General features: G+C 41.6%; 3 protein-coding genes and 1 long non-coding RNA gene across 4 annotated transcripts; 1 reads left to right on the top strand and 3 right to left on the bottom strand.

Annotated features, from left to right (window-relative positions):
• Positions 1–7,698: 7,698 nt before the first annotated feature.
• Positions 7,699–29,177, top strand: fxn (frataxin). The gene is made up of 6 exons (XM_061072177.1): positions 7,699–7,859; positions 8,177–8,266; positions 8,711–8,802; positions 8,891–9,011; positions 16,740–16,837; positions 28,269–29,177. Exons 1-6 carry the CDS (start codon positions 7,752–7,754, stop codon positions 28,405–28,407), a joined length of 648 nt encoding a protein of 215 aa, XP_060928160.1. The 5' UTR covers positions 7,699–7,751; the 3' UTR covers positions 28,408–29,177.
• A 6,898-nt stretch (positions 29,178–36,075) lies between these two features.
• Positions 36,076–61,277, bottom strand: apba1a (amyloid beta (A4) precursor protein-binding, family A, member 1a). The gene is made up of 11 exons (XM_061072074.1): positions 59,751–61,277; positions 43,418–43,516; positions 42,420–42,459; positions 41,766–41,911; positions 39,075–39,161; positions 37,973–38,158; positions 37,645–37,824; positions 37,073–37,285; positions 36,560–36,679; positions 36,307–36,447; positions 36,076–36,147 (listed from the first exon to the last, which is right to left on the bottom strand). The coding sequence occupies exons 1-11, from the start codon at positions 61,275–61,277 to the stop codon at positions 36,076–36,078; spliced, it is 2,811 nt and encodes a 936-aa protein (XP_060928057.1).
• Positions 61,278–96,633: 35,356 nt separating this feature from the next.
• LOC133002378 (uncharacterized) lies at positions 96,634–97,606 on the bottom strand. The gene is made up of 3 exons (XR_009678248.1): positions 97,486–97,606; positions 97,340–97,418; positions 96,634–97,268 (listed from the first exon to the last, which is right to left on the bottom strand). It is a non-coding gene; the product is annotated as an uncharacterized LOC133002378 (long non-coding RNA).
• Positions 97,607–99,428: 1,822 nt separating this feature from the next.
• Positions 99,429–142,364, bottom strand: ptar1 (protein prenyltransferase alpha subunit repeat containing 1). The gene is made up of 7 exons (XM_061072049.1): positions 142,279–142,364; positions 140,971–141,140; positions 139,650–139,716; positions 125,262–125,366; positions 112,971–113,214; positions 106,253–106,611; positions 99,429–103,525 (listed from the first exon to the last, which is right to left on the bottom strand). The coding sequence occupies exons 1-7, from the start codon at positions 142,362–142,364 to the stop codon at positions 103,141–103,143; spliced, it is 1,416 nt and encodes a 471-aa protein (XP_060928032.1). The 3' UTR covers positions 99,429–103,140.
• Between the last annotated feature and the right edge of the window lie 1,815 nt (positions 142,365–144,179).

A 144,179-nucleotide genomic window follows, 5' to 3' on the forward strand; every position in this document is an offset into this window, starting at 1 on the left:
GCATATTCATAAACCTGCAGAGAATTAATTAAACGAGAAACGTATCAATCAAGCCAAAAGATTAGACAGCAGAACTCTTGTCTCATTGAGAAAGGAAGAGGACATCAGGGCAGGAAAAGACTGACAGCTTTCAAAATTACCTGTACAAATTAAAGCTTCCAAAGGCAGCAAACACTGATGACCTATGCATTTCTTGACCCTGGCAGTACAGCAACATTCTGTTCTGAGAACCAGAAAACTCGACTATAGACTATAGTTCTCCTGCAAGCAATGGGTCAAAATAAACCAGTCAATAGTTATGAAGTAACTGGACTACAAGTTGGTGATTGAGATGGGGATAACTATATTGAACTCCATAAAACATGTACTCAAACAATGATATCAGTGAAAAAGGACAACATTTTCTCTCAAAATGGTGTCTTTACCTGCAGGAAATACCACTGCAAGAGATTGGTGCAGATGTGGAACTCTTAATTGGAGTAGATGTCCCAGAGGCAATGGAGCCCTGGCAGATTATTAATAGCCACGGTAACAGTGCCAATGCTGGACCACAAAAATCTTTAGCTGTGGATAGATTTGGAAGGCCTGTGGATTCAGTAAACCACGTTTCATTTGAAAATCTGAAAAACCTTCTTGTTGACCAGTACAACCATGATTTCCAAGAGAGAAAATATGTGAGAAAACCTCCAATGTAACTGAGGACCGCAGCTTCTTACAGCTGGTATCAAGTGCAGCTGCAATGAAAAATAATAATTAATACTTACCTTTGCCACTTCATAATAGCATGTCATCATACCCAAAACTAACCACATAGCTGAACAGCGAGCACATTATCTCATTAGGAGATTCAAAAAGGTGCTGCTTTTGGCTTAGAAGGGGCCATCAAAGGACCTTAAGAAAAATAATGGAAAAGTGGTTCATGCAACCCCATTGGTGTACCACAAACGCAAAAATACAGTCAGAGTAGTAATGGATTGTGCATCTTCATATAAAGGAACATCACTTAACAATGAACTCTTACAAGGACCTGACTTAGCCATCTAACTTCTTAGTACTCTCCTGAGCTTCCACCAGGCACAGTTTGCCATCATGGCAGACATTGAGGGGATGTTCCATAAAGTTTATCCTTATCCTTATAACGCTAAGACTGAGTTTTACTTGCATATATACAAAACAGAATAGGTGCAGATACATTTCTGAATGATGTCTTTAAAAAAGAACAGACAATGGAAAATGTTTTGTGCCGGATTTGCTAATTGGCCACACTGTCTGCGGAACGGCCAGGGAATACCGGCTTTTCAGTTCGGCGCCCATGTTAACAGATCGAGTGGCCACACTGCCTGCGGTTCAGCTACAGTTAAGCAGCGTTTCAGTGTTTATCTGTTGAATGTGTCACAAACATGTTTTCAACACTTCCTATACCAGTTTCAAAATAAAACCACTCCAGTGTTTCTGTTGACTGAATTTGTCTTAACAAGGCTTTGAAATATTGCGGGACCAGAAATGCACGGCTTAGGGCTATTGTCCTAGCATTTATTCAAGGAAATACAGTAGTTATACCAGCGTGTCCATTGCAGAACCACAGCAGACATGCTGCCAGTGTGAACAACAGACAACCACGGCACATAGCACAACTATTGCGCAGATGTTCCGCAGTCAGTTTGGCCCAGGAGTTAAACTGCTATAAGCAATTTACACATTGATATTATTCTTAACTTACAATTACTTAATTTCTTAAACTGATTGCAGTCCTGATCATAAATATTGCATTTTTATTAATTTTTATTATTTCAAATACATAATACTAGGTTTTGAAAATATCAATCAGGTCCAAATCATAATTTGTCACTGGGGGGCTTAACATGGTGTGGCATCCTCTGCCCTTAACCCTCAACAAGAGTAAGGAAAATCTACTTAAAGAAAAAACCTATGAACAGTGGAAAAATAACGTTAAAACTCAGAGAGAGCCACATGTGAGGGATCCCACTCCCAGGACGGACAGAAGTGCAATAGATTCCACATGTAATGGAGAACATCAGCAAAATAAGAGTATTTATAACCGGTTCTTGTTTAGAACCGGTTCCCAGTGAACCAATTCCTTGGAATCGTTAGCGAAATTCTTTAACGATTCTGCTAACGGTTCCCTGTGCCGTTGCGCATGCGCGAACTTTTTCATTCAGACGGCAGCAAACATGTCAACCAGGCAGAAACGATCTAAAGTCTGGTTGTATTTCACACGACAAAATGACAGCAACGCCACTTGCAACGCGTGCAAAAGAGCTATTTCATCGAAGGGAGGAAATACCACCAATATGATGAAGCATATCCAGTTCCTCGAACCTCTGGCCGCACCGCCAGCCCGCAGCTCCAAAAAAAAACACCCCTTGTCGGGACGTCACTTCCCCATATTTAACACATTTCCTTTACAAAAACCCCATATATACATAATCACACAAATAATAAACAATCACACAAATAATAAACAAATACATACATAGATCCATTTCCTCATTCCTATAGTTTTAAGGTGTCTGACCCATGACATATGTAACTTTTTCGTTCCATAAAGTGCACTGCGGTGACCTTTACAAGGTAAGCTCCTCAAACTTGTGTGAAGCAATTTGCCTTTATTGTGCGTAGTCGATCGAGTTATCTTCTGTCCCGTCGTTTGAAGCATACATTTTAGCTCCGGCATTGGTCTCCCATTATCAGTGATGGGCAGTAGCGACGCGACAGCGGCAACCCGCAGTAGCTCGCCGGCTACTGCGGCTTCGCTCGGCAGTAACGTTGCAGTAGCTCGACTTCACAACTGTCCTTTTCATCTTAAAGCAGTGGTTAAAAAAGCTTTTAAATTGCACCTTTATATGGGATGAGTATGTGACTGAAGCCTAGTTTATTCTTTCTGGTGTTAAGTAAATGTACATACATGATCCTCCCTGTTCTGTGTTTGGAGTTTACAGGGCACAGACATATCTTCCCCCACATCATTTCTTCCTGTTGAGGGGATTGTTGGTAGAAGTGTGGTTTACACATCCACTGTGCATTTAACAAACATCTTTAAGAGAAGATGAGCCTAACTCAGTTGTTCAATCAAAGTATTTATTAAGAAAGCAATGAACAGGTTAAAGCAAACCAATGGGCCACCAGTACACTAGTTGTATCAGAGTGCCCCGAACATCCGGCGTCTATCCATTTTATAACAGTAGATCTTCGTTCCTCCCTCCTCGGAAGTGCTAGCGCAGGCCACCTCCTGGCTTTTGAATACGGAAGTAGACAGGGAGACACTCCCAATGACGTTATAGTTGCTTGGCAACCTGTTTACTTCATGAAAGGCCTTGACTCAGCAGATGCCATGACGGGCAAAAGGTGTTTACAATGTCATACTGACTTTGCCTCAGAAGGTACAGTTCCGTGAACTCCATCTGATGTTCGATGTTACGGATCGGATGGAAACTTTTTCATTTATAGTTGTCCGTGAAAACAATTCACCGCCAGAACAGTAGGTGGCGCAATGGAAGACAAGCTTGGAGAAGCCTACCTCATGAGTAATCAGAAGAAGTCCACGCTGTTTATTTACTTACACACCACTTTCCTCACACACAGTGTAGGCTACGATGGCAACTAAATAAAATAAAGTGACACCCAGCAGGTCAAAATGCTGATGTAATCGTTTCTTAGCGCAGCGGTTCCCCGGTCTTGTTTCCGAACTATGTTGCTAATTCCACAGCTTGAAGCTACACGGAGCTAGCTAGCTTCCGCCCCAACTAGCTTCAACTCCAGCTTCCACACAGTCAGCAGGGACTCCCGATACTAACTACTACCCAGTGTTTGCTTCTAACCTGACGTTATTGTAGAAACAGTGTCATGATAGAAGTGGAATTAAAGTCGTGACAGCGGGTTTTTGCACTGTTACCACCACAGTTAGCATGGATGCTAGCCCGCTAGCGCCATTTTGAAAGCTCGTTATAACCGTATGTGACCATGCAGACATGCCGTCAGTGCTCTAACGAGCCACCATCAGCCGGACAACTCCGCTGGCTTAATACACACGTCACATTTATTATAGAATCGTAGTTGTGTTTATTGTGATACAGGGAAAGAAGCAGGAAGTTTGAGGTCCGAAATGACGTCGTACGGAAATGACGTTGTACGGAAATGATGTCGTTAGCCGACAAATCACAGCCAAGGGCTGTCCGTAGGCTATCCGGAATAAACACAGACAGTTAGAAAAATCAGAGGTGCACGAAAAGCTCTCCGAGGCGCTCGGAGAGGGCGTTCCACGGCGGATAGGGTGGTCCTATCTGTCCGTGTCCATCAAAAACGACACTGAAATCATCATACATGCTTTTATTTCTTCACCGCTTGATTATTATACAAACAATCGCAACTAATCACACATTTTAGATCAGTTCTATATGTACCTTAAAGGGATATTGTTCAAGTTTTTAATACGCTTATTGACATGGGAATGGATAAATATGCTTGCTTTATACAACATGTATGTTTATTATTTTTGCAATAATCCAGAACAAAGAAATGCTATCCAGAATATTCTCCAGAATACCCTCAAAAGTACTGCATGCTCAAAAAAGATGCTGAGCGCAAAACATGGCAAACTCAAGCCCAACAAGAAAAAACAGATACATATTGACGATGTTAAATCGGCCTGCAAGCTGTAGCCACCCATTTACTGTCGTTATCGCTGTTGAAAGTTTGTTGCTTGTGGAGTTTTCCATGGGTCTCCGTTGCAAACCATCCAGCGTGGTCGAGGGGTAGGCAGGCACTCTGCATCGGCTCAATGCTTGGCCAGCAAGTGGTATCGAAGACTCAACGTACTACGGTGGTTACTCATTCACATGGATAATAAATGCATGTAACTTTGGTCTTGTCAAGAGAACCATCTGGCTTGGCTTTGAAGCTGAACTTGCCATTCAAATTAGAAAGAGTGGAATGTTTCAAGTATCTCAAGTATGGTTTGAGAAGAGGTGTAGTGACCCCGTTACCAATCAAAAGAAGCCACCAGGGTTGTTGATTATTTGTTTAGACACGTGAAAAAATGACGAAGTGTCCAAGGCGATGTATTACTTACAATCGACAGGGTTTCCAAAATAAACCAGGCAAAACCCTTTTCTCTGTCATATGTAATTTCTCAAAAACATAGACAAAAGACATCATAACATTAATTTCACAGCCATTAACGCTTGGTTTGCTTCTAACTAGCAACACCTGTGTCAAGTGACCCCCCTGATTATATTAACCTCTTGCCTTATTGACAGCGACACTACTCCCCCAAGTGGTGGGATTTTAACAAAACAAAAAGATGAAGAAGACACATCTTTGTCACTGGTCTTTCAATTATGCTGGCTTCGGTTTGAAGACAAAACTTGGTTTCCTTTCATCAAAAGAATGTGATTTGGCGTAAATGGCTCAAGGTCACTAGGATCATCAGACAAATGTGTAATAGGACGATCATTTAGTGTGGCCTCCACTTCAAAAACTGTTTGCTTCTTACCAGCAACATCTGTGTCAAGTGAGCCCCCTGATTATATTGACCTCTTGCCTCATTGACAGCAGCACTACTCCCCAAGTGGTGTTTTTTAACAAAACATAACAATAACAAAAACGGGGGGCTTACATGGAACATTCATATCAGGAAAAAATAGAAGAGAAATGTAACAAGGTCCTTAACATTATCAGGTTTCTGAGGAACAGAGAGTGGGGAGCAAATAGGAATGCTCTGAAAAGAATTTTTATTCCACTGGTCAGATCAGCTCTTGATTATTAATGTGTCTTATACGAGTCAGCCGCTAAGACCATGCCAAAAAGTTGAAGACGATTCAGCAACAGGCTCTGAGGTTATATTGAGGCCATGAATAACACTCTAGTGTAAGCCTTACAGGTAGAAATGGGAGAAATGCGTCTTGTAATGAGAAGATCACTGCTTGCATTAACATACTTGGTAAGCTAACTTGAGGCTGAAATAACAATACTCATCCAGCTAAGAGCACACTTCAACCATTTCAGGAAAAGGAGAGAAGAAAGGAGTTTTGGCTGGACAATAGTGGAAAGGACAATAGTGGAAAAGAAATTGAGCCTGACAGTGTACACCAGGTAACTTTTTTAAATAAATAAAGTAAAAATAAAATATATTAAAATAAATATAGCGTTAAACTCGTGTGAAGAAAAGAACCAAGTAAAGTATTGATATATTCAGTTTCCAGCAGTCCCCCTGTAAGCATACAAAATAGTCACTCAGACACAATACAATACATCATTTTAGAGATAGCACATACTGTAGTAGTAAAGGGTTTAACTCAAATTTAGTTGGATTCAGGCACACTTTGGGGTGGAAGGAAATTAACTGGCTGATAAATAATCAAAAGGAGCAACAAGGAGAAGAGCTGTAGATATGGCAGTAAATTATAGCAAGGCTGAGATCAAAAGTACAATCAAATCAGGATTGAAAAAAGATGGCAGGAAGAATGGGACAGAGAAAATAAGGTTTATTCAAAAGAAAGTACGTGAAATGAGAACGACCAACAGAGATACAAAGGAAGATGATATAGTATCAACAATGAGGTTTGGTCTTACAGGTCTAAACAACACCCTGAAGATAATGAACAGGCATAACACAGGCAGATGGGACAATTGTAATCAGCAGGAATCAGGTTTATAAAAAGCACAGGACTCAATATTAGAATATAGGTAAACATCCATTTTGACTCACACTCCTGCATAGCTTACATGTCTGATGCAGAAACCAACTTAAAAATAAGATGTGGAACATTTATGCATTGTTGCAGCAATGCAAGCTAAGTCAAAAGAGAAGAAAGTATGCTGGCATATTGGGTGAATCACCAAGGACACAATAACTAGCATCAGAGGCTTTATTACAGGAGTGTTGGGATCATAATAAAACCAGATTTTTTTGTTTCGGGCGGACAGGAAAGGCTAAAGCACAAGAAGTAGGATTAGACCTTATTAACATCAGTCCTACTGTTCCAATGTCACCTGCAGTGGACGGAGGACAGTGGCCAGGTCAGTGAGATTGTCTTACAATCTGACTGAGCCAGTCTTAAATCATTGAAATCATCATGCAAACAAGATATTGCCTTTGAAAGAGATAGTTGAATATCTCCTTCCTTTGGGTTAAAGCTCACGATGGAATGGAAGGCAATGAGAAGGCAGACATATTAGTAAAACAGTCATTGAAATGATCAATGATCGACATACAGTTACCACTAAGCAAATCAGATATAAGAACTATCATTAATGAATACAGTGACAAAACATGGCAAGAATATAACGTTTTAAATGAGACAGGAAGACATTTGGCACTGGTGAGAAGAGCAGAGGCAAGAAAATAATTACCAGTCGGAGAATAAGTGTTACAGGAATATAAATGATACACTTCATAAAAAGGCAAGCACCCAACTGGACCCATGCAATGATAGAATGTAACAAATATAATGAACAAAGATGATAATAAATATCATGATAAAAAGACGAAATGCATTTTTTTTTAAATTGGGGAAGGACATCAAATAAATAAACTTAATCTTCTAATTAAGTATAGTAGCAAGATATGTAGTTTATTTCCAATCTACTGCTCCACACTCCAGTCCAGAAGGTGGCGGTAATTAACTTTTAAGCTGGTTTGCCAGCTGCCAAAGAACACAACAAGAAGTAGAAGAAGAAGAAACAGCAGCAGCAGCAGCAGCGACCAACCAACCAACCCACCCTGGGCTACCATGCTTTCGCTAACTAGAGTTCCTTGTATTTCTTCACTAACGTTTCAACGCGCAAATACTCAGCTCAACGTATTGACAACGCAGAGAATCGGGAGCTCCTGTAACCAGGTAGTGACGTCTTCTGACCTCCGAGTTCCACCACCCTGTCTGTGTCATCGCGAGCGAGTGAGAGCAGTAGAGCGTGTGAAGTCGTAAAGACCTGAACGACACTCTTGCAGCTTTATAATGCAGAAAGCGATTATTAATTTGAGTTAAACGGGTTATAATGGAGATCAGCCCTGCACATCAAATATTCAAATGTGTGTCTTGAAGTAAACGGGATTTTCTGTTTTTCCGTGGGATCAAGAATCGTGAACATTTCGTGGTATCAGTATCGACTACAAAATGTGGGTATTGTGACATCCCTATGTCCTTTTATGCTCTAGGTGAGGAGACTTTTATACCTCACGAAAATTGGTCCGCTCACCAAACAAGTGCTGGCAGGCCGCGCCCCTTTCTGCCCCCCTCTGAATATAGTAAGTCCTGCTTCCATACTAAGTTTTAAGAGGTTGAAAGTTTTAGTTTTCACTTGCTTAACTTGGTTTTTTTTCACAAGCTTTTTGTAGATTGCTCCACAATTTCTTACAAAAGCTGGAACGTCACACGGTTCACACCCTTTCATTGCTGCTGTTTTAGATGAAAAGCTCAGTAAAATATATAATAATGTGAACAGTAGGTGCATTTCACAGAGAAACAAAGAAAAGAAAGAAATCTGCAGTGCTTTTCATCTATTAAGCAGGGATTTTCCTGCACAGAGAATTTAAAGACGACAGACTTTGTTCAACTTCCCGACAAATTCTACTACAGTGGAACCCCCCCTCTTTGTCTGATTGATCAGTACCAGCACAGCCTAATTTTTGGAAGTCTTTTTTGTACTTGTACACTTTGTTTGGTGTTTGACCCCAGGTTTTTTGTGTCAGTGGGTTGAGAGCAGAGTTGATGGTCATAGATGGAGGAAAAGCGTCCATCTGACACTACCAAGGCTGGAGAAATCATCCCCTGTGCAGATTAGGTAACTCCCTGTTCCCTTCCTCGCTAAACATCATTGCTGGTATTGAATGGAAAATAAACATGTTACTTTGTGTCGATTTTTCCTTAAGTGAGCTTTCAGAAGCAGCATATGAGAAACTGGCAGAGGAGACTTTGGGAGCTCTGACTGATTACTTTGAAGACCTGACGGAAGAAGCTTTCACTGGAACTGATTACGATGTTGGCTTCTCTGTAAGTCTCTCTGTTTCTTCATTTTCACTGTTGAACAGCTAGCTGTATCATTTGTAATATATTATAATTGAAGCAGGTTTTGTCAATCTGCGAAGTAGTTAATTAAAGACTTTTAAAGACCGAATTTCAGAGACACAAAATCTTAAATTGTGGTCTTCATGTTCGATTAAAGTCACAAACCAAGGAGACTTTTGTGAAGGCTTGGGCTGATATTTCTGCCTATCAAATTTCATGAATCTAGGTGAAATGGACTGGGAGAGCTACTTCATTTTCAAATTTGTAGGAGGTACTTAAAAGACATCATACCATACGTTGGTCAAAACACTCCATCAGATTACATATTTAGGCATGCTAGACCCCTCAAAAATGTCTCTTATTTCATGGTGAATAATATCACCATGGCAAAGAATAGACATTTACTGTTCCCAGTTGTGGGCGTTATTACAAAAGCTGCTTTAAGACAAGCACTTGCATGTCTCCGGAGTTTCTCCGGAGGAGGTGTATGTGTGAACACAAATGTCCAAGTAAGGACCTTTGGTGTTTCTGCAATCTTTCTCTGCCTGGCTCCCTGGTATATAATCTGCATCTATGGCGTTTCTAACACCCAACCGATGCACACACTGACACGTGCGTGCACACACAGGTTTAGCAACCTCCCACCCGCGGACAGACAGCCTCCATCTGAAAACATGTCGCATGAACCACCTGAGAAGCAGTTAAAAATATCTGCGTTTTTTGAACGCTCCCAGGTGCATAATGGTGATGATGTTAGTGAAGATGGCCACGCCCACTCTCCTGCGAGTAGCAGCCGGAGTAGCTCCTCAGCCTGAACCCTTATTAACCCCGGTATGTCTCTTCATAATAGCAACAACATAAACCAAATTGATGTTGTTAAGAAGCCGGTTAGGAAAGGGATGACATAACCAAGCAACACTTTAACCTATCACTGTTTAATCTATTGTCAGCAGATCATTGTTCAAAACCGGCAAATCTGACGTGAAAAGATTTTTACTATACACAGAAGTTTCAAAACGGTAACTTAACACAAACGAGGGTTATGGCGAAGTGCTCGATTCTAACTAGTCCTGTTTGATTGCTGTGGTAACAGTGATTTCAGGTGGTAGAGAAGTCGTTCAGCAATTGGAAGATTGCTAGTAGGATCTCGACTTTTGTCTTTTTTCACTTTATGTGCATGCTCGATGACGTCTTTACAGCGATTTCAACCACTCCGCTCCAGTGATTCCGTGTTTTCGTGACAGGGCTTTGTGTTGATGCGATAAACATAAGTACCGGATCCAAAAATGTTTCCGGATTCAGGCAGAAATTCAGGCAATCCAGGTTACGAATGGAAGTCAGTAAATACATACATACATACATACATACATACATACATACATACATACATACATACATACATACATACATACATACATACATACATACATACATACATACATACATACATACATACATACATACATACATACATACAGTTCATAGAGAATGAATAGGGGATTATTAGTTCTCTTTTTTTTGTTTTAGGAATGTCCTGTCGAATATGTAGACAGCATAAACAGGCAGTTGTGAGAGGAAACCAGACCCGGCCATAGAGTATCCCTGCCAGTCCTACAAACACATGACGTCTGAGCATCACAGAATAGCCTGTCAGCGCCGGTCAGAAATCCAATATACAGTTCAAAATCATTAAAAGAAACACATTAACATCATGATTCCTTTAAGTTTTTGTGTCCCTGTCCAGTTTTTCCTTTCTGTAGGACTGGCAGGAAGACTGGTTTCCTCTCACAACTGCCTGTTTATGCTGTCTACATATTCAACAGGACATTCCTAAAACCAAAAAGAAAACTGAAATAATCCCCTGTTCATTCTCTTTGAACTGTATTTTATCTATCTATTTATTTACTTTATTTAGTGTGTGTGTGTGTGTGTGTGTGTGTGTGTGTGTGTGTGTGTGTGTGTGTGTGTGTGTGTGTGTGTGTGTGTGTGTGTGTGTGTGTGTGTGTGTGTGTGTGTGTGTGTGTGTGTGTGTGTGTGTGTGTATTTATTTACTTACTTACTTACTTACATCCATACGTAGCCTGGATTGCCTGAATCCGGAAACATTTTTGGATCCGGTACTTTTGTTTATCGCGTCTACACAAAGTCCTACAAGCAATCTTACCATTGCTCAACGACTTCTGTACCACCTGAAATCACTGTTACCACAGCAATCAAACAGGACTAGTTAGAATCGCGCACTTCGTCATAACCCTCGTTTGTGTTAAGTTACCGTTTTGAAACGTCCGTCTATAAAAAAAATCTTTTCACGTCAGATTTGCCGGTTTTGAACAATGGTCTGATGAAAATAGATTAAACAGTGATAGATTAAAGTGTTGCTTGGTAATGTCATCCCTTTCTGCAAGGTAAGAAGAAAGGGACAAACTGCCCAAAAATAGGTGTGCCAAGCTTGTAGCATCATACTCAAAAAGACTTGAGGCTGTAATTGCTGCCAAAGGTGCTTCAACAAAGTATTGAGCAAAGGCTGTGAATACTTATGCACATGTTATATTTTCGTTCTTTATTTTTAATAAAGTAGCAAATATTTTAAACAAACTTTTTTCAATTTGTTAATATGGAGAATTGTGTGTAGAATTTTGAGAATTGAATCCATTTTGGAACAAGGCTGTAACTTAACAAAATGTTGAAAAAGTGAAGCACTGTGAATACTTTCCGGACGCACTGTATGTCCGCTAGCATCAACACTTCTGGTTGTGTGCTTTTAGACCTAAAACTTGGTGAAAATGAAAGCGTTTCAAGTTGAATATGATTGTCGGGCATTGCAAACACTTGAATGACACCACATGAGCAGTATGGAGCCATGTTTTATCTTTTTTCTGTTGTTTTATTACGTCTGAAGAAGAGGTCACTTTTGTCGAAACACTGGTTTCCCCCTGAGACTCGTAAAGTGTTTTGTTGACTCAAACACTTCACCCACCCCTCCATCAGAGTAGTGGTGAGTATATAATGAGGGAATTTACATTTTCCCTTTCACAGTGACAGATCAGTATATATATAAATATATGTATATATACAGCCCCCCACTTTGAGAACCACTGCCCTACATTATGCAAGGTGGCCAGGCATTTGTATGGACGATACATTCATCTAACTCCAGCAAAGATCCCTTGAGCATCGGGAGAACACTGGGAGCACTGTGAGAGTCATGTTATATTTTACTTCAACACTTCAGCCATCACTGCTTAGGAAAATTCTGGAAGGAGCTGGAGTGGACTGCGACCTGGCTGCGTGGACCACCAACTACCTCACCAACAAACCACAGTATGTGAGGCTTCATGACTGTGTATCTGAGGTGGTAGTTTGTTGCACAGGAGCCCCCCAGGGAACATGACTCTCTCCTTTGCTGCTCATTTTATACACATCATACTTCAATAATAATAATAATGGCTTATATTTGTATAGATTAGATTAGATTAGATTTCTTTATTTATCCACACAACGGGGAAATTCACTTGTTACAGCAAAAAAGAGAAAAACAGAATTTAAATAACAGTGCCGAAGCAACAATAAAAAAGAAAGATCAAAATATATACACTACTAAACTACACATAATGAGAGTAAAAATATACAGAAAACAAAAACAAAAAACAACCTGCAAAACAGACACTGTGCAAAAGCAGGTACTGGGGAGAAAGTGGAGTGATGTAAGTGTTATTGTAATGAAAACAAAAGTATTATAAGTAATATTGCAACAGTAGTGACCATGATACAGAAAAAATAATTAAAAGTAAGTGACCATAATATAAATAATACTACAAGATAGTATAAAGGAAAATATAAATATTGCAATGTAACCATTATAAGTGACCATGATATAAATATAGATGTAAAGTGTTGAATATTATTGTGCATAGTAGTGATCTGAGTAAAAAAATAAATAAGAAAAATAAAAATACAAATACAGCTATGGTGAGAGGTTGAGTGGAGATAAAGATAATAGACAGGGACTACAACATTATCAGGTGGTGCTGGTGTTGTAGAGCCTGACTGCAGCCGGGATGAAGGACCTGCGGAACCTCTCCTTCTTACACCGTGGGTGTAACAGTCTGCTGCTGAAGGAGCTGCTCAGGGACCCCACATTGTCATGTAGGGGGTGAGAGGTGTTGCCCATGATGGACGCCAGCTTGGCTAACATCCTTCTGTCCCCCACTTCCTCAATGGAGTCCAGAGGACAGTCCAGGACAGAGCTCGCTCTTCTTATCAGTCTGTTGAGCCTGCTCCTGTCTCTGTCCGTGCTACCCCCCCCCTCCAGCAGACCACAGCATAGAAGATTGCTGAAGCCACCACAGAGTCATAAAAAGTCCTGAGGAGAGCCCTGCACACTCCGAAGGACCTCAGCCTCCTCAGCAGGTGGAGGCGGCTCTGGCCCTTCTTATAGAGGGCATGTGTGTTGTCGGACCAGTCCAGTTTGTTGTTGAGGTGAACACCCAGGAATTTGTAGTTCTCCACCACCTCTATGTCCAATCCCTGGATGTTCACTGGTGTTAAGTTGGATGCTTTTTTCCGGAAGTTCACGATCATCTCCTTCGTCTTGCTGGTGTTTATCTGAAGCTGGTTGAGCTCACTCCAGCTGACGAAGTCTGTGATGACCGCCCTGTACTCCAGGTCATTCCCCTCAGGAACACATCCAACGATGGCTGTGTCATCAGAGAACTTCTGGATGTGGCAGTGGGTGGTGTTGTGGGTGAAGTCGGAGGTGTAGAGGGTGAAGAGGAAAGGGGAGAGCACCGTACCCTGAGGGGCACCTGTGCTGCAGAGCACCACGTCAGACACACAGTGATGGAGCCTCACATACTGTGGTCTCTTGGTGAGGTAATCCGTTGTCCATGCAGCCAGGTGTTGGTCCACTCCCACGTTCTCCATCTTCACTTTGAGCAGTGAAGGCTGGATGGTGTTGAATGCACTTGAGAAGTCAAAAAACATGACCCTCACAGTGTTCCTGCTGTCCTCCAGGTGTAGCAGGGATCTGTGCAGCAGGTAGGTAACTGAGTCATCCACCCCAATCCCAGGCTGGTAAGCAAACTGCAGGGGGTCCAGCTGTGTGCCCACCAGCAGTCGTAGGTGTCTCAGGATAATCCTCTCCATCGTCTTCATCAGGTGAGAAGTCAGGGCAACTGGCCTGAAGTGGTTAGGCTCCTTGGGGCGCGGCGTCTTCGACACCGGGACCACACAGGAGGTCTTCCACAGGGCTGGGACTTTCTCCAGGCTCAAGCTTAGGTTGAACAAATGCCTGATCACACCACAGAGCTGGTCAGCACAGTCCTTGAGCAGTCTTGGGCTGATACCATCCGGGCCCGGGGCCTTCCTTGCCTTGATCTTCTTGAGTTGGCTTCTCACCTGATCATCTGTTATAGAGAGGGGGGTGGAGGATGACTGTGGTGGGGGTGTGGGGGTGAGGAGTGGTGAGAGTCTCAAGGGGGGATGATGATCTGGAGATGGGGTGGAGGTTGGCTGGTGGGGGTCAGGTGTCGAAGGTGGCAGGCTGAGGAGGGGAGGGGGAGGGGGGGCTGGCCAGGAGAGGTGTGAAGAGGGGGCAGGGGGGGGGGAATCAAATCTATTGAAGAACAGATTCAGTTCATCTGCCCAGTCCTTGTCCCCGCTGGGTTGTTGTCTTCCCACACCTTTTCCGTGGCCTGCGATGGTCTGCAGCCCTCTCCAAACGTCCCTGGCGTTGTTCTGCTCCAGCCGCTTCTCCAGTTTCTTCCTGTAGCTGTCCTTCCCCTTCCTGATCATCAGCCGGAGTTCCTTCTGGACTCTGCGCAGCTCCTCTTTGTCCCCTGAACTGAAGACCCTCTTCTTCTCGTTCAGCAGGGCCTTTATCTCGGGGGTCACCCAGGGTTTGTTGTTGGGAAAACACCGTACCAGCTTGGAGGGCACAGTGTTCTCCTCGCAGAAGTTAATATAATCCGTGATGCAGTGGGTCATGCTGTCAATGTCAGTGCCATGGGGGCTGCAGAGTGCCTCCCAGTCTGTAGTCTCGAAGCAGTCTCTGAGCCTGGCACTGGTCTCCTCAGACCACTCCTTAACAGTCCTCTTCACAGGTCGTTGTTTATTCACCACAGGGGTGTAGTCCGTGACGAGGTGAACGAGGTTGTGATCCGAGCGACCAAGCGGGGGGAGGGGGGATGAGGTGTATGCATCCTTGATGTTTGCATACATTAGGTCCAAGTTTTATTGTCTCTAGTGTGGCAGTTCACGTACTGGGTGAAGGTGGGAAGAGCAGAGGACAGAGGGGCATGGTTGAAGTCACCGGAGATGAGGAGGAGGGCTTGGGGGTGCTGGCTTTGAAGATGCGAGATAACTGTGTGGATCCGATCTGAAGCTACAGCAGCGACCGCCGAGGGGGGGATGTACACAGTCACAACAATAACATGTGAAAACTCCCTCGGGAGATAGTATGGCCGCATGCTGACCGCTAACAGCTCCAAATCTCTGGTGCAGAGCATCTCCTTGACGCTGGTGTGTGCCGGGTGGCACCATCTATCGTTAACCAACACAGCGATCCCACCTCCTTTCTTCTTACCGCACTCCGTTGCTTTTCGGTCCGCTCGTACGAGTTGGAAGCCGTCCAGATTTACGTGTGAGTCCGGAGAAAGTTCAGTCAGCCACGTCTCTGTGAAGCACATGAGGCTGCATTCCCTGTATTCCCTCTGCAGTCGGGTCAGCGCCGTCAACTCTTCCATCTTGTTTGGGAGAGATCTTACATTCCCCATGATGACAGACGGTAAACATGGTTTAAACCGTCTTTTCCGCTCCCTGCGCTTCACTCCCGCTCTGCATCCTCTTCTCCTCCTCCGTAACTCCTCGGGGATCTCCGGCCGCTCCGCGCAGAGAAGGGGTGTGTGGCGCAGGCCCAACAGCTGATCCCGGGTGTAAACAATGGAGCCGTGGTTGAATGGGGAGCCGTGGTCGAGTGAGTTTCCCACAGCCACACCAAAAAGTGCCGAAAACAGCAAGGAGCAAACTACGAATGTTAAAATGTGAACATCCATAGCTGCGCACTTGCTTAAAGTGTCAATGTAGTAAAAAAAACAACAACAAAAATACACTAAAAACACTATTTACACACTAAAAGAGGTACGAAAAGTGAGAGCTGCTGTAACAGGCTGCCATTCACGCAGCGCCATCAGACTCGCCTTTCACAGGACCCAAGGACGCTGTTCATATGTCTGAGGACAAAACAAAAAAGTAAATGTTATAAAAAGCAATACTTCAGATACAACAGGGACAGCTGTCATCTCCAGTAGTCCAGTAGATGTTTATCAGAAGAAATTTTTGTTTAGAGAGTCAGTCTATATTTTATTGTTTGGTTGTGTGCGGTTTATATATATATTTTTTATTTATTTAAAACCTTTTTATGATAATGATTGTTATATCTTGGTTTAATATCATTTCAATGTATTATGGTCCAGTATTTCCGCATTGACTCTGATGACGTGTTGGGTTTTGGTGACCCAACTGTTGATGTAACGGCTTCTTGGAGGGCTGTCCCAATTTTTAGGGGAAGACTTCAACCACTACTCCTTGTGACTCCGTTTCAAGGGGCAAGATAACCCTCAAAAACAAGGGGTGAAATGGGATTTGGCCTTAGTCTAGTGTCTTCATGTTTGTGATTGATTAAAGGTGTGTGTTCTGTCTTTGATCCTTGTACAGAGTGGTGTTTTGACGGTGAAGTTAGGTGGGGACCATGGGACCTATGTCATCAACAAACAAACACCAAACAGACAGATCTGGCTTTCTTCCCCCACCAGGTAAGATGTACATATCACACTATCTCAGAGCGGTTCTCAGTCACCTGCATCCGTGCCCTTGTAGCGGAGAGATGTTGCATTACTATTTACTTGATTGTAACAATGATATTAGCTGTAACCACAATGTAAATGTCACCTGCAGCAAACCAAAATGAAATATTAAACATTAATCTGATATATAATACTAATACTGAATTGCAAAGTCACACTTCATGGAACTCATTCAAGTTGAACTTCATCATCACCATCACAGCAGAGATTTCTCTTGGATTCACACATTTTACAAAATAAAACAGTCTATCTCATACATAGGGCCAAAGCTCTATTCATTTAACTGTGCTGAAAAAAAATGTAAACATCTAAGTTACATTCTGTATAAAGCATGATTCCTTTAGTATGAATCTCCTTTTTCAGTTATCAGTCTTGTTCCACCCATTGAAAGCGTCACCTCTATGACAAGACAGTTCATGGACATAAACACCTATAGACAGGAATAAAATTAATGAAACTCGATCAGAAATATCAATTTTTTACAGTCTTTCAACAGAACATTCATAACAGTGTAAAAAGTGTGAGTGCAGCAGGGTTCAGCTTTAATAATATCATCTCAGGAATAAAAAAAACAGTTCATGCTTTATTATGTCTGCCGTTTTTTGCAAAAGCAATACAAAATGATGATTGTATTTTGTAGTTAAAAATAACTTAAATGCCTGTCTTATGAACAGTTTGCTTAATTGCCCTGCGTACGTCTCAGTTTATAACTAAATCAAACACTTAATTTGTCATACCTGTAAATATTACAATAAGGAAGGAAAATGTCAAACGATATTGAAGTTTCTTTTGGCAAAATAGTGAGACGCACAGTTAAAAAAGTCTGGTTGAGGTTGTTTAACACAGTATAATTTCACAGATAATAATGTATATGTTTCATGAACTACTCATGGTGGTAGAAAGTCAAAAGGTCAAGGTCACTGATCTCTCAAAACTAGGGATGGGCATTCTATTAAATTGTCTTAATCGATCGTCGGGAGAGTTAATGACGAATTTTCGATTAATCATTAATATTTTTATATTAAAATTCACTATTTATAGGCTGTTAAAATGCAGTGAAAATAGAAAAAACACAGCGTGTTTCCTCATTGAGATCTTTATTACAAGATGAACAACTCTTGTGGCAGTTAAACGGGATCCGTTCAATGGTTACACTTGAAAATATGCGCTGCTGTGCTCCTAAGCCCCGATGAGAGAGCAGCTAGCCGCTGAGAGCTAGCTCGATCTGACGGTTCTCGAACTCTCAGTCCGGTGGTTGTCACTTCCTTACTCCCGGAACCCCTAAACCAGACCCGGCTTTGTCCGGGTCTGAAGGGGCTAGCTGCGGAGCTCGGCTTCATGTCCGCACACGGACCCTCAGTCTACGGGGAAGGAAACCCGGACAGACCCGGGTCTGGGTGAGGGGTTCCGGGATTGATGACATGAGAACAACCGGACTGAGAGGTCGAGAACCGTCAAATCCATCTAGCTCTCAGCGGCTAGCTCCTGGTCTCTCAGCAGGGCTTGTAGAGTATAACTCCTGGATGCTTCCTACAGCTGCTAACATCGTCACTGTGCTGTGTTCAGGCAACTCGGATATCCCGACCTCCTACTTGAAGAAGAGCAGTGGACTCCTCATGCGCTCATGGAGACATATAGCTTTGCAGTGTTGGCAGTGAACGCAACAGAATTTCGTCGATGACGAAATAATTTCATCTACGAAATTCTCAATGATCAATTAATCGATCGTCGATTAATTATGCCCATCCCTACTCAAAACATATTGCCTTTTGAATGAGATATTTCAAGAACACCTTGAGGGAATTCTTAAAGTTTTGATCAGTTGTCAATTGAACTGAAAGATTAACTGATAAGATTCCATTGGTCAAATGTAAAAGTAATGGTGACTGTGCAGGTCGCGCTAGCGGGGCGCTAGCTATCCAGCCAGCTTAAACAATCAAAGAAGTCCACGGTGGATATTTAGCGAACTTTAATGAAATTTGTAAAAAGAAAATGCGTTAGCCGCAGAAGGATGATACAACTTATGAGCTCCCGTCTATAAACTACACATAAAGGTAAATTGCGTCACTTCCGTGGGGAATCACTCCCTGACCCCCAGCACAACACACATCTGAACTGCCCCAAGGGGGCGCTGTTGCAAAGCTAAACATAGTTTACATTTGTGGGACAGAACACTCCCCGTCTGGGGTCTTTAAAGATCCCATATAATTTAACAAGAGTCAGTTTCGCGTTGAGGGTGCACCACATGCTTTAAGAGAGCTGGTGGCACCGATCTTGATCCGACGTCCGCTTGATTCAGGTCCGTATGGATGCACTTCCATTGGCCAGGACATGGTGACTGACGGATGCGTTGGGTCCTATTGTGGATGTATCCCACACGGATCTTATCAAACGGGTGTAGATACCAGCACTCTTGTCCTTGTTTAAGAGGTGGAGCAACTTCTGTGTGTCCTTCGCTGAGCATGTTTTCCATGGACTCGATGAAATGGGCCTTCATCTGCGGTCGTTTTTCGAGTGTGCGCCGCAGTGACACAAGCCGGTTGTGTGCCTGTTTTTTCTTATAAGGCAGTCTCTTTCTTGGTGACCTTTGACCTAAGGGTAATGGCTCCACCCAGCTGTTCGAGCTGTCTAGATGGAGCTCAGCTTCCATGGTCTTGAGAAACATCGTGTCCTCCCAGATGGTGCAAGTTTATCCTCATCAGCAGTTCGAGTGAAGATCGTTTGTCCGTGGCTGTCATCATGATGTGTCGTTGAGCAGAACGAGGGGGTCAGTGCAGCATGACGTGAATGCTTAGGTGCTTGACTGAAGATCTCTTTTACCTTGATTTTGCTGTTGCATGGCTGCGGATGGCTGGCCCGACCATTATCCAAAATGGATGTCTTGAAGCTGCTCACCTCTGATGGTCTGTGGGCTCCTGCAAGGCACACGTCACCGACGACAACCCATCCCAGGTCCAGCCTTTGAGCGAACGGAGCGTTTCCTGGACCACTTATCTGTTCACAGGCCTTGTGGACACTGAGGATGTCTCTGCCCAGTAGGAGGAGTATGTCGGCGTCCGGATCGAGCGGTGGTATCATGTCGGCCATGTGCTTCAGGTGAGTATGGTGGCGAGCTGCAGTCGGTGTAGGTATCTCAGAGCGGTTATTAGGAATTTGGTTGCACTCTAGAAGTGCGGGTAGAGGAAAACTAAGTTTCTCATCTGCTGACTCCATGGTGAACCCAAAGGCTCTCCTGCCCGTTGTCTCTTTTTGTCCAGCACATGTTTTCAATGTGTACCGGTAGGAGGACCCTGAGATTTTGAAAATGTCAAAGAACTTGGAGTTTGCCAAGGAGCGGTTGCTTTGCTCATCCAGCATTGCATACATTTTCTTGGCCTCTCCTCTGTGTCCTGCTGGATACACGCTTACGAGGCATATCTTGGAGCATGCTCTGGAGCTTACTCCTTCACCACACACCTGTGTGCACCTTGATGTGACCTCCTGGATGTCCGCTTTGTCTTCCTCCCCGCCGTACTCTGAAGAGGGAGGGGACGTCTTGGATTTCCAGGCAGGTGGTCCTGAGTGGAGCGCTGTCATGTGACCGGTGCTCCCACATTCCATACATTGGACTTCAGCTGGGCAGTTCCTGGCGAGATGATCTGTGGACGAGCAGCAGCAGAAGCATACATAGTTTTCCTTTAAAAGCTGTTTGCGTTCCTCTAGACTCTTCTCTCTAAAGCTTCTGCATTTCCTTAAAGGATGTGGTTTGTTATGCAGGGGACAATGTTTGTTCGGCTCTGCTGATTTATTGTCATCCCTGAACTCAGATCTTTCTGAAGGTGAAACTTGTGTCTTGTGCACGTATACAGGCATTTTCACAGGTCTGTCCCATTTATTCTTTCTCTCCATAGAGACTGGCATGAAGAGATTAAAGCTGGGATCAGTGCGAGTTTTTGCTTCTGTGCGAACAAAGTCTACTAATACAGAGAACGGTGGGAAACTGACACGATGATCACGTTTGAACTTTGAACCAAAAGCCATCCACTTTTCCTGAATGTTGTGTGGGAGTTTTTCGATGATTGGATTTACCCCCCTGGAGGTGTCCAAGGCAGGCCTGGGAGGTAGCCGTCTCTCTTTGCGGCTTCCAGCTCTAACAGCAGGTCTGCCAGTTCTCTGAGTCTCTGTGGTAAACTTGGGAAAGCTTTGCAGCTTGTTGAAGAGGGCTTGTTCAATAGCTTCTGGTGAGCCGTAGATTTCCTCAAGTCTCTCCCATGCCATTAACAGTCCAGCATTTGGGTTTCTGACGTTGACTGCTTTGAGTCTTCTCACCTGTTCTGCTGACTCTTTACCCAGATACTTGAATAGCAGGTCGAGCTCTTCACCAGCAGATAGGTCTAAACCAGCAATAGCCGTCAGAAAAGATGCTTTCCACGCCCAATAGTTAATTGGTTGGTCATCAAATGTGGTGAGGCCTGAGGTTACTAGGTTGCTGCGTGCAAGATATTTAGCCAGATCCATAGTTGTTTGGGGCTGATTATAACTGGATCTGTAAGAGGTTCTTTGCTCAGGAAGTGGAGAATGATCATCGATGTTCTGTTGTGGTGGTGATCCACGATCCTGAGGAGCCTGTGATGTGCGATGAGGCGTGGTGTAGGCAGGAGCAGCAGGTTGTGTTCTGGAAAAACCTGTGTGGGGAATGCAGTGTTGGCTTAACATCATCATCTTCATTGTTTAATGGTTTGCTTTGATGAGGGGCAACAATGTCATTTATTTTCATAGGTAATTCACCTGTGCTTGTGCCAGCTTGCCATTCAACATAATCAGCAGTGCGCTGGTATTTCATTTCTTGAGACACTGGACCAGGGCTTCTGCTGGGCACATTAACATCAAGTTCTAATAAACCAGCTTGCAACGTGTTTGCTTCAGCTATGGCAGCATCCCTTTCTTTTTCTTCCTTGAATGGATCCAGAGTAGCTTGAATGCGTGCCTGCTCGACTTTCAGCTCGATTTCCCTCTTGGAGTGTGCTGCTCTAGCTTGTGCACCGTCAGTTTTTGCTCTGGCCATGGCCTGCGCTAAACTTGCCTTCGAGCTGGATGATGCACGTGATGCGTGCGTGCACACGGAGCTTGCCGCTGCGCTCACTTTACTTGCGTTGTCCATTTCGTCCATTATGGTGAAAGTGTGTTGATATGGCGGTATCAGATGAGGAGGGTAAGCTGGCGTGATGGGTGGCGTGAAGGCTGTCCACTTCCCCCGTGTTAGCCTTTTAGCTCTGTGTTAGCCACCTGGCTCCGTGTTAGCCACTTGGCTCCGTGTTAGCCACTTAGCTTCTGGCGTAGCTCCCGAAGCTGGATGTGGTGGTGTCCGTACCGGTTGTGCACTTGCTCCGTGTTAGCCACTTAGCTCTTCGCGTAGCTCCCGAAGCTGGATGGCGTGGTCTCCGTACCGTGTTAGCCACTTAGCTCCTGGCGTAGCTCCCGAAGCTGGATGGCGTGCTCGCGTAGCTACTGAAGCTGGATGGCGTGGTCTCCGTACCGTGTTAGCCACCTAGCTTCTGGCGTAGCTCTCGAAGCTGCATGTGGTCCTTCCCGTACCGGCTGTGATGCTTTCTTTTTACTGTGCAGGTCTCGCTAGCAGGGCGCTAGCTATCCAGCCAGCTTAAACAATCAAAGACGTCCATGGTGGGTATTTAGCGAACTTTAATGAAATTTGTAAAAAGAAAATGCGTTAGCCGCAGAAGGGTGATACAACTTATGAGCACCCGTCTATAAACACAAAGGCAAATTGCGTCACTTCGGGGGGAATCACTCCCTGACCCCCAGCACAACACACATCTGAACTGCCCCAAGGGGGCGCTGTTGCAAAGCTAATCATAGTTTACATTTGTGGGACAGAACAGTGACCTTATTTGAATCTGGAAAACAAATGTATGTAAAATGTCACAGGTTGGCAGAGAAATACAACTGCATTGCAGTATTTCTAGTTTTTACTTGTGACCTGATTTTTAGAATAAAATCAACCTAGGTACACACTCACGTGAGTATTAAGGATATTAGTGTTTCAAAACTAAATCTGTTAATTTCAATGAAATAACCACAATTAGTTCACTGGATAGTGTGGAGATCAGATGGTGGCAGAGTAGAGATCAGGTCAGCTATTGATGATTAAAGACACAAATGCTTTATTTCCCCTGTTGATATTATGAAACATTTCATCCTTATCAGAGGATTATAACAGTCTGTGCACACTTTGCATCTGCCAGTCCTCAGGTGGACTGAGCAGTATGTCCAAGCCCTACATTTCCCTTGTATCCACTGCTGCTGTATGTTGTAGCTGGTCAGTGCATGTCTGTCTGTGGGACTACCAAAGCTTGTATATAGGAGCTCTTTACTCAAAAGCTGCCCATTTACTGTACACTACATACATTTTGTCACAAATCATCTTGTTAGTCACAAACACCAACAAAGCCAAACAAAATATAATTGAGAACTACCAAGCCTCATTGAAATATGATTTTGAGATGGTTAGAGATAAACATTTTTTTTCTTGAAAAATCTAATCAATCAAATTCAATCAAATTTTATTTGTAACACCCATATTCACAAATCACAATTTGTCTCATAGGGCTTTAACATGGTGTGACATCCTCTGCCCGTAACCCTCAACAAGAGTAAGGAAAAACTACTTAAATACCCTTTTTACAGGGTAAAAATAACATAGAAACCTCAGAGAGAGCCACATGTGAGGGATCCCTCTCCCAGGACGAACAGAAGTGCAATAGATGTCAAGTGTAAAGGAGAACATCATCAAGACTAAGGTTTTAGCATGTTTCTGAGGAGAAATACTATGTATCAAGCAGTCTTGCTGCAATCATAGTCTATGGTCAGCAGCCAGCAAGATCAAGATCGGATGCCACTGTAGTCCACAAACATTGTCCACTGCCGCCAATTAGGATCCATCACCATTATCAGATGCCAACACGATAAAGGATCCGCCATTATTATCCTAATCAGCCAGCAAGATACATAATCCGCGATCCACCAAAGGGACTCCGGGGAAGGGGTCAATATTGTTTTTCAATAAAACAAAAAAATTGGCATAAAGCAAGCCAATCCACTTTCCATGTTGATAAGAGCATTAAAACGTTATCAAATTTGAACTTGGGCTAGTCAAGGCTTCATGCTAGGGTCCCAGTGTGTTTTCCAGCTCATAAGTTCCAGCTAGAGTCATCCGCAGGCATCTGTTTACCAAAAATATTCAGGCGAAAATAAAAACCTTCTACTTCACTGTGTGCCAACTGCTATTACTCAATGCCAGTAGCACTTAGAGCAGGGGTCACCAACACGGTGCCCGCGGGCACCTGGTTGCCCGCAGGGACCCCGCGAGTCGCCCGCAAGGCATGCTCTAAATTAAAAAATAAAAATAAAAATAAATTTTTTTTTTTAAAAAAACGAAAAAATAATTAAATTTGAAATTTAAAAAATAGTCAAACCGCCATCTCACTCTATGCCAGTGGTTCTCAAACTGTGTGGCTCAGAGGCATAACAGCTAGGGCGCGCGACCGGGAGGGGGACATGTGTGTGTGTGTGTGTGTCAGGCCCCGGGGCTGCGCCCCCAATCATTCGCTCAGAGCAGTGATTCTCAAACTGTGTGGGGCGCGCGACCGTTAGGAGGAAATGTGAGGCGCAACTTATATTAGAGCCGAACTTATGTTTTGACGTCTGCATGTCTTTAACGGCGGAGCAGTAAACAAATCGCTCTTTCGCCGTAACCAGTGGTCAGCAGCCCGCGGCTTCAGCCCCTCTGCAGCGGCTCCCTGTGCAGTGACGTGCACGTCGCGCACACACTCAGGCCCCGGGGCTCCGCCCCGCCCCTACTCACTCACTCAGAGACACACACAGTGGAGAGCATCGTTCACGTGAGGCAGCCGGTCAGGGACAAACAAGAGACAGTGTTCAAAAACCAAGTTGAAAAGAAAGTAAGATGAAACCTGTCTTGCTCTTGGGTTCACAGTCAATGTGGTAGGACATGAGGACAGACTAGTGTGTATTTTATGTCTGAAAACTCTATGAGACCAAACAAATTAAGAAGACACTGAGAAACATTACACCCCAGTCACATGCATGTGTTCTTTTTGGTTGAGCTTTATCATCTTTGTGACAAAGTGATTTTAATTGAATTAATTTTTTCTTTATTTTTTAAAAAGTACAGACTGATGGAGGAATGTAGTGATAAATGTCACCAAGTTGAAAAGAAAGTAAGATGAAGCCTGTCTTGCTCTTGGGTTCACAGTGAATGAAGGAGGACATGAGGAGAGACTTGTATGGATTTTAGGTCTGAAAACTCTGGCAGCTGACAGAATGAGACCCAAAAAATGAAGAAGACACTTAGAAACATTACACCCCAGTCATATGCATGTGTTATTTTTGGTTGAGCTTTATCATCTTATAACAAAGTGCTTATAAGTGGTTATCTAGTTATTTTTTATCTACTTTTGAAAAAGAACAGACTGATGGAGGCATGTAGTGATAAATGTCACCAAAAGTACTTAAATTAAGTTGAATTTAAGCAAAGTTGAAACAGTTTAACAGAAATAAATGTTGCATGTATTAATATATCCGTTTCCTACAATCATTGTTGTGGAAATCATTGTTAATAATTATTTCGAGGAATAATTAACATTAACTTGATCGGACAGTCTCTTCACATATATTATTAATAATATTAGAAGGTGATCTGTGCAACTCTGTTATTCAGGACGTTTGTATCAAACAAGCAGTGGTGTATAAAGTACTTGAAAGCCATACTTGAGTAAAAGTACAGATATCTTACTTGAAAGTGACTCCGGTAAAAGTAAATGACTTGAGTAAAAGTCTTAGAGTTGCTCATATTAAATGTACTTAAGTATCAAAAGTAAAAGTACAAGTACCAAAATTAAAAATGCTAAGTGCTTTTTATAATAGGCCTATACAGACACAAAACAACCCAAAATTGTTCAGTTCAGGATTTATTTCAACTGACTGAAAAATTATAACAACACTATATATATATTGTATAATTTTACAAATTTTGAACCCGAGATGCTGAGGTTAAAATAGTATTGGACAAGTGCATCTGAACTTCTAGAGACAACAAAGAATCAACACAACAGAATAAACAAGTACCTCTTGATTCTACCTAAGAACACTAATAGACCAAATTAACCTGTTGTGTCTATTAGCTGTATTTTGTAACTGCCTGGATGTTTACCTGCCCGCCAGCTTGTCCACGCATCTACATGTAAGCCTGTTTATTTATCATTAGACTATCTTCACTGAATGGGCCTGTGTTTGTGTTTGCATTTGTCTGAAGCAGGGTGACAATACACCTGTAGGGTATCTTGCCTGTAGGGACGACAAAGTGAAGACACAACCCTGCTTGAAGTTGTACACATTAGCCAGTTTGTACAATATATATATAAAGACTCAACAGCTTCTAAGTTGTGTTGAGTCAGCACAAAGGGCGACTAAGGATTGGAATTGGCAATATATAGATATATAATATCTTTGCAAAAATTATATTGGCATTATAGTGAGTGGAAAACTGGGCCTGATTACCCAGTGTTCCATTTGGCAAGGTCCATTAAAAAACCTGAATTGTGTGTGTGAATATGCAGTAGTAAGTCCACGACACAGTGTTTGTTTTTGGTTGTGTTGGCTGAAAGTTGTTTTTGCGTTTGCTTATATAATTGGTTGTGTTGTTTGTTCTTCCATCTCGACTTGTTTTAAATCTGTTTGTTTTGTGGAAGTGTAAGACTAAGTAGACACGGCCAACCAATGATAGTCTATTTACCAACAGTTTTTGTTTAAACCAAATACTTCCAATATTTTCTTTAAGAAAAGTTAACCACTTGCTGCTTCGAGCTATGTATTTATGTGCAGATGTTGACATGAAGCAGGAAAGGGAAAACGAATGTGAATCGAAAAATGAATACCTTCAAAAAATTATGTAAAGTCACCTAATAAAAGCCCTCAAAAAGCAAATTAATTTGCCTGAATAATAATCCTTACAATTTCAATAGGGCCTCACGTCTGTCAGTGCCTGTCAGTGCTCTGGCCCTAATAATAAAGACTGAACCGAGCTCCTGCAGGAGCAAGAGAGCGAGAGAGAGAGAGGTGCACTGTGCGTAAAGCACGTTGCGCCAACCTCCGCTGCTCAAGTAACGAGTAAAAGTTAAGTCGTCAGGAAAATAAATACTCAAGTAAAGTACAGATATGTGAAAAATCTACTTAAGTACAGTAACGAAGTATTTTTACTTTGTTACTTCCCACCACTGGAAACAAGTAGCCCTTCGTACTACTCAGTACCTTCGAAGTAGCTCTCAGTCTAAAAAAGGTTGGTGACCCCTGACTTAGAGTGATTCTGACTGTTGGGGGGGAAAGTTCAATGTTACCTTTCAAAAAAGACCAAGATCATGCATATACTCTAAATGGTTCAAGAACAGCAATTGTGTCGAATGTTGTGTTACGCCCCTAGTCTAGGGGAACACAGAGACATAACATGTGGTGCTCTCCCCATTCTTCCCACTCCCAAGCAGGCCAGTGTCACAAAGTATTTTTGGTTAGTGGTAGCTTTTATTTCCAGTTCAAAGGGAGAAAGGCCAACACAACAAACAAAACAATCTAATTCCCTACTTTCCTGCTACGAAACAAAACTGTTAACAAAAAGACAAAAGCTTATCTAACTCCTAACTCAGGAAAACACAGGAGAAAACAAGGTTATAAGAAAAGGCTTCTCCCTCCTACAGGGCTACCACCCACACTCATTTACTTACATATATACACAACAAAACAATACTGCATACAGACACTGGTCCTGGTTGGATGTGGGAGATTCGGTGGAGAGAGGGAGAGTGCAGTCAGTCAGCTCCTCAAGTAGGCTCCTCTCCTCACTCTGGCCAATCCCGGAGCAGCAATCAGCAGGTCCCACCTGCTATCAATCAGGCCACACACACACACACACACACTCAAGGAAGACTGTTCACATACTAGGAGGAGGAACAGACAGTGTCACACATACACACAGGGTCATAACAGCTGCAATAAGATCTAACAGAACGAGGACAGACACAAATACCTGATCTGAAGCTATAAGAAGGTCATTAGTGACTTTTGCCAAGGCTGTCTCTGTGCTGTGATTGGCTCTAAACCCAGACTGAAATTCTTCATATATATTATTTTTCTGGAGAAACTCAAACAGCTGATTAGCAACAACTTTTTCTAGGATTTTAGACAGGAAGGGGAGGTTAGATATTGGTCTGCAATTGGCTAAAACCTCTTGGTCTAGGGTGGGTTTTTTGAGAAGGGGTTTCAGCTAATGTCCACATGTCAGTAAATTTCTTTCATTCTTTTGTGTTTGCAGTGGACCAAAGCGCTATGACTGGACAGGTGAACACTGGGTGTACATTCGCGATGGTATTAGTCTCCACCAACTACTTTCCAAAGAGTTTTCCATCATCTGCAGAAAAAATATGGACCTCTCTGACCTGCTTTATTCCTGAGAATATATGATTATCTCAGGCATGAGAACTGTGACTCACAGAACTGTTCCATGAAAGACCATATCATTCCTCTACCAGAGGCATTGTAGTTTTAGGGTTTTAGGATTCTGTGCAGTATCTTGGCTGTTCAATGTATATACATATTTTTCTGATATACAATATATACACTATATCCAAAGATTAACTAATTATGGCATAAAAGAATGCTGTCATTATATACAAGTGCTTAGGATATAGTTGTATGTAATTATGTTTCAGTCTGTGTCCGCTGTTCTGGTGTTTTCTATATGTTTTATGTTCTCTAATAATGTTATAACAATGTCCTACTAAGGACACATTTTCAATATGAAGAACTCACCCATATTTTGTTTTCTTATAAACTTATTTTTGTCCGTATCCCACAATGTAAACATCTTACTTGTTCTGGACTTAACCATATCCAAACCGATGCATTCTCATGTTTTACAGAGTTGGCATTTTTTCTTTTGAACCAGATCATGTTGTTGCTGATTTCAATAATTATTTTGCAAGTGAATCATGTTCAGTACTAAACATAAATGTTACTATTTGATGCATTGTCCTGAGTGAAAGGTTGACTGTAATCTGCAGTCCCTTGACTGATCACCAGAGCATGTTAATATGGAGATAACAATACCTGTCAGCAACTATTGTCCAATCAGATCAATTGAAACCCATTATATAGGATTCAGACAAAGACAAATTTGTACAGTATAGTAAAGTATCAAATAAAGAATAGGTATTGTATTGTATTGTTGAGTGGATAGATTTTTTGTTCCAGATTAGAATAATAATAATAAAAACAATAACTAGCCCTATAAGCAGGTAAAAATGGGCCCTGTGGCGGCAGTCAGGGAACGACAGGAACGCTCGGAGTCCGCCACATCCCAGTCAACAGGCGCACTAATAGGCACCCCCTTCGGACCCACCCCTGTGTCCTTCAGATGACTCTGGATAATGCTTGTTGATTATTTCTCACGATTCAGCTAAAAGGTCTGGAGTTGGCTGCGAAAGTTTCAAGTAAGTCCAATGAGGTTTGAATAAGAAGAACTACTTCCCGATTACAGTTGGTTGCACTGTTGAGCCATTTTGCAACACCTGCCAAATATTGTCCTTGAGATGTGTTTATGTAGTGACTCATCGTACAATTTCTAAAATTGTACTTTACATTTAAAATTGCAGACTTCCTTTTGGGTTTAGGGTGTGGATCCAGGAGGCTTTTTTAGTGAGTCTGGACAAGATACATATACATACAGATTTTCATGTCGCCTTGGCATTTTCGATCTGCTTGCCATGTTCCATGGGATCTCATACAAGTTTAGTCTCCCAAAAAATGTGACTATTTAACTAACGTGCTGAATCTGGTGTTATTTACATCAAGTGTCTATAGGTTGGTTTTGAAACAGCCTGGTATAATTTGTACTGAGCTTTGATATGATGTGTGTTATGTTGCCTTCAGATGGTTGCAGAGTTTTAATGAAGTCGAATTTCATACAACTAGTTTCATAATTGAGGCACATCTTGCAAATGAATATAGTTTGGAAATAGTAAGAGAATTGTAGAATCTAAACTGGGTGAGGCCACACAGGCTGGCCTCAGGGACAAAACACCATATTACAGGGCAATAATGACAGGATTTCCCGCCTGCCACGACCCTCCTCCATGGTGGACTACCAGAGATACAGACTCACACAGCAGCCCGTAACTCAGGGTCTGGCCCCCGAGGTCCAGGAGCTGGTGGACAGCATACAAAATGTTCTGCAGTCAGATCAGGTTAGACTTAAAACCTTCCTTTTTGATAAAGCCTATAGTAAGGACCCCTGAACCATCCCTTAGTTATGTTGCTTTAGGCATAGACTGCTGGGGGAACTCTCTCTACATATTGATTATAGGACTTGCATGAGATATTGTGTCTGTAAATAAATTATGTAAATACAGAGCATTCAATAGAAACCATCAATAACCATACTTGAATTAAGTTTTTTTTTCTCTTCAACATCTATATTAGTTTATAGTTATTGAATAGTTTTCAGGTTTTTTTTAGGTGTTTGCTGACTCAGAAATCGGTCCCAGTAAACCTTTACCACCCTAGCAGCAACAGGCACTTCCTTCCAGACTTTCACCCACCCGGCCAGAAGGGGGCCTGGGGTTTCATTTAGAACCGTTGCGTACACTCAGAGGAGGTGAGGATCCACTGATGTGAGGGAATCGGTCCGATGCTCTAAATAAATAAATACTGCTGTGACACTGGCGCGTAATTCTGCGTAATGTGCGCATGCGAATGGACAGATGAGGTAGAATAGAGGGTTCAGTGATGTCTGATCAGCTGATATGTACACTACTGTTTTTCCAATCGAGCGCTGTCCACAGGGTATGGCATGGTGTTGCAAAATGGAGTGATAGCCTTCCTTATTTAAAATCCCTTTTCTTTGTATAAATCTCCCACTTTACCAGCACCAAAGCAGCCCCAGACCATCCCATTACCTCCACCATGCTCGACAGATGGCGTCAGGCACTCTTCCAGCATCTTTTCACCTGTTCTATGTCTCACAAATGTCTCACCTCAAACTTCGATTCGTCTGTCCATAACAATTTTTTCCAATTCCTCTGTCCAATGTCTGTGTTCTTTTTCCCATATCAATCCTTTCTTTTTATTGGCCAGTCTCAGATATGGCTTTTTCTTTGCCACTCTTCCTAGATGTAGAAGAGCAGTTGAGCTAGGTAGAAAAACTCTCATGAAGTCTTGGAGATGTAGTTTGTATGATGGGAATTTTTATTTTCCCAAAAAGAAGGCCCATAATAGCAGAATTAATTATGAAAATATTAAATAAAACAAAAGAGCAAAAAACAAATACTTTGTAATAAGAAAAATAAATTGGCATAATAGCCAAAACAATTAATTGCAATAACAGTGAACTTAACCATGTTCGCTGGTTGAGAAACAATTTCTTAGGAGAGCTCTAAGACTTACGTCTATCCAGTAGCAGTTCTCCCGACAGAATGAATAGACACGCTTAAATCGGGCCTAAGCACGCCCCTACAATTGGCAAAAACCAAAATACCACAATAAACAGGGTTGTCCCAGGTACGTGAAACCAAGAAGCTTTAACAGCTAATAAACTAAATTCCACATGGCTGGAAAACCCCAACCACCAACACTAGCAGTAGGTGGGATTTGCTAGTTTACGTTGATTGTTATTGATCACTGTTACTTTAACGTTCTCTCATTTCAGCATTTCAGCTACATGTCTGTACATTTAAGTCATGAACGTTATATATTGATGTACATATGGTTCTGAGATGCAGTACAACTACAAACTGCATTTTAATTTTGTTTTCAATTCTTAAGCACTGAAAATCAACCGTTTTTGTTGTTTTTTACACAGATTTTTCTAGATTTGTTTGAGGTTTTTAAGTAGATATATCTAGATTTGTTTGAGGTTTTTAAATAAAACCAACATGGAAAACCAAATGTTAAAACTTCCTTCTATCCACATGCATGAACGCACACACACACACACACGTAGGCACGCGGGCTTAGGCACATCAGTGGGCCGCGGATTACTTTCTAGTCAGAATTGTGGTCCCTTGGACAAAACCAGTTAAAAAACCCTGCTGTAGACGTTAACACTGGGGGTTTTCAGGTACCATTTAAAGAAGCTGCCAGTTGAGGACTTGTGAGGCGTCTATTTATCAAACTAGAGACTCTTATATACTTGTCTTCTTGCTGAGTTGTGCACCGGGGCCTCCCACTTCTCTTTCTACTCTGGTTAGAGCCTCTTTGTGCTGTTCTCTGAAGGGAGTAGTACACACCGTTGTAGGACATTTTCAGTTTCTTTGCAGTTTCTCGCATGGGAAAGCCTTCATTTCTAAGAAGAAGAATAGACTGGCGAGTTTCACATGAAAGTTCTCTTTTTCTGGCCATTTTGAGAGTATAATCAAACCCACAAATGTGATGCTCCAGATATTCAACCAGCTCAAAGGAAGGCCAGTTTTATAGCTTCTCTCACCAGCTAAACAGTTTTCAGCTGTGCTTACATAATTACACAAGGGTTTTCAAGGGTTTTCTAATCATCCATTAGTCTTCTAAGGCGATTAGCAAACACAATGTACCATTAGAACACTGGAGTGATAGTTGCTGGAAATGGGCCTCTATACACCTATGTAGATATTTCATTAAAAACCAAACGTTTCCACCTAGAATAGTCATTCACCACATTAACAATGTATAGTGTATTTCTGATTAATTTAATGTTATCGTCATTGGGTTCCATGTATAGGCAATTTGTCATTTTCATTTCAAATTGATGCAAAAGTTTTGTTTTCACTTCTAAGTTGTTTGTAAGGGTCTATAGAACAATTGTGGTCCGAAGTCAAGTGAGGCTGGTAAGCTTACGACAGGTTTTGTGCCAGGAAGCACGATTCTGATGCATGGATTCTTCATCTGGAAATTCTACATCTGGGTGGGGAGCCCTCCAATTGCTCGGAACTGATGTGCAAGGCTGATAAGTTCTGTGTATGCTCCCTCTCTACGACTGACAATTGGATTAGCAAGAGGGCAAACAAGTTTTTCCGTTGTTTGGTTTTGGCAAAGAATGCATAGCTGCCAATATGTTGTCCCAGCCATCTCATAATACCTGTTAAATTTTCTCGTTCTCCCTTTTAGGGTTGGTTCAGCAGTAGCAGTAAAAGAAGGAATACTTACTTTCAATGTTCAGTGCAACTTATGCAGTCACTTCAAACAGTACCACGAGAACTTATTCCGTAAAGAGCCAAGTGGTTCAGTGAATTGTGAATACTGAGGGGCATTACTGATGGAATTACTTTATTCTTCAGGCATTGATTCACTCATCCTATATGGACTGAATGGACTTTCCAAATGAGGAACACAGACGAATGAACTTTAATCTATCTAAGCAGTAGAATAGAGAAAATAATGAAATGAGAAATAGAAGATAAATAACTAAAGGGCATGAATTGTAAGATTGTAAAATATTCTTGACATACATCAAATTACTGTATATGGAATGGAACTTCAAATATCAATTTTAACGTAATTAAATATATAAACTTAAATCGTATGAAACATCAGCCACATCTGCAGCTCATTCATTAATCCTTTGACCCTGAATGTGGTGTGTCTATGGTCCTAATTGATAAAATATGCAGTGCTTGATAGCCAATGACAATCAGCGTTTTAATAGGTTTAGATTAAAGGTTCCTAAGAGACTAAACACCAATCAGTCATGGATGACTGTATATAAATACTTACTACATGTCTGAAGTAGTTTACGTGACCCCCTGACCCCCACATTAAATTAATGTAAGGAATAATCTAAAAAGGTGGAAATAATTGCTGTAGTTATAATACACAACTAACTGCATATTAAAGATATTCAATTTCAACAGCATTTTTTTGTTTTAAAGACCGGCAGGAAAACCCATTACTTTTGTATTCAAGTTTGCCACATGTGATGTCAGTACTGAAAAAAACGTGTGCATCCTGATGAATAATCTAACCCGAGTCTTTGCAAGCTCATTTTGTGTAAGATGGAAAATTGCATTGCATTTTCAAATTAACCTGCAGTAATGCAATGAATTGTATATTTTATAGTTTGCAAGATATATTTCTACTATGTTTCAAGTTTGTAAAAACAGCTAACAAAAAACACATTGCACACTGCAGAATTGAACTTGTGGACAGTTTCCATTGCAAGAAAAGAAAAATGGCTGTTGAAGGAGGTAGAGCAGTAGAGCATTGGTGAACAGGAAATACCTTCAAGGGGAATATATGGTGAACCGCTGCCAGTTTTTCTCTCCCTGGGTGTCCGTCAGTATATACCTCCTCCAACTGAGAGCACTTCAGTAAGAATGGACTAACTACAAATTTGAAAGAATACATACTTTTTTATTTCAGTGGAGGAACAACTAAACTACTGCACAACAAAGACCACCATCATAACAATGCAATAATCCTGATAAAATATGTGTTATTCATTTAAAAGGTCCTCTCATCCTGTTATTTCTTCCCATTTGAATATAATAACTCCAGTTTATTGAATTTTATAGAAACATTGAAGAGTCGTTCTCAACGATTCACAAAGTTAAATGAGGCTACATATAAAAAGGATAATGGAGAAGGTCTTTGGTGATCCCTGAAAAGGTCTCTTAAAATAGATTTCATTAGTGGGAGGTTTATTTAACAGAATAATTACTCTGCATTTGTATTACTGTACTTTTGTGGTTTCTTGAGTGCTTCACCTGAGCGTAAATGTTGTTTGTTAGGGTGAATTCTAAAATTGTGTCGAAGGGCTTTATTGACCTCAACTACAGGGATAGTCAGACTTTCAAAGATATTCATAGTAGAGCCTTGACCTTATCATTTTCCCCCAATATATTTCATCAGATTTGGGTAAAAGGCCCCCTGTTCTCTGATCTTATCCTTGAATTTGATGTTTTCTCCTTACACAAATAACCTTAAAGGGAGGTATCATTTTGATGCAAAAACGATTTGTCACAACTTTACAGGTTTCAATGATTTCGGTCACATTTCCAATGTCTGCTTTGATGTGACTTACAGGTAAATTACTGATAGTGACACTTAACTTAATCTCCTACACCGATTTAAAAGCCTTACAAAGGGCACAATCCCTCCCTTTCCAAGTAAAACATATGAGTTTATTGCAGTTCATCACAAAAAAAGAACAGTTAACAAGAGCTCCTGGTACTGTTTGTGGGCAATTTAATGTCTGAGTAGCATTAAAATGGACATATTCATATACAGTATAAAGTATTTATCAGCCTGAGGTCATTCAGACAACATTTCTCTTATCTTATATATGTATATATATGCTTAAACTGGTGTATGAATGGTTTTAGGTTAATTGTGGTTATTGCATGATGGATATAACTAATACTGGAGCATTATGCAGAGAATACATAAATAAAACGAGTGGATGACAAAAACACAACAATCATTGTAATAATCAACTACAGTAGAGTCACAAACCTTTAGTGTTAGAAATGTGAAGTGTAAAATGGAGAGCAGAGTTGACTATTAAAAAATGCAGCAAATGTGCAATGTGATGGAGAGTGAGTGAGTTCACACAGAATTGTCAGCAAAACACAGATCTTCTCACTGTGGAGGGTTCTGTGTTGTGCTGAGAAATTTGGATGAGGTAAACAGGCAGTGTTCTGCCAGTGAAATAGCAGCATGGTAGAAGTACAGATAGGGTGTGATTGTCAGGGTTGGATGTCATGTCCTCATGCCACTGTGTTCTCATTACCTACTAAAACAAGAACCAAAACACTCATCAATCCACAACAATTGCTTAAAATGACCATTTCAGGTACAGTTTTATGCTTACTCAAAGAGATTGAGATTACGATCACAAATGGGCGCTTTAAAATAATTGCTGGTAAACATCCCACTAGTTTTAATTTTAGTTATACTAAGAAAGTGAATATTTTAAATTGCCTCTTGAAGATGAAGCTGAGAAGCAAAACCATCCATACAACAACTCATATCCACTGCATTGGCTGTGGATGGAAGGGTTAGGATGAGGCCTGGCTGAACAGATGAGGTTTACTTGGGAAGTGACTTGATTAGAGGAAGTTTTGAAGGGTTTGTGAAGGCAGGGCTTTGTCTTGTCACATGTAAACAGGCTGCTCCTGTGCGGTCAACAGGCGGTACATGGCTGCAGGCATTGTCTTCATGTGGATCTGGGCCAGTCACGAACAATTACAAACAGAACAAAGCACATTATTATTTCTAGTTGGAAGATCAAGTGCCATCCCTTATCTGCAACTTAACTTCAACATGTCTGTAAAAAGATCCAGATCACAGTGATTCCTATGTCTATGTTCTGTGTGATGCCTCACCTCTCCTACAGCATTGGACAAGATGTGGACAATTTTTTCATGGGGCGTGGCCACCACGCTCTGGCTGTTGATTTCAATGATGCGGTGACCCACTCTTACCCCGCCTCGTTCAGCAATGCCCCCACGCATAAGGCTACAAATCTGTCAAAGGGACAAATCAATTATTTTACATTACAAATCGAATTGGGTCATATCAATCAAGTACTTTAACAGACCTACAAGTATAATTTAACATAAAAAACATGCTACACACAATGCCATTCTGAACACTAAAGCCCAGCTGGTAACGTTGGTCTGGACGTCTGATGAGAACAGTGGTCACTGGGGGACATCTGACTATGTTGAGCTTGATCTGAGACTGGTTCTTTAGACCCTACAAAAAGTTGAAATACAGGATCAGAATTTCTGGCATTGCACTTAACTGCTACAAGGAAATCAGATAACTGTTAGGAGTCTTTTCAAAAGAAAGTTTTTCCACATATATTTTAATTATAACCGACTGATGAGATCACACCTGATTTTTATCTTTACTGCAGGTTCATCTTTGAATTTCTTCTTGATCTTCATTTTAATGCCAGTAGTAGACCAAGAGGTTAAGATGTTTACCATATATAGGGAACTGCATATTAGTTACCTATATATACCATATACAGGTAACCCTCAGTATCTCTATGTTAATACAATAAAGGCAACATATGTTGCTATGTTCTTATACTACTTCAATGTCTTCATTTCACCATTATTAATAAAATCCTCATACACATACCTTTATGATGCTCTGACAGGTGGACAATGGCAGTCCCACCAGACTGGTTCCATTGATTGACATGATCTGGTCTCCTATGTTCAGTCTGCCAGACCTCTCAGCCGGCCCAGCATGCATTATGTTGGCAATGATGACAGTAGGTAGGATGGAGCCCCACCCACTCTCCACAATGACCACACCCAGAATATCCCCTTTAGCTTTCTCTATGAACACCTAAGCTCACAGCAAGAAGGCCGCAAGCAGAAACAACAAATGTAACATTGCTGCATACTTTGGATACTACAGTTTCACATTATCATTAGATTATCATCAGAAAAACATTAGATATTATAAAAGACTCTAGTGATATATGTAGGGGTCATTGTTTTATGTACAAGGTTTCATTCATAAAAATGTGATATACCGTGCAAAAATAGCAGAGCCTTTGGAATCTGATAGTTGATAGCAGTTTAACTTTATGAAGCAGAAGCAATGGTACATGAAGAAGACCATTTACTTATTTTCTATTGTCAGAACAAATTATGGTTAAAGAACCTGTATGAACTTGTTAAAATAATAGATATCCTACTTACATCTTTGCAGTTCTCAGACTTGGAGAAGTGGATAAGGTCATCATTGTACATGTCCTGAGTGTTGAGCAGGTCACTGTACTCCTTCTGGCTAAGGTCCCCAGGGTTAATATCATTAGCCCGTAAGAATTCCTGGTAAGCTACACTAAAGGCCTGTCCAATGGATTGTGCAATCAGTTGGGCCTAGAGGACAGAGTTATCTTATCATTAGCTAAATATTGGTGTCAAAATTGTAGATAATTTCACAGCTTTAAACTGTCAAAATTACAAAAACTGTATGTGGTCTCTGCTGAGAAGCAAATACATTATATAGCTTTGTTGATGAACTTACATCCTCAGACTCAAACACATGGCATATCATCTTGTATTGGCGCTTGCTCTCTTGACCTGGGTCTGAGGCTTCCATATTCTCCTGAGATTCAGGTTGAGGCATCATGCGACGTGCCATCAGAACCACAATGTTGCCAATGTCGGCAATGTAGGAGATGGTCCGCAAAGGGTGGTCCATCATCATCTCCTGGAAGTCAAACAGCCATAACAGGCCTTATATCAGCAGAGTTTGAGGATGAAACCAAAGTAAGTGAGAGAACATATCAATCTTGAACTGAAGTTAGGATGACATACAAACACCATTAAGCTGTGTGAGTGACAGAGTCATTTCGAGGCTGGAAGTAGTGCAAGTACAAAAGCCATACTTGAGGACTGTGTATAGTAATTTACTGCTCCTCCCTGTGAATCTTTTATTCGCGCTGTGCGCTGGTCAACTGCATCAAGCCAAACTGATCTTGGTCTCTCCCCTTCACCCCCCACCCTTCTCTTCTCTTGGCCGCCCACATTGAGTCTGGTTCTGCTTGAGGTTTCTTCCAGAGTTTTTTTCTCTCTCTGCATTTGTCAGTGTTGCTGGTTGTGGGAACTGTAGGGTTTCTCTATAATTTTGTAAGGTCATACTATGCAAAGTGCGTTCTGATTTGGCGCTATACAAATACAATTTAATTGAATTAATGATATGTATCTATCCACACACCTTCTTAATCTCTCATGTGAAATTTATTTCAACGGGAGAGCATTGACTTCAGACTCAAATTTGTTTTTCTGCTTAGATATTTCCGATTTTTAGTGGTATATCCTGCCAAATTTTCCTTACCAGAAAGCATGTACTTCCTTGACTAATTAGAAGCAGAACCTTGCCTAGGAAACTCGTCTGACCTTCATTTCAAATTGTGGTATTAATTTTGTACCTGGTTAGGAGCACAGGCTAATTATGTAGCATCAGAAATATTGCTAGACAGCATAACTGTGCAGCCACATGCAGTGTACTTGGCTCCATTACAATGAGCTCTTTAAGCAATCTTAAACCCTTTTAATTATATGGATGAGGTAGTGAGAAAAGACAATACAGAAAGGATATGTGTTGTGCTTCAGTCAGTGAGTACCTGGGAGTCAGCATTGAGCACTTTGATTCTCTGGGTAGAAATGAAGAGGTCCACCTCTGTCATGGGCTGAGGCACATCCTGAGGGACCTGCACTCACGTACCAAGATAAATTCACAAAAAATATTACACTCAGATACTCAAAACAAAAGTAAGACATTATAAGGCCATAATGTTAGTGAGCTTATATTCCTGAATAAACAAACGTTCAAAATTAGAGGTAAGTAACTTTTTCATACAACCAGCAAAACCATGGCAAGAAAACATCTGCAAAGATCAAGCAGCTGGGAATTGAAATAACCTTTAAGATCTGATAACCCAAAGTTATTCTTTGATGCCTGGGTCACACTAGCTGTGGTTGTGCTGTGGAACTGCTGCACCGATGTACTGCTGTGCTCTGCAGTGGAGCTGTTACTGCCAGCGCAATGTTTTTACATAGGGTTTACCTTGAAAGTAGCCAAAAATGTGTGAGTGTGTGATAAAGAGAAAGGGAGATAAAAAGTGCGAGAGAGTGAGTGAGCTAGACTACTACCTACCACCGAAATTTTAAACGTTAACTTTTAATATAACTACAGCCTTTCTGAGGTTTCTTGTGTACTCAAAAAAATGCGAGTACTATACAGTATGAAGCCTGGCATCTTCCGCTCCTGCAAATCTTTCACAATAAAACCCTTTTAAAAAAGTATTAATGGAAACAGTCAACAGAACGGCTGAAGTGCTTTTATTTTTAAACAGATAGGCTACAGGAAGTGTTTCAAATAATAATATTTGTAAAATTTTCAACAGGTTAACATTTAAACTGTATTGAAAGAAGAGCAGCGCGGCTTCCACACCTAGACATAGCAGACAAAGCTGCATAGGTAAATATTACAACTCCTATTACAGCTAATACCAGTGAATTTGTATTCAGCTCAAAAATTTCATTTACTATTTCATTAGTCATCTCAAATTAATAGCTCATTTTGTTAATTTGTTTTGAGAGAGAGCGAGATTGCTCATTGAATGATGAGAGTTCCTCCATAAGTCTATGTCTATAGTAGTATACGTAAGAGATGGCTCAGGGCTCACCTATACCATCTTAAACTATAAGCTCTATTCATTACTTGCACAATGAAATGTGACGTACTTCAGCTTTCACTTCCTGCCGAGGCCAGACTGTTACTCTTGCGTCAAACTTGATCTCCACACAGGGTTTTCTCTGATGCCTCATGCATCCAAACTTTGAGCTGGTTACAAAGAATAGGAGCTTGGTAGCTAGAGGCTCTACCTACCATTTTGCTCTTACAGACTGTAGGAAGAGAGCATGTATTTAGGGAGCAAAGTGATCTGTTGGGGTAATAGGGTCCTATGATGGGGTTTGATTATTAATATCTTTTACATATTGGGAGCACGATTTTTAACTCTATTCTGAATTTTAGCAGGATGCGTAGAGAGACAATTTTATAAAATATTACATTTATATGCCACATGTCTGAACGTGAGTGGGTTTAATTTGTAATTCATTATATAAATACAACTAAATATTATTATATTATCATATTAACAATTTGGACACTATATTAAATTAAAAGTAGTTGAACTATTATTTGTAATTTACAGCTTGGAAGTAGCGGCTGAGAATGAGGCTTTCAAATGAGCCATAACAATCCTTAGGTGTAGGATAGATTCATAAGTCAGAATCACAAATCATTGCAAAGCCTCTTCCAATGCTCATATGAGTATTATTATGAGTAATTCTCCTCTCTGGTTTACTTTTGATTGAATTAATGAAATAATTTATCTGATGACAAGAGGGCTTCTGCAGTTGTGGAAGCAAAAGCTTGGGTGTGGGGTAAGATTGGGGAAGCCATAGAGAACTGGTAACAGCATTGGGTGGTGGAAAGAGGCAGTTTGAGGAGCTTCTTTTCTATTGTGTCATGGTTACACACACTCACCATTTCCTGCTTCATGTTCTATGTCACTTTCTCTTTTTCTTTAAATCTTTGACCTGATAGAAAATACTTATTGTAAATAACCCAATTTCTGTTATTTCTATTTTTGTTGAGGTGTCTTTCTGTTATTTTATTGTGAAATATTTGCTCGCTTTTAGGTCACACAACCTCTTTTCCGTTTTGGTATTACACGTGTTTATTTTGAAATTGAAGGTCCGGAGAGAGGCGGACTTCCTGTTATGAATCTGTAACTTTACAAAAGGAAAGTTTTATGTTTTAGGGACCCTCTGAAGAGGCACAAGCTCTTACGGTGTTGTTTAAAGAAGCTTCAAATAAAACTGAAAACATCAGTTGAAAGTCTTGACCATCTTTCAGTTGATATGCTACATTTATAGTAAGGTAAATAATGGAATATCAGGAAATAAATAGAGAGCTGAAGAACATGGTTCATTATTACACAATCAGCTATAGCTAAGATGTGCTTTTGGATGTTTGAAGATATACCACCCGGGGGAAAAGGAAGGAAAGTTTGATGATAAGGTATGATGGGTAAGATATGATGTCAAATTTTGCCTGCATAATGTATCCTGTACTTTGTTACCACTTCAAAATCAAAATACACCAGTATGACTCAGCTTGATGCAGACAAGACTGTGGTTAGTAAAAATGCATGTGGAAACTTGAGTGTGCAAGCTTAAAATTCAGACCAGCGTGGGCATACACTACATGAGGGTGTCTGAGTGTGTACTATCTTTGTTTTCACCTTAATGCGGCTGACGGCCTCATGTGCCTGCATCATGCGGATGTTCTTGGATGATGTTTTATCCGAGAGCAGCTGAGTGGAGCCAAGGTAGTTGGCTGCAAAGATGATTCCATCAATCAGGTCCTCTGGGTCACATGGGCCTGGAACTGGAGTGACATGAATATATATAAATCTTGTGCAACATTTATGTCCTCTACAAAAACAGAATTGTCTGTATTACTGCTGAGTGTGTAACAGTTTACTGATACAGTACATACAGTGCATCTTATCTAGTTGTTTTATTCCTTCCTGATCATTCCAAAGTTTACTGAAGTTTCCAAAAGGAATCCTCTGATTTCTTTTAATATTTCAGCAACATTTCCAACCGTAATTTCCCCAGGGTGTATAACCAAAGTTCATCCTGTTGAGCAGAAATTATTGGCCCCTGTCATTCATCCTTTTTTCCACCACTCAATCACATACTTTAAATTTGTTTGTGTTATAATCTTTTCGTTATTTACTTTTTCTTCTTGTTATAAGAAGGAAAAGCTTATGTAGGTTTTTTCTCATTAATACACTGTGTAAAAGGCACTGCTGATGTTTTTCCTCCATATAACTGATTCAACTATCCCCTCATAGTTTGAAAACCTCTACACCAGAAGTTGAAACACTCACCCTCTACATATTTCGGGAAGGAAGCAAGGCTTCTTCTGGACTATGAATAAAAAGAGAGTAGCATGTTAGGGTTTTGTCATACATTCTTTCAACTTGACAATGAGAGAAGGGGCTGAGAATATCGGAAGAAGAAATGTAACCAAGTTAATGCTAAAAGATGGATAAAATAAAGCAATATAACAAACAGATGCCTGGTTAAAATACATTTTATACTAAAAAACAATAAAATAAACCAATCAAAAAATATCTAACGTTAAAGGCCATTTTATACAAATGTGTTTTCAAAAGACACTGAGATGGCTTGTCCGATTGCCACAGGGAGGTTGTTAAACATCTGTGGAGCCCTAACAGTAAATGCCTTACCTCCCTACCGCCCCTCTCTCGTCTTAGGGTAATAGCTGGTTAGCAGAAAGAAGATTATGAGCAGGGTTAAAAGGGGTGAAGAGGTCTGATAAGTAGTGCAAGGCCATTTAGTGATTACGTCACTGAACACAGCTTCTTATTGGCTGATAGCCAAGGGAGCGGGCTAACCTTGTCACATACGACGGGGAAGTTTTGAAAAAGAGGTGTTTCAGCCTCATCTCGGGGGATTGAGACCAGCTGGGGGACAAATGTGAGAAAATTGTGAGAGTGGTATTGGAGATGGATGGATGAACCCCTCGTATCACAAAATTTTGTCTTAAGTTTGTGTCTGCGTTTTGATGTTATAAAGAACTGTCATTGGTGTAACAATGCTGAGTGAATACAAGGAGCGAGCTGCCCACAGTTAAGGACAGCTCCGGAAAGAATACACCACTGGTAAGCTCATCTGTCTATAGCGATAGCCTGAAACTGCAAAGTCTGCATCTATATATGCATAGACAGATATGCCTTGGAAGCCCTACACAAAGTTTGTGTGGTTGGGACATTTCAATACAAGTAATACTATTTTAACAAGTGCAATGAGGTGAGAATGAGTGATCTTATTTTGACTTATTGTGAGAAAATGTTGAACACACCTCTTTACTGATAGGAGAAATTTCAAGACTGTCATCCTGCAGCAAATGTCTGTGGGATGACTCTGCTCCTGGAGGAGAGGGTGTGCTTGAACCAGGAGACTGAAGGAAGAGAATATGGAGAATGAACAAAAAGCTGAATATTTTGTGAATAAAAAGACTGGAAGTAAAATTGGCTGGAATCAAGCTTGTAATCTAAATGCTAAATGATCAATCAGTACTAACATGCTTGGAACAAACTTTTGTGAGGGATGTAAACTGTATGAGCATTACATAGAAATATGTGTTCCAGTGAGCATAAAGTGACATTGAAATCCGTTGATGCGTTTTTTCGCTATTTTGTTGGTAAACATACAGGCAGACATTGCTCCCGGCCATGCCATTGTGCAAGGTAACAATACGCCAACTTGCAATATTACAGTAAACGTGTTCCTTCATACCCCCATTGCCAAATTCTCAATATCTGCAGCAATTGCAAATATGCAGACTCTCAGTCAGTTTGCCCCTGTTTTTCACTTAAATCTAGATCCCTTCACAGCAGAAGAACTAAGATGTTTCAATGACATTATGAATAATCATTAAAAAACTGTCATCTTTTGTCCCAGACCCTTTCAGGCTTTTTGGGTCAGGCTACTTATTTCTATTTAATTCGTGAAACAAAATCCAGTCTGTCGTCCTTTTTATTCCTCATAATAGGCATAGCTAAGGAATCTTCGGAGTAGAACAAATCAAACTTCCACCTGTCCAAATCTTGCTCCAGCCCCACCAACACCCTCTGCTCTACCCATTCTATTCCCACTGTCAATACGTGTCTATTAAATTAATACAGCTAGCAGGCATACCATTACTGATCAAAATTCATAAATTAATTTACCTTCCATCAGCTAAAAAATGTTTATTCTAACCAAAGATGTAAATACTCTTATTTTTCTGATCTCTGTTCTCCATTACACGTGGCATCTATTGCACTTTTGTCCGACCTGGGAGAGGGATCCCTCACATGTGGCTCTCTCTGAGTTTTTTTTTGTTCTTTTAGCCCTGTTAAAAGTTTTTTCTTAATAGTATTTCCTTACTCTTGTTGAGGGTTAAGGGCAGAGGATGTCACACCTTGTCAAAGCCATATGAGACTGATTGTGATTTGTGAATATAGACTATACCAGGGGTGGGGCAGTCAGAGAACTTTATATATATATATATATATATATGCGATTGTAAACCTAATCACAGATGAGGTTGACAGGGAATTCAGAGGGCTCCTTCAGGACTTTGTGGACTGATGCCAGCAGATCTGCCTCCAGATCAACCCGGGGGAAATCAAAGTGCTGCTCAGGAGACTAAGGTCTTTTGGAGTGCAGGGTATGCTCCTGGAGACCTTTTATGACTGTGGTGGCATCAGCCATCTTTTTTGGAGTGGTCTGCTGGGGCAGCAGCATTTCAACTGCTGACAGAAAGAGACTGGATAGACTGATTAGGAGGGCCAGCTCAGTCCAGGGATAATCGCTTGACCCAGTGGAGGTGGTGGGACAGAGGAGGATGTTGGCGACGCGGTCTTATCTGACAACCAGCCCACCCTTTGCAGGACACCAACAACGCATTGGGCAGCTCCTTCAGTGACAGACCGATTACCCCTCAGTGTCTAAAGGAGAGGGAGTGCATGTTACTTATTATTACTTAACTATGCCTATTTTTGACCCTAACCCCTTGTTGGACAGGAACAGCACCAGCAGAAGCTAGAGGCAAAGGAAAAACAGACTGGGGTTGTTGCGGGACTGAGGGGTTTGTGTATGTGGGCTGGGGTAGGTTGCGGGGGGCACAGTTGATGTCAAGCGTGGCCGTGGCTGGTGGGATCTGTTGAGCTCCCTAAAGTCCTCTGTCCACCTTTGATGTTGTTCTTCCTTGGTGGCCCCTGATCTGAGTGTTTGTCTGCCTAAACTTTCATGCTAGTATCTTGGGGGTCATGTAGAGTTCTTTGAGGTTGTTTTTTCCAGCTGCTTCCTCTGCTTCCTGTTGCAAATTGTCAATGTAGTTCAGCTTGTCACATTTTGCATTATTCACCTCTTTATTTGCTGTTTCATATTCTTTGTGAGCTGCTGCCTTTTTTGTTTGGGTTTTCCTTTTGTTTAGTGTGTCTTTTTTTGTCCTCCTTTCTTCAATTTTCGTCATTGTGTATTTTGATAACCAAGGTTTATGGTTTTTCCCCCCACTACTTCTAGGCATGCCTCCTTCCATATGTTTTTCAGGTTGTTCCAGTGCCCTTTCACTGGTTAGCTCTTCCTCTTGCAGGGCTTGGAACCTGTTCTGTAAGGTGGTCTGGTACAGTTCAGTTGTTCCCAGTGGCGATTTTAGCCTGAAATCTCTGGTGGGGCAATTTTGTATGACGTCATGTCACCGTCACAAAAATAGAGGTAGCTGATTATTATAAGCAGTAGGCCTATATAGACCAGTAAGATATACTATGGGCTGCATTTTGAGTGCCAGCAGGGGGCAGAAATCCTATTTCAAATACATTTCACATGCTTTAGCGCTCAGCCCGACACAAAGATGTTGCCTATAATCGAGCATTAAAGTAAAATGATTGCAACAAAGTAAAAAGATTAGACAGACACATAGCTCAAATAACTTGCATAATTTATTATTATCAACATTAGGATGACATGCACCAGGTTCATCTGCACAAAACTTTGTGTTTTCCTCCCTTAACTAAAGACGGCCTGCAACTGTTGGCAGTCATTGCTAAGTGTCATGGATAATTGAGTTAATTTCTATATTCATTATATATTATATATTCAAATTAACACTTATTAGAACAATGTTTATCTTTTGCTTTCTGATTTGATACACTTAAGATAAGAACCCAGTGTTTTATTTTTCTTCTTTGTCATAAGAGACAGAACATGGTCAGCACAGCTGTGTCCTTCAGGCTCGTCCGTACCTAATAAAATTATAGGAAACATAAAAGTATGGCATTATTGTAGAGGAAGTGTTACTTATGAACAAAGTTTGTATCTTTACTTTCTGTGGATATTCAACTACTGATTTTGAATATGGTTTTGGATTAAACTGTGCACTACCAAGACATGAATGTACTGTATGGAGTTCTTCCACATTATTAGTATTTCATAGCTTATTCTCCAAACACACTCATCCTCATAAACTAATGCTTCTCTCTGCTGGGTGGACCAGATCATGTCGCTTCATGTAGGTTCAATAACTCCGTAGGCTACGGACCCGTTAGCCATCTGGTGGGGCAGTGACCCACCTTGCCCTAATGTAGAAACGCCACTGGTTGTTCCATTGTCCTGGAAGAGCTGGATGTTGAACTTTGTTCTTGTGTTGATGGGGTTGTTGCATCGCTTCAGCTGGAGTTTTGCAGCCAGTAGGTGGCGATCTGACCCTTTTTATGTTTATACATATGTAGTCGATTTGGTTTTCGGAATTGTGGTCAGGTGACATCCAGATGGCTTTATGGATGGGTTTATTGGGAAAGACTGTCCCGCCTATGACCAGATTGTAATCAGCACAGATGTCTGCAAATCTCTCGCTGTTTTCGTTCATGTTAAGTAGAGTGCTGTCTTTTTCTTTCCTGGCCTGGAGTAGCTGTTGTAGTTGGTTATAGAAAATATACTTTGTTTCCTCCTCAGTGTTGTTTGTGGATGCATAACACTATATGAGTTGGAGATTGATTCTTTTATGGGTAGTTTGGAATCTTGCAGTAATTAACCTGGAATTAATGGGCTCCCAGCTTCTTTGGAGAGCATAAAAGCCACTCCCTCTGTGTGTGGTGCTTTATCATCTGGGTGCCAAGAATAGAGTATGGACTCACCACTGGCCAGTTTCACCTGTCCAATCAGGAGCCATCTGGTTTCGCACAAACCGAGGATAGAGATTTTGAACTCCTAATCTTACTTGCTATGACTGATGTCTTTCCTGCTGTGTACATGGTCCTGATGTTCCAGGTTGCAATGTTAGTAGGTTGCCTGGGAGATAGAAGATTCTGACGCACCCTTTACGTATGGTTTTCGAAATGCATTTCCTCTTCGGCCTGTATGGTTGGAGAGTCTTCATCTCCCAGGTTGCAGGGTTTCTTTTTCTTCATCAATGTTTCTGTATCATTTGTATCCACTTCACAGGTGATTGGCCTATGAGCTTCACCAATGCCCTATTGGTCAGCATTACCTGCTTCCACCTCTCACGACAAGGACGTTATGGTTGGACTTTGTGTTACTTAGCTGATAATAATGCCACAGAGGTTCTTCTTTGCCCTCCATTTCTTTTGACATAAGAGTTACGATATGACTCTTCAAGTTTTGCTTGTCATCAGCACTTATGAGGTCTAAGACCTCACTTTCCTCAACTGACTACCTCTGTCACAACTGTCCTCGATGTTTGTTTACGCCTGGTGATCGCTCCTTTGCCTGCGCATACTAATGACAAAGTTTGATCGAGGTTGACTCCAAAGTTGCATTAAATTCTGAGGTATCTGATTTAGAACCACATTTCAAAGTGGCTCAAAACTGATTCGAAAAGATCCCATTCTGTTTGACTTGTGCTGTTCACAATGTATTTAGAGTTTAGACAATCAGATCTGGGTCACATAGGGGGGAAAAATAATATTAGGGTCACCTGGGCCTACTGTTTGAACGTAGTCATTCTCATCCCTCTCTTGGGCACGGCCCTTATATACATGACACTAAAAAATCTTGTGAACTCCTGTAACCATGGTTAGATGACACAACCCACTATCTTAAGTGATAAGTATGAAAAGTGGAGCACACATGGAAAGCCAGCAACTTAATGTTTATTATGAGCAAATTAAAGATTAAAGGAAAAAATACAATGTTGCAGTGACAGAGGCACGGGTAAACTTCTCTTACCACCTTGAGCCATTAAAACGTCAAAAACATATTTTTTCACCAGTGACTCTACCTCAAGTTAATGATATAGTTAAGCACATGAAGTCATAGACTTACCCCTTGGACGTCTACTGAAGGAGACCTTGCCCACTCTCCTTTCATTTTAACAATTATAAATAGTTCCCTGACTTCCCTGCTCATTTAAATTGCTGTAGTTGGACCACTCCCCCCCCCACTCTCAATAATTACAGACCTGTTCCAAATATCTATTTTTTAAGCAGAAAAGGCTGCTTACAAGCAATTAGTAGCGCACTTGACAGACAATACTGTAGTGGACACATGGGATGGACAGAATTCACCAAGACTGTTGTGTGGTTTAAACTGTTGATTTCTACTATGTTGTTTGGCACTGTCACTCACTCCTGTAAGGTACCATGGTACCATGGGCACCGGGAGGGGTTAAAAGTGGATGTTGTGATGACATCCAGAAGTTCTATGTAGCCAGAAAAGTGTGTAAATAAACGCACACTGAGAGGTGCAGTATACCACAAATCTCCTGACTATTCCATCCCATCGACTCCTTCAATACCCTATTTGAAACATTCCAATCCAGTTTTCGGTCCCTCCACAGTACAGATACCACTCTTCTGAAAGTCTTTCTTTTGGAGATGCTGGTAAATCCTCCATTCTAGTTTTTTTGGACCTACTTTTGATACTGTAGACCACCACTTACTCATTGGAAGACTAAAAAAGTGGTCAGGAATCACCCACATGTCCTTAAACTAGTTCAGGTCCTACCTTTCACCAAAGTTTCTTACTCCCTATGACTGGCTAAGTCTAATTCCCCTCAAACATGCAGTCCTAATGACCATTCAAACATTGCAACTCTCCACAAGTGCCTTGCTGAAATGAAACATAGGATGGTTAACAATTTTCTCCAACTAAACCTCTCCATATCCGAAGTAAAGGTCTTTGGTCCCACCCCTAGCATAAATGAAATCACGCAAAACCTTGGTGAACTAGCATAATTTAAGCAGTCCATAGCGAGAGAAATCTGGGGTTGGTCTTAGACCAAAACTGGCGCTTTGAACCCCGCATTAAGAAGTTTGTGCAATCGTATTTTTATTATTTAAGAAACATTGTGGGTGCCTGTTCCTGTCCCTGGGCCCTCATCTGCATTCTGGCAGACGCCTGCTCATTGTCGTCCCACTGCCTTCTGCCTGACACCCACTTCTGGTTCCCCGTCTTTGCTCCTCAAGCTGCAATGGCCTTCAGCCCCCGTGCTTGAGCAGCAGTCGCGCCAATGTATTGACTTGCGAGGACTCCAATGTATTTGTTAAAACATATGCCCACTAGCATTAATTAGTTTGGTCTTCAAACCCTAAAAGGGCTGTTTTTTTTTTTAAACTCGACTTCTGGAATGCTTATGCTTGTTCGCATCAGGTAGGGAGACAAATGGAAGATGGCATTTGATACACCTATAGGTCGCATTTTAGACGACATTCAGATTTTGAGGAGGAGCACCCAAGACATGTCTTTCACATTTTGCTGAGTGAGTTCCACACTGATTAAGTATCCTTTCTAGGATATAAATTGACCAAAGTCAATTGCATCCCGGGGGCCAGATCCGGCGACATTGAATCAAAATTGAAGCTGCTGGCTAAAACTAAAGGTAAATACAGTAAAATCGTAATTCACGTCGGCAGCAACGACCCCCGGCTTCGTATGTCGGAGTTCACTAAAGTTAATGTTGAGTCGGTGTGTGCTTTTGCAAAAACGATGTCGGACACAGTAATTTTCTCTGGCCCTCTCCCTAACACAACAGGTGATGACATGTTTAGTCGCATGTTGTCTTTTAACCGCTGGCTGTCAAGGTGGTGTCCTGTAAATGGTGTGGGCTTTGTAGATAATTGGCAAACTTTGTGGAGGAAACCTGGTCTTGTTAGGAGAGACGGCGTTCATCCCACTTGGGATGGGGCATCTCTCTTATCTAGGAATATTACCCAGTCTATTAAATGACAACCCAGAGGTGGGACCAGGAAGCCGAGCTGCAGTGCTAAACACTTCTCTGCGCTCCCTCTGGATCAGTCACACAACCGCATAGAGACTGTCTCTGTCTACCGTCCGAGACACATGAGTTGAAACAAATATCAAGAAAATTAGAAAGGAAGTGGCGCTCCAGCAACAGTGTTGAAAATCTCCTAGACTGGAAGAGTAGTGTTAAAGAATATAAAAAGGCTCTCCACAAAGCAAGAGCTGCCTATTATTCAAAACTAATAGAAGAGAATAAAAACAACCCCAGGTTTCTCTTCAGCACTGTAGCCAGGCTGACAGAGAGTCACACCTCCACCGAACCCAGTATTCCTCGATCCCTAAATAGCAATATCTTTATGACCTTTTTTAATGATAAAATTCTAACTATTAGAAATAAAATCAACCATCTCCTGCCCTTAATTGGCACTAATACCCACCCGACAACAGAGATCTCAGAAACGGCTGGGAAAACTTCCCATTATTTAGACAGCTTCTCTCTGATCACCCGTGATTAGTTTACCAAAATAATCTCTGGTTCTAAACCAACAACCTGTATCTTAGATCCCCTTCCTACAAAATGACTTAAAGAAATTCTGCCCCTAATAGATAGTTCGTTACTTAACACAATCAATCTGTCATTATCATCAGGTTATGTACCACAGTCTTTTAAAATAGCTGTAATCAAACCCCTACTCAAAAAACCCACCCTAGACCCAGAGGTTTTAGCAAATTACAGGCCAATATCTAATCTCCCCTTCCTGTCTAAAATTTTAGAAAAAGTTGTAGCCAATCAGCTGTGTGAGTTTCTCCAGGAAAATAATATATATGAAGACTTTCAGTCTGGGTTTAGAACCAATCACAGCACAGAGACAGCCCTGGCAAAAGTCACTAATGACCTTCTAATAGCTTCAGATCAGGGACTTGTGTCTGTCCTTGTTCTGTTAGATCTCAGTGCAGCATTCGACAATTGACCATCAAATTTTATTACAGAGACTAAAACAGTTAATTAACATTAATGGAACCGCCCTAAACTGGTTTGAATCTTATTTTTCTGATCACTCCCAATTCGTACAAATTAATGATGAGTCATCTGAGCGCACCAAAGTTAACCATGGTGTTCCACAGGGCTCTGTGCTCGGCCCAATTTTATTCTCATTATATATGCTTCCGTAATTCACTATTATCAGGCTCCAGCAGTAAGTCGTTAAAGACTCTGCAGCTTGTCCAAAATGCCACAGCACGTGTCCTGACGAGAACCAAGAAAAGAGAGCACATTTCTCCAGTATTAGCATCGCTTCACTGGCTTCCTGTTAAATCAAGAATAGAATTTAAAGTTCTCCTCCTCACCTTCAAGGCCCTTAATAATATGGCACCTTTTTACCTTAAAGAGATGTTAGTACCTAATCAACCTTCTAGAGCACTCCGATCCCAGAACTCAGGCCTACTTGTCGTCCCTAAAGTCTCTAAAAGTAGAGTAGGAGCCCGAGCTTTGAGCCATCAAGCCCCACTCCTGTGGAGTAATCTCTCACTTTCAGTTCGGGAAGCAGACACGCTCTGTTTGTTTAAGAGTAGGCTTAAAACCTTCCTTTTTGATAAAGCTTATAGTTAGAGCTAATTAGTGCGGCAGAAAGTAACTCGTCCTATGTTCCAAAATAGGAAGCGTTTAGTTTAAAAAGGCATAGAGGTATTGATGTCTGATCTACTGAGTGGGCCACATGGTTTTCATCGTACTACCATACAAACCAGTAGCCAGTCAGATTTACCTTGAGCCTCAGTGTAGCCTCAAGTTCGGTCTGTATCATTGTATCATTGATTAAAAGGCAAAAACCCCTGATGACGCGTAGAGCGTTTGTCCTCCAACCTGAAGGTCAGCAGTTCATCCCCAGTCTTCCCTGTCTGCATGCTGAAGTGTACTTGGGCAAGATGCTTAATGGCAGGTGTGTTTATACGCACAAACAAGTGCTGCTAACAGATGCACTATATGAATGTGTGTGTGAATGGGTGAATGGCAAACTGTAATGTAAAGCACTTTGAGTGGTCGAAAGACTAGAAAAGTGCTATATAAATATAAACCAATTACCACACCCGCTGACTCTCCACAGAAAGGAATTACGACAAGGGCAACAGGGAACTGCTATAGCAGTCAGACTATCATTGGATGAGTGGAGACACTGGCTCCAGGGGGCCGAACAACCATAAGAATTATACACTCTGTCCCATCAATTCAGGTCCGCGATGCCCACACACAATCTTGCTTGCATCTTATGTTGTTGCCTGTGTCATCTGGAATATTGAGTCTGTGGTGAAAGAAACCAGACCCAGGTAATGGTCCACCTAACTGCCTTTTTGTTACAGACTCTGTGCCCCCTCAGGTTCCCTCAACGTTTGCCTGCCACCTGGGGTTGTCTCCTGAAAATGGACTTTTGGTGGCCTACAATGGTGACTGACACATATCTCTGCCAAAGGCCTCGCACATTCCTTCACCCAAATTACTGAGTTCGCTCCCAGAGCCTGGCTGCCTCTGTTCCCACATCACTCTGGACTTCGTTACTGGTTACAGGTTACAGTAAGTAAGTAAGTAAGTAATCATGACCATCATAGACAGATTTTCCAAGGCTGTACATTTTTTGTCACTCTTTTAAAGTTACCCTCTGCTTCAGAGACCACTGACCTATTGGTGCACAATGTGTTTAGCCTTCAGGGAATTATTTCTCTCCTCTATTCCTTTCAAACTTTATTCCAGATTAAAAAAATTATTACTGAGATGTATTGGACCATATGTTATAGAGAAGATCAATAACCCGTCAGTTGTTAAACTTAAGTTACCTAGTTATATGAAAATACATCTTTCCTTCTATATATCACAAATTAAGCCCGTCTCTGACAGCCAGCTAAGCACTCCGGCTGTCACCCCTCCGAGCCTTCAGTGCATCGATGATCGTCTTGCCTACACTGTCCAGCGGCTGTGTAGGCAGGTGCAGAGGAGCAGCCATGGATTGCAATACCTGGTTGACTGGGAGTCTGGTAGAAATATGTCTTGATCCCACATTCCGGACCACCTCTATTAACAGACTTTTACTAGCGCCATCCAGACAAACCTGGTAGACCACCTGAAGGTGGTCATTAAGGGGGGGTATTGTCATGTCCTGTACCGTGGTTAGCCCTTTGTGTGTGTGTGTGTGTGTATGTGTTTCTGATTGGTTCGGCATGCTTGGGAGGAATGAGTGTGAGTGTGAGATTGCTGTGGCAGGTTTGGTCATGGGTGTGGTTCCTCCACACAGGTCTCTGGCACACCTGCAGCTCATTTCCACTAATCATCTCAAGCAGCATAAGAACTATGGTCATTACTCCACATTTGGCCAGAACATAGTTTGTTTGGTAGAATTCATCTGTATTGGCTCAACTCAGTCTCTTTCAGTCTGTTTTTCCATCTGCTGATCCCTTATTCCTCTGCCTGCCTCAGGTATACATCCTGCCTGCTTGCCCGCCTTGCCTATACCATGCAGCCACACCCCCTTTGAACCTTGATGAGATCAAGTGCCAAATAGACTCATCACATCAATTTCATCTTTAACAGTTCATCGCAATAAATTGGGACAACTTTTCAAATTGATGTCCCTCCTGATTGAAATATTAAATGACTACACAGAATCCATATGGTAACTCACAGAGGGGCGGATGATGAAAACCAAGGTTATTCTTACATCACAACTTTGTCTCTAGATACCACTACCTTGATTTGATTTTGTTGACAGAACTCATCTAGTTAAACCCAAATAAATGATAATTCATTGTATGATAAAAAGCTTAATTTAAACACTTAATACAGCACTGTGCAACAGTTATAGATAAGTAAGTAGGAAGTAAGGATGCTTTCAAAAAATAATGCCCCCCATTGCCTTCCTAACAATATCAATAATTTAAATACACTCTTTTAGGTCCTTGTCAAGTAAGTTTTGCTTAAAGGGGACATATTCTGAAAATTCCACTCTTGTACTGCTTCTTCACGTTAATTTGGGTATCTGGCATGTCTACCGTCCCAAAAACTCGACCAGAATACACGTCATAGTCACACCATACCCATGTAGGGAGTCTCTCTACATGGCCTTGGACCACCATCACCATCAGCACCACCAGATCTAGCGTTAGCCTGCTAGCTCCGGTGGGTCCGGGGAGAAACGCGCTCCACCGTGGAGAGAGTCACCGCGGTCTCCGCCTCGATGATCGCCATGTTTATCGGCCACTTAGATATCTGACGGGTCATGAGCTAGCGTTAGCTCGCGAGCTAACTGCACCAGATCCAGCTGCCACTGCAGGGCTGCGCTGGGGCTCTCGCGGCAGGCCCAGTTAGCTCACGGCCAGCCCGGTTAGCTCGCGAGCTAACGCGCTCCACCCTCTCCCAGACGGCACTCCACCGGCACTCAAAACAGGTCAATCAGAGGAGGGCTGACAGGGTAAAAAGGGTGCTGTTTTAAAGGATCCTTGTGGTATTTTGACCAAAATATGTTAGACATTTCATTAAGACCCCAAGGAACCATATCAACTGTGGTAAAATGGGCATAATATATCCCCTTTAACATCTCGGAGAAGTTGCCTCAATCACTGGCATTGTAAGCAGCTAATGTGCAGTATTTGTTTTAACCTCACAGATGAAGACATATATTCTTGTAAGCACACATCTACCTACAATTATGTTATATTTTGTCGTAAAGCAGTTAATACATGTTTGAATGCATCTTATAATTGATCAATAATGGGACTAAAAATAAAGTGGGCGGATGATTTCTCAAAACATATCGATGCAAATAATACTAACTCTTATTGACTCACAGTACTAGTAGAGATATGATTAATAGAACTGATAGCAACAAACAAATTTCCCACTTTCTCATGAACATAATTCGGTGATTAGTCACATGCAAAAAGGTGACCAATGTTTGCCAGTTATTAAACCATATTTGGAAGTAGCCTATAATCCAAAAGGTGTAATCAGCTCCGAACGACTTCATAAATGGGAAAATAGCTGCACCAGTTACAATATTAAAATGTTAATGCACAAGTAAAAGTAATTGAGATGCAAATAGGATATGATATATATATATATCAATATATAAATTGAAAAGTCCAACTTCATTATAAATGCTTTAAATGAATTGTAGTAATTTGTATTTGAGATATTTTTTAACAAATCATTATAACTAACATTTAATTCTTGATTTCCAAAAGATGGCAATATAACGTTAGCTACCAGGATCACTCAGTCTTGAGACAAGCAATACAACCACTTCTACAAACATAAGTCACCAACACAGCAATATAAAAATCATTTTAAACTCTTCAAACTGTCCACACCTCATCTCTATCATGTTGGTCAGTCGGCATCTTCTGTGTAATTCGTTCCTCCTCAAGCTTTTCAACTTGATACATCCAAAAGTTTTCCATTGCTTTCATTAACTGGACAAACCTAGTTGAAGCTCAACAAGTGTCCAATGTGAACTAGCCCAGAGAGTGGCTGCACATAATAAATGCAACAGTGGTGTCTGCAGAGTCCACTGCTCAGGTGACACTGGGATATCAGGATACATCATAAAATCAACAGCCTGGGACTGTTTGTTGGCCTGAAATTGCTCAGATGACACTGACATTAATTTCATCTTTACAAATCAAAATAATATGGTACATTTTGGTCAAGTGATTCTAAATAATAAGTTAACAGGAGCAGAATTCTATAAAAAAAACAGGCTTCAGGTATTTTCTGTGCACAATGATGTCAGCAGGAGAGTCACTCTGTTACTGGATCCTCACTAAATTATTCAACCAGTTTTTACCTTCATGTTTCTCTAGCTCGACATTATTGAATAAATCATTAGGGGGAGGGAGGGGATTGACAACAGGAGGAGAGGGGAAGTTGAGACAAGTAACGCATTATCGGGATTTCTAAACAAGAACAATAATTTGATACCATGGAAGAGAGAGTTATGATCTGTCAAGATGAAATATCCCCCTGGCAACCACAAAACTTGAATAAACTGGTTATTTGTCACTTTCTCACTTACAGTATTCTATGGGGTATCTTGCTTATTGTTAAAATTCTGATTTGAGAGCCTATTCTCTATTTGCCAAAACTTGTAATGAAAATACAGAAAAACAATATAGCCGCTGAGGAATCGCTCAGATGATGCAAAACCAACTGCTGTCACTCATGAAGTGCAACTCTCAACAGAGACGAGAAGGAATTGAGAAGGAGGTAATTTTTTTCAGTAAATACTTTTTTAGTCTAACATTTCATGACTTCTTATTCCATTTTTGCAGGAACTTATGGTCGAAAAAGGTAACACATGTGAGGCTTCTCTCTTCTCTTCTCTGTTGAGAGTTGCACATGCACAGTATTTTATTGATTCCACAGGACAGTTAAGCTAAAGTTAAGCAGCTGTTGTCCTGCCAAAAATAAACAGTTTTCAATAGAATTTATCATACTTTGTCATTCCTTGATTTTATACTTTATATAATTGTTATTTATATAGTTAAATAAAAAAATAGTAATAAATATAAGGTGTTGTTAATATAGGTAAATAAATAAATAGTGCAACATAATACATAGAAGGCTTTCAAATTGAAATCTGATCGCTCAGATCACGTTCATCAATGTGTCCGAGGCCACATTGAAGGATCGTATATACACAGCTGCCATCCTGTAAGTACACATGAAACAAGTTGTCTGATCACCATTTCCTTCTCTGTGATTCAAATAACGTGTTTGTGCTCTCGTTTAAGCAGCAGATGATTGTCTACCACAATATCACCAGACTCCCTTTAAAATCCTACACTTTTGATAGTTGTTGAATCAAGAGAAACTTTATAAAAATTACAGTGAAATTCTGTAAAATCAAAGCGTTGAAAAATTGGAAATAGAAAAACACTAAACCATTGTCTAAATGGTTTTAACACATAAAACTTGTAATACAAAAACAAACTCTATATCATTTAAGGAATTCAATTTTGTTAATTGTACTGTTATTTACAGCCTTACAAAATCCATTTTGTAGCAAACTGTCCATAATGGCCAACCCTTTGTTTTATAGTGTGGACAGATGACTGGGAGATTCACACTTCGGTCCATGAATATATGGGCAATGACAAAAAATGTGCCTGCTTGACACAGTATGAGATTAAAAGAAAAATATTCTTGGGTTTGTTTGACTTTCAAACTGATCCAGTAAAATCACTGAGTGCTACAGTTTTATTCTGTTCTGTGATTGTACTATTGGTATTATCGCAGGATCAGCGAGCTCGGCCGAGTTGAGACCATTGAGAATAACATTTTCAAGAGCTCAGATGTTCATCTTCAAATACATTGAGCTTGAAAATATACCATTAGGTAAATTATGAAAAAATAACATAAAGGACTGCTCACTACTTACCTGCAACCTATGAGAGTCAGCGTTTTGGGAAAAACTTACAAAAGTCTTGTGAAACAGACTCTGAGAATTTTGGTGACATAAGTGATAGACAGATGTCAAAATCCAACCAGTTCTTTACTGAAAATCCAGCATGCCTTAATGTAATTCTTTACCAGGAAGCTTTTGAGAATGTGAGTGGTAATCAAGACTAGAAAAGCGCTATATAGATACAAACCATTTGATATTTACCTTGTTTTGTCTGAGAGAATGACCTGAACAATTGAGGAGTGCTTTGGTGTTCTTAGACGTTGGGAAATGTTTTTTGTGGAACCACAGGCCTCCTTTTTGGCCTACTTGTTAGTCAAAGCCTGAAGACAGCATGTTTCTTTGTTCTTGAGAAAGCCAAGGAACTCAATCTCCCAGGATGCAACAGGTTCCATTGTTCTGGACAGTTGTACCCAGAGTTGTGAAAAGCCACCAGGGTAAACTCCAATTGGTCACTCTGGCCCCATGACCTGTGAGGTCAACAGGCCAATATAAGCCAACTTCTGCCCCTCCTCACTCTCTTTCCATCAACCCACCGAGGAGGCAGGTGGCCAGCCTTTTCTCCTGCATCGCCGCTCAAGCACATCAAGAGGGCCTAAATGTGCTTGAGCAGCCAGCTCAAGCACATCTACTCTTCAAATCTACAAGAGGAGCGCGAAGGTCTAGCTTCCAGCTCATCTTCTCAAGGAAACCTCCTCTCAAACAAAGCTCTACAAACTCATAGTAGCGACTCGATGTCCTGCAGGAGAACTTTAACCGGCAACTGAACTGCACAGCAGGACCGCAACGGTGACCAGCCCTGAGACGTCACAGAATTGCGAACGGAACTGCAACTCCCTTTTCCCCTTTTATAGCTTGTCATTGTAGGGATAGTTTTATAATTGGCCTGTCCAAGGTGCCGTTCTGTGACTTGACCTCAACTGTGCTTGTGACCATTTTCGTCAGGAAAATGATCTGTGATGCATACCATAGGTCAAGAGTTGCTCCCTGAGCTTTTATCCATTATCAGCACTATATCACTTTATAAAGAGGTCAGCGATGTTTTCATCTTCCTTTTCCTTCTGGCGAAAGGTCCAGGTGGGTGAATTGGCATACCTTTGGCGGCTGTGGGGTAGAGTGATTGCCCTCTAACCTGAAGTTCGATCCCCAGTCTGACCCATCTGCATGCCGAAGTGTCCTTGGGCAAGATGCTGAACCCTGAATTGCCCCCTATAGAATAATCCCCAGTCTGACCCATCTGCATGCCGAAGTGTCCTTGGGCAAGATGCTGAACCCTGAATGGCCCCATAGAATAACAAAGTGCTGCAAGTAAATTCACTGTATGAATGTGTGTGTGAATGGGTGAATGTAAAACTGTACTGTAAAGCACTTTGAGTGGTCATCAAGACTAGAAAAGCGCTATATAAATGCAAAACCATTTACCATTTACCTTTCAAATGAGGTAGGTGGTAAGGTGTGAGAGGTTCTGGGTCTTCAGATCCTCGGATAATACCGTGATAAGACGGATTGAGGATTGCCTCCACCTCTCAGAGTGTCGTTTGGAGATTTTAAATTCATGGTTTGCGCCTTAGTGATTGAGTAGAGATTTGGCAATATACATGGACTTCCTAAATGTAAAATATTATATTTTCTGTAACAGCCAGGAGGTGCTATGACTATCATAAAATATTATTATATCTACCTATTTAGGGCAGCACCTAAATAAGTAAAGTAAAGTCTGAGACAACTTTTAATTTGAAAGTCTTTACCATGACATATATCAGATGTGAAGTTGATCAGATCAAATCTGTAGATGTAGGATTTGTGGAACATGTGGTGGCGCCAAGAATATGACTATATGAATACAGATTGTCGTTCGTATCAACTAATGTGATCATATGATTGCCTTGAACATCATATTTTTTCTTGTACAACCAATGTAAATATATAAAGCTTACTGAGTTCAACTGAAATTGATATCCATGAAACAATTTTAAATTTCACATTTCGCATTGACATACTTACATCTCCTCCCAGTGGCTTGACAGTGGGTCTCAGGTCCTGCCTCATTACCCAAATGGGCTCCTTGGGCTCATCAGGTGTGTAGGGAGATCTCACCGTTCTGGTCTTCACCTCCTCTATGGCCTCCTTAATGTCCTTGATAGCTAGAGATATGGTGTCCTTCTTCTCGTGACTGTTCCTCATTGCTACAGGGTCCTCTGAAAGACTAACAGACAGTTGTGTGGCTGGCTTTCCTCGGTTGTTGGCTTTTTGATGTTTATCAGAGTCAGGGTGGGACTCAACTTGGGGTGTTTCTTCTTCCTGTGGTAGCTCTCTTTTTTCATATATGGTGCCTTCTGCATTACAGTGAAGACTCAGGGAGCTCAGGCTTTCTTTGACCTCGGCCACAATGCTGTCAATGTCCTCCTCCTGCTCACAGCTGTCAGCGGGGGGGTATGGGGCAAACTCAGCCTCTTTCTCTGGGCTGTCTGACTCACCATCTGAGCGTTCATCATAGTGGCGCAGTCGGGAGCCCACTGCCTCCTGCTGATGGTAGTCACCATCTACTGTCTGGCCCTCCAACAGTTGAAAGCCAGCCCTCCTATGTTGAAGAGACTCTGTGTCTCCATCCCCATTTGCAGTAGATGAAACTGATGGTGGGGCTTCGCAGATTTCCTCATATACATGCTCAGACAGCAAGTAAATTTCGGCTTCATCTAATAGTCCATTATTAAAACCCTCCAACCTCAGACCAACCAATACATCAGCCCTTGCTCTGGAGTGGCTGAGGGGTTGGGTGTAGCTGGAGTATCCAGCATTCAGTGTTTTTTCTCGATCATCCTGTCTGTGGGGGTTTTGGATATTAACAAAGGGTTCATGTGGCAGGGGCGGAGGTTGAGGATAGGTAGGATGTGAATAGAGATGTTGCTGTTCAGTCTCAGCACTCTCAGTGTATCCCTCTGCCTCTGGCCTTAGTTGGACTTCGTAGTTTCCTGCCTTGTCGTCTGCCTCTGGACGTGCCTCAGTCTCCAAATACATCATGACCAGGCCATCATCCCCCTCAGCCCGGTCAGTATGGGTGTGGAAGCCACTCTCAGTGCTAGCTGAACGGGCCAGCACTGAATCGTCCCTCTCTCTTTCATCTTCTTTGGTCATCTCTGGGTGGCATTGCTCATTCTGGTGTTTTGCTCTCTCTGCATCTCTCTGCAGCCTCTGTCTGTGCCTCTGTTGCTGAGCTCTGAGCCGTGCCTTGTTGTCCCCCTGTCTTCGATAACGTGTCACTGCAGGTCGAGGAATAGGCTGTGTCTGCTGGGGCTGTGGAGACTGAGCTCCATACAGCAGCTCAATGCTTTGCTCCTCCCGTGGCTGATGCTGTTGCAGTGCCCTGGCTGTGCCACCATCACTTCCTTCAGCTGGGATCTCACAGCGTCTGCACTGCTTTTCCTGATTGCTGTGGTTATTGGATCGGTTGTAATTATTATGGCGATGGTGAGGAGGGGCACTGGTTTCCTCCATCGCCAATGGCTCAAGTTCCACCTCCTGACAGTTCATGTCTGTCTGGCTCTGGTTAGTTCAACAATGTCAGAGGAGTTTTTGGAGGTTTTAGGAGTCCATCATCAGCAGGCAGTTAGGGAGAGACTGAAAGTGATAGACAGGAAGGAGGAAATGTGAGTAAACGGGAACAAGCAGGGACAAAAATAGATTACCTGTTAAGGCTCTGGTCTGACTAAAATCTGAAGGTTATTTGTTAGAGCATGTGATTCTGGACATTTGGTAACCTAGTGACAATTCACAGGGATTACTGTCAGAATGCTGTACTTGGCAACTAACTTATCACAATGCAAGCAAAGAATATGCAAGTCCTTCTCAGTCACAATAACAGTCCAGGCTCAGTTGCTAACAGGTGGCAATTCACGCCTCGCTGGCTGAGTACCTTAACTGTTTCTTTGCTTGCTTTGAGGTAAAGAGCATCAGAGCATCATTCAACCCCCCCTTCAGCCTCTAACCGCCTCACCCTCACTCTGCAGGAACATGTTGTGAGGTATGTGATCAGAGCCGTGAATCTCACGGAAAGCTGCCGGCCCTGATTGCGTGACAGGAAGGGTCCAGAAGAAATGTGCAGACCAGCTCTACTAGGTCTTCACAAAAATCTTCAATTGTCCCTGACCAAATCTATCATCCCACTTTGCCTGAAGTCTTTCCCATCATCCCACTGCCATTGGTGGCCTACCGAGTAAACTGTGTCAGATATTAAGATTTATTTTTCACTACTTCACTACTGACCCAGAACACTGCAACGATACGTCTTCCAAGCAAGGTAACATTGTTCTTTTATTGCTGCTTTAATGCCTTGGTTTTTGAAATATACAAGAACAATGCTGAAACTTGCTAATAAGTTAGGTAGACGGCGTTAGCTTGAAGCAAGCCGAATTCCTGCTTCTGAAAAAGGTTAACGGTCAAGTGTCTGTCACGCTCTAGTTATAGTTCTGCAGGTATATGGTGGCAGTCAGTGTGGAGGAAAAAGGCTGAAAATCCAAGTTATCTGTTTTGATGTTGATGGACAGACATTATATTGTAAAGACATTGAATTTGAAGTGTGTTTTAAAGTAAAAAAACATTCACAACGCAGAAGTAAAGACACTACATTGGCATGGTGCTCTGTTAACGGTCATTGTGGAAAAGTGGAAGGTGTGTGAAGACTAAAACCACAATCAAAGTTTCTGCCGAGACTTTGAGTTCTACTGCCTATAGTTCAGTTGTTTTAAGGAGACCAAACCATGTGGAAATGTAAATTGTGGGATTTTTTTACTGCCCTACAAATAGTTATTGAGACATTACAGGTTTGTATCATGGCCAGTATTCCACAATTTCACCTTTACCATGCCTGTATTGTTTGTTTGTTTATTTTGACAGGGACAGTGCATATTAATAGACATTTCTGTAAATATGCCAGATTTAGCCAGAAGGTTAGTTTCCATCTGCAGTCCTTGGCCAGATGTAACAATAGGCTCCCTAAAAAGAAAATAAGCAAATAACAGAAAGAGTTTTAAAAAAGAACATAGAAAAGCAACAGATAAAACATTAATTATAACCACATACAAGTATTCAGTAGTTCAAGCATTAAAATACATGAAGCATGCAGGACAAACAAGAGTCAGCATCAAACAAACACAAATTGAAAAGGTAGACTAGGACTTATAGAGGACATCTATATGTGTTAGACATCGAGGCAGTAGCCCACCAAAGCAGACAGTACATGCACAACAAACTAACAAAAAGTCGACATGACAATAGTACATGAAGCAGCACAGGAGAGACATAGAACGAGCTACAAAAAGCATACAAACAAGCAAGCATACAAAGTAAGTTGCAGGACAAATTCACAGACACGCTGACACAAGGAGGCAGTATAACAACTGTTTGTGTACATTTAGTACTTTTAATTCACTAAAGGTACATTTGTCAAGAACTGTGACGACCCTCTCATTCGACCTGCCTGTGTGCCTTGCTCTGTGCTGGTGGGTGGAGCTTCAGCCACTTACCTGACCATCTAGGTGGGCCTACACAGAAAGCATAAAGGACTGCTCTTCTGGGAGTGTCGCTCTCTCTCGCTCTCAGCAGGGCCTGCTGCACCAGCCTGAACCTTGATCCTTTGTTCAGTGAAATAAATAACTTATGATTGATAGCTCTAGCACTATTTTTTAACAAGTTTAAAAGCGTAATGTTATCCCATTGCCTGACAAACGTCTTTTTTTAATCACAATTATTAAGTCCGAAGAAGACTGTAGGTTCGTTTGTTGGTGTTGTTATTGCTGTTACTTTCCCTGTCCTTTTTGTTAACAGGGAAAAATGGAACTTGATTTTTAATTTATTTTTAGTATCAGCACTCATCCTGTTCTCGGTTCACAGGAAAAAGGGAAACTTGAATTTAAATTAAAAAATAGTATTAGCACCTTGCCTGTCTTATGTTATAAATGGACAAACTTATATGCAACAAAGTTTATTAAAATAATTTTTTTTTTAATTAAGTATCGATCTTTATTGTCTTTATTTTCAGTCATCTCATGCCTCGAACAATCTCAAGCTAAATTTAAAAGCTGCTTGCTAAATAAGAGCAATTGAGAATTTGTGTCATTCATTATCCGATTAGTCGATTTATCGTTTCAATAATCGATGACTAATCGACAATCAGAATAGTCGTTAGTTGAAGCCCTAGTGTGGATCTCCCTTTTTGTTGCCAGCCTTGAGCCAGGTGGTAACAAATGGGGGCTCGACCAAGATTGGAATTAATTAGTATTGCTAAAATGGTAAATATAGATTTTGTTAAAGGGGGTTTTGCCACACAGATGTTTGGTTAAATTGTATTTTCCTGAAACTGCTGGCAGAGGTAAGGGCTGTTAATTCATTTGGAACCCTTTTTCCTGTTAGGCATAAGCATTGAGGGGCACTAGCTGTCTCTCATTGAACCTTTTTTTGTTTTAGTTTGATGTTTTGGTGCAGTATGTGGTTAGAGCAGTTGCTCAGGGGCACTTTAATGACTGTCTAGGTGACTTTCAGCATGCTGAAGGTTAACTGGGTTACTGGTTTTCGTGCTTAATTTATCCTGCCACTAACCTGCATGAAGTCTAGGGATGAGTTAATTAGTTAGAACTGGTTAGGCAGTTAGTCAGAGGGAGGGGGTTCCTTATTTAAAGCAGCCTGTCACCCTGTTAGTTGGTAATTAGTTTGTGGTAATTGCTTGTTTGATGAGTGCCTCTAGGTTGCAGGTAAACTGGTGAAATGGCTTCCATTGATGACTTTGTTCTCCAAGCGATGAGTTGCTTAACTCTTACAAAAAAGATCAGCTCGTGAAGGTGGCTGAACATTACGGTGTTGAACTTCCAAAAAAGTTTAATAAAGATGAAATGTTGGCCACATTTAAGCACCAATTGGTGGAGAAAGAGGTTTTGCCTGTCCTAGTGGGGAGTTTTAAAACAGCTGTAGATGAGGATAGTGTTTTTAATGTACACTCCACCAGGGTAACTGAGCCAGTAAAATTGTCCAAAATGGCTCCTGTTTTGACTGGACTTGGGTTTACATTTGAGCAGCAAAAAGAGCTTATGCAACAGGAACATCAAAATACTCTGGAGTTGGAAAAGTTAAAACAAGATTCCCATCTTCGGGAGGCTGAATTAGCAAATGTTCAGGCAAGACAACAGTTAGAGTTGGAGCGATATAAGTTCGAGCTTATATCCAATGGGTCTTTCAGCTCCACCTCTTGATCCAGATGATGGCATGTTGAAAGGGCGTCTTAAAAATTCGGAGTCACTTTCCAATCTTGATGTAGTATTGAATCATTTACCTGAACCAAAGCGAACAGAGTTATTGAATATTATTAAAGGTTATCCCTGCCTGTTCGCAGATACACCTTATCGTACTCATCTTCTTGAGCATGATATTGATGTGGGAGTAGCCCAGCCAGTAAGTAGGGGTGCAACGATTAGTCGACGTCGTCGACAAAAATCGATGACCAAAATAGTCGCCGACGAATTTACTCGTCGATGATTCGTTGGTAACGTCATAGCGCGTGTTTCTCGTGCCGCACAGCGGAACTAAACGGCGTTTTACCGGAGGTGCTGATGGAAGTACCTGAGGAGTGAGCCATTTCGCTCCCTTCCTATCTCTGAAAGTCGCGCATGAGCAATAGCGACGAAACATGGACCAATGTCGGCGTCCGCTGCCGCGCGCAGTCGCACACCAGGAAGTAAAAAGTTCGGGAGAACTTCACTCCTAACATGGCCTTGAGAAAATCTACCTGTAATATCTGCACAGCGGACCTGCTCTCCAGGGCAGCAGGACACGCGCATTTGAGGAGGAGGAGTCACGTGTGACTTCGTAACGGAGACGATGCGGACGCTCCTCTGTCAGAGAGTATTTTTTAAACGTATATACCTGCGCGCAGGATTCTAGCATCCATTACAAAAATATGGTTTCAACTTTTTATTAACCAGTTTAAAAGCGAAAATGTTATCCTATTGCCTGACAAACGTCTTGTTTTAATCAAAATGATTTAGTCCGAAGAAGACTGTAGTTTCGTTTGTTGATGTTTTTATTAATGTTATTTTCCCTGTCCTTTTTTGTTAACACGAAAAATGGATACTTGATTTTTAATTTATTTTTAGTACCAGCACTTGGCCTGTTCTTGGTTCACAGTAAAAAGGGAAACTTAAATTAATTTTTTTTATTAGCACCTTGCCTGTCCTTCGTTTTAAATGGACAAAAACTTGATTTTTCTTTGCTTTTGTGTCAACAGTACCCTTATATGCAGCAAAGTTTATTAAAAGACATTTTTTATAATGAAGTATCTATCTTTATTGTCTTTATTTTCAGTCATCACATGCCTTGAACAACCTCAAGCTAAATTTAAAAGCTGCTTGCTAAATAATAGCTATTGAGAATTTGTGTCATTCATAATCAGATTAGTCGATTAATCGTTTCAATAATCGGTGACTAATCGACTATCAGAATAGTCGTTAGTTGCAGCCCTACCAGTAAGACAACACTTTTATCGTATGTCTCCAGATAAAAGAGAGCATTTAGAAGCAGAGGTCAAATATATGCTCAAAATTTGAGTTTAAGGCAACAGTAACATACCTGGGAAAAGAAGTTAGCCAAGGGCAGGTGCGCCCAGTTAGAGCAAAAGTATTGGCAGTTGATCAGTTTCCTGTTCCGACAACCAAAAAAGAACTCTCAATCAATCAATCAATCAAGTTTTATTTGTATAGCCCACATTCACAAATAACAATTCGTCTCATGGGGCTTTAACATTGTGTGACATCCTCTGTCCTTAACCCTCAACAAGAGTAAGGAAAAACTACTAAAAACCCTTTTCACAGGTAAAAATATGTAGAAACCTCAGAGAGAGCCACATGTGAGGGATCCCTCTCTCAGGACGGACAGAAGTGAAATAGATGTCAGGTGTAAGAAAACATCATCAGGATTTTTAGCAGCATCCATGAGGCTAAACATTTTTCAATACTATGTAAATGGTAAATGGATTTGTATTTATATAGCGCTTTTCTAGTCTGATGAAGACCACTCAAAGCGCTTTACAGTACAGTTTCACATTCACCCATTCATACACACATTCATACAGTGCATCTACTTGCAGCACTTTGTTATTCTATGGGGGGCCATTCAGGGTTCAGCATCTTGCCCAAGGACACTTCGGCATGCAGATGGTTCAGACTGGGGATCGAACCGCCGACCTACAGGTTGGAGGACGACCACTCTACCCCTCAGCCACAGCCGCCCAATGTGTCAGGCAGTCCCGCTGCAATCACAGTCTCTGGCCAGCAGCCAGCAAGACCACGATCCAGCATCAGGATGAGATCCACTGTAATCCACAGTCATTGTCCACCGCCGCCAGTTAGAATCCATTATCAGCTGCCGCCTCGGTCGTGGTCCCTCATCATCCGATGCCAACGCGACAAAGGATCCTCCATTACAATGTCGATCAGCTGGCACGATACAGAATCCACCGAACTGGATCCACCATTGCGACCTCCGACACGCGATCCACAATCATAATCCATGGTGCGGCCACAGCTGTGGCCCTGCATCCGCGGGCGCTAAGGCACAGAAACTCCGGGAAAAGGGGTCAAGTTAGTAACATGTACTGATCAGATAAGAATTATCTTGATGTGATAAATATGGAGAAAAAGGAAGGAGAAGCAGGAAAGAGAAGCTCCGTGTGTCTTGTGTCATAAATTCCCTGTGCGTCTTAGCATCATCAGGGGTTTTTGCCATTTAATCAAATTTGGAACATCGCACTAAATAGCTCTAACTATAAGCTTTATCAAAAAGGAAGGTTTTGAGTCTACTTTTAAACAAACAGAGCGTGTCTGCTTCCCTAACTGAAAGTGAGAGATTATTCCACAGCAGTGGGGCTTGATGGCTAAAAGCTCTGGCTCCTACTCTACTTTTAGAGACTTTAGGGACAACAAGTAAACCTGAGTTCTGGGATCGGAGTGCTCTAGTAGGTTGATATGGAACTAACATCTCTTTAAGGTAAAAAGGTGCCATATCATTAAGGGCCTTGAAGGTGAGGAGGAGAATTTTAAATTCTATTCTAGATTTAACAGGAAGCCAGTGTAGCGATGCTAATACTGGAGAAATGTGCTCTCTTTTCTTAGTTCTCGTCAGGACACGTGCTGCGGCATTTTGGACCAGCTGCAGAGTCTTTAATGACTTGCTGCTGGAGCCTGATAATAATGAATTACAATAGTCCAGTCTCGATGTAACAAACTCTCTCGTTTCTCGGGTATGATGGGGTACTATCGTGGGTTTTGTAAAGATTTTTCCACAGTGGTTGCCCCACTCACTTCTCTTCTTAGCCCAAAGGTTAAGTTTGATTGGTTTCTCGCTTGTCAGGAAGCTTTTGAGTCTGCCAAGACGTTGTTGTGTTCTTTCTTTGCAGCCCCACAGATGGACCAGCCGTTCTTGCAGTATACTGATGCTAGTAAGGTGGGAGCTGGTGCTGTATTGACGCAGACGAATGAAAGCGGTGTTGACTGCCCAGTGAGTTTCTTATATAAAAAGTTCAATTCACACCAGTTAAACTACTCAATTATTGAAAAAGAAATACTGGCTCTCATCTGGGCATTAAAACACTTTGAGGTTTATGTGGGGGGTAAAGTATGGCCTTTAGTGGTGTACACTGATCATAAGCCCCTAACCTTTCTGCACTCACTCCAAAACCCAAATCAAAGGCTTTTGCGTTGGTGTCTTTTCCTACAGCCATATCATTTAAATATACAACATGTAAAAGGAACTGAAAATACGGTGGCCGATGCCATGTCCTGAGCTATGACTGTAAGTTAACTTGTGTTTTTACTCCCTGCAGGATCTCATTTTGTCCATCCCAGTTTTCATCTCTCTTAAATTGCTTCTTAGGTACCAACGTTGCTGAGGGGGGGAGTCACGATGCTCAAGGGTGAGATTGCCTGCAGGAGTTAACATTAATATAACTTATTGTGTTTAATTAAAATCTGAAGTATTATATGTTGCTTTAGTTATTCAATAGGTATTTGGTAGTTGTCGTAAAATTTTGGGGATCCAAAGGAGGACCCCCATCTTAAGGGAGGGGGTGTGACCACCCTCTCATTCGACCTGCCTGTGTGCCTTGATATGTGCTGGTGGGTGGAGCTTTAGCCACTTACCTGCCCATCTAGATGGGCCTACCTAGAAAGAATAAAGGACTGCTCTTCTGGGAGTGTCGCTCTCTCTCTCTCTCTCAGCAGGGTCTGCTGCACCAGCCTGATCCTTGATCCTTTGTTCAGTGAAATAAATAACTTTTGATTGATAGCTCTGTGCGTGGATCTCCCTTTTTGTTGCCAGCCTTGAGCCAGGTGGTAACAAACACATTCAGAGAAAAAAGTGGTAGGTGAAGATGGTCATGATTTGAGTATTGGGAGGGCGTTTCATTGCCCTGTGTGTAACTTTAAGCAACCATTTGTTGAGGGACATGTTTATACACCCAAGGGGTCATTTAAGACGGAAATAAATAGTGCCATGTCCTTTCAGGTACTGCAAGTTTAAAACAAATGTTTACTCCACATATAATGCCCACAAATGCAGAAAACACCAACACGTGTCAGACTATGATGTAGAAGTGGGGTGCAAACTGTTTCAAATGTTTGTCAGTATAGTGACATTGAACAGGATCCAGTTCAGTTTTCAGATGAAAATTAAACTGCCACTGTGTCAGACAGAAGCAATGAAGGGTTAGCAGAGCAGTTACAGTACAAACTGGCTGCCTTCTTCTTGAAAATGCAAACCATTATCCATGTGTCACAGAGGGCAACACAGGAAATAATTGAGCATATGGGTCTTTTGTTTTCACTTTCAGAACCTGTTATTAGAAAATCTGTAACAAACATATTATAAAAACATAACTGCCCTGTTACCGACAAACTTGTAAACGACATTGGGCAGGCAGTTTCAGATAGCAATGTTATTATAGCATATTACTGATCAGAAACAACATATTCTTTCTTCTGAAAGACTATGAGACCTGGTATATTGAACATTTACGGTCCTATGAGCTTACAGATCATAAAAGCATGTAGGGCCATTGTGACGGAGCGGCTCAGTCACTGACCGCCAGTGGTCAACACACGCACACGCAGCCACACACAGGCCAACAAACATTTTCACTCTTCCTGTTAAAGTTCTTAGTTGATCACTATCTAACCATCATCTACTCTGTTTAGCGCTGGGCCGAAGGAGGGTGCACGATCGTCAGCTCCGCATCTGGGTTACACACACACACATACGCACACACACACACACACAGTCACTTACCAGTTTAGGACGCGGCCCACTCATCTCGCCGTCAGAATAAAGTTAGCGGAAACAATCTGGGCACAACTTCCGGTTTATTTAAATAGTTTCCTGTTATGTTTTTTTTCTAAAGATAATTAATAAGAGTTAGTATACCGTTTTGTATATAAAAGTCGTTTGATTTGTTTAAAGATGATTTATTTGGTGACATGTAAATAGGTCATTGTAAACTCTTAATTTTTGTTTGCAGATAAATGTGTCTGAATTAGTAATTAAGCCCGATAGGAGGGGCTAAAGGTTTAAAAGGGCAGCTTCAAGCCCTTGAGGCGGAGTCTGAATCCAGTTACAGAGAACGTAACTTCAGAGCTCATGAGAGCATTAGACAAGTGTTTTTCCTGTCGATTTGATTTAAAAGTACTTTTGTTCAGGACTTCTTGTAAATCTCCACCAGCACCTTGGAGAGCCGGCTGAAAATAAATTGAAAACAACACTTTTTTGACTACGTCTGTGTTTTCACACTCTTTGAGGAGTTTTTAAGAGAGACCCCGCCACAGCCATACAGTGAAATCTGTGTTTTAGCTAACTGATCAAATGCCACAGATTGCCTACAAAATTTCAGGCAAACTAATTCTGACAACTAAACATGTCATTCCAGTGTCTGAGTAAAGGAGCAGCACAACGGCAAGCAGCCTTCCTTACGCCGGGTTGACACCGGACGCTGAAGCGACGCGTAAGCGCTAATCCCTAGCGCGCTGGCGCATGGCTGGTCACACCGGACACCCTTAACTCCGCGGCGGTCATCCTGCGATTCCTCTCCGTAATCAAACATACAGCTGATATTTGTCATTAACTGCAACGGCGTCCCAGCATTTGTCTTTTTTAATGTTGTCTTTATACAACATGTGCCGAGGATCATACAGCTCACTGTACTTTTCCACTTTAATCATTAATTTAATGTCATCCATCTTCAAGAACTTCTCCGCTGTTTGCTCCGTTCAATGTCTGGTGTCGAGGGTAAATTACGTATTCTCCACTCAAGCCTATGGGGAGAGTAGGTAGCCCCCCCCTCTCTCTTTTTATCTTAATGCCTGCTTGTGTGTCTGTATGGATGGGCAGAGGGGGACATTTAATAATGTGATTGATAAAATTGGTCAAATTAAAACTCGAGGACAACAGAAGGGGAATACAAACTATGGGATGCATATTTTATGATTTATATCATATAAAATATGTCATCAATATCGTTTCAAATAATTTTTCACTGTGTTTCCCGGAGCGATACGCTCGCGTCAAGCGCAAAAAATAGACTCGACGCTGAAACGATCGCTGCACGCTGCGAGGCAGCCTTGGCGCAGCGCGGAGCTTCAGCCTCCGTAGGGGCCTGCACAAAGGATTAACATGGGATTGGATGGGAGTCAGCTGTTATTTAAGGCTTGGCGCTGCGCTTAAGTGTCGCTTCAGCGTCCGGTGTAAACCCGGCGTCAGCCATTTTTCCGGTTTACCCGAGGGAGATTAAACGTCTGTCTTGACTTCTATGAACGCTGAACACCTTCCTGTACACACTGGACATTTTCAAAGGTATGGAAAGGTACTATGTGTTGGAGTATATTATTACTGTATAATGCTTAGTTATATTTGTGAATAAGTTGAATAATTAGCATACACTTAAGATTGCATTGTTCCAATTATACCATACCTTTTGTAAAATATTTAACCATTTTGAATATTTTGGGAAAGTTAAATTGAAGAGCAGCAGAAAAGCAAGCAGCTACTGTACAGATAATTGTGGGTGGTCTATTCAGCTAATAAAACACAGAGAACCTGCACCTGAAGTAACTTTTTGTTTTTTTGTGTTACAGGTCTTCCTAATACAGTGTAAATTGATATGAATGCTGTCCTAAAACTAAGGATTATCCTAGATGATATCAATGCTGAAAGGCTTATTTTGCCCTCTCGTCCTGAGACTGTAAATGCCCTCATATTGGAGGCGAAAAATAAGTTGAACTTGGCTTATGACTTTTGCCTTCAGTTCCAAGACCCAGAGTTGGACAATGCTCTCTGTAAAGAGGACCTTCCATCCAAAGCAACAATTAAGATGGTTAGATTTTCTGATTTCAATCGAGAGGGTGCAGCGTCCTGGGCCAACATCAAAATACCCAAAAGAGGGGAAGTCAACTTCCTCCTTAATTATCCACTGGGAGAAACTAAGGACACATTGGAGACCATGAGGCTTGAGATGGTGGAGCAGTTCAAGAGGGCATAGATTGAAAGAGACGCGGTTCTCATCCACCAACTTATGCAGCGTACCTTTGCACTAAGGCGCAAAGAAATTGTGTATTCAGTTCATCCCATTGCTGAACTAAAAGACAGATGGCCTGCACTCTTTTCTGAAGCCCAAGTCAGTAAACAATTAAAAAAAAGAGCAATTAATTGACAAAACACTACTTGATCTGGAAAAATTAGCTTGAGTTGTAATATAATATGTCTATTTGTCTGTCCTATGCTGTTGTTTTCCATGCAGCTCTTCACTGAATTCCACAGTATCACTAATCAAAATCTGCCACATTCCTTCTATGCTGCCCTTGCCAAGTACACACCACTGCTGCTAAAGCTCTACAAAAAGAAGAAGACTGGAAGTTTTGCCGAGAAGATGGAAGATGTTATAATATCATATAATGATAAGGTAAAATATTTCTTACGTATAACATAATGTTGAATGTGAACAGGATGCCCCAACATCCATCTATGCATAACCTGAGTATGTTTGTTCAACAGGACAAGAACAACATCCCTGCAGCCAAAACAACAGCCCTGGCCGGCCTACCTCTCTACTTAAAGGAGGATTCATCAGAGGTCTTCAAAACTTGCAAGGTATGCATTTTTTTCCATTTACACAGCTTTTTCACCAAAACCTCATTATCTACTCATCACTATGCCGATGGAGGGGTGGGTGAAGTGTTTGATCCGAAAACACGTTAGGAGTTTCAGGGGCAAACAGTGTTGCAGCTAAATCCAACACAATTGAAGTAACTGGTGATCAGTTTTTCAAATGTAAAAAAACAACAAAACCTTAACATGACTCCATACTGTGCGTGTGGTGTCAACCAAGTGTCCATAAGCCCATACATTCAAATTCGACGTCATTTAAAACATGTTTTTAGCCTTATGCTTTAGCGTTATGCATTGGTTTGGTTGCAACGTTGTTTACCCCTAAAACTCAAGGGTTTTTTTTGGACTCAACACTTCAGCCACCCCGCAATTCAGGTTGGGTTCAGGTAACAGAAATCCTTGCAAAAATTTGCTTAAAAATCAGATGTCATCAAGTACAGAGACTAATTTAACAGATTATCTGCTCCCGAGTTTGGAATAAAAATTTTAAAAAAAGATTCGGCTCCTTACTCATCCCTTCTCATCTCTGTGGATAGTGTATTTTTGTGCTTCTCTGACTCACAAATGTCAAAGTGGTTAGGTCTTTAAACTTTATCTGTAACTAATGACTTAATAAGCTATTTTGAGCAAAATTAAGCAAAGAATGTATACCCAATCCAGAACTCTGCCCTCACTGTATGAACAACTCAAAGGTAATGAATAAAACAATCTTGCACTCATGTATTGGTACACTACATAGAAGAACTAATGAATTAACCTTTTTCACAGCAATCAAATTAAATGGTTTGTAAAAGTACACTCAACCCCACTGGACATGCATTCCCTTTTCAGGATGAGTTGGAGGCAACCCAGGAGGGAGCAGTGGCTCTGGTGGCAGTGATGGATGAAGCGGAGGTGCCTGCAGGAGTTCCCTTTAAAACTCACCATGTGTAAGTTGTCCACGAAGATCAGTCCTTAAGAAATGAGCTGGAGTAGGTTGTCAGTAGCTTTTAATGTTGAATGTCAGCATTGTTTTTTTCTTGCATGCCAAATACTGGAAGCTAATGACATGTATATACAGTAAACTATGGCACCTCTGATTTGTGGAGGTCCTCGCGGTGCCTGCTCCTGTCCCCGCTCCAGTGCCTGCCCCACGCCGGAGGGTCCCGGCGGATGTCACTCTGGTTCCGGCGTCAGAGGTCCTCGCGGTGCCAGCACTGGTCCCTGCCCCACGTCTGGGGCTGAGGTAGGAGCCCTTGCCCTCTGCCCCTGACCGGTCTTCGGGCCGCCCGCCTGAGGAGCTCCCATGCTTGGTCCCTGACCGGCCCCCGGGCCGTCCTCCCGAGCCTCAGAACTCTGTCCCTGAGCGGCCACGGAGCCGTCTGCCTGAGCCCCTGGGCATGTCCCAGAGTCCCTCTTCCCTCCCGTCTCGGTTTTGTTTTTTAGGCCAACTGGTATCCGGCCCTTGAGGGGGGTTCTGTAACAGTCTGGCAATTTAGGTGGTAATTGTCAGGCCAAAAGTGTTTTCTGTTTTAGTTAATCTCTGTTGTGTGTGTTCTAGTTGTTGTTTGCACACCCTGTTTCGTTTCCTGTTTTATTTTGTAGTCTCTGTTCCTTGTGTGTTGTTTCCGTCTTCACTTCCTGTCTGTGATTGTCAGCCCTGCCCTCATGTGTTTCACCTGTGTTCAATTGCCCCTGCCTTCCCTGTGTATGTAAGCCTGTGTTTCCCCTTGTCCTCTGTCAGATCGTTTGTTCATCTACCCTCCTGTCTTCCATGGTGCTGTCCTGATCTCCTGAGCTTTGAATCCCCGCGTAAGCCTTGGGTTTTGTTTGTTACCTGTTAGTGTTAATGTTTTGTTTGTTAGTTAAAAGAGCCTCTTTAATTAAAATACCTTTTTATTTTATAATCTCTGCATTTGGGTCCATCTCTTCAACTAAACCTTAACAGGACCAAGTCTAAACTTGTAAAGATTTCCCCTGATGTTGACCCCTCTTGCCCCCGCAGTAAAAGTCAACCAGCTGATAACATACATATATTCTGGTCTTGCCCTCTCCTTTTTTTTTTGGGAGACATTTTTCATGCTTACTGTTTTCTTACACCTGACATCTATTGCACTTCTGTCCGTCCTGAGAGAGGGATCCCTCACATGTGGCTCTCTCTGAGGTTTCTACATATTTTTACCTGTGAAAAGGGTTTTTAGTAGTTTTTCCTTACTCTTGTTGAGGGTTAAGGACAGAGGATCTCACACAATGTTAAAGCCCTATGAGACGAATTGTTATTTGTGAATGTGGGCTATACAAATAAACTTGATTGATTGATTGATTGATTACTCTACAATTTTTGGTGCGGTCATCCCTCCAAACGCATTATGTGCCATTTTTGGCTTTACTGATGAAACTCGTCCTCTTAAAGGCAGGGCCCAGGTTGTCATAGCTTTCACCTCTCTGCGTGCCAGACATCTGATACTACTCTTATGGAAGGAGCAAACACCTCCCACATTCAGTAGATGGATTAGAGAAACCATGTCTTTCTTGAAACTGGAGAAAATCAGATATACTCTGAAAGGTTCCATACAGAGCTTTGAGAGAACCTGGACCCCTTTCTTGTCGTACTACTGTATGAGAGTATACAAAGCCCACTACAAGAGAAAGATTAGATGGAGTTTATTCCCCAATTTAAATACGAGTGACTTTTAAAGTTTGTGCTCAATAATGATGGAAAGGGGAAAACACAAGAAGAGCAAGGGAAAGCCATACGGGAAAGTGGATAAAACTGGTAAAACAGCCAATGAAGGGGCCATTATGGACGAACGTCGAGAGTCATGGCGGATGCAGCCAAAATACCGTACTAACCCTAGCTGGTAGAGGGGACTGCGGGAAACAACATTCAGCAGTTTATTGATAATTTCATTAAAAAAGAGTTGGAGCCCCTCGTCGACGCTGAACTTGGTATACAGCGATGCCGTAGAGCGCTTGGCCCCAGGCCACCCCATGATGCGCAGCCCAGGTCAGTGATTGCATACTTCCAGGAGTTTAAAACTAAAGAACTGGTGTTCCACTCTGCATGGAAGAAAAAGGAGAGCTACCACAGCGACAGGAGGATCTACTTCGACCACGACTACCACGCTGAAACTTTGGCAAAGAGGAAGGAGTAGGCGCAAATAAGGAGAATTCTTTGTGAAAAAGGAAAACCATTCCAAACACCACCGCCAGCCAAGCTACGAGTCTTCTTCGACGTTGGGCCGATAACCTTAGGGAGCGCGCCAGATGCGGCACGGGACTTAAAACCAGGGGAATCTCTGTCGAGTTGGAGAAGCCGGCTGATGAGTTTGGGATCCCGGAGAAGAAAAGGAGGACCTGGCAGCCAGCAGGGACTACACCCAGCCGACAGACCCGCCAAGAGTGGATTAAGGAGAACATGCAAGATTTTCACCGGCCAAGATAGGGAGCCAGGGTGTAAGAGCCATTATGCAGTGTGTGTGTGTATAGTTAAATACTTATGTTGGTTTTATAATTTCTTATATTATCCAGGTTTGTAGTTTAAGTTTTGTACAGTTAAGTTATATTTTGTATATTGTGGTTTCTATATTTCAAGTATATTTTGTTTTGAGCATTGTTTGCGTTTTTTGCAACAGTTTGATGAAGCCGTAAGGCGGTTCTTCATATCAGGTGATAAGGTGGTGGAGCCAGCGTGGCTGGTTAGTGACACGCAAGAAGAGTGGTGAGTTGAGGAGTCAGTAGTAGTAGACTCAAACGAGTTTGGGCCGTGACATATATATGTGAAACGTGCGTGAAATGTGAGTGACATTAACGTGAAGATGACGGGAAAGTGATGGTTGATATCAGTGATAAGAGAAAAAGTGACGTTGTGACCAGTTTGGAGTTAAGGCATGCAAATCTACGATAACAGATTATTTAAACGGTGTGTCTGATCTGTGCTGGAAAGGAAAATAAAATACCTCACTTCAAGTGTAACCCGCCTCCTGGATTCGTGTAACAGTGGGTTATCACTACGGGACAGGTTCTGTTGTTTGGACACAAGTCAGCTGCAAATAAATACTCCTCAGACAAAAGCATGTGGCCAACCTATTGGAACTGAGTAGAACGGCCACTACAATAAGTCAAAACTTGCAATCGCAGTGGACTGCGCAGCCATCGTGACTAGGAGGGATCGGACTATTACCTGGGTGCACGGACAAGCGCCAGTGTGTTTGTGAAAGGACCTGCCGAAGAAATTACGCAGGAAAGTGGATTATTGAACATGGACAGCAACTTGCGCATTTCAGTAAGGCTGTAGGACTATAAGAACAGGCTGCTGACAAAGTCAGCAATACGTCATGGCAGATAAGAATGATGATATGGACGCACTTGCGGACTACGGCCACAAGAGGACAGTCAAATAAGTCAAATGAAATGGATCTATTAATGGAAAACAACTGCAACTTGGAGAAAGTTAAGTCAAGGCTGAAAGTTCTTAAAGCAACTTATAAGGACTTCAAAGAATGCAACAGTACGGTTCTGCTCTACCTTCATCAGGATGAGATCAATAAGGACCAAGAAGAGTGGTTCTATCCTAAGGAAGATAGGGTGCAGGAATTCATTCAGAAGACTGGAACGTGGATTAATGATGCTGAGTTGGAAAAAGAAAAGTCTCAAGCAATTGAAGAGGCTGTAACTCATATGGAAAATGTGTCTATGGTGTCCCAATCTATCGGGTCAAAGTCTGGCAGTGGAAGAAGTAGAGCATCTTCTGCTCGCTTAAGGGAAGAAGCCAAGCGAGCAGCTCTGGAAGCTAAGGCAGCCGTATTCAAACAAAAGCAAACTTAGCATTAAAGGAAGTACAGTTAAATACGGAGAAGGAGGAACTGGAACTCAAAACCGCTCTGGCAGTGTTTAATGCTAAAATCAAAATCTATGAAGAATATGATTCCCCTGTTAAAGGTGATCCTATGAACGAGTATGTAGATGCTGTAAATCTGTCACACACTCATTTAAAGGAAATTGCCCAGCAGGGGAGAGGCGGTGGACTAGTGGCAGAAACTTGGACTATGGTCAGAAAAGGTCTCTGGTTCGTCCCTGGTTCGACTCCACGGAGAAACAACAAAAAGACAAACCTGGATTGATCTGTCCAAAAATCCAAGAGGATTCTCCCTACCCTGTCTAGTGCCCCTGAGCAAGGCACCTTACTCCCCCAACATCTGCTCCCCGGGCGCCGTATATGGCTGCCCACTGCTCTGTGTGTCCTGCACCAGATGGGTTAAAAGCAGAGGTTAAATTTCCCTCCTTGCATGAGTGTGCATGTGACTGTAGATGTATCTTATGTATCTTATAGCTAGAAGCCATCGAACACACAACCCCATCAGGGATGAAAAGCCTCCTGATAGGATGTTTACTGCAGGTGGAGCTAGATCTAAAGAACACAGAGAAGAAAAATCAGCTGCAACATCCCATGGGGTTCCTCAGCAGCAAAATGACACCACAAAGGATATCTTCAATGTCATTAAGCAGCATGCTGACATCACAGAGTTGCTTGTGAAAAATCAGAACTTAGCACGTCTGCCAAAACGAGATATTCCTGTTTTCTGTGGTGACCCACTTGATTTTAGATCATTTCTCAAGGCTTGTGAAAAGTTGCCAGCATATGCCAGCACATTGTGGTTACTATAAAGCCATGCAAATGCTGGTTGGTCGCTATGGCAACTCGCTGAAAATTGTCACAGCATTAAGGGAAAAGGTGTTTCACTGGCAACAGATAAAATCAGAGGACGGTGTGGCACTGAACAGTTTCTCTCTCTTCCTCTTGGGCTGTCGTAACGCTTTAGAAGATGTGGACTACATGGATGAGTTGGATAACCCTACAAACATGAGAGTTATTGTCTCAAAGCTGCCCTACAAAGTGAAAGAACGATGGCAGGCACTTGCATTTGAGATCCAGGAAAAGAATCAGAGGAGAGTAAGATTTAAAGATCTAGTCGCCTTTGTGGACAGGCAAGCAAGGATCATCACAGACCTTCTCTTTGGAGATTTGCAAGGCCCTGCTGCAGAAAAGAAAGTTTCAATGATGGAGAGAAATTTCCAGAAAGAAAGGATAAAAGAAAGCAGCTTTGCTACAAATGTGGCCACAGCCGAAGAGAAAGACAATGAAAGGTCAAAGACAAGTGAGTTGAGGAGTCTGTAGGAGTAGACTCAAACAAGTTTTGACCGTGACATATCGTGACATATATATATATGAAACATGCATGAAATGTGAGTGACAATTACGTGAAGATGACGGGAAAGTGATGGTTGATATCAGTGATAAGAGAAAAAGTGACGTTGTGACCAGTTTGGAGTTAAGGCATGCCAATCTACGATAATGGATTGTTTAAACGGTGTGTCTGATCTGTGCTGGAAAGGAAAATAAAATACCTCACTTCAAGTGTAACCCGCCTCCTGGATTCGTGTAACAGTGGGTTATCACTACGGGACGGGTTCTGTTGTTTTGACACGAGTCAGCTGTAAAGAAATACTACCCTTAGGGCCACCATATGTAGTGGCCTAATATTCCAAGATGTGTAAAATATATTTTAACATGAAAATACAAAAACTCTTAATGAATGAATCCAACCTGACTTTGGCTGTTACATTTTGTTGCCCATAAAAAATACTAATATTGTTTCCCTAAACATGATTTTACCCTTTTAACAATACAAAATTTGTCATTTAGAAAACACAAAGACACATTTTGGGACACAAGATGGGATGAAAAAATTTGATTTCAAGTACTCAAAGTCAGGAATATTCCAAATGCGGATTTGACACCATATTTTTCCCGTAGGTCTGTGATTTCTATGAAGCTCATGAATCAAGATCTATCAGATGGAGGGAGGCGTTGCAGCTCAGGAAGTCTGCACAACCAGAAACTCAGCTAGACCATCTCTGTCCACAACAACTAGGCCACACAGACTGCATCTAAAAAAATAGAGTGCTTTTTGCTTGTACATGCCGCAAGCAAAAATAAACGACCGAGCCAGCTAGGATGATCTGAAACTAGTCAGCACGACTGGGCTGAGATCACCCATGCTGGTACTCTAAACCTGCCATGAACAGGGCCTCTAGTGGCCGTTTAATTCCTGCCAAACCGGTGGGCGGTCGCACTTCACAAACGCCTCGAACATCGTGCCAGTGGTGCTTCCTTCCATATGAAACTCGATGTAGCATCTCCCATGAACCGCGCCGTTATATTGATTGATAGTCACTTCTCAGTTAACAAAAAGGGCAGAGACTCTGCACTGTCACCACTGGCGCCTCTGAGCTGTAGGTTTTCGGCTGACACTGATCTATATCTGAGCCGAAGGAGAGGCGAACTCACCTGCTTTCAGAAGCGATGTTGCTGCAGGATGAGGTCCTCTCCATCACTACCACACTATCCTCCATCTTCCCCGTAACGGTTACCGTCCTTGTGCGCGCGCGTGTGTTCGACAGACTGCCAGCCCCTCCTTCCTCCGCATCATTACAGGGCACAGCAGACAGCATGTCTCTGCACTGACTATTCAACACATGTCCTGGGTTTGCAGCATATCTAATTAGTTTAAGGGCGAAGAAACGTCTCAAATATGGAAACTATATTAAACCTGTTTTACATGTATTCAAATAAAAACAGTAAACAAATATGAAATATTTGTATTTAATCCGAAAATAACGTTGATGCTTTATTTCATAGATTATCTTTAAAAATTCCCTCTTCCTTCCATATTTTAGCTTCTTGATTCATGCAACAACCCTAAGCATATTTTGCTTACCATCAGGGGATTTTACTGATATTTAGAATGATTAATTATTAATTAAGACATTTTGGGGCATTTCGTCTCTGTCTTTTGATGTAACAGCGGATGTGGGAATGGGAGAGAGATCAAAATAACTAAGACTGCCCATGAACCTATTAATGAGAAAATTGAGACTTAAAAAAAAAAAGTGTCATTACCACTCTGTGAATAATAAGTACAACTCACTCAGACAATAAACAGGGTAATGAAACATTTCTATGTAAAAGTCCTCTAAAATCCCTAAAGGCATTGTCATTTGCAAAATACCTACAAAAGGCTCATTTTTATTATATCCTCACAATATTCCCTTTACTGTACAAAAAAAGATAGGAGGGGAAAATATATGTAATACAGAGTAATACCACTAGAAATACAATTTTTTCCATAGCACCTATTTGACAGATGATGATGATGATACAAAATTCTCAAAAGGTACAAGGGTAAATAAATTCAACAAATAAGACAAAATTAATTAAATACAAGTAATATGCAATAGTCATTGATCATTAAAATAATATATTGACTATTAATATTGGGAAGCCCAAATAATTTCAATACAATCAAACTATTTCAATCGTAACTAAGAAAAAGAGGGTTACAAAAAAAGCCACAGAAAGGCAAATAAATACATGCTCAAAGAAATACACACAGGCATGTACATATTTAAAAACGAACTGAATTCTATAATATAATAGATATCCTGTATGGAGACTCCCCTGAATAGAGCCCAAGAGGGGTGAAGCCACCCCTCAAGCCTTGAGGGGGCTGCTTACCTTTACAACTGTAGGCCAGAGATATAGACGCCACAATCCAGTGAGACAGCCTCTGGGGGGGACAATGGCTTTCCCTTATTGTGAGTAGCACAGTATACTAACAGCTGAACCCTGCTGTTTTAAAATGATACATGTAGCACAGGGCACAGTGTATTAAGCTCCTTCTCCTTCACTGAATCAACAAGGCCCGGGACCCCCACGACTCAAGGATGTGTTAAATTAACACATATTATATTATGTTATACTGCATTACATTGCATATTGCAATTTGACACTGTTCACTGTTTTGCATGTTGCATTTCACTTTTTACTTCACTTTTTATATCTTTTATATCTTTTTTTATATAGATATGTTTATGTCTAAATAAATGTTACTTTGTATAAATATTAGAAAAAGTGAGTAAATAAGAAGTAAATAGTGAGTAAATATATATTGTTTTTTTATTGTTTTTCTTATGTGTGGTGTATTTATTGTGTTTTTATGTTTCTATGTTCATTGTATGCACCAATAACCAAAGCAAATTCCAGGTAGGTGTAAACCTACTTGGCAATAAATACCTTCTGATTCTGATTCTGAAGAGAATGGAGTGGAATGCCAACAGCTCTACTGTGGGACATATATAGGCTGACTCCACTTTAGGCATAAAGCTGTATTCGGGCTGAACCGCAAGCAGGAGGGGTGTTTGGACAAAGCCTGTAGATACAACACCTGTAGCTCACTCACCTGCTTTGCAGTTTTCAATTTGTTATTGAAATGTTAAAAATTACTCCTCCATGCATACACAAGTTAGTCATGGAGTAACAAAAGGTCCCTGAACCTTTATATATTCTCCCTTTAGGCAACATCATCAGAAAGTACCACTTACACTTACATCGTTACGCAGATGACACTCACCTGTACATATCTATGAAGCCTGATGAATCTAATCACTTAGTTCAACTTCAGGAATGTCTCAAGAACATTACGGCCTGGATGACCCGAAACTTCTTACTTATAAATTCAGACAAAACTGAGATTGTTGTAATTGGCTCTACACATCTGAGAGAAACACTGTTTGACCAGATAGTCACCTTGGATGGTGTTAGTTTGGCCCTAGCTCCACTTTGAGGAATCTTAGAGTTATGTAGGACCAGGACCACATGGTGGCTGTGGCTGAGGGGTAATGTGATCGTTCTCACCAATCAGAAGGTTGGCGGTTCAATCCTCAGTCTTCCCAATCTGCATGCGAAGTGTCCTTGGGCAAGATACTGAAACCCTAAATGGCCCCTCATACAGACTTGGACAAAATAGTTGGTACCCTTCTGTTAAAGAAAGAAAAACCCACAATGGTCACTGAAATAACTTGAAACTGACAAAAGTAATAATAAATAAAAATGTACTGAAAAGTAACTAATGAAAATCAGACATTGCTTTTGAATTGTAGTTCACCAGAAACATTTTAAAAACTAACTAATGAAAATGGCCTGGACAAAAATTATGGTATCGTTAACAGGTATTTTGGCCCACTCCTCGTGAGCAAACTGCTCCAGCTGTCTCATGTTTGACGGATGTCTTCTCCAGACAGCATGTTTCAGCTCCTTCCACAGATGTTCAATAGGATTTACATCAGGGCTCATAGAAGGCCACTTCAGAATAGTCCAATGTTTTGCTCCTAGTCATTCTTGGGTGTTTTAAGCTGTGTGTTTTGGGTCATTATCCTGTTGGAGGAACCATGACCTGCGACTGAGACCAAGCTTTCTGAAACTGTGCAGCACATTTAGCTCCAGAATGCCTTGATAGTCTTGAGATTTAATTGCACCCTGCACATATTCATGACACCCTGTGCCAGATGCAGCAAAGCAGCCCAAAAACCTAACCATGCCTCCTCCATGTTTCAGAGCAGGTACAGTGTTCTTTTCTTTGTATGCTTAATTTTTGCGTCTGTGAACATAGAGCTGATGTGACTTTCCAAAAAGCTCCAGTTTTGTCTCCAAATTACATTCTCCCAGAAGCTTTGTGGATTGTAAATATGCATTTTGGCAAATTCCAGTCTCGTTTTTTATAATTTGCTTTCAACAGTGGTGTCCTCTTCGGTCGTCTTCCATGAAGTCCACTTTGGCTCAAACAGCGACGGATAGTGCGATCTGACACTGATGGACCTTGACCTTGGAGTTCACCTCTAGTCTCTTTGGAAGTTGTTCTGAGCTCTTTGGTTACCATACCTATTATCAGTCTCTTCATTTTGTCATCAATTTTCCTCATGCGGCCACATCCAGGGAGGTTGGCTTCAGTCCCATGGACCTTAACTTCTGAATAATATGTGCAACTGTAGTCACATGAACATCAAGCTGCTTGGAGATGGTCTTGTAGCCTTTACCTTTAACATGCTTATCTATAATTTTCTTTCTAATCTCCTGAGACAACTCTCTCCTTAGCTTTCTGTGGTCCATGTTCAGTGTGGTACACACCATGATACAAAACAGCACAGAGACTTATTTTCACCCTTTAAATAGGCAGACTGACTGATAACAAGTTCGAAGACACCTGCGATGCTAATTAGAGGACACACCTTAAGGCCAATTTACAGTTCTGCGTTTTTGAAAAAACGGACAGATAAGACCGCCCTATCTGTCGTGAAACGCCCTCTCCGAGCGCTACGGAGAGCTTTTAGTACAGGTCAGATTTTTCTAACTTCTCCGTGTTGTGTCGGAGAGCCGACCGACAGCTCTTGGCTGTGATTGGTCCGCGAACTACATCATTTCCGTATGACGTCATTTACGTACGACATCATTTCTGTTCGACGTCATTTCCGGACCTGTAACTTCCTGATTCACAATAAACACAACTACGATTCTACGATTAATGTGACGTGTGTGTTAAGCCAGCGGAGTTGTCCGGCTGACGGTGGCTCGTTCGAGCACTGAGGGCATGTGTGTACGGTCACAGACGGTTATAACGAGCTTTCAAAACGGCGCTAGCAGGCTAGGCTAGCGGGCTAGGCTAGCCACCATGCTAACTGCGGTGGTAACAGTGCAAGAACCCGCCGTCACGACTTTAATTCCACTTCTATCATGACACTGTTTCTATAATACCGCCAGGTTAGAAGCAAACACTGGGTAGTAGTTAGTGCCGGGAGTCCCTGCTGACTGTGTGTGGAAGCTGGGAGGGGAGCTAGCTTCAAGCTACACGGAGCTTCAAGCTGTGGAATCAGCAACACAGTTCGGAAACAAGACCGGGGATCCGCTGCGCTAAGAAACGATAACATCAGCATCTTGACCCGCTGGGTGTCACTTTATTTAGTTCTGTTAGTTGCCATGGTTCAGTGTGTGGGACGCAAGCTAACAGAGGTAAACAGACACACGTGGACTTCTTCTTCCCAAATGGGGTAGACTTCTCTGAGCTCGTCTTCCGTTGCGCCACCTATGGGTTTGGCGGTGAATTTTTTTCTACGTACAGTGGTCGGATTAGTAAAAATCAAAAAGACTCTTTGCCCCGCGTGGAGCCCTCTGCGAGAAACGGAGAACGTAGAAGTATATAAGAGCCTTTAGTTTAACATGTCCCTATGGTCAAATTATTTTCAATATTTTCTAGGGGTACCAGCATTTTTGTTCAGGCCATTGTCATTAGTTTGTTTTTCAAATTATTCTGTTGAACCACAATTCATAAGCAATGTCTAATTTTCATTAGTTAATTTTCACTAAATATTTATTCATTATTACTTTTGTCAGTTTCAAGTTATTTCAGTGACCATTGTGGGTTTTTCTTTCTTTAAAGGAAAGGAACCAACGATTTTGTCCACGTCTGTAGATGTTGAATGCACTAATTATAGGTCACTTTGGATAAAAGCGTCTGCCAAATGACATGTAATGTAATATACAACAAGTCTCTAGGGCAGTGTTCTTCCACTTGCACAACATTAGGAAAATGAGGAAAATATTGTCTCATAAGGATGCTGAGAAACTCGGCCACACATTTGTTAACACTAGACTGGATTACTGTAATTCTCTATTATCAGGATGTCCCAGTAAATCTGTGAAAAGCCTCCAGTTGGTACGAAAGGCTGCAGCATGAGTGCAGACAGGAACTAGAAGGAGAGATCATACTTTTGCCAGTCTGCATTGACTCCCTGTAAAATTCAGAATAGAATTCAAGATCCTGCTCCACATACAAAGCTCTTAAAAATCAAGCCCCTTCATATATTAAAGAGCTCATAACACCATATTGGCCCAATAGATCACTTTGCTCCCAAAACACAGGCTCCCGTGTGGTTCCAATAATCTGTAAGAGCAGAATGGGAGGTAGAGCCTTCAGCCACAAGGCTCCTCTCCTGTTGAACCAGCTCCCACTCTGGTTTCAGGAGGCAAACACCATCTCTACATTTAAGGTTAAACTTAATACGTTTTTTTTTGATAAGCCTTTAGTGAGGGCTGGATCAGGTGAGTCCTGAACTATCCCTTAGTTATGCTGCTATGGGTCTATACTGCTGGGGGAACTCCCACCATCCAAGGAGCATATTTTTTAATTTGACTATGTAATGGATGTGGATTGGGCACAGGTTTCAAACGACTCAGAGTGTTGTTTCCCAACTTTTTATCTGCTGTAAAAAACAACACATTGTTTTGCTGTAGTTATTTTCTCCTCTTGCTGCACCTCCGTTCCTTAGCAATGCAAAACAACACTCTCATTCATACTTTTCACAACACTATGTAATAGAAACAGTCTACCACACAGAATTTTGCAGGGAGCGATTACAAATTAACTATATAGGTGCATCTCAATAAATTAGAAGTTTGTTTATTTCGATAATTAAATTCAAAAAGTGAAACTCATATATTTTATAGATTCATTACACACAGAGTGAAATATTTCATGCGTTTATTTCTTTTAATTTGGATGATTATGGCTTACAGCTAATGAAAACCTAAAATTCAGTATCTCACAAAATTAGAATATTGTGAAAAAGTTTGAGTTCAAGGTTTCCTGAGCCTTTAAATGGTCTCTAAGGCTGGTTCAGTAGGATACACAATCATGAGGAAGACTGCTGACTTGACAGTTGTCCAGAAGACAGAGCCATTCACACCCTCCACAAGGAGGGTACGCCACAAAAGGTCATTGCTAAAGAAGCTGGCTGTTCACAGAGTGCTGTATCCAAGCATATTCATAGAAAGTTGAGTGGAAGGAAAAAGTGTGGGAGAAAAAGGTGCACAAGCAACAGGGATAACCGCAGCCTTGAGCAACGGCCATTCAAGAATTTGGGGGAGATTCACAAGGAGTGGACTGAGGCTGGAGTCAGTTCATCAAGGGCCACCATGCACAGACATATCCAGGACATGGGCTACAACTGTCACATTCCTCGTTGCTCAGTGGTCCAAAGTCCTCTTTTCAGATGAAAGTAAATGTTTGGAATTTGGAAATCAAGGTCCCAGAGTCTGGAGGAAGAGTGGAGAGGCACATAATCCAAGTTGTTGAAGTCCAGTGTGAAGTTTCCACAGTCTAGGATGATTTGGGGAGCCATGTCATCTTCTGGTGTTGGTCCACTGTGTTTTATCAAGTCTAGCCGTCTACCAGGAAATTTTAGAGCACATCATGCTTCCTCCCGCTGACAAGTGTTACGACCCTGCCTAGGGGTAAAACAGTCGCAACATGATACCAGAGTTCCCCCCCCCCCCCCTCGCACTCTCCCAAGAAACCAGCCACAAACAATTATCAGCCCGTTAGTGTTTATTAAAACACCTTCTCCTTCAGGGTGGGCTAGCAGCCAAAACAATAAACAGAAAACTACCCTAAGGCGACACAACCTAAACTTCCCTACTCAAAATAAAGGAAAGATGACTGTAGCTGGACGTCCGGCTGGCAGCTCCCTGTGAACACACCTGCAACACATCACAGCAGAGAGAGAGAGAGAGAGAGAGAGAGAGAGAGAGAGAGAGAGAGAGAGAGAGAGAGAGAGAGAGAGAGAGAGAGAGAGAGAGAGAGAGAGAGAGAGAGAGAGAGAGAGAGAGAGAGAGAGAGAGAGAGAGAGAGAGAGAGAGAGAGAGAGAGAGAGAGAGAGAGAGAGAGAGAGAGAGAGAGAGAGAGAGAGAGAGAGAGAGAGATTGACTTCTTTTTTACAGTACCATTGAGAAGGAAGCATTAGCTTTACTCCTAGCCCTTCAACACTTTGAGGTCTATGTCGGGTCCACTCCGCTGCCAGTGGTTGTGTATTCAGACCACAACCCCTTAGTATTCCTGTCCCAAATGCGTAACAGCAACCAGTGTTTAATGCGTTGGTCGCCGGGGGGCCGGTGCAGAAGCAGCGGACCCATCACCGTCCAAGGCAGGAGGGGGGGCCGGTGCAGGATCAGCGGAACCATCACCGTCCAAGGCACGAGGGGGGGCCAGTGCAGGATCAGCGGAACCATCACCGTCCAAGGCAGGAGGGGGGGCCGGTGCTGGAGCAGCGGAATCACCAGCCGAGGCAGGTGGGGGGGCCGGTGCAGAGGCAGCTGACTGGCTCTCACCGGCTCTATCCGGGCACAAACGGATCACGTGCCCCTCCTTCCCACGTCCAAAACATTTCATGTTTCCCGAGGTAACATGCACTTTGTAAATAAATTCATCTATTTTAAAACTAAAAACCAGGTTTAATTCTTCGTTGCTCTTCTTCAGAACCATAAACACACTTCTCCTAAACGACAGTACATGTTTTAGCTGTGGGGATTTGCAATAAATGGGAATCGATTTGATGGGGGACATTTCTTGGCCGTGTCTTGCCAGTTCTCTCTCCAGTAAATCATTGTTCAGGAACGGGGGAACATTAGATATTAGGATTTTCTTTACCGGGTTAGCCAGGGACATCACAGGTGTGAACGAGCCCTTGATTACTACTCCCCTTTCCATTAGCAGGTTAGCTTTCGCTACACTGTCCACAAACACCACCACCGCACTATTCATCCGTGAGGCAGACTTCACACACTCACACCCCACCACCTCACCCACAGCCAGACTGACCTCCTCCACGGAGCAGTCCACAGCAGGACACAGTTTAATGCCGTGTCGGCGTGTTAGCTTGTGGAGGCCGGAGCCTCCACCTGCAGCAACACACCGGCAAACACCAACTAAACTGTTGCTCCTGAATCCCACACTCACACACAAACAAAAAACACCTCTACTATAAACAAAGAGGGAAAAATATCATAGAAACAAGGTAGATAAATCACAGTTTTCCAACAAACTTTTCCAGCTCACTCACCACACTCACTCCCAACATGCACTGAGAGAGAGAGAGAGAGAGAGAGAGAGAGAGAGAGAGAGAGAGAGAGAGAGAGAGAGAGAGAGAGAGAGAGAGAGAGAGAGAGAGAGAGAGAGAGAGAGAGAGAGAGAGAGAGAGAGAGAGAGAGAGAGAGAGAGAGAGAGAGAGAGAGAGAGAGAGAGAGAGAGAGAGAGAGAGAGAGAGAGAGAGAACGAACCTCAGGGTTGTAACACCTCCCCCCTTAAAGATCGAACATTTCTCTCCCAACGAAAAATGTTCGATTTCACAGGTCAACAGAACGCGAAAGGGCATCAGCCATAACATTATCTTTCCCTTTCTTATGCCGAATTTCAATATTAAAGTCCTGCAATAGTAGCGACCAACGCATTAAACGCTGGTTGCTGTTACGCATTTGGGACAGGAATACTAAGGGGTTGTGGTCTGAATACACAACCACTGGCAGCGGAGTGGACCCGACATAGACCTCAAAGTGTTGAAGGGCTAGGAGTAAAGCTAATGCTTCCTTCTCAATGGTACTGTAATCAAGTTGATGTTTGTTGAATTTCTTAGAGAAGAAACAGACCGGGTGATCCACATCATTAACATCCTCCTGCAGCAGCACCGCCCCCCCCCCCGTGACCACTGGCATCAACCTCAAGTTTGAAGGGTAGTAGAAAGTCTGGTGCGCTACAAAGAAGAGCCTTAGCAGATTCAAGAGCTTCCTGACAACAAGTAGTCCACAGATAGGGTTTAGAGGGACTGGAAAGGGTAGTTAGGGGAGCAACAATATCAGCAAAGTTTCTGCAGAATCCACGATAGTACCCACACATCCCCAAAAAACGTCGAAGTTCCCGCCGGGTCTTGGGCACTGGGAAATCTACAATTGCCTGTACTTTTACATTTAGTGGACACACCTGACCTTGTCCTACTTTCTTACCCAAATACGTCACCACCGCTTTACCAAAGTCACACTTTGCTAGATTCAGTGTCAGGGAAGCATTACTCAAACGGCAAAAAATCTCTGTCAGGGTTGCCACATGCTCAGCCCAAGTAGAGGAGTGTAGGCAACAACATCGTCTAGGTATACCTCACAATTTGAAACACTAGCGAGCACCTGCGACATAAGTCGCTGAAATGTTGCAGGGGCATTCCTGAGGCCAAAAGGCATTACTGTATACTGCAAAAAATTATCTGGTGTCACAAACGCAGACATTTCTGAGGCGCAAGGAGTCAGGGGCACCTGCCAATACCCCTTTAGTAGGTCAAGTTTTGTTACAAACTTTGCAGATCCCACACGATCAATACAGTCCTCCATCCGAGGCAGTGGAAAAGAATCTGGCTTGGTGATAGCATTTAGCCTTCTAAAGTCATTACAAAATCGGAAACTTTGATCAGATTTTGGCACCAACAAGGATGGAGAACTCCATGCACTGGAGCTAGGCACAGCAAATCCATTCTGGAGGAGATACTCAACTTCCTGCTGCATTATCGCTTGTCTGGTAGGGTTCACTCTGTAAGCATGTTGTTTTGTGGGTTGGTGCTCACCAACATCAATATCATGACAAATGACATGGGTCTCTGTGGGGATATCAACAAAAATGTTAGCATAACTCTGAATCAGCTTTACCATATCGTCACGAGCTCGCTCAGCCAAATGTGACAGAAACTCCTCCAGTTTGGACAAAATTTCAGAATTCTTCAGGCGAGCACAGGGAACTGAAAGTCGTCCCTCAATCACTTCCTCCTCTTCCCTGCTGGGGGGTGGCACCCCAACCACAGAAACAGGGACTATGGGAGACAGATCGGTATTGCGTGAGAAATACAGTTTTAACATGTTTACGTGACATACTCTGGATTTCTTGAGTCGATCAGCGGTTTTAATCACATAATTAGTGTCACTTAACGGGTGGTCCACAACATAGGGACCATAAAATTTTGCCTGCAGGCCAGAACCACTAACTGGTAACAAAACCAGAACCTTATCACCAGACTGGACCTTTCTCGACACAGTTTTCTGGTCATATCTGGTTTTTATCTTGGACTGAACAGAAGCAAGAGACTGTCTAGCTGTTTCACAAGCATGGTACAACTTCTCTTTGAAAGCGCTGACATAATCTAGAATGTTGTGAGCCACAGAGAGCATCTGGACCGCGCACTGTGTGACCAAAAACAAGATCAGCCGGACTAAACTCTAGTGATTCTTGCGTGGTTTCCCGCACAGCAAACAGCAGCAGTGGCAGGCCCTCATCCCAGTCCCTACTGGACTCAAAACAGTACTTGCAAAGCATGGACTTTAATGTTTGGTGAAATCTCTCCAGCGCCCCTTGGCTCTCAGGGTGATAAGCACTGGAAGTACGATGCTTAACAGACAACTGGCACATTACTTGAGCAAAGATTTTCGACATAAAGTTGGAACCTTGGTCACTCTGGATATGCTTAGGTAATCCAAATGTAGTAAAAAATGTCACTAGTGCTTTTATAATAGCCTTGGTCTTTATTGTGCGTAAGGGCACCGCTTCAGGATAGCGAGTGGCAGCACACATCATAGTAAGGATATACTGGTTGCCAGATTTAGTTTCGGAAGTGGTCCCACACAATCAATTAAGATGTGCTCAAATGGTTCCCCTATTACAGGGATAGGGTGTAAGGGAGCCCGAGGGACCATTTGGTTAGGTTTTCCCACTACCTGGCAAAAATGACATGATCGGCAAAACGCTGCCACCTCGGATTTCAATCCCGGCCAGAAAAAATACCTGAGAATGCGCCGATATGTTTTAGAAATGCCCAAATGTCCTGACAGACTATGATCAGGGTTTCCCCCAGAAAACTTGCTAAGCCTGGTGGTAGGGCTGCTAGAGAGGCCTTCTCGCGGTCACCTCAGCTACGGGGGGGTGGGGGGGGGGGGGTGGTAGTCATGGTTTTGACGTATACTCAGTGAAACACTGTGTTGAAGGAGCGTTCTGATGTCTGACTGTCAGTGAAGGGGTCGGGGTGGGACATGTGACTGTGTGGACCAATAGGATGGGCTTGTCCGGGGATCGGGGCTCAATGAGGAAGTAAAGTGTTGACGGAAGACGCTATGTTATTCAGCGACCCTCGGAAGAGGCACAATTTCTTACGGTGTTTCTAAGTTGTTTAAAGTTTTATTAAGGTGTACGGTGACAAGGACGGTTCAATAAACGACCCGAACATCAGTTAAGTCTCATCAATCTTTCGGGGGATCTGCTACACCGTCTTTGGTATCATGTTTCTGGTGCATAACATTTTTTTTTTTTTTTTTTAATAAATAAACAAGCGACGCTTAGCCTGGCGGGGGGAAGCCTGGCGGCCCGCCAGGCCTATAAAGCACTGGAGGAAACCCTGATGATCATGGGCTAAACTCAACACTTGAACACGGAATGGAGTTGGCACAACTAGTTGTCGGATTGTATTGTTGTCACTGTCAGGCCCAGAAGACCACCTCCGCATGAGGACATCATTCTCAAAGAAGTAAGTGCCCGACCTCTCCCTTCTGTTTTCTGCAGCTGCAGACAAACTACTAACTAAGGTACAGTCACTCTGTTGGGCCTTAATCAGTTCTACCTTGTCCACGGACAAAGACAAATCTGGAAACGTACACATGTGGTCATACGTGTTTTCCAATGTTGTTCTTGTTGTTGGGGCCTCCCCCAAAACAGAACTATCTACCACAACATTATCATGAACCATGAACGTATCACAAAGATGCACCACATCACCTAGCTTACGAGCCCTGGCACGCGTAACGGCGCACGCAGGGAAAATGGAGGGCGACTCACATGTAACCACGGTGGGGTTTTCAACAACTTCGGGGGAGGGGAACACTTTCACTCCTGCAACATCATTCCCGAGAATTAAGTCAACCCCCTCTATTGGCAACTGGGATCGTACCCCAACTCGCACAAGGCCAGACACAATAGGAGAGGACAGCTGCATAGTATGAAGCGGCACACGTCAAACACTCATTTTAACACCCCAAATCAGTTTATCTGTGCCGCAGTATGTTTGCTTTGAAAAAGGTAACACACCAGCCCGAATGAGAGAAAGTTTCTCACCGGGAGAGGGAGACACACAACCTCAGGGTTGTAACACAAGGTTTATGGGGATGCTGATTTCATTTTCCAGCAGGACTTGGCACCGGCCCACACTGCCAAAAGTACCAATACCTGGTTTAATGACCATGGTATCACTGTGCTTGATTGGCTAGCAAACTCGCCTGACCTGAACCCCATAGAGAATCTATGGGGTATTGTCAAGAGGAAGATGAGACACCAGACCCAACAATGCACACGAGCTGAAGGCCGCTATCAAAGCAACCTGGACTTCCATAACACCTCAGCAGTGCCACAGGCTGATCGCCTCCATGCCCCGCCGCATTGATGCAGTTATTCATGCAAAAGGAGCACCGACCAAGTATTGAGTGCATATATATACACTCCTGATCAAAATCTTAAGACCAGTTAAAAAATTGCATGAATTTGCATTTTGCACTGTTGGATCTTAGGAAGGTTCTGAGTAGAGCTTCAAAATGCAAAAAGAAGAAATGGGAACAAGAGACCAAAAGTTGTGAGCAGGCAATTTATTGAAAACAATTTAACTCAAATAGGCTGTTCATCAGCTGATACCACAGCCTTTAAAAGCCAAAATCTGTGCAAAAATTTGGATTCCATGTCATTTCCTGTCAAGTAATCACACTGTGAAGATCTCTTGATGGCAAAGGCAAAAAAGCTCACCGTCTTTGAACGTGGTAGGACTTCAAAAACAAGAAACGTCTTCAAAGTCTCCTTCAACGCCACAAAATTGCCTGTTTAGACTTTGCTTACTACATCCCGTCCGGAGTCGCATTTCCGGTTTCATGCCCGGAAACTGCGGAAGCCACGGAAGATTTAGAAGAACGAATATGGACCAAAATAGAAGAGCACTTGGCAGAAAAGATCCGAAACTATGACCACTAGTATAACTTGTCACTGACCGGCGAACATGTAGACAGCATAAACAGGCAGTTGTGAGAGGAAAACAGACCCGGCCATTTATAGTCTCCCTGACTGTCCTACAGAAAGGACAAACTGGACAAACACATGTCTGAGCATCCGCCGGTCAGAAATCCAATGTACAGTTCAAAATCATTAAAAGAAACACATTAACATCAAGATTAAGTTTTTGTGTCCGTGTCGGACCCCCCGCGACGCTCTGCCGCCAAGTGTGTTCTGTTATTGTCCGGAGACTCCGCCCTCTGCTGCTTCCCGCTCTTTTTCTCCCTCACCTGTTCCCTATCATCACCCTGAGTGTTTGCCTGATTTGTTCACTTGTGTCTCGTCTTTGTTCCCCCTTCTATATAAGCCCAGTCTTTCTGTTGTCCCCTGTCGGCTTGTATCGTTTTTGTCTGTGAGAAGCCATGCCATGATTCTGAGATTTTTTGAGCTCTGTTTATCTGGTATGATATTTGACTTTCTGATTTTGGATACTCTTTGTTTTTTCCTTTTTTGGAATTCTGTTTTGTCAATTATTAAATTGGATTTTCTGTTTTTTGCTCTTGTCATTTTTGCCTTTTTGGATCCTTGGTTTTTCCTATTTTCGAAATGAATATGTATTTTTTGCATCTTGGTCTGCGATTGGGACCTTACTCTGAGAAACCTAAAACACCCACATTGAGTCTCGTTTTGCCAGAGATTTCTTCCAGATAATGAGGGAGTTTTTTCTCTCCACAGTCGCCAGAGTGCTTGCTCATTGTGGGAACTGTTGGGTTTCTTTATAATTGTTAAGGTCTTGGCCTTCAATGTAGAGAAGACAACCAGCACCACTAAAAGATCCCACAAAGGAACCAGGGACCTAGAAACTGGGAGCTTGTTCCCTTCATGAAGAGGCCAACAAAGGGATGTTCCCCCACGGGTTTATCTCCAAAACCCATATGACAAACTGAGATGGCAGCTAGGTACACTTTGAGTGTAGAAAAGGCCTAACTTTTCTCTACCAGTTGCTGCAGGAAGCACAACAGACCCACCACCAAACACTAATGAGGAATTGTGTGTCACACCACTCCTCAAATACCCGCCATTTGAGATGGGTCTGTTTTATGCACAGGCAGATATTAAAAAGACTTCACCCTCCCGTTTACTGAGGTCATTGTGAAGTGAAATAAGTCTGAGGTTTATTTTTTTTATATCAGTCTGAATTTAGAGGAAAAACTGTGACAATGTGATATTTCCAATGGCTTTTACTTTTAAATTCTACATCAGACTGTTCTTATATTGTCAGAGTGATACTCGCAGGTGATGAACTGTCATTATGAAATGAAATCAGTCTGTGGAAACAGGTATTTATTTTTTAATATCACTCTGAATTTAGATGAAAGATTTGATATTTCCAAAAGCTTTCACTTTGAAATTGTACATCAGACTATTCTGATATTGTCAGATTAAAAGTCTGAGGTAATGACCTGTCGTGTGAAATAAGTGTGCGGAAAAAGGTACTTTATTTTTAATATCAGTCTGAATTTAGAGGAAACATTTGATACTTCCAAGGGCTTTTACTTTGATTGCAGCATAGACTATGATTGCAGCAGGACTGCTTGACATAGTATTAAAGTTATCCTTCAAAAATGTTTACCCTCATCGATGCTGCTAAAAACTTTAATCCCGATGATGTTTTCCTACACTTGACATCTATTGCACTTCTGTCCGTCCTGGGAGAGGGATCCCTCACATGTGGCTCTCTCTGAGGTTTCTACATATTTTTACCTGTTAAAAGGGTTTTTAGTAGTTTTCCTTACTCTTGTTGAGGGTTAAGGACAGAGGATGTCACACCATGTTAAAGCCCTATGAGACGAATTGTAATTTGTGAATATGGGCTATACAAATAAAATTTGATTGATTACTTTGAAATTCAACATCAGAATGTTCTGATATTGTCAGAGTGAGACTCTGAGGTGATGAAAATACATTATGAAGTGAAATTAGTTTGTAGAAACAAGTAATTTTTTAATGACAGTCACTAGTTTTGTTTAGTTTTTTTATCAATTAGCTGATTTTGTTACCTCAATATTTCCTTCTTGCATTCACAAATGTGAATGTCCCATTTACGGGAAGGTCACCTTTTATTTTGAAATCACTACAACGTGCTTTCCCGTAACGTAATGTTTGGAGAAAATGCGCACCGCGGAATGATTGGGGGCTTGTTTGACCGTGTGTTGTGTGACCGAGTGGAGGCTGGCTGCCTGAGACTAGCGCAGTCACCCTTTACCAAAATTACACTGTACTGCACTCTACTTAAAAGGGAAGGATAAGGGAAACAGGTGCATTCTACCACTTAAGCTCTACCAACTACACAGTCAGGCTGTAAAAGAAAAAAGCCTCTTGGATGAGAGATGAACCGTTTCACTTTATCACATGTTTTAGCCTCTATGGCAGGGGTGTCAAACTCATTTTAGATATGACCTAAGAGTTAAAAACCTACATAATGGAGGGGTCCGCCCTGTCTTGGAACACGGACATAGACACTGCATAAATTATTAATTTTTTTTAGAAAATAACATAATTATTCATGAGTACAGTGTCATATCTACATCTGACGTTTATAACAAACCAGACCGTTTCAAAATCGGTTGAAAATTGAGCAAGTTATGGTTATTTACCACTTTACTATCAAAAGAGACATTTTGCCCCCTCTTCCCCCAAATAAAATTTGTCTGGAGCCGCAAAACATATTTGTGAATGTAGCGAAGTGGAAGCTAGGGGTAATATTTGTTGCCTACAACGCCACCTGAGGAGTCCCACCTCAGGAAGATTATTAAATATATTGTGCGTGATGCAGCACAGGTTCGTTTAAATCACTGGGCAAGAGACGTGTTTAAATCAATATGAAAACTACTTTAATAAACAAAAAGCATATAATCAAAGCACAACACACGAAATAAACCAATAATCAAAACACAATAAACGCACAAAATAAACCAATAATCAAAACACACAAACTAAACCAATAATCAAAACACAATAAACACACAAAATAAACCAAACACTTGAGCTAAAAGATATATAGTATTTGGACAGGGCTGTGACTCACCGCGGCGACGAGGACCAAACAAAAGGGGGAAAGGGATTAAGAAAACAAGCCACCCGTGACACAGCACATCTAACAAAACGGGTCGTGAAGAAACTCCCTCCACCAGGAATTGGGTCCCCGCCTCCGGGCCACAGCACCTGCCCACGACAAGAAAATTATTAAAACAAGTCAAGGTTTAAAACGTCATAAACAAACAAAACAACAAAATAACACATACAAAACTATCTAAAACACAGTATACTTAGGTTAAAAGATGAATTTAAGATGCGGGCGTCCCCCTGGACGTGTTGTTCTCCACACCCCTTGACGGTGCAGTGTGGAGTGTATTGTTTATTACTCTGGGTCCTTGTTGGTCAATATGTAACACAATATTAAAACCAGACTTCCCGAAGAAGAGTCCCAAATTCCAGGTAAGCCAGAACAGCAGGTTTCGTCGGAGATGAGAGACGTGGCACCGTGTCAATGAGGGGGAAGAGCCTAGCCCTAACAAACAAATCATGTCAGTACTGGTCATTTACACTAAACAATTCATAACTTTAAGGAACCATACACACCACTGTTGCCAGGCCAAGGGTGCGTCTCCGTGACCCGGAGGGGAATATCCTCAGCGTTTGCAGAGTTTAAGTAGTTCAGCTGTAAGATTTAAATATGTGTCAGCTACACCCCGGTGACCGCGAGGACGGCAGACAACGTCACTTACCCCGCTGGCGCGCTATTGTGCTCGTCTCCCGGCGGAGAGATTCCGTGCCGTTAGTCGGTTGCCTAGGAATACCGGCAGTGGATGAGCTGAGCACGCTGAACCACGCCACCCTGCTCGCCAACCGCAGTTCAGAAACAAAGCAAGGGCCAAGGAGAGAGAGAGAGCGAGAGCGCGCTGCAACCTTAAATAGGGGCGCCAGCGCCCCACCTGGCGGGGAGGGCACACGCAGGTACAGCGCCCCCAGTGGCAGGGCGGGCGCCCGCACCTGGCCACATTAACAAAGCTAATAAAGTTTTATATAAAGTTATACTATACTAAACTATAGATTGTTGCATTTATGAAATTATAGAACAACAATAAAGAAAACTTCTGAAACATTTTTATTTTTACCTGTTACAACAAAGAGAAACACCAAATGCTTATGAAGAGATGAAAATACACAGGCAAGTGTAGGCCTACATTGAAATAAATTAAACGCAGAACTATGTAGGGCTATTTGAGTCCTCCCCATATTTGTGGGAAATGTATGAGAAGTACCATATTTTGAAATAAATAAAAACATAGCTGCAGCCTAATATATTTTATTTGGCGAAATATGAAAACAAAAAGTGAAAGCAGATCAGACTGGAGGCGGACAGTGAAGCTGAAGCTCGGTGGAACTGCATCTTATGCTCTGATCAGAGCAGCAGCCGGTGAGTCAGTGACCGGCCTGCTTCACGTGAACGAGCTCTGATCTCACTGTGTCTCTGAGCGAGTTTGCGGACACGCACAGGCGCGCACGCACGCACGTACGCACGCACACACTCCTGGTACTTCATGACGGCCTGATACGATGATGTTTTAAAAAATTATTGTGACTTAAGGCCGATTTATACTCGGCTTTTTACGCACGCACGCCCGCACGCGAGAGACGCAACACGCCCCTCGCTTACTTGCGGGGGGCGTGTTGCGGCTTGCGTGCGTCAGCCAATTTTTCTGACTATACGACAAAGCGACGCGAGCCTCACGCAGCCCACAAGGCTTGTGATTGGTCTGCTTACTACATCCCGTCCGGAGTCTAGTTTCCGGTTTCAATCCCGGAAACTGCGGAAACCACGGAAGATTTAGAAGAACGAATATGGACCAAATAGAAGAGCACTTGGCAGAAAAGATCCAAAACCATGTCCACTAGTATAACCCGTCACTGACCGGCGGATTTGTCCGCCAGAAAAAGGCTCTGAGGAGCCGCCGTGGCGATGAAAATTAACGTGTGCCACACACGAAGAAGAGCCGACTTCAACAAAAAACATTACTCCCTCTAGTGGTCTGGCAGTGAATTGCATGCAACACCCACAACCGTGAGGGAACTATAAACCAGAACGAGTCCGTAGAAGCTGCGTGCGTGCGTGCGTGCGTAAAAACCGACTATAATTCGGCCTTTAGTCAAGCACCAACATTTTTGTCTCATAGTTTTTATTTTCAAAGATCCGTTTTCATTACGTCTTCGTCTCGTCTTAGTCATGGGAAAAAGGTTGTTAACGAATATTTATCATAGTATCATATAATATCATAGTTTTCGTCAACGAAATAAACACTGCTGTGGTGTAATGTTTCTTAGTGTTTTATTAAATTGTTAGGTCTCATACTGTCAGCTGCCAAAGTTTTCAGACCTAAAATACACACTAGTGTGTTTTTTTTTTATTAATTTTTTTTTTTTTAAATTAGAGCATGCCTTGCATCCAGCGGGCCGTATCCGGCCTGCGGGACGTATGTTTGACACCCCTGCTCTATGGGCTTTGGATGGACACACACTGTTTTCACTGATTCCGATAGAGGCCAAACTGTGGTGGTAACTGAAGATGACTTGCCAGTCGCCTCTGTTTGTTGAATGGATGTATATCCCCCTTTCAAAGGAGCTGAGAGTGCAGTAGAACATTAAGTGATTCGGCCATACACACACAAGATGTTGAAAAAACAGTAGATGAAAAATATTCTTTATTACAGATGAGTTTTATATTTCTGGTAAGCAGATAACAAAACACAAAGTGAGACCGGATACATCTAACCCTATGCATACATATTTAATCAATGAGCTGCTGGGAATTCTTATTGAAGCCAAAAATCTCTGTACTTGCAATGTTTTTAAAAAGTATTATCTTGACATCACAGATGAATATTTCCTTATCTTGGGATAACAGGGTCTTTCTTCCATGATGAGGAGTTATATTAATGAGTTTTGTGTTAAGTGGAATTTAGGACATTTAGTAACCATAAACTTTGGATGCATTTTAAATCTTGTTAATTTAAAGATAAATGTCAATCACTCATGCCACAGCGTGACACCTTTTGTACTGTAATAGTTCTAAGCATAGACAGACAACTTTAGAGGGTTTAGTTTCTTCGTTTTTTTTATAGTATTTAATGGATGTAAATATAACTCATGTTCTAGCAATCCAGAAACAGAAAGGAAACAAGTGACTAACATCAGACTTAAAATGCATCCAAAACAGGCAGACAAGCAATTTACAAGAAACTCTGTCAGGAAATCAAAAAGTAGGAAAACAGATAACATTAAATGTGACACAAAATATATTTATAGATTCCGATATTGACAGAGAACCCTGATCTAATCAAAGAGGTGCCATCATTAGTCTGGGTCAATTTAAACCCAGGGTTTCTTATTTTATCTCAAGATAGAAACGCTCATTAACTTGAGATGATGGAAAATGTATATAATGACTGCATGGCTGTTCTGTTTCCATAGTTTATTTATTAATAACCTTATACCATAACACCATCCGCTGAAGTTTAACAGAGAATAAAAAGAGTAGCTACATTTATGTTCATTTTAAAAGCTTGTATAACCATTAAAAACATTTCTGCATAGATAGACTAGTATTCAAAGTTTGTTTTCTCGGTTTGCAATGATGTTAAAATACCGCAACATGTTGATGATGTGCACCATTTCTTAATGAACAAAACTATTTGAGATATATGCTAATATGACCATGGTTACAGTTCCTTCTTCACAGGTGGTGATTTAATTGGCTAAACCTAAGTAATAACAGCAAGCCATAACAAAATGAAAAGATGGATCAATTAAAGCTGCTGCCAATTGTATTTTCAAGGCAAATATCTGGAATACAGGTTAATTCAGACTTGTTAATTCGGATTTAAGAATACCTTTCATCCATTACCAGTATAGATTACACTACAGCCATTTTGAAGGAACTCTGGAGAATTGGGTCCGCAGTGATCTCACATGGCCTTCTACAGACTTTTTTTTCTTTAATTTTTTCTTTGGAGACGACAGAGAGAGTAAGCTGAGAAGGGGGGCAGACAGAGAATGGGGGAAGACATGCAGCACAAGGCCGTGGGTCTGACTCGAACCCAGGCCGCTACGGGTGAGGCCTAGCCTCAATGGGGTAGCAGCTCTAGCAGGTGAGCTTTAAGCTGCCCCGCTTCTCCAGACTTTCTACAGTGTTAATACTTGGGGGCCAGTGAGAGAAAGTCTCCAAAAACTTGAGAAACTAGAGAGGATCATGACATAATTATATATTGGTGTGTGATTATAATATTGGTTAAAATGTTGTGGCTGATTGGTCTAAAGAAGCTTGGCTTACTCTTAACTAACCTGGTGTAATGTAACCAGATAAGATAATAAAAATAGATGTGATATTGCTTACCAATACTAGCCCACAAAACAATGACCAATTATTATTAATAAATAGTCATCTGTTGCACCATACACACCTGCAACGGATTAAGAAGTTGAAGTAACATGACATCCACCAGCCATTGCACTCTATCCTTAAAAGGGAAACATCAGTCCATCTAAACAGGTGATGTTAACATTTCTCTACTTGTAATTTTAGTACTTCAAGTTGGCAGACTAACTTTTCACATTAAAAACCACCTTTATGCTCTTGACTGGCTGTTTGGCTTTCCACTGCAAACTATTGTAACTTAGCCGATTGCGACAGGAATTGGGGACAAAATTAGAGGACTGAAATGAAACAAGGAGCAGCAAACAAGGATCAACTCAAGAAAAAAAAAATCAAGGTTATAATATGGGTAATAAATGTCCCTTCTCTTAGAATGAAAATCTGCAGAATCTGACAGTAAAAACCTTCCATTGCAACAAGTAAGGGCTGAATGAATTTCCACACATTTATCTTAAGAAGTGAAAAGTGAACGAGGATTCTTCCAGTTTCATTCGGAAAACAATTCAGAAAGGGATAGTTCCCAGAAAAATTTGAATTCACTCATCTACTCACATCTCTGGCGATGGAGAGGTGGGTGAAGTGTTTGAGTCCACAAAACACTGGAGTTTTAGGGGTAATCTTTGCTGCAACCAAATCCAATACAAATGAAGTCAATGCTGAGTCCTTATTCAGACGTAATAAAATAGAAAAAACATAACGTGCCTCCATACTGCTCGTTTGGTGTCATCCAAGTGTCTGCAAGCCCCGGCATTCATATTCAACTAGAAACTGTGTCATTTACACTGTGTTTTAAGCCTATAAGTCCACAGAAAGTGGCTAAGTTAGCATCCATAGCCGCACGATGGTGTGTCCGAGGGTACGTTAATGCACCTCGAAGGAAGATATTAGCAGACATTTAGGCTTAAAACATGGTGTAAATGACTTTGTTCTGAGTGTAATTATTTTATTACGAGTCACGTGTAAGTCACCATTGACTTCAATTGTATTGGATTCTGCTGCAATAAAGTTTATCTCTGAAAAAAGGTGTTTTGTGGACTAAAAATGTCACCCACCCCCCATCAACATAGTGGTGAGTAGATAATGAGTGAATTTTTTCCCCCCGGTGAACTTACATTTAAGAACCAGGCTCAATCCATTGTACATTATTAAAACTCTACATTCAAAATTTAATTTAAGGATCCTTCAAGGATGCCATTTTTCACACTTTATGTGACAGTTACCACTGCTCGCTACCAACTCAGCTTTCAGCTTATCACATGCTTTTGAAAAGTCTTTTAAGGGATCAGAATGAATTCCATAAAACAGATGCCATTCAAAATAATTAATTGAGTTTAAAATTATTAAATTATGGCACAATTTATTGGGTCAAATATATAATATCTATTATTTCTGTATTCTCATCAATATTATTGGCTAATTTGGCATTCCTTACAATTGGGTCTAACAAAGATAATTTATAATGATTAAGATTAAGTGTAAATTCTGCAAAGCTCTCACCTCCGCAAAGACATTGTTCCTCCTCCTGTGACAGCTTATTAGAGGGTCTTGGCAGAAATCTTTTAACAGAAATGAAGTACCATGTGGATAAATGCCAAGACCACAATAAATGAACAATGGAATTTTGTCTAAGGGATTAAGAAACCTAAAATAACATCAGAATCTACTAACAGACACATGGTGAACCAATAGGATTATGTGTGCAAATTTCCATTCTGAAGAACTAATGGCTCAGACATTAGGCTAAGACATTCCACCCCAATCTTCTCCACTCACTGTAAGCAGGATTTGACAGTTACTACACAGCCTAGTGACTGCTTTCTTTAGTCATCACTGCAACTGAAATATCATTAGTTACTGTTAAAACTACACTGGGTAAGCTGATCCTAACTCTTTGTCTAAAGGCAACGTCATTATTATGAAACGATTGGGTTAACTGTTCTCTTTTTCTCTCTCAAGGCTGCTGACCAATTACAGTGTCTAACCACTTCTTGTATGCCAGGGCAAAGTGTCTCTGCTCAGGGTTAGAGCACCTGTCAATGGTATCACCTACAAAACTGTGCTCGGAAGATAGGGTGGGGGGGTCAGGCAGCGGGACACCCTTCTTCAGTCGCTTATTGTCACGCTGGTCAGGGAACGACACTCTGTCAACCTCCATAAGCTCACTGGCCTGTTTCTGTCCGTTCACAATCTCACCCCGGCCTGTACAGCTTTGAGTGCTGTCCTGTAGCAGGTCTGGGTCCTGGTACATAAGATGAACCAAGTCGTTGCCTCCATTGCTGCTGCAGTGATTCTGGTGCTCCCTCCTCCACTGATGCCACAAGTAAAAGACATGCCGCCTGGATGTGGGGGAAACATATTTTAAGCATCTTTTTGTCGAAATGTACTGCACAAAATACATAATTTTTTCTTGGATTGGTTAAACTGTACTTCCACAGTTTTGGAATGACAGGTTTAACCTAAGGATGCAATGGTTATCAGTTTCACTACCATTTTAATCATTATTTATTGTAATTACCAAGGTAATTTGGTCAATACTGTCCAGCATCAACCAAAGTTAGCAAGTATGAAAGACAGGAGCAGCAGGTAGTAGACCTGCAGATTTATTTTAGTTGTTAACCTGTATCTCCTCCTCAGTGTGTGCAACACCCCTTTCTTTGCACACCGTAAGCAGAGCAACTTGACTGTTAATGACAACAAACAGACTCTCAAACTGACATTCACTTGGACTCAAAGATGAACTGATTCGATTTTGGAGGTCGACAGTCACAAGGTCAGTGACCTTACGTTGTGAACACAGTATATCAGGAATGCCCAAGGGAGTTTCATTACATGTGGCACAAATATTCACTTGGACTCAAGGGTTACCTGAATAGAATTTGGTGATCAAATATTTTGGCATGTGAATGTGATACCTCCGTAACATCCTTAAGAGGAATCCTTCAACATTTGGCAGAAATATTCATTGAAATTTAATTTCTGTAGCCCAAGGTTAAAGTCATGGTGGCTTCACAAAGTATGCTTATGTTTTTCTGGAAAAAGATCGTGATACAAACATTTTCATGTCTAATTCTAATAAAGCCAAGGCCTTTTCCTAGCACATAACCATTTTTTCCAAGAATTTGTTTGTTCATGTTATCACTATATTCTGTTTAACCTAATTAAAGAAGCACGTCTCATCATGTCTCTTCTCTAACTTTATTTCTGGTCATGAAGGGTAAAGCACAGTTAATGAACACTAATTATCATAGTTCTCAATATAATTATATTCATCACAAAACAGTTCTTGCTTGATTTGAAGCTCTTGAACGCTTCTTTCACAACTAAAACATTTCATGTTAAACTGCAAATGGTAAATTTACATGTGAGATGATTAAATGTACCCAATTTATAAAAAGAAGTGTGTACATTTAGGCTTGAGAGACTTGTCGATCAATCAATCACATTTTATTTGTATAGCCCATATTCACAAATCAAAAATGTGTCTCATAGGGCTTATGTCTTGTCTGGTGGTTTTGCCACCAAATCTGTTCAAATCTCTCATTCTTCTGAAAAACTGTTACACTGAGGATACTACAGGATAGATCGAAGGCAATAGTGACATGGGGTATCATTTATAACCGTTGTGTATGCAGGGCGGCTGTGGCTGAGGGGTAGAGTGGTCGTCCTCCAACCTGAAGGACGGCAGTTCAATCCCCAGTCTGACCCATCTACATGCCAAAGTGTCCTTGGGCAAGATGCTGAACCCCGAATGGCCCCCCATGGAATAACTAAGTGCTGCGAATAGATGCACTGTATGAATGTGTGTGTGAATGGGTGAATGTAGATCTGTACTGTAAAGCGCTTTGATTACAATTAATCCCCATTTGTAAATTTGTCCCAAAAATCTCAAATTGTTGTGGGAACGGAGAGATAAATAACAGAAGGCGGATATATACATTTAAAAAGTCCAAATGATTTAGTAATTCAAATTGATAACTTTTATAAAATAAAATATACTACACCATAATTCAATTTGTCTGTCTCTTTGCTACTCCTCTGAGCAAATACAGGATGATGTTATTCAGAACAAAAAAAAGAGAAAATCAAACTAAAAGACAACCTTTATCCTAAACTATTGGGGCATCTTAGCCTTTGCTATTTTTTTTTTTGTAAAGCAAATATAGGATGGTTAAACAAGACTTTTTCTTTTCTTTTTAAATCAAACAATCAACCAAACCTTTTCACAATTTAATCTGGCCCTCTTAGTTATTCTTCTGTTAGCCGGTTTCTGAGGATACTAACTGTATAATATTTTCTGAAAGTAAAGCTGACCATTAATTTTGCACACTGTGACCTGCGACTGATACTGATAGATATTTGCGAGCCAGCAAGGCCAGATTTTAATGGGTTCCTGAATGAGCAGTGCTGTGCCATGATCTTCGAAATCAAACCAAGTTTTCTTACACTACGTAGGACATTTCGCTTTAAAATCTCTTGATAATTCTCTGATTTCATGATTGCTGTGATACGGTCAAAGCCTCCAGTACCAGATGCAGCAAAGCAGCCCCACAGCATTATGGATCCTTCACCGTGCTTGACTGTTGGTAGGGTGTTCTTTTCCTTGTAGGCTTCATTGCGCCGTCTGTAAACAAACTGTTGGAGTGCATCGCCAAAAAGCTCTTTTTTCGTTCCATGTGTCCACCAAACATTTTCCCAGAAGGACTGCGGTTTGTCCAGGTACTCTTTGGCAAAGATAAGTCGTTCCTTTTTATGTCTTTTGCTCAGCAATGGTATCTTCCTTGAATATGGGCTATACAAATAAAATTGTATTGTTTGTATTGATTTTAGACAGATATCTTAAATCTTTACTAAAAGCCTGTACCACGGTATAACATTAGTTACATACCACGACAAAGAAGAAAAACAAACAAAAAAAACCTTTCTTTTTCATAACCTAAATTGCTCAGCAAAGCTATGCTAAAGTTTCACATATTTATGACTTCTACAATTTGCAAACTAGTCTCATAAAAGGTCACTACAAAATGTAAACTATAATTGTGTTATGTTCACCTCTGTAGCCTCACCTGTGACTCCAGAGTGTCTCGTGTCCAGGGAAGGCCTGTATCAGGTCTGAGCACAGCTCCATTTCCTGGTGGAAGAGCTGACAGATTGTGGTGAAGCTGAGCTGCCTCTCGCCCTCACCTACTGCCGCAGCTTCCGACAGCTCCCTGTTAGCTTGGTTATGGTTTTGATGGTGGAGACTGATGCTTGGGACTGTGGTGGACTGGTGCTGCGGTGAACAGGTAGTGGTGGTGGAAGGTGGTGTCTGGTAGAGCTCAGTTATCAGCTCCTTGAGCAGGAACTGGCGGTAGTGGAACCCACTGTGGTCAGACACATGCATGGACACCCAAAGACGCATAGAGGTCAGCTCATCAAGGAAAACCTGTTCAGAAACATGCCAGTAAGCACAGGTGTCTTTAAAAATTGACTACTAATTAATGAACGAAATACAACATATTAAGAAGATTGGTTTGATGTTATTTTTACCATGAGTTTTCGTTGATCAAAATATGAAAGATATAATAGGTTGATTAGGTTCTAGGACAGCAATATGACTTTGATATCTGTAGTAGTGTAACTCAACAGCACACCAAAGGTTTTAACAAGTTATGCAATTTGGATGAGAGAATTTGATTGATTAATTAACAGGATTGCATATTAAAAACATAAAATGCCCATTTTAGGCTTGAACAAGTTCTTTTTAAATTGAGTACAGATGATGTCATATATATAAAGCACCAATTTTTAAATAAAAAACCCCAGAGCTAAAGGAATGATTATCTAACAAAATCACTGTGAAGGTCTTGCAAGCAGATGATGCTAGCTATCCAACCACTTTATCACTTTCATAAAAACTATCCGACGAGGATTGTCAATTTTCATGAAGTTTAATAAATGTTTTTTGTAAAGCAAATATAGGATGGTTGAACAAGACTTTCTCTTTTCTTTTTAAATCAAACAATCAACCAAACCTTTTCACAATTTAATCTGGCCCTCTTAGTTATTCTTCTTTTAGCCAGTTTCTGAGGATACTAACTGTATAATATTTTCTGAAAGTAAAGCTGACCATTAATTTTGCACACTGTGACCTGCGACTGATACTGATAGATATTTGCGAGCCAGCAAGGCCAGATTTTAATGGGTTCCTGAATGAGCATTGTCAATTTTCATGAAGTTTAATAAATTGGTGAAACTGTATAAACAATACACAGATGGCAAATTACAATCTGCCTTACAGAGCTAGTTAAATACTTAACAACATGTGTCAGCTCCTATCTCAAAAAGACAAAGCTGTAAAACTTAATCCCACATAAACATATGGCAAGATAACCCCTTGGTTATAACGAAACAATCTGTCTGACAACACAATTTACAGATGATTTGTTAGCCTGCAAGAAGAATAAACACAGCTCATACATAGAGCTGAGATCTGTAAATAACACAAATAATACTAACCATGAACTACTTCTGGGCGAATTACACCTCGAAACCTGACACTGATAGCAAAACACGTTACCTGGATATGGTTATGTACCTGAATTACCACAAGGTTGTGCCGTCAAACAGTAAAAAAGAACACATTTGAGGGACAGAACAATCCCTTTCTGGGGGTCTTTAAAGATCAAACATCATTTAACAAGAGTCAGTTTTCGGAGACAGAAGCAGAACCACTTCTGTAACTGGATGAGAAAAGGTCCTTTTAGTTCTGTCCTTGGGGACCTCAGCCTCAACTCTCCGAACTAGTCCATCCCTGCCTGGAAAAATCATTGTGATGGAGAGCTATGGGCCATTCGTCTCTCCGGGGCCTGATTGTCTTTCAATAGAACAACGTCCCTCTCTTGAAGGTTTCACCTCTTCGACTGCTGCTTGTGATGAAACTGCAAGGTGTTGAGGTATTTACGTCTCCACCTGCGCCAAAGGTATCAACAAGGTTTTGAACTTGCTTTCATTGCTCTTTAAAGAGGTCCCCTCCTTTAAAGTTACCTGGAGGAGGTGGTGTAGAGCCTGTTATGAGGGTCAGGAGCATTGCTGAGGTGAGGATGAGAGGTAATTCTGGATACGATGATACTGGGATGAGAGGTCTTCATGCGTCAGACATGATTTTTGAGTGACCTATGCGACCTATTACTCTCCGAAGTCTGACGTTACCCACAACAGGGGGCAACTTCAACTGGCTGCTTGAGGATGGGAGGTTGGATCCTGAGGTTACACATTTGAGCTCTTCTGCATAACACTTGTTCTGGATGCTCCTAACAATGCACATCTTGGCTTTCGTAAATTCTTCCTCTGTCGGGTGACAGGTGTGCCACCCATGACACTTGTTGTTGACAGAGTGAGAGAACAAGCAAGCTTTGTTGATCATGTGTGCCATTGCTGTGAAAAGAATGTTATCCTTTGAAAAGTGTATAAAGAGTTGCGTGTGCACCAGGTGTTTGATAATGTGTCTGAGACTCGTTGTCACATCAGGTCGTACCTCAGGGTCGATGAGGTCGTAAGTCTCCCCAGTCTTGAGGACACATTCTTAAGAAAGGCCGCAGCTGATGGCAAAGACCTTGATCCAGCGTCCACTAGATTCAGGTCTGTATGGATATACTTCCATTGGCCAAGACAATAAGATTCAGATTCCTTTATCGGTCCCACACACATACACTACATGCAATGACATTTTTCCTCTGCTTTGACCCATCCATTTTCCGGTACAGGTATGTTTAGGACATGGTGACAGATGGATGCGTTGGATCCTATTGTGCACACAGACATAAAATCTTCTTGACTTATTGTGCATGTATCCTAGCATGACCTTGCAGTCAGTGTAGTATGTGTTGTTGTCGAATGCTACATCCATTTCAGCGACTATCATCTCGGCGATCTCCACTGCGAGTACAGCCGCACACAGTGTTATGAGTTATGGCATTGTAAGTCCAGGCTGTGGAGCCAACATCGTTTTTTCCAAAGACATGGCCGACCTCAGTTTGTCAGGCAAGGCTAATCACCTTAATGTAGGCCAGAGCTGCAATTGCTTTCACTGACACATCTGTGAAGAGTTCTTTTGTTTTTGCACCTGCAGTAGAAAAATATGCATAAGGGCGTAGGATGTGGAGTTCCTGTATATCTTGGAGTTACTCTCTCCACCTAGTTGTTGGGACCTACTATTTGGGAAAAATAGTTGGGTCTACATTTGTAGCCAAATCCTGCAACCACATGTTTCTATGTCCTGGAGACAAAGGAGAGTTTCCAGTACTCAGTACCCCAAGGGTGCTTCATCTTCGTACATAGGATGTCACACCTTGTTAAAGCCCTATGAGACAAATTGTGAATTGTGAATATGGGCTATATAAATACAATTTGATTGATTATGACGTGTTGGGCAAGAGACATAATGATAAAGCTCTTCAAACATTTCTTGAGATTGCAGCAAATAAAATCACCAAATATAAAGTTTGGGCATCAGGGGAGATTGAATGCAATCTCTGTGTCCCTTTAAAAATAGTTTCGCCCAATGTTTTATTGTCAGCCTTGGGATAATGTAAACAACAATGACGGCTGTTTGGGGGAATTCCCTCGGGAGATAAAACGGCCTAACAGATACAGACAGTAACTCAATGTCAGGGAGGCATAACTGCTCGCGCACAGTGACATTACTGAACCATCTACGTTTGATGTGCAAGCATACCTCCCCTCCAAGGCTTTTAAAACCAAAAAATGAAAACAACCTCACAGACATAAAAGAGATAGTATAAGACAGGATCACACACAGAATAACGTTTAAAACACACTTAAAAATATCAAAGATAATGAGTGCTTCATTTAAATATACAAAAATCAATTAATCAATAAAACCTAACCCAACTAAAATAATTTAACAATTAAAAACAGGTTTGAGCTTATTACAGCAAAATACTCCAGCTTCAAACTTCATGGCCAAGGCGAGTGCCTCTCGACTGTTAAGCTTAAGTCATTTAGGTGATATGGTTTTTTTTGTTCGTTCACTACTTGGTATTCGGTATCAAATCCCACTTTTGGGTCACACCATCACAGATATTAAAGGTATAGTTCACGCAGAAATTGAACTTCACTAATTATCTACTGATCACTATGCCGTTCGAGGGGTGGGGGCCCTGCCATCCATATTCAAGTTACAACAAGGTCATTTATAGCATGTTTTAAGCCTAAAAGTCCACAACAAATGGCTAAGCTTGTGGAAGTTAGCATTTCCAAACATAGATATATATAAAGGCTAGATGTCTTGTCTGCGTTGCCGGCCAACGGAGTCGAACGTCTGCACATGGCGGCCATCTTGCCACAGTCAGCTCGCTCATCCATAACATTGGGTTGGTAGTGGTACATGTTCTTTTTAAATAAAATAAAATAATTCTTGATGTATATTTGTAAAGGGAAATCTTGTACCTATTTTAGAACATTATTCTGTTTTTTAGAACATAACATAATTATCCATAAGTATGCAGTGTCATAACTACATCTCTGCCGTTTATAACAAACCAAACTATTTAAAAATCAGTTGAAAATTGAGCAAGTTATGATTATATAAAAAGTACGTACCAATACCAACACAATGTTATGGGTAAGCGAGCTGACTGTGGCAAGATGGCCGCCTTGTGCGGACGTTCGACTCCGTTGGCCGAGACATCTAGCCTTTATATATATCTATGTTTCCAGCAGCCCCTTAATGCACCTCGCCGGAAGATATCAGCAGACATTAAGGTTTACTGCATAAACTTCTTCTTTATTCGGTTTATTGGATGTTGGGAACCAACATCAAGGTGCATTACCACCATCTACTGTCTGTTTTAATATCCTACTTCCCCTTCTTCCCCATTCAGTACTGTGTCTCTTATTAACCTTGATATATGACAGCTTCTTCTTCTTCTATGTTCAGTCTAGTGGCGGATAGCAACCCACTCTGTTTGAGCGTATATCAGAGTTATCTAGGCGGTATTACATTTTTTTGTCCAATCCTTTCTCCCCCAGATAATAAAGCATTCCTCATATTCCAATGGTAAAAACTATTTCGAAGCTCTGTTCTTACAATATATGCTTTGCAATTTACTTCTTTAGCTTTCCTCATTCTCTAACATAGCATGACATGCTCCACTGACTCCTCTATTTGGCAATAATCAAATATTAAGTGCAGTGTATTATTTAGTAGAGTATGTCCTATCTTCAACCTAGTCACAATTTTCACCTGTTTGGTACTTCATTTTGCTGTCCTCACTGTGCTCACTTCCTGCTGTACTGCATAAAGGTGTCTCCCTGTGTGAGCTAGATTCCAGCTATGCTGCCATTCTTTAATGTTTCCTTTGATTATTAAGGCCCGAGCCCCTCCAGTGGGAGGCCCTATTGTATTTCGAAATTTGTATTTCCCTTTAGGGGCTTTTTCAGGGCATGCTCAAATTGTTACCAAAGTTTGCAGGGAATTCAAAACCCAAAAAAGTAATTGTATTCTGGAGAAATTTGAAATGGGCTTGGAAAAATGGCTCAACAGCACCCTCTAAGGAAAAGCACCTCAGTTAGATTTCACCGGTCTTCACAAAAATCGTAGCCCAGGTGTATCATGACCAGACAAACAATAAAGGTCGGAGGTGCAATTGGAAAAAAGCCTCCTGAAAAGCCTCCTATTGGTCACTCTGGATCCCAGGACCTGTGAGGTCACCGGGCCAATATAAGGCCACTTCTCCCCCCGATTCTTTCTCTTTCTTCAATCCGTCTGAGGACGGATGGCTGCCAGCCTCTCTTCCTGAATCGCCGAGGGAGAAGCCTGGCTGCTCCAGCTCAAAACTTCTCTTCGCATCCAACTCTACGAGAGGAGCGCAAAGGTGCAGCTTCCAGCTCATCTCATCAGGGAAACCTCCTCGCACTTCAAGCTCTACCAAACTCCTAGTAGCGACTCGATGTCCTGCAGGACAACCAGCAACTGAGCCCCACAGCTCAACAGAACCGCGAAGGCAGAAACCATACAACTAGCCAGAATACTTCACAGAACCGCGAACTGAACTTCAACTTCCTTTTTCCCCTCTCCACGGATGGGTAACACAACTGGGCTTAACAATTATACTAGGCTAAGCAAGACTGTTTATTCGATTCTGTGTGGTGTTTATAAGTTTGATTTGTGTTTTGATACTTTGGTTATAAGCTATTCGAAAGTAATGTTAGTCTGCTAGGCTTCTCAGAGTCTTTCTTTGCATTTCATTCTACACCCTTTGTCTAACTTGGCACCAACACAGACACGCATATCTCTTCACCTAGTTATCTCCTCTCCCGCTACCTGTCGTTAAACCACTTCAAAAAAAGAGGGTCTGTTTCTTTAGTTTGGCCAGCGGCCATTTTGGGAGCACTCGGATTTACATAGACACACACACTCACATTCTCATCTTTGTTTAGTTAGCACGTTTGTGAATACCGAGAAGAAAATTGTATCGTAAAGCGCTTTGAGTGATCATTAAGGCTAGGAAAACGCTAGATTTGTTTAATGATTAACAAAACGCCTCGTCATGTGTTTGACATTGATTTATAAATTAATATACTCAAATTTAAAATTTGCTATTGTATTTTTACACATCCAAATGTGTCTGTTGGTGCATGGCATTGTTACAAAAAATATCTTAAAGGGAGTAATGGGTTCATTTCTAAGTTTGAAGTTTGTTAGGTGAGAGTTTGATGACAAAACACACATTTCTGTGTCCATAAAAATATATAAATAAAAGGCACCTATCTCTGTCCTACCTTGAAATTCCCCTTGGCCATGTGCTGTAGGACCCAGATGCGGTGGGACCAGGCATTGTAGTTGCTGGAATAGTGGCAGGCAGCATCAGAGCACACTTTTATCTCTTGCTGGAGAGTCCTGGACAGATGGTCACTAACTTGCTGGCTCCTCTCACTATCAGCCTGTGCTGCTTCACCCTGCGGCTGCTTCCTGCTGTGGCCCACAGCAGAGAACTGATGGAGGATCTGCTGCAGCACCCAGCGTCTGTAGGGAGACATCAACTGCTGAGTAACCTGTTGTACAGTTAATTAATGGACAAATAAAAAGACCGTCATTATGGTATAATTTATATATTCCATAATATGAGGTGGTGCAAGGAACGCGTTGAAAGTATGCAGGTAAGCATTTGTTTTTAGGTGTACATTATCAGTTAATTGCATCACGGATAAACAACTATATTCTGCCAAAGACAGTGAGCGTCCGTCCAAATGTGTTTTGGGAGCAAAGGGATCTATTTGGACAATATGATGTTATGAGCTCCTTGATAATGATGGGGCTTGATTGTGACCCTATAGGGGAGGTGTTCACATGTAAATGACATGTACATGACAAGTGAGCTTTTCAATTGCAAATCAGGTTAGTTTGACTCATCAATGTATGGGGGTGTAAACTTTTCTAATCTCCATTTTAAGGCATCTCTGGTATAAATACATCAGGCTTAGTATAATTATTGAATCATAAATGTAGCTTGAATAGATGCCGTGTGCAATTAATTATGCTATAATGAATGACATTGTATACCATAAGTCATTTCTTTTAAAAAAAAAGATAGAAACAGTGCAGACATTTATTTGAACACTCTCCAATAAATAATATAGTCAAGACATTGACAAGGTAAGAAATAATGATTTTTATTTGAAATTTTGTTCTTCAAACTTTGCTTTCGTCAAAGAATGCTCAATTTGCAGCAATTACAGCATTGCAGACTTTTGGCATTCTAGCTGTTAATTTGTTGAGGTAATCTGTAGAAATGTCACGCCACGCTTCCTGAAGCACCTCCCACAAGTTGGATTGGCTTGATGGGCACTTCTTGCATACCATACGGTCAAGCTTCTCCCACAACAGCTCAATGGAGTTGAGATCTGGTGACTGTGCTGGCCACTCAATTACAGACAGCATACCAGCTGCCTGCTTCTTCCCTCAATAGTTCTTGCATAATTTGGAGGTGTGCCTTGGGTCATTGTCCTGTTGTAGGAGTGGGTACAGGGTATGACATGGCGTTGCAAAATGGAGAGATAGCCTTCCTTATTTAAAATCCCTTTACCTTGTACAAATCTCCCACTTCAGTGTTTCCCCTAGGTTTACAGCGTCGTCGGTGGCGGCAGTGTTTCTTTTAATGATTTTGAACTGTACATTGGATTTCTGACCGGCGGATGCTCAGACATGTGTTTGTCCAGTTTGTCCTTTCTGTAGGACAGTCAGGGAGACTATAAATGGCCGGGTCTGGTTTCCTCTCACAACTGCCTGTTTATGCTGTCTACATGTTCGACAGAACATTCCTAAAACCAAAAAGAATGTACTCTATGAACTGTAATGTATCTATCTGGCTATCTATTTATGCATGCATGCATGTATATATGCATGTATGTAATGTATGTATTTACTGACTTCCATACGTAATCTGGATTGCCGGAATCCGGAAACATTTTTGGATCCGGTACTTATGTTTATCGCGTCTACACGAAGCCCTGTCACGAAAACACGGAAACGCTGGAGCGGAGGGGTTGAAATCGCTGTAAAGACGTCATTGAGCATGCGCATAAAGTGAAAGAAGACAAAAGTCGAGATCCTACTAGCAATCTTCCCATAACGACTTCTCTACCACCTGAAATCACTGTTACCATAGCAATCAAACAGGACTAGTTAAAATAGAGCACTTCGCCATAACCCTCGTTTGTGTTAAGTTACCGTTTTGAAACTTTGAAACCGTCTATAATTAAAAAAATGTTCACGTCAGATTTGCCGGTTTTGAACAATGGTCCGATTAAAATAGATTAAACAGTGATAGAAGGAAGTGACGCAGCGGGGTTAATAAGGGTTCAGGCTGAGGTTGCGAGGTGCGTTCACGTTAAATACAACAAGCGGAGAAATCAGAATCGAGGGCTGACCGGCGCATTTCCCGTGAGAACAGCAGGCGCCTGCGCGCTGGAGAATTGTGCGGCGCGGAGCTTCGGCGTCCGGTGTAATACTTAAGTTACCAAGATCAGTCTTGTACAACCAGGGGGAGTATTTCCCCTCTGAAAGCCAAGCTGGGTCAGAACCTATCATCCGGTGGTGACTGAACAGATGCTTGTCTGGGGCAGGGCGTGCAGCACGTGGACTCTTCTCTGAACTCGGACCCGGAGCAGGAGAGCTGCTCCGGCTGCGGATATGTTTAACTGCTTCTCAGGTGGTTCATGCGACATGTTTTCAGATAGATGCTCTCTGGCCGCTGGTGGGAGGTTGCTCACCTGTGTGCGCGCACGTGTCAGTGTGTGCGCGCATTTGGATGGAACTCCGCCGTGCGCGCTACAGAGAGCAGAGGAGAACTCTAACCGCGCGACCATGTCGAGACAGAAATGCAAGCTATAGACCTGTCTTATAGGAAATGTAACCTTAAAATGATTTATGTAGAGATCTGGCGGTATATTAAAAAATACAAAATAAAATAAATAATTAACTTGACCTTCCAGGGGGGGCGGGAGGTGCCGTTGGGGGGGCGCAGCACCCTCCTAATAGAATGGTAGGGGAAACACTGCACTTTAACAGCACCAAAGCAGGCCCAGACCATCACATTACCTCCACCATGCTTGACAGATGGCACTTTTTCAGCTTCTTTTCACCTGTTCTGTGTCTCACAAATGTTCTTCTGTGAGATCCAAACACCTCAAACTTCGATTCGTCCTCTGTCCAATGTCTGTGTTCTTTTGCCCATATCAATCTTTTCTTTTTATTGGCCAGTCTTTTCTCATTACATTAATATTAATAATAATAATCTTCATTTATATAGTACTTTTCAAAACATATGTTTACAAAGTGCTTCAAAAGGCAGCATAAAAACAGACAGGTCATAAAACATCAGGTTTAGAAGAAACAGGTCAAATACATTTGTGTATAAATACAAGTGCCGTGTAAGATTCTCAGTAAAAGCTATGAAGAAGTCAGTTATAAAGAAAGTTAAGACTCAGGTGAAATAAGGAGAGGCTCTCCGATAAAAATGTGTTTTAAGAAGGGACTTAAAAGAGTTCACTAAGTCAGCTGACCTGATCTCTTCATGCAGGTTGATCCAGAGCCTCGGGGCCCGGGCTGCAAATGCTCTGTCTCCCTTAGTTTTCAAGGCCCTCAGGAACAGAGGAGAAACCTCTAGCCGAGGATCTCATCATGCATACTAGTGTGTATGATTCTTAAAGATCAGCGATGAAGCAGGGAGCAAGGCCATGAAGGGCCTCAAAAGTGATCAGTAAAATCTCAAAAGAAATTCTTAAACATACAGGGAGCCAGTGTAAATATGCTAAAACAGGAGTGATGTGATCATGTTTCTTTCTTCTGGTTGAAAGCCTGGCAGCTGAGTTCGGGACAGTCTGGAGTCGATCAATAGAGTTTTGACTCAGGCAGGTAAAAAGGCTGTTAATCTAAACTTGATGAGATAAAAGCATGTAAAATCATCTGTGTCCTAAAAAGTTAGCATGGATCGTATTTTAGAAATATTTCTCAGGTGATAAAAACAGGATTGCCCAAGCTTAGTGGTGTCTTAGCTATTCGTCAAACCAGACTCCCAGATTCTTTACCAGAGGCTTTGTATTGTTAAATAGTAAACCAGCAGATGGCAGTATTTGTTTTGCCATGTGCTTGGACCCATTAATAGTTATTTAGTTATAGAGTTATTAACAGAGAGGCAGAACTTCCGGTTAAGAGATTAAACACATGCACAGACATGCACAAGCACACTCATGCAAGAAGGGAAATGAACCCTAACCCTAACCCTTTACTGAACAATCATTTATTTCGACCTCCGCTTACAGATTCAACCTTTCTCACATGGCATAATAGAGGCCTGAAATGTTTTAAAGATCTTTACAAAGATGGTATTTTTCGCAGCTTTACAAATCTCTCAGGAGAATTTCATCTCCCACCTTCTCATCTCTTTCGATACTTTCAAATTAGACACTGCGCTAAAGCTTTGTTTCCAGTTTTTCCCTCCTCGCCGCCGACCTTACAGTGGGAGGTGCTTTTAAACCACGATCCACTTCAAAAATCAATCATCTCTAAAGTTTATAATGAACTTCTGTCTTTTGATTGCTCTCCAGTTACTAAAGTTAGGGCTGCCTGGGAAGATGAACTGGATCTAAACTTGGAGGATGACTGGTGGGACACTGCTCTTAAGAAAATTCACACAAGTTCATCCTGCGCTCGTCTCACACTTATACAATTTAAAGTTCTGTTTAGAGTCCACTTTTCTAAAGCGCGACTGTCGCAAATATACCCCAGTATCACTGACAAATGCGACAAATGTCATGCCTCATCCTGCAATTTAACCCATATGTTCTACTCTTGTCCGCTACTCTCTTGCTTTTGGCTGAACTATTTTGACACCATGTCAAAAATACTTTCAGTGATTATAAAAGTCTCCCCCCATGTTGCCATATTCGGGTTCCCAGAGAACCATAACCGGTTTACCTCATCTCAATTAGACATTTTAGCTTTCACTTCCTTACTGGCAAGACGCCACCTTCTTCTCCACTGGAAGTCGACTAAAGCTCCCTCCAGTACTCAGTGGCTCAACGACACCATGTCTTTTCTAAAGCTAGAAAAGATCAGATATTCAGTGAAAGGCAGCTCTAACAAATTTTATAGTAAGTGGCTTCCCTTTCTTACATTCTTCCACTCTCTCCAGTCCCTGCCCCCTGATTGACGGACCCCCCCCCCTCTCTCTTTTCTCTCATTCTTCTTCCTTTTTATTCATTCATTTACTTATTCTTTTTTTGTTTTTCCTTTTGATTTTTCTTTCCTTTTAATTTGTTTATATTGTGCAGCTTTAATACTTAATTGTTACTTAATAGAATTTTTAGTTATCCATCTATCATTATTGTTGTTGTTTTCATTGAGTTGTGTAATGTGTTGTTCACTGGACCACGTTCATGTGGTCCATAAAATAAGAAAAACATTCTAGGAGGAAGACTGTATATACTATTCTTGATCCATCAAGATGCGCAGTGTTTTTGTGGTGTTAATGTCTCTGTGTATTGCTGATTGTCGTGCTGAGATTTTGTGATACCCAATGTAAATTTGACATTGATTTCTGACCTACTGTGCCTAACCTCTTAATAAAAATATTACAAAAAAAAAAAAAATCATACTTTATTATTTTGGACTCTTGGTGGGCGGTGTTGTTTATGCCAACGTGGATGATGATGATTCGGGTGTGAGGATGTTTACAGAGAAGAGAGGTGATCAGTTGAACCTCGTCCAAAACTATAGCACCAGGGAAGCAGTAGGTTGCAGCAGTTTTTGTTTAATGTGTCTGACTATGGAATCACCGATGATGAGAGATGCAGGAGGAGGAAACAAAGAGGTCTGAACCGGATTTGGGTTAACGGGACAAGTGGAGTACAATTTACAGCCAGGCAATGAAGAGGGGGCATGATGTCAAGCGCAATGGTTATGGTCAGTGTTATTTTTATGAGCCTGTTGGTTTGTAAGGACTTACTTGGTCCCCGGTGACCGGTTTCCCTAATTTTGGGAGGAGGCTGCATCCCATAATCCGGCATAGGCTGGGAGTGGCGCCGCTGGAGCAGGAGCTAGACCTGCAGCCAGCAGCTACACCGTGAGGGCTAGAGAGCATCTACGTTGGCCCTGGAGCCTAAACTTCAGTTGGCTCAGCACACTGGCTGAGGCCTTGGGTTTACCTCCCAATAGTTCTTAAAACAGCTTAAATCAAAGTGCAATCAACTAAAGTCCCGAATCCAGTCAAGGTTATTATTAAAAGGCACCTAATAATTCAGATGTGTAGGTAAAAAATGTGTCTAAAATTTAATAAAAACAGGCTAAATGTGAAATTCAAGAGAGCTGTTGGCAGGTAGTGCATTGCATGAAGGAAGAAATTTGTGACAAGTTAGTGTCGCTCCAAATTTCGTTGGAATTTCAGGTTAACGGCTGTTCACAAGAATCTGAAGGCAGCAGACAACTGCCAGGAGCTGCCGGGAATTGACGTGGGGTTGCAGTGTCTGGCAGTTTTACAAGCCTGAGAATGTTGGCAGGTGACCCGCCTGCTCCTAGGCCTAGGGGAGACTTTCACATGTAAATGACAATGCTGTGAGCTTTACAAATGCAAATCAGAATAGTTTCACTCAGTGCTGGAGAGGTAACACCTTTTTCTAAAGGGTACTAACTAAGGTACCAACTAAAATATCTGGCGTCAGTACACCAGGCTTAAAATAACTATAAAATCTGAAATTGTATCTCAAATAGATTTCCCTTATGTAAGTTATTGTGCTATGATGAATTACATTGTAAACCATGAGCTATGAAAAAAAATTGAAACAGTGCAATTTATTTCAACTTTTGCCTGTCTAGCTCATCCAAGATCTTTCTGTTGACACCAAAACACTGTGCTTCACATGAAACCTATCAGTTGTGGCATCGCGTGACAAAATCCCACTTATTTGTCTCCCAAAATACTGGCAAACTCAGCACCATATTCACATGTCCATGATGTCAAGCGCAATGGTTATGGTGAATACTGGAGTCTGTAAATACACACTTAAATATATTTCCCATATTATAACACTCATTCTTGCCAGAAGTGCCTTTTGAGTACTTAATGCTTTATGTACTAATTTCTAGATTTATGTTGCCTCATAAATTGAACTTCAATTGTCCTATTGTCATTTAACTTTCTCGGTATTTCATTAAAACACAAAACACTTTTACCCAAAGCGACTTAAAATAAGTGCATTCAAGTATGAGGGTACAAACACAGAATAGCAAGAATCATATAAGTACATTAACTTAACACCAGAAAGAATAGACTGATCCTCAGTCACATACTCATCCCATATAAATGTAAAGTACAATTTAAAAACTGTTATAACCGCTGCTTCAAAAGTGAAAAGGTAATTTGTGGAATTTTACTCTGAAAACGTCACACTCAGATCTTGAATCCGTTCTTTCCATGAAGATGTGGCCCAAATAGAAAAGCGCTTGGCAGAAGTGATCCGAAAGTATGACCACTTGTATAACGGAAAATATGGGAAAAATTTGTCCGCCAGAAAAAGGCTATGAGGAGCAGCTATGTAAATAAACAGTCGACGACAACTGCCACACACAAAGAAGGCATCTCTAAGGTCGTCTTCGAAGAAAAACATTACTCCCCCTAATGTTCTGGCGCTGAATGGCTTTGCAACAAGCGCAACCCCTGGGGAACCATAAATCAAAACGAATCTGTTGAAACAAGTGCGTGAAAAGCCACAGATGCAGTTGCAGAAGCATGCGCAGGCCTTTAGTCGTTAACGTCATCACGTTAGGGCTGGTCCAATCACAGCATCGTGAATGAAACATCTGCCTTCGGCAGACAAGAAACTACCGTTTTGCGTGATCCGACGAGTGACTCTGAGTGAAACTGGCTGAGGTCGACACAACACTGTTTTCCTGGAGAAGAGGATGAGTGCGTTGGAAAGCAAAAGCCCGGGCCAAGTGTGGACGAGTTGAGACAGTGAAGACGGGCCCACAGTCCCCAAATTACGGTTAGAGCTAAGCTACAGAGAGAAGCCATTGCTAACTGCTAAGTAACTGTAATGCCGGGTTTACACCGGACGCTGAAGCGAAGCGTAAGCGCTAATCCCTAGCTCGCCGGCACTTGGCTGGTCACACCGTACACGCTTAACTCCGCGGCTGTCATCCTGCGATTCCTCTCCGTGATCACACATACAGCTGATATTTGTCATTAACTGCAACGGCGTCCCAGCATTTGTCCTTTTTAATGTTGTCTTTATACAACATGTGCCGAGGATCTTACAGCTCACTGTACTACTTCTCCACTACAATTATTAATTTAATGTCATCCATCTTCAAGAACTTCTCCGCTGTTTGCTCCGTTCAATGCAGGGATTAAAGCAAAAAAAAAATCATCTGACTGAAAAAAAAAAATCGGCACTCACTTTCGGTCGTGGCTGCTTACCGCCTCGATATTTGAACTTCACGTGGTCCATTATCACTTACTAGTTTAAAGCTAGGGCATAAAACCAATATTTTTTTGCAAGACTTCACCATTCGTGTTAATGGGCTATAAATGACAAAACGTCTGCACAAGTTGTCAGAGCAAGCATTTATTTCCACAATGCTTTCAAGAACAATTATATGCCAACGCATGGATTTTTTTTTAAAATGCCGCGTCAACTTATCCATTCACACATGAGAAAGACGCAAGGCATGGTTCACAAACAAAAGGTTAAAAAAATCACAGCTGATTGGTGAAGTTATTGCAAATCATATCAGTGTTACCCCCCCCCCCTATTTTTTTTATCGATCTCATTTTTAAGGCCGATTTATAGTCGTTTTTTACGCACGCACGCACGCACGCACGCAGCTTCTACGGACTCGTTTTGGTTTATAGTTCCCCTACAGTGGCGCGTGTTGCAACGCAATTCACCGCCAGACCACTAGCCGGAGTAATGTTTTTTGTTGAAGTCGGCTCTTCTTCGTGTGTGGCATACGTTTATATACATCGCCACGGCGGCTCCTCAGAGCCTTTTTCTGGCGGACAAATCCGCCGGTCAGTGACGGGTTATACTAGTGTTCATAGCTTCGGATCTTTTCTGCCAAGTGCTCTTCTATTTTGGTCCATATTCGTTCTTCTAAATCTTCCGTGGTTTCCGGGTATGAAACCGGAAATGCGACTCCGGAAGGCCGATTTATACTCGGCTTTTTACGCCTTATGCGAGCGGAGTTGACGGAAATCCGTCATAGCGACGGAAAACTTTAATCCATGGTTCAATGTCGGGTGTCGAGGGTAAATTACGTATTCTCCACTCAAGCCTACGTGGAGATTACCTAGCCCGCCCCCCCTCTCTTTTTATTTTTATGACTGCTTGTGTGGCTGTAGTGGGGGCAGAGGGCGACATTTAATAATGTGATTGGTAAAATTGGTAAAATTAAAACTCCAGGACAACAGAAGGGGAATACAAGGTGGGGCGCAGAGGCATAACACGTGGGGCGCGCGACCGGGAGGGGGAAATGAGAGGCGGAACTAATGGTTCGAGGTCCGCATCTCTTAAACGGTGGAACAGTAAACAAATCGTTCTTTCGCCATAGCCAGGGATCAGCAACCTGCGGCTCTGCAGCAGCTCCCTGTACAGTGTTGTGAGTTCACAAATTAACGTGAACTCACGTTCACGTTAATTTGTTAAATCATCATCGTATCAGGCCAGCATGAAATACCAAGAGTGGGATATGTGTGTGTGCGCCCCCAGACAGCACACACAGGCCCCGGGGCTCCGCCCCCACTCATTTGCTCAGAGAAACACTAAGTGAGATCAGAGCTCGTTCCCCTGAAGCAGCCGGTCAGTGACAAAAAAGACAGTGTTCAAAAACCAAGTTGAAAAGAAAGTACAATGAAGCCTGCCCTGCTCTTGCGTTCACAGTAGGGCTGAACGATTTGGGGAAATAATCTAATTGCGATTTTTTTCCCCCATATTGCGATTGCGATTTAATAAGCGATTTTTTTATTTGATCCAATTTTTTTTCCCCAACAAAACGTAATGAATGATTTAAATATGACCAACACAATATTAGATACATTTAGTGTTAAATAAGATTTAAAATGATTGGTGTCTTACTGCTCCCAAGTCAGTAACATTTCACACAGCTGAAACATTGATTTTACAAAATATTTTCAAAGTACAGTAGAGGCAAATTCTATGTTTCAGCTGTGTGAAATGTTACTGACTTGAGAAGTAAAATATTCTTTAAAATTATAGGTGTCTTACTTCTCAAGTCAGTAACATTTCACACAGCTGAAACATAGAATTTGCCTCTACTATACTTTGAAAATATTTTGTAAAATCAAAGTAAATAAAGTTATAAATAAAAAACGGAGAAATGCACAGGCCACAAAGTCAAACAGTACAATTGCATGTATGTACAGTTTCCTGAAGTTAATGAAATGGTCCCACTCCTCTGACTGTGATTTTTAACTCCTTCGAACACAAGTCACGTAACAGACAGAGTGTGTGTGGAGCCACAACACAGCAGACATGAGGCGCTGTAAAGACCTTGAGCATCCCGTTCATGTCCCGGTGGTCGTGCAGCGGTACGGAGGCGCCGGGCCTCAGCAGGAAGACCCCCATGCTGAACACCTCTGTCCCGCAGATGTGCGTGTAGGGGACCGGGGGGCTCTGGAGCCCCGCCGCCCCGGCGCTCGGCCCCGGAGCTCGGCTTGCTTTTCCGGGGAGGGATTTTCAAGACCGCCGCCCGCACCGTGGTCACCAGCGAGATGAGCTCGCTCTATGTTTGCGCCACGTAGGTGACGCAGGCCTGCTTCGCTATCTTCTGGATCAGCGGAGTTGTGTTGTCCCGCGGCATTCTGGCTGTGGGTGAGGACGGCAGCCCGGTGCGCAACTCTCGTTCGCACGTTATAATCGCGCACGTTGCGATTAGGAAATCGCGTTTTATCATATCGCGATTAAATCGCAAATGCAATTAATAGTTCAGCCCTAGTTCACAGTGAATGAAGGAGGACATGAGGAGAGGCCAGTGTGTATTTTAGGTCTGAAAACTCTGGCAGCTGACAGTATGAGACCCAACAAATTAAGAAGACAATTAGAAACATTACATTCTAGTCACATGCATGTGTTCTTTTTGGGTGGGGCTTGAAAAAGATTCTATCGTTAAAGTGGGACATGACAGAAAAAGTTTGAGAACCACTGGATTAACTACACAATAACTTGTACAATCAGATTCAATTCAATTCAGTTCCTCGCACATGATCAGAATCCGTCCCTGTTGACATTATATGGTTAACTTAATTTGGGCTTGGCCAAATGGCTCAATAACGCCCCTACAATAATAAAAAAACTTCTACTAGGATTTCACTGTTAACATATACAGTAAGTGGTTTATGCAGACACTGAACAAAAAGGTAAAGCATTGTTTCCATTTAAACAACGTGGTTTTATTGAAAAAAATTCACCTAAGTAGCCTAAGCTAATAATATCACAAGTTAATAGGACCTGATCAGAAAATGAACTTAGTGTTTGTTTGACTCGCTCAAGAGTTTATGAGGTTGCATTTTAACATAATAACAAATGTGCTTTTATATAGCATTAATACTATGCATGGGAGAGTGTCTGTGTGTTTGTGTGTGGTTAAAAATGGCTGCTGTGGCCACTTTGAAGAAAAAGGCCACATAGGATGGTTATACATGTGTGAGTTGCTGGTGCCAGTTTAAAGAGTGGTAAGTTGAATGAAAAGAACGACCTCGAATTTGGGCTGGGCAATTCAACGAAGTATCAAAACCAAAATTTCTTAACCTCCAACCAAACTCATTTTGACTTAACACAAGACTTAATGTGATGCGCACAGCCAGGACATCAGGGTTAAAGTGACCTGAGCGATCGGGATCCATGATGCAACATCATCGATAAATGACTGAATAAATGTGATAGTCAGTTTATGTGAAGTGCGACGGGGAAGAAGAGACACACATACACACAGTCCTGCAGACAGAGCAAGACTAGAAAAGCGCTGATTGTGACTCAATTTCACCTGCTTTGGTTGAAAAAAAAGTGATAACATGTGCAATGGAGAGCCAAAAGCAAGACAACCCCCAAAAACGGAATGCTGTCGCATGAACAGACAATTGCTCTCTGTCCGGTACTTTTATAATTTTCTTGAGCAGTGTATATCAGTCACTTTACTTGTATTACTTGTAGTATTACTTCTATTTTAGCAAAGATCTTTATTTTTTACTTATTTTTCTTTTTTTATATTTCATTATATAGTTGTTTATGTTTTTTCTATTTTTCTATTTTGCTTTCTTGTTATTTACAAGAAGCACAATTTGGATGGATGATGCTTTAGTAAGTTCATTGTGGTTGTATCATTTCAATTAAGTATAAATAAATATAGTAATAATAATATAACCCAGAGTGACACCAAAACAGCAATGATCATTATGTACTTGCAGAAACACACAGCCACCCCAAACAATTTTTTATCTTCTAATAAATGCATTTTAAGCTACTAACAGAAGAGGGTGCTCAGCAACTACGTCTTACCGGTGTATCCATGTCTCTGGGCTCTTGGGGAATTTGGTGAGGGCAAGCTTGCCCAGATAGAGGTCCTTTTCTGGGTAAAGAACTCCGCACTGCAGCAGCTCCTTTCTGAAATAACAATCAGCTATACATTAGGCCGCTTGCTGACCTACACACATCAAGCATTTAACAGTGCAGACGGGTGCGTTTGTGGGTGCAAGTTTCACATACTGGTTTTAAATTGCTCAACTGGGGCCTAATTTTAAAAAAAAGTGCGTAGGATTCAGACTAAGTGTACATTTGCACAATACTTAAAAAAAAACAATTATAAAACCACTGCTTTATATATGCAATTAATGCATTGAGTGAGGAGAATAATTCTACAGATACTCCTTTCTCTCTCTAAGCCGTACCCAAAGTCATGTTATAGATAAAGGCCCAACCAACAGTGCATTGTAGTGTCTACGTTGAGGGACTTTCATATCTAACTCAGATGCGCCAGACCGAGAAGCACCAACTTCAACTCTCACCGACTTCAATTCCTTTGCGTATTTCACCAGTGGAAAGATGTAATGGATTTTGGATTTGGATGGATTTGTATTTATATAGCGCTTTTCTAGTCTGATGAAGACCACTCAAAGCGCTTTACAGTACAGTTTCACATTCACCCATTCACACACACATTCATACAGTGCATCTACTTGCAGCACTTTGTTATTCTATGGGGGGCTATTTAGGGTTCAGTATCTTGCCCAAGGACACTTCGGCATGCAGATGGTTCAGACTGGGGGTCGAACCCCCGACCTTCAGGTTGGAGGACGACCACTCTACCCCTCAGCCACAGCCGCCTTTGATGTAAGGACAATGTTATTTAGAAATGCATACTTTAAGCTTAACTATCAAATAGGATGCGAACATCTACATGTAACCGAGAGTGACAGCAATTCTAGCCATTCATGGATGTGCTGCTGGAATGGGTCACGCAAGTAGAGGGAGATATATGGGGATGCTGTGGAAGACATATTCAGACTTGTGGGCGACAATTGCTTATTTTATTTCGTAAAAGTTTTATATCGTTCCTTCTGGTCTACTTGATGCATCAAGTCTACATTAAAACATTCTGCATAAGACATCAGTTGCTGCCTGAGTTCTCCTTTCAACAGCTTCCAGGAAACTTCCTTAACAAATAGTGACCACTCATTTTAATTAACCCACCAAAAACTGCATGCATTTTGAAATCTAGGACAGCTGTGATATAGAATTCCCGAAATGGACTTAAGGTAGAGGGGTAATAAACAGTTAAGTTTGAATCATATCAAACACACAAATGTCGTCCGAGACAGAGCACCGCTGGTTTAGAACGGGATCGCCATCTTCCCAGACTACACACCCAGCGTCGCCAAAGCCAGAGCCGCGTTCACAGACATACGGAAGGGCCTACGAGGAAGGAAGGGAGTTCGCTACGGTCTACTGTATCCAGCCAGGCTCCGGATTTCACAGAACAATGAAGACGAGGAGTTTCTGGATTCCAGCAGAGCCATGGAGTATGTCCAGAAGAAAGTTATTCCATCTACTGAGGCTGCTGTCTAAATGTTTCCCTACCAACACTGTTAATTACAGTAAGGACTGCCCAGTGAGTCTTGCACTCTCACATATTGGCACATCATGTCTATTTTGTATTTAAATATATATATTTTGCAATATTACTCAAATCCCAGTTGAAAACACAAATCCTTATAGCCTATATTGTGCCTGTTATTTCTATTAATATTATTTGTATCATTCCACTATACTTGCTCTAGGGCTGAACGATTAATTGTATTTGTGATAAAACGCGATTTCCTAATCGCAACGTGCGCGATTAAAACGTGCAAACGAGAGTAGCGCACCGGGCTGCTGTCGTCACCCGCAGCCAGAATGCCGCAGGACAACAAAACTCCGCTGATCCAGAAGATAGCGAAGCAGGCCGGCATCACCTACAGGTGCCTCAAGTCTTCGGCGTGCGGACACATAGAGCCAGCTCATCTTGCTGGTGACCGAGGTGCCGGCGGAGGACCTGAAAATCACTCCCCGGAAAAGCAAGCCGAGCTCCGGGGGGGCGGGGCTCCAGAGCCCCTACACGCACATCTGCGAGACGGAGGTGCTCAGCATGGGGGTGTTCCTGCTGAGGCCCGGCGCCTGCGTACCGCTGCACGACCACCCGGACATGAAGGGGATGCTCAAGGTCTTTACAGCGCCTCATGTCTGCTGTGTTGTGGCTCCACACACACTCTGTCTGTTACGTGACTTGTGTTCGAAAGGGTTAAAAATCACAGTCTGAGGAGTGGGACCATTTCATTAGCTTCAGGAAACTGTTCATACATAGAGTTGTACTGTTTGACTCTGTAGTCTGTGCATTTCTCCGTTTTTTATTTATAACTTAATTTACTTTGATTTTACAAAATATTTTCAAAGTATAGTAGAGGCAAATTCTATGTTTCAGTTGTGTGAAATATTACTGACTTGGGAGCAGTAAGACACCTATAATTTTAAAGAATATTTTACACTAAATGTATCTAATATTGTGTTGGTCATATTTAAATCATTCATTACGTTTTGTTGAGAAAAAAAAGAGGATCAAATAAAAAAATCTCATATTAAACTGCAATCGCAATATTGGGGGAAAAAAATCGCAATTCGATTATTTCCCCAAATCGTTCAGCCCTAACTTGCTCACAGTCAGCTACCTTAAAAGGAGACTATTAGCTCTGCGTGCAACTCAGATACTATTTTACCATGAGGAGCTGGTTGATTTTACAGACCTATCAGGTACTGCAAGGGCCTGAATGGCCATTACTCGACACTGTCCCTTTCTGTGTCTACTTTACTTTCTTTTTCTTTTTTCTTTCTCTATTCCTTATCTTAGCACACCCATAGCATAGTCAATTATATCTCGACTGTGCACCGTTGCTGCTTTCCCTTAGTGGCTAGGGACTAGGTCCCACCTGACTGTTGTTGATGTTAGTTAGCAGTAGTCAACTGTTGTGCTCCCCTTGTTCTGATCCCACTGTTCCCATGGGATCCTATGTTGGATATAAGTACAACAAGGTTGTTATCTATTTTTCTAAAATATCTTTGTTTAACCCACCCCTATTGTTTTCATAATGTAGTCCAAGTCCTCACACTCCACATAACAAGATACATGGCCCATGTGCTCACTGCTTACTTCCGCTTGCCATTTCATTGCACGAACTCTCAAAATATGCAAATTAAATATAATACGTAATGTCCCCGCTTAAAGTTATATTGTCAAAGGTCTCCATAGCCCTGTTAAGAGAAAGAAGATTCTACATCAGATGAAACAAGCCAACTGTCACATTGCATTCCTACAGGAAACACATTTATCTGATGCGGAACATGAAAAGTTGAAAAGGTCCCGGGCAGATAAAGTATATTACTCTTCACACCGATCAGGGAGTAAAAATGGGAGTATCCATACTTATACACAGACAAATTAACTTCACACAAACACTGGTGCATAAAGATACCGAGGGGAGGTATATTATAGTTAATGGTTAAATTGATGGCATAGCAGTGTCCCTCATAAATGTATATGCACCTAAAGAAGACGAGCCCGGCTTTATCAGGACATTGTTCAATAAGATTTTACAATACAGTTCAGGACTGCTATTGATAAGAGGAGACCTGAATTGCGTAATGTCACAATTAATCGACCGACAACCTGCCTCTAAAGCTCCACTCTCTAGAATGAGCAGAATGCTCAAATACCAATCCCCAGAAGCAGGCCTAGTAGATATATGGAGAAGCAGGTTTCCGAGAAGCAGGGATTTCACCTTCTATTCAAGCAGACATACATCCTATTCAGGGTTTCCCCCAGAAAACTTGCTAAGCCTGGTGGTAGGGCCGCTAGAGAAGACCGTGTTTTTAGAAAAAAAAAATGTTAAAAGTTGAAAGGAATTTTGAAATTATGACAATTATGTGTTATTGTAAGACATTTATCGACAATACTTATTAACTAGTACTGTCAAACGATTAAAATATTTAATCGCAAATTTGTATCTATTCTAAATGTCCCTTCATTTATTTTTTTTCAATCATTTTTTTTTCATTTTAATGGTCTGATCAACATGGAAAAGTGGATTGGCTTGCTTTATGCAAATGTTTTATTTTATTGAAAAACAACATTGCCAAACAGGGCGGTACAAAATAAAATTATAAAGTGCACATTTCTGGTAAACAAGGACTCAGCCTATAGTGCAGTTAAACCATGGCTTAATATTAAAATATATTTTTATTTTGAGTCCTCCCCATATTAGTGGAAAATGTATGAAATAAGAAGTACCCTATTTTAAAGAATTAAAACCATATATCTGCAGCCTAATAGTGTAACGGACTGGGTTTATGTTTATGTTTGGTTTTGACGTTCAGTAAAACACTGTTGAAGGAGCGTTCTGATGTCTGAGGGTCAGTGAAGGCGTCGGGGTGGGACATGTGACTGTTTCCACCAATAGGATGGGGTTGTTATGGGATCGGGGCTCAATGAGGAAGTGAAGTTTTGTTGATGTGTGCGAGTGACGGAGTAAGAGCGAGAAGTGCACATGTTGGTGTAGAGCAGGGGTCTCAAACTCGCGGCCCGCGGGCCAATTGCGGCCCGCGGGACGATATTTTGTGGCCCCCACCTTAATATGAAAGTTTAATGTTAGTGCGGCCCGCACAAACATTGTAGCAGCTCCGCTGTTAGCTGCTGTGTGGGACAATGTTATGATATTCTGGTTTCCTACTGTGTTCCTGACCAGTGAACGCAGCATGCAAGTGAGTGACATGGGGGGCGGGGTCGTGAGTGTGTGTGTACGTGTGAGAGTGAGTGAGAGAGAGAGCCGGGAGAGAAAAGAGTGGCTTTGGATGTGCGGTGCAGGAGGGTGAAATTCATAGTTTTCCGCCCTCTTTCGCGCATGTCATGATGTATCCAGTGCTTCATTTGTAAATCACAAGGTGCCGGAACGCTAAGTACATATCACAGCGCAGGTACGACGAGCACAGGTCCCGGAACGCACATAAAACGCCGCTTAAAACAGCACACACATGCCACTTACAATGCAGTGGGACTTATTTAGGCTATACTGCAGTGACGGTATCAGTCTTTATGTCAGTGATTAATAAAGTGGCGTCTTGAGCAAAGGCGACTTCTGTGTCCAGCGGAACGGAACACACACACATACACACACACACACAATTTGTTAAATTGAAGGCAAATTCAAGGGACACCACGGCTCCTTTACGCACACGCTGTGAGGTTTTGGAGCTTCTTTACGCAGACAGATTATTCTAAACCGCAGCAGTTTATAACACGTCATTGAGCTAATATCTACATTTTACAGTCTGGGCTGTTTACATTATTATTTACACCTGATATGTGTGGATGAATTTTAATGAATTCAATTCCCTCATCCTCTGGTGGTGACATTTACGCACCGAGCCACGGACTGTACATGACGATGTGCTAGTTATTTTGGTTCATCTTAGAAGTCTGCATTTGTTATTATTTTATGAAATTGTGATGCTATTGTTAAGAAAGCTTTATATATAATTTATTAGATTATCTTGTTGTTGCGTGGCCACAAATTAGTATTTCATCCACCAATGTCAACAGGGGCTCCGTAATTTTCTAGTGATTACATTATATTGTTATATTTTATTTTAATCATTTCTTAAAAAACTTTTTTTAATATTCATATTTTTTTCGATACGAGAGGTACCGGATCTGCTCAAATAAGTCCCAGAACGCAGGCAAGCCAACACGCCGGCACAAAGTAAGCACAAACATGTATAGAAAAATGTGAGGCTACAGGAGGAATTTGATCATAGATTTGCAGACTTCAAGACGCACATAGCGACTTTTACAAAAATTTTGCGGATCCCTTCTCCTTTGATGTGCAAGATGCCCCTTCTGTGCTTCAAATGGAGCTCATTGGCCTGCAGTGCAACTCTGACCTCAAAGCCAAGTTCAGGGAGGTGAGTGGAAAGGAAGACAAGCTTGGGCAATTTTTGTGAGAATTGAACCCCAGCTTCCTTGAGCTTTCCCGAATGTTCAAGCGGACCATGTGCCTTTTTTGGAGCACATATTTGTGTGAAAAGCTCTTCTCCACCTTGAACTTCAATAAGTCCAGGTACAGGTCCAGGCTTACTGATGATCATCTTCAAGCCATACTGAGGGTCTCAACTGCTTCCTCCCTCAAGCCAAATGTGGCTCAGCTATGTGAGAGGAAGCGCTGCCAGGTCTCTGGCAGCAAGAAGTAGGCAAGAGAAGCCATGTTTACAAGAACCGTTCGTGTTCTTCAATATTCTATTCATGTTCAGAAAAACCCATTGAAGTTAAATAACAGTTAGTAATGACATTAGAGAAGTTTGGATTTTTTTAGCAAAGTTTTTTTTTTTTTGTGGAATACCTGATGCGGCCCAGCCTCACCCAGATACTGCCTCCAGCGGCCCCGATGTAATTTGAGTTTGAGACCCCTGGTGTAGAGGATAATAAAAGCTACTAAACTACGAAGAAGTTCCGTGTCCTGTGGAAGCGGGGATGCTACAATAGCTTAAAAATATATATTTTAGTTGGCGAAATATTAACACAAAAAGCGAGAGCAGGTCAGACTGGATCCGAACAGATACTGAAGCTGCAGCTGCCGAAGAGGCACAATTTCTTACGGTGTTTCTAAGTTGTTTAAAGTTTTATTAAGGTGTACGGTGACAAGGACGGTTCAATAAACGACCTAATCAGTTAAGTCTCATCAATCTTTCGGGGGATCTGCTACACCGTCTTTGGTATCATGTTTCTGGTGCATAACATTTTTTTTTTTTTTTTTAAATAAATAAACAAGCGACGCTTAGCCTGGCGGTGGGGGGAGAAAAGCCTGGCGGCCCGCCAGGCCTATAAAGCACTGGAGGAAACCCTGCTATTCAAGGATTGATTTTTTCTTTACCACTAAAGCAGATCTACATAGGATAGAGGACATTGAGATTCTGCCTATAACTATATCTGATCACACACCTGGGGCATTAAAATGGGACATAGGCCAAAGACCAACATTTAAACAATGGAGACTTAATGCATCTCTCCTTAATGATAAAGAATTTACCTCCTTTGTCACAGCAGAACTCAAGGAATACTTGGATAATAATACCTCGGCTGAAACTACTCCTCTTATATTGTGGGACTGTGCCAAAGCATACATCAGAGGCCGTATTATCTCATTTACATGTGCTAGGAGAAGAGGTAAGGAGGCTAAACAGAGAGAATTGGAAGATAAAATAAAAGATTGAGAGAATAAACATAAACAATCAGCTTCGGCCAGTCTCCTAAATGACCTAAACACAACCCGGAGAGAACTCACAGCCTACTATCAGATAAAATTGAGCGAAGTTTAAGATTCACAAACCAAAGATACTATGAACACGTAATAAGGCAAGCAGATTATTAGCATTCAGATTAAGAAAACAGCAATTATCTAATACAGTACAGAAAATAAAATCAAAAGAAATGTTTGTTACAAAACCAGATAAAATAGCAGAATCCTTTGCTGAGGTTTATTAATCGCTATACAAAATACAGATAACTGCTCTGATGATGCAAAACTTACAGAGTTCCTAAACCCTATAAAATTAACTGAACTGACAGAACCAGCAGCTAAGGAATTAGATGAGCCTATTGAGAAATGGGAGATCAAGCAAGTGATCTCAACGCTCAAAAATATTAAAAGCCCAGGACCAGACGGATATATTAATGAATTTTATAAAACCTTTAAGGATATTTTATCACCACTGTTGCTAAAAGCATACCACCATGCATTAGAATCTAAAACTATGGCACCATCTTGGAAAGAGGCCACTAGTGGTAATTCACAAAGAAGGTAAAGACCCCACAGAGTGCCAATCCTATAGACTGATATTGCTGCTGAACGGGGACCTGTGCATCCTAACAGCAATCCTAGCAAGAAGAGTCAATCATATAATCACTGAAATTATCCATCCAGATCAGACGGGATAAATAACTGGAAGATACTATGGCGATAACTTACTACGCTTATTAAACATTGTATCCCATCAAAAAGAAGAGAAATCAGAATCAATGATTATGTCTCTCAAAAAGCATTTGATGATCACTTCTGGATCCGGATCAAGATGGATGCTTGAGACTTTTCTCCGTTCCAGGCTACAAATAAATTAATAACTTTTTCCATATAAACTCAGCACTGTCGGTCGAATTGTACCTCAACGATGCCCAAACCGCATGGAGGAGGTCGAGGAGAGGGTCTCTGCCACGGAGGACAGCCACAGTGCCCAGGACACCTGCACAACCGCCGTGGAAAAAACAGTGAAGCAGCTGCTGTTGAAAATTGACGACCTAGAAAACCGTGGCCGTCGCAAAAATCTGAAAATTATCAACCTTCCAGAGAAGACGGAGGGCAACATCCCGCTTGCGGACTTTCTCCAGACAACATTACCGACTTTAATCGGCCTGCCTGCTTAATACCCCCCGCTGGAGATTGAACGCGCCAAACGGGCCCTGGCTCCCGCTCCGGCCCCGGACAAGCCCCCGAGAAGCGTCCTGGTCTGGTTTCTGCGATATTCCCAAAGAAGGGCTGTGCTCAGAGCAGCGCTAAAGAAACGCGACATCCACCATGGCAGCTCCCTGCTGCAGTTCTACCCCGATCTGTCAGCGGAGGTCCTGCGAAGGCGGCGAGAGTTTGACACCATGGGGAAAGCGCTGGCTCGTCATAATAAATACCTTGGATTTGACTACCCAGCCCGCCTCCGGTGTCTCCATGAAGGGCAAATTCGCCTTTCCGACATCCTTGAGTCTGCGGCCGCATTTCTGGATACCCTTAAATTGGGTAATTTCTTCTGCATCTCAGTTGTTACCAGTTACAATGGAAAAGGAAAGACTTTACATGCACATGGAGCACCCACTGAACATTGTGTATTTTTCTGTGACCACCATATGGACTTTGAGAGAATAGTTTAATATCAACGGAGCTGATTGATCGACTCGTAGTTTTTTTTTCCCTTGGGAATTCATACTCTACTGCAGTGCTTTTTTTCTTTTTGTCACAAATACAGCACTTGCACTTTTAATTTAGTTTTGTTAATTAATATATCCTTATCGTATCAGCTCTGTGTTTAGTCTGTATTCAAAGAACACTTTTCACTAACGTTGTGGTCCAGGCAAAACTTGGAAACCCATTATTCTGGGGGTGTCTCATAGTGCTGTATATTGTTCAGCCTGGGGTGTGGATAATGTTTTTGGTGTCCTAGTTGTTACTGTGATCTACCTGCTAAACTAGGATTTGGACTAGGTAAAGTATGCCCAGTGACTTCTTTTGGGGTAGTTTTTTCCTGTCGTTCAGGGACAGGATAGGGGAGGGTAAGCGCTGCTGTTTACATTTTTCGTGTTTCATTTTCCTTTTGTTGGATGATTGCAGTCTAGGTTTATTTTCTCATACAACTGCCTGCATTTTGATTAATTCCCCCGCACTGAGCACCTGCTATTTAATTACTTTCTGGCTTTGTGGCTCCCATGTCTAGTTCACCTAAACTTACTACTTGGAATGTCCAGGGACTGGGCCATGTAATTAAAAGGAAGAAGATTTTAAAGGGCAAATATTATGAAAATTCCACTTTTGTAGTGCTTCTACACGTTAATTTGGGTATCTGGCATGTCTACTGTCCCAAAAACTCTGGAAAAAACAACTCCCGCGATTTGTTGTTGTTCCTCTATGTCAGAAACGATACGCTAGAGTGCGTCGAATGTGATTACGACCGTTGTGTACGTCATTTTCCAACCATGTCCATGTAGGGAGTCTCGCTACATGGCCTTGGACCACCATCGCCATCATCACCACCGGAGCTAGCAATCAAAACAGGTCAATCTGAGGAGGGCTGTTTTAGACAGGGTAAAAAGGGTGCTGTTTTAAAAGATCCTTGTGGTATTTTGACCAAAATATGTTACAGACATTTCATTAAGACCCCAAGGAACCATATCAACTGTGGTAAAATGGGCATACGATGGGTCCTTTAAGCATGTGTAGGTGGCTCAGAGAGAACCTCCACCTGCACCAGAGGATTAATCAGCGCAGCTGAGGGCTGTTTGCTGATTGATCCTCAGGTTCAAAAGGCAGCAGCTGAGCCGAGTAAAGAGACCTGAAAAGTAGTGATGGTCAGATGAAGATTCATGAAGCATTGACGCTTTCCATCCAATTGGTTCACTCATGGGCCGAAGGTTCACGGTGCGTCATGTGCTCTACTGCGCCATCAAGTGGACAATAAATGTAAAACAAGCAGAATGAAATTTGAATAAAAAGAAAGGAAGCGAACAAGGAGGAAACAAGGAAGGAAGATAAGAAGCGATGGAGAAAAGAAGACAATACAACATTAATATTAACTAAAATTTTTAGGGCTGCAAAGCAGCACTGGGTGGGCCCGAGCACATCCATTTTGAAGCGTTGCATGCTTTTTGTCTGAAAAAACAAAAATAACCAGTTCTGAGAGAGAAAGAGACGTGACCTTTGCAAGACATAAAGTTTCCTTTGATCTAGGAAGACTGAAATCAAAGGATTCATGGTCCATGTATGTCCGCGTTACAGAACATCGTGTTTTAATGGCTAGTAATCAAACTTTGACGCTATGCCACGGTCACACTGTGTGATTAAAAAAAAATCCGTCAGTCAGTTTTTATCTCCATCTTGTCGTGATGACACTCATCTCAAATTGAAGTTGATCCGATGAAAACCCTGGTACAAGTGTATCAAAGAAATGTGGAATATGGCCAAAATGGCCACTTAATACAAAATATCAGGCTTCCTGTTTTGTTTTTACAATTGCACCCAGAGACTTTTTTGTTTGTTTGGTCATGATACACCTGTGTATTGATTTCTGTGAAGATCGGTCAATGGGAACACCTTCCGGGGGTCTCGGGGGGCACCGTTGAGCCATTTTGCGACGCCCATTGAAAATTCCTTCAGAATACGTAAATTTTCACCACTTTCTAACTTTCTGCAAATTTTGGTAAGAAGTTGAGCATGTTAAAGCCCTCAAAAAGCCAATTCATTTGCCTGAATAATAATAATAAGTACAGGTCCTAAATCCTGCCGTCTCTATGTTAGTGGATGGCGCATGCCCCAAACTAAAAGGTTTAGGAACAGCTCTCAAAGATGATTTCTGTGATTTACGGTAGATCTTATCACTTTGATACTGTAAATTTGGTTTTAATTAGTTATTTTACGCAATAGAAACAGAAGATATAACACCTGAATCAATTAGCTTTAAAGGGTTTGCAAATGTTTCAGCTTATACTGACATGAGAGTGGTATTCATTTTCTCATAAAGCTGCAACTGCTCATTATCCATTAACTACACAGTAGACAAAATATCTGATTAAAGCAGAAATATCTTACAGAGATATGCAGGAAATCTACATATTAAATAGGCTAAAACAATAGATTTGCAGAGAGTCACTCATACGGGACAAGCTTGACAACTGACGAGCAAAATAGTTTGTAATTCTTGTATAGATCATTACAAACAGAGGCAGATCCAACTCCAGGAAAGACAGTGGACATGTGTAAGTTTCTTTCATGTCAAGTAGCTGTTCAGGATTCGGACTGTAACTAAAATTGCACAGTCAGCAGTCGGGGGTCTCTGAAACACACATGAGCAGATGGTGGTGTGGTTCTCAGCTGCTGCTGTTTTTTCTCTTTGTGTGTGGGTGTGTGTGTCTGTGTGCTCTTGTACAGCTATCTTTGTGAGGACTAGTTTGAGTCTATAACCTATGGAGTGAGGACATTTTGGGAAAGTGAGGCCCTTTTGGTCGGTCCCCTCTTTGTGACCTCCCTTTAATGGACTGTTTGGGGGTTAACACTTGGTTTTTAAGGTTATGGTTAGAATTAGGTTCAGGTTAGGTTAAGGGTTAGGGTCAGGCATTTAGTTTGGATGGTTAGGGTTAGTGGCTAGGGAAGGCATTATACCGATGAGTGTCCTCACTAAGATAGATGTACAAACGTGTGTGTGTGTGTGTGTGTGTCAGCTGCCACTGGGCGGTGGTCAGGGTCTGGGATGAGTCGACTCAGCAGAGAAGGGCCGAGCCTGATTGGACGTTGGTTTAATGACATAACAAGATAACGTCTGCTCACCAACCGCTGCTCCTGCTCTCTGAACACTGTCACCAATCAGGTTTATCTGAAGTATGAATTCTTTACAGCTGCAGAAACTCGAAGAACCGTCTCTTTTAGCCATGTTTCCAAACATAAACATGAAGAAAATAAATCTAAAAGCTTAGAGGCAACCCAAACAAGTATATATTTAAAAAGTGTGTGTGTGTGTGTATGTTGTAATAATATATAAAATTAAAGCCTCTATACTTACACAGGGGTTTTATTTACTCTCAAACATTGTCATGTTGAAAATGGGTGGAACTTCTGTATGATGGAAAGCTTTCAAGATACAAAACAAAAATACATACAAAATATAATGTGGAACTAATTATACCAATATAATAGCAGTATATAGTAATAATGGCAGCAACAACAGTATATATAATAATAGTAAATATAATAATAATGAAAATAAAATTTTTAGGGCTGCAAAGCAGCACTGGGTGGGCCCGAGCACATCCATTTTGAAGCGTTGCATGCTTTTTGTCTGAAAAAACAAAAATAAAAACTAAAGCCAATCTTAACCTGAAAGTAAATTTTCACCACTTTCTAACTTTCTGCAAATTTTGGTAAGAAGTTGAGCATGTTAAAGCCCTCAAAAAGCCAATTCATTTGCCTGAATAATAATAATAATAATAATCATTACAATTTCAATAGGGTCTCACCAGACACCTTTGATGTCTGTGCTCGGGCCCTAATAATAATCCTTACAATTTCAATAGGGTCTCACCAGACACCTTTGATGTCTGTGCTCGGGCCCTAAATAAATAATAATCCTTACAATTTCAATAGGGTCTCACCAGACACCTTTGATGTCTGTGCTCGGGCCCTAATGATTATAATGACACCATGGCTTTGGTGAGTGAAGCTTTGAATTTAATAAATGAATGAATGATGTTTGTGATGCCAATACAAAAATTATGAATTTATTAATATGGTGTCTGTCTTTATGATACAATGGCGGGATCAAAAGGAGAAAGTGGAAAACAAATTGGTCAGAGGGTTGTGATGTGACTGTGTTTAAGCTACTAGGGACAACATGTAGCATGTAAAATATGGACATTTTATTCATTTTTACTTTTCCATAGTGCTGGGTTTCAGGCGGTTTCTTTTCTTTGCAAACAACCGGCAATAAATTCCCAAGTCCACAAAATGTGGGGGGTGTGGGGGGAGTCCATTGTGTTATGCTGCCCTTTGTATTTTGATTCGCACGCCAAACCCGTGAACCATATCCCGACTCAGTTACGTGGAACGGCCGGCTCACGAGTCTTTGAATGTCACCACAAACGTCATCAACACAAGCCTCGATACGCGCTTTACAAAAATCTTCCTGGATTACTCGACACACGCTTCGAAGCCGCGACACGGAAGGACACATCACTACTGAAAAGGTTATGTGATGGACACTGTAAGTTGAGTTTTGAGTTTATGTTTGCCTTTCTGCAAGTAAAGATGCTGAAAAGCAAACTGTTTGGATCTTGCTGTGTTTGCGAGACCCCGGTGGGATCGACATGTGCCACAGTAGTATAAACAGATAAATCATTATTTCATATTTTGTTGTAAAGCTTCAGGTAACTTACCTAAAGTTAAGTTCGCTGGGACAACTGCTACTATCACCAAGCAACAAAACCACAACTTCAGCTGATCAGCAACACAGAGAAGTATTTAGCTTAGCTTCTTAGAATGACTCCTAAGCCTGAGCTAACGAGCCAGTGTTAAGCTCAATGGGCAAATTCGGCCAACATCTTTGCCCATTATTTTTGATTAACTGGGAATTATGATGGTCAGGCACTGGCAAGATGGCGATGGCTAATGTCACAGAAGCTACGTCCATCTGTACAGTCTCAACTGTATCCACTAAATTCCCTAATAAATGTCTATAATCACACTATTCACACATATTCCTGTCTATTAAACTGCCCCAGCTCAGTAGCACCAAGTCTGTGTGCAATGACAAATTAAATGATCAGCATCTCTGGAAACTGGAGGGACTGGCAAGGTTTTTAATCATTGCCTTGAAATGCTTCACAACCATGATCTTCCCTACATTGCTTCTGCCACAGACAATGATGAGGATGTCCAGGTGATTATTCCTTCAAGGGCTGGTGGAAGATTGGTCATCACGACTAAAAAAGCGCTGTTTCATTGTGTAGACAATGAACAACTGACATCTCTGTACTTGTGTTGTAGCTGGCTAGTGTATCTGTACCTGACATTCCATGCAGTGGTGAAATCCGGGTTAAGCAGCAACAATGTGCAGGTGATATCCACTAAAGCTAAGGGGCACACAAACATGAACAGTTAGATTCTCTCATCTTCAACATTGAGGCTTGGGATCTCTCAAAAAAAACAGTTTATGCATTTTATTTAATAAACTAAATGAATACAAAAACAAAAATTGGTTTTAATCTAGGCAGGTGAAAGACTTCCTGAGAGTCTGAGCCTGAAAATAAAATCAAATTAAGATTCAAAGAAACCATATACAGCTGGGAACTGTGATAAAAGACTTAAAATAAATGTCATTGTAAAAGCTATTTGACTTATAAAACACAACTCTCCACAAAAAATTTGATACGAGAACTTGCAAGCAGGTATGTAGCTGCCATGTCCTATCCCTGCTTGATTGTAGTTCAGGGCTCCAGTGTGACCATTTTATACCAAAAAAGAAGTGCGACAAAATATTGTTGCGGTAACATTTAGCTGGTCTGTCTCTATACTTCAGCGAGTCGTGACGCTTCCTCATCCCATCCCCTCTGCAGAGTTTACACTCACACACACAGGCCCCGCACACACAGACAGTGTAGCAAAGATGAGAGAGAAGAGGCGGTAAAAGAGGGGCAGTAACTGTCAAACAGTGGTGACAAAAAATGTGAATACAGGGTTTCTGTGACGGACTGCTAAACTATTAGCGCCTCTGCTTGAGGATCAAAGCAGAAGCAATGTTTGGTTTTTACTGTGTCAGAGTCTCCTGTCTGGGTGTCCTCATTCCACACTCCTGCTGACCTGCTCTCACTTTACACAATAACAAAAAACACCAACACTTATCAAAAGTAATTTGGATCTGAAGTGTACTAACGTTTACTTTGTTTGTTTAATTTGCTCCAGAGTTTATGATACAGTTTTTAACACTTTGAAAATGGGACAAGCTAGCACGCACACATGCATTTTATTAATTCTCATTTAAATGTCAGACTGATACTCTTATGAATTCATTATTTGCTATTTGAAAGGGTGACATCGTATAATAAGGGTATTATTGCAGTGCCAAAATGCACACTGACATTTTTGGGGTGAACCTAAATCATGTGCTGGTGCACCGAAATGTAAAAGTTAAGACGCACCAGTGCAACCAATGTAAAAAAGTTAGTCTGGAGCCCTGTAACCAACATTAAAGTAGAAAATAAAACCAGTCCCAGTACACTATGTACAGTATTTGACAAAGACATACATTTTATTACAAATACACCATCTCCGAATGAAAAAAAAACTAATCAAATTTGCTGAGGTAAAATAAGATTGACTTCAGTTACCTCCCCTGTCCAGCCAGTGTTTGCGCTGGCGGTAGAGCAGCAGCTTGTTGTGGACATAGGGCAGCAAAAACTTAATACACCAGCTCTCAACACCCAGCTTGTTCTCCACCAACACAATGGGACTGCGGTTGTAGCGGGCCTCTGGACATGGGATCACACCAATCTCATCACTGAGGGAGAGGACAGAGACAAAGGGCTGGAAACAGTTTTTGCCATTTGATCAGAAGCTGAGACACAACCAGTCAGTCCAGGTTGGTCATTTTGAATGCTTTTCTTTGTTCAATTGTTTTGTTATAGACTATGACATATTGTTCTGAAGGTCCTTTCACAATGTGCAATTAAAAGATTCATGTCATGATGTAATATTGTGAAAGGTGGGTCTAATAAATTCTTGGTCAAAAAGGAATCTGTGTTGCACCAAATGATAATCATTTTTAAGGCATATCAAGAAGTTGTGATGAATGTATGGTGAATGTTAACATATGATACTAAAAATAAGCAAGCTGAAACATGAAATTAAAAACAAATTGCCCCTCTGGGATAATAAAGATAGCCTTCCTTCCTTTCTTCCTATGTCTGCAGCAAAGGTGGAGCATTAATAGCTTTGATCATAGCACTGAGAGCTTTCTTTCAAGGTGCTTGTCATAGACGTACACCGCTATACAAACTGGTAACTCTGGATTCTTCAGATGTATTATTTGTCAAACTGCAGTTGTATGCTCAATTGGCTGCTTTTCAAGGCATTTCAACTCTTGTTAGAATGTTTCTAGCCATGAGCTCAGTAACCTCACAAATTATATTTGAGCTACTTCTGATGTTTGCATTTAATCAGACGAAACGCCAATAAGTCTTTTGCTGAGCCTGACGTCGATGTACTTGTACGAAAGAGAAGCCTTACAATAGCAGATACTAAGTTTTCAAATAAAAATATGAAAAGCTAAATAATTACTTAATTACTGAATCTTACAGTTAATGGCAGTGATATACCCTTGTGGGAAGCGACAGTTTTGACAGCCACCATATCACGTAAAGAGGTTACAAAGCTCACTACAAAATGAACGCTATGCATGCTGTTACATATCAAACAGTTTAATATAGGGTGTTTCTACGTAACTCTTCTAGACATTTATTAGAATAAACGAACAGCTCAAATAGCTGACTACACTGTGAACTTTCTCTTGACCGCTCTGATTCCAGGTAATAGTCCAAGCCCACAGTTGAATAGCTGGATCGTGCTGTTGTTTGCCTTAAGGTCCACAGGATGTGACAGCCAGTCTGTCTGCTTCCTTCACAGTCAACTATACTTACATGTTGGGATTTCTCTTGAAGGCATTGGTGATGTCTTTGACAACTCTCTGCACCAAGACGTGCACCTCCGACTCCGACTCCGCCATTTTTCTGTGACGTCAAACTGACCAATTTTTTTTTCCGGGTAAAAACAAATATAGTACGGAAGCCCCACAAGGCCAAAATGGCAAAAAAGTGCATTCGACTTAATGCGGCCCTGCGCAGCGCTGATTTTACTTAATGCATGCTGGTTGGGGTTTTTGTCCAGTGCAGCAAAACGTCAACAGGTGACTTTGAGATCTCTAAGCTGCCTAAGGAGCAGCTTCAGCCACAGACTCATTCAACCCCGCTGCTCTAAGGAACGATACAGGAAGTCGTTCCTCCCAACCGCAATAAGACTGTACAACTCATCTACCTCTGTCAGAGCCACCATCACAGAACTGCACTAAATATACCTGTCTCCTTGCACTGTGTACCCTGTACAACTCTCCGCTCCATATACACTTACTTCACATCATATGTGATATGTGTTAATATAAGCCATATTGATATTATATATCATTTTATACAATAATATTGTCTTTTGCACAACCTGTCTACATATTCTTACACTCATAGTATATTATATTATCTATTGTATAGTTAAATACTTATATTTATACCTCTACTATACATCATATCATATTATATCATACTCTTTGTATATTCTTTGTATATATAAGTCTATATACACATATTTATACATATATGTACATGTTATTATTATTATTATTATTATATTATACTTACTATAATTATTATATATACTGTTGCTGCCATTATTACTATATATTATTTTTATAAACTGTCTAACAATAACATTACCATCATATCATCAGTACTATTACCATCATCTTGCCACTGCACCGTATCTACCTATTTATCTTGTGTTTCTGTTTTTATTCCTTCTACCTCAATATTTTTTATTTTATTCTATTGTATTGTATTTTATCATATTCAAATATACCGGCTGCTATGACGACTTAATTTCCCTTCGGGGATGAATAAAGTAATCTATCTATCTATCTATTAAACTGTCAAGTTTTCATAAGCAGCTGTTGTACCACTGGTGAATTATATTTACCAATAACCTCACCTTGGCGCATGGCGCCATCGTGTGGAACATTACAACAATTACAAGAGTGGTTTGAAAAAAACGTATACAGTACAGTTAATTTATTTAAAAGTATGACAATGAATGCGCTCAGAGAAGTCTTTACTTTTTCATCACAGATATGCCCAAGGTGCCCAAAAGCTCTGAAAAAGGTGAGATAAGCCTAATTTTGCTGCAATGTTTAAGGTTTAGAGGTTTCATGGACTAAAGCTGAAAATCAGTGCTGTTTGGCTGCCATAATAGATATAGGGTCACTCATCACCGTATTTTCTCAAAACGTCTTCAATCAATCAATCAATTAATTAATCAAATTTTATTTGTATAGCCCATATTCACAAACGTCCTCAGTGTGCTTTGTGTGCCGAGGTGCTGGCAAATGACAGCATGAAGCCTTGCAAAATAAAAAGGCACCTCGACACCAAACACCCTGACTTTTGGACTTCTTTAAAAGTAAACGTGATGGCCTCCAGCACCAACTACCCCTAACCAGCTTTGGGGGGGCCCAGCTTGCAAAAGTTTAAGAACCCCTGCTCTGATCCAAAGTAACACCATACTAAAACATCAGTAATAGACGCTCAAACTAAATGTTTAATGAGAGCTGTTGCACGAAGTCACAAATGCTTGGGAGTGTTTTCATTTTGTGGAACATGCTGCCACCTTCTGGTTAAACACGTGCTTCACCAATAAACACCGATTCACTGTGGGGTATGGCACTTGAACAATTTGAGGCTTTATATATGTTTATCATTTGAAATAAAGACGATATCAT

Source organism: Limanda limanda, chromosome 5 (assembly GCF_963576545.1).
Source record: "Limanda limanda chromosome 5, fLimLim1.1, whole genome shotgun sequence".
NCBI lineage: Eukaryota > Metazoa > Chordata > Actinopteri > Pleuronectiformes > Pleuronectidae > Limanda > Limanda limanda.

Bases quoted from the DNA above. Each gene is read 5' to 3' on its own strand.
- fxn (XM_061072177.1), top strand. From the start codon at position 7,752: ATGCTTTCGCTAACTAGAGTTCCTTGTATTTCTTCACTAACGTTTCAA. The intron at 8,267-8,710 runs GTAAGTCCTGCT...TTTTTGTGTCAG, and splicing joins TCTGCCCCCCTCTGAATATA to TGGGTTGAGAGCAGAGTTGA. The intron at 8,803-8,890 runs GTAACTCCCTGT...TTTTTCCTTAAG, and splicing joins TCATCCCCTGTGCAGATTAG to TGAGCTTTCAGAAGCAGCAT.
- apba1a (XM_061072074.1), bottom strand. From the start codon at position 61,277: ATGAACTGTCAGGAGGTGGAACTTGAGCCATTGGCGATGGAGGAAACC. The intron at 37,286-37,644 runs GTAAGTAGGATA...CTGTGAGCTTAG, and splicing joins AGTCTGAGAACTGCAAAGAT to GTGTTCATAGAGAAAGCTAA. The intron at 36,148-36,306 runs GTGAGGCATCAC...TGACTGGCCCAG, and splicing joins TGTCCAATGCTGTAGGAGAG to ATCCACATGAAGACAATGCC.
- ptar1 (XM_061072049.1), bottom strand. From the start codon at position 142,364: ATGGCGGAGTCGGAGTCGGAGGTGCACGTCTTGGTGCAGAGAGTTGTC. The intron at 125,367-139,649 runs GTACAGATACAC...TTGTTATTTCAG, and splicing joins ACCACTGCATGGAATGTCAG to AAAGGAGCTGCTGCAGTGCG. The intron at 103,526-106,252 runs GTGAGGCTACAG...CCCCACATCCAG, and splicing joins GAGACACTCTGGAGTCACAG to GCGGCATGTCTTTTACTTGT.